This window comes from Paramisgurnus dabryanus, chromosome 21 (genome assembly GCF_030506205.2).
Source record: "Paramisgurnus dabryanus chromosome 21, PD_genome_1.1, whole genome shotgun sequence".
Taxonomy (NCBI): domain Eukaryota; kingdom Metazoa; phylum Chordata; class Actinopteri; order Cypriniformes; family Cobitidae; genus Paramisgurnus; species Paramisgurnus dabryanus.
Window position 1 is genome coordinate 8980222 of NC_133357.1, and position 142894 is coordinate 9123115.

The 142894-nt window shown below is 39.0% G+C and overlaps 11 protein-coding genes across 14 annotated transcripts; 6 read left to right on the forward strand and 5 right to left on the reverse strand.

The window, feature by feature from the left end:
* The first annotated feature begins 16216 nt into the window (after nucleotides 1-16216).
* LOC135764993 (alpha-2,8-sialyltransferase 8F-like) lies at nucleotides 16217-35134 on the forward strand. The gene is made up of 7 exons (XM_065275668.2): nucleotides 16217-16320; nucleotides 17147-17227; nucleotides 17349-17435; nucleotides 21234-21378; nucleotides 21457-21569; nucleotides 21663-21746; nucleotides 34672-35134. The coding sequence occupies exons 1-7, from the start codon at nucleotides 16217-16219 to the stop codon at nucleotides 35132-35134; spliced, it is 1077 nt and encodes a 358-aa protein (XP_065131740.2).
* A 5864-nt stretch (nucleotides 35135-40998) lies between these two features.
* On the forward strand, nucleotides 40999-44209 carry gltpd2a (glycolipid transfer protein domain containing 2a). Its single transcript, XM_065275714.2, has 4 exons — nucleotides 40999-41795; nucleotides 41900-41970; nucleotides 42110-42276; nucleotides 43517-44209. Exons 1-4 carry the CDS (start codon nucleotides 41711-41713, stop codon nucleotides 44079-44081), a joined length of 888 nt encoding a protein of 295 aa, XP_065131786.1. The 5' UTR covers nucleotides 40999-41710; the 3' UTR covers nucleotides 44082-44209.
* Nucleotides 44210-44565: 356 nt separating this feature from the next.
* On the reverse strand, nucleotides 44566-54945 carry atp1b2a (ATPase Na+/K+ transporting subunit beta 2a). Its single transcript, XM_065275733.2, has 7 exons — nucleotides 54634-54945; nucleotides 52585-52713; nucleotides 52168-52272; nucleotides 49954-50159; nucleotides 49583-49642; nucleotides 48172-48267; nucleotides 44566-48087 (listed from the first exon to the last, which is right to left on the reverse strand). The coding sequence occupies exons 1-7, from the start codon at nucleotides 54731-54733 to the stop codon at nucleotides 47923-47925; spliced, it is 861 nt and encodes a 286-aa protein (XP_065131805.1). The 5' UTR covers nucleotides 54734-54945; the 3' UTR covers nucleotides 44566-47922.
* Nucleotides 54946-57607: 2662 nt separating this feature from the next.
* On the forward strand, nucleotides 57608-65133 carry mogat3a (monoacylglycerol O-acyltransferase 3a). 2 transcript variants are annotated; one of them, XM_073812959.1, is made up of 8 exons: nucleotides 57608-58063; nucleotides 59605-59783; nucleotides 60216-60420; nucleotides 62803-62977; nucleotides 63171-63370; nucleotides 64342-64421; nucleotides 64519-64605; nucleotides 64636-65133. In XM_073812959.1, the coding sequence occupies exons 1-7, from the start codon at nucleotides 57970-57972 to the stop codon at nucleotides 64591-64593; spliced, it is 1008 nt and encodes a 335-aa protein (XP_073669060.1). In that variant the 5' UTR covers nucleotides 57608-57969; the 3' UTR covers nucleotides 64594-64605; nucleotides 64636-65133. The 2 variants fall into 2 exon arrangements, with proteins under 2 accessions (XP_073669060.1, XP_073669061.1); XM_073812960.1 differs by having other exon boundaries at nucleotides 64519-64599; nucleotides 64642-65133.
* A 395-nt stretch (nucleotides 65134-65528) lies between these two features.
* Nucleotides 65529-82629, forward strand: LOC135765039 (TSC22 domain family protein 4). Of its 2 annotated transcripts, XM_065275726.2 has the most exons (5): nucleotides 65529-66184; nucleotides 68747-69613; nucleotides 69885-70045; nucleotides 80118-80169; nucleotides 81505-82629. In XM_065275726.2, exons 2-5 carry the CDS (start codon nucleotides 68867-68869, stop codon nucleotides 81643-81645), a joined length of 1101 nt encoding a protein of 366 aa, XP_065131798.1. In that variant the 5' UTR covers nucleotides 65529-66184; nucleotides 68747-68866; the 3' UTR covers nucleotides 81646-82629. The 2 variants fall into 2 exon arrangements, with proteins under 2 accessions (XP_065131798.1, XP_065131799.1); XM_065275727.2 differs by lacking the exons at nucleotides 65529-66184; nucleotides 68747-69613; nucleotides 69885-70045 and adding an exon at nucleotides 73091-75917.
* Nucleotides 82630-84082: 1453 nt separating this feature from the next.
* On the forward strand, nucleotides 84083-87376 carry ppp1r35 (protein phosphatase 1, regulatory subunit 35). The gene is made up of 6 exons (XM_065275734.2): nucleotides 84083-84598; nucleotides 84957-85107; nucleotides 85193-85307; nucleotides 86036-86254; nucleotides 86330-86463; nucleotides 87086-87376. The coding sequence occupies exons 2-6, from the start codon at nucleotides 84961-84963 to the stop codon at nucleotides 87263-87265; spliced, it is 795 nt and encodes a 264-aa protein (XP_065131806.1). The 5' UTR covers nucleotides 84083-84598; nucleotides 84957-84960; the 3' UTR covers nucleotides 87266-87376.
* Nucleotides 87377-87536: 160 nt separating this feature from the next.
* Nucleotides 87537-91462, forward strand: LOC135765040 (growth hormone secretagogue receptor type 1). Its single transcript, XM_065275728.2, has 3 exons — nucleotides 87537-88211; nucleotides 88381-88837; nucleotides 90798-91462. The coding sequence occupies exons 1-3, from the start codon at nucleotides 87930-87932 to the stop codon at nucleotides 91094-91096; spliced, it is 1038 nt and encodes a 345-aa protein (XP_065131800.1). The 5' UTR covers nucleotides 87537-87929; the 3' UTR covers nucleotides 91097-91462.
* A 1949-nt stretch (nucleotides 91463-93411) lies between these two features.
* Nucleotides 93412-122374, reverse strand: camta2 (calmodulin binding transcription activator 2). Of its 2 annotated transcripts, XM_065275693.2 has the most exons (23): nucleotides 122289-122374; nucleotides 118897-118997; nucleotides 118674-118777; nucleotides 118321-118388; nucleotides 117286-117421; nucleotides 116124-116195; nucleotides 115093-115243; nucleotides 113764-113877; nucleotides 111823-113552; nucleotides 110948-111074; nucleotides 109746-109880; nucleotides 105307-105461; nucleotides 104387-104571; nucleotides 104220-104298; nucleotides 103887-104133; nucleotides 103491-103792; nucleotides 102979-103145; nucleotides 100012-100222; nucleotides 99855-99926; nucleotides 99481-99501; nucleotides 95655-95848; nucleotides 95490-95564; nucleotides 93412-94610 (listed from the first exon to the last, which is right to left on the reverse strand). In XM_065275693.2, exons 2-23 carry the CDS (start codon nucleotides 118925-118927, stop codon nucleotides 94556-94558), a joined length of 4431 nt encoding a protein of 1476 aa, XP_065131765.1. In that variant the 5' UTR covers nucleotides 118928-118997; nucleotides 122289-122374; the 3' UTR covers nucleotides 93412-94555. The 2 variants fall into 2 exon arrangements, with proteins under 2 accessions (XP_065131765.1, XP_065131766.1); XM_065275694.2 differs by lacking the exon at nucleotides 99481-99501 and having other exon boundaries at nucleotides 122289-122371.
* A 713-nt stretch (nucleotides 122375-123087) lies between these two features.
* Nucleotides 123088-127633, reverse strand: LOC135765012 (stress-associated endoplasmic reticulum protein 1). Its single transcript, XM_065275695.2, has 3 exons — nucleotides 127402-127633; nucleotides 126136-126211; nucleotides 123088-123527 (listed from the first exon to the last, which is right to left on the reverse strand). The coding sequence occupies exons 1-3, from the start codon at nucleotides 127483-127485 to the stop codon at nucleotides 123487-123489; spliced, it is 201 nt and encodes a 66-aa protein (XP_065131767.1). The 5' UTR covers nucleotides 127486-127633; the 3' UTR covers nucleotides 123088-123486.
* A 2802-nt stretch (nucleotides 127634-130435) lies between these two features.
* nppcl2 (natriuretic peptide C-like 2) lies at nucleotides 130436-136592 on the reverse strand. Its single transcript, XM_065275718.2, has 3 exons — nucleotides 134314-136592; nucleotides 131142-131405; nucleotides 130436-130993 (listed from the first exon to the last, which is right to left on the reverse strand). Exons 1-2 carry the CDS (start codon nucleotides 134434-134436, stop codon nucleotides 131151-131153), a joined length of 378 nt encoding a protein of 125 aa, XP_065131790.1. The 5' UTR covers nucleotides 134437-136592; the 3' UTR covers nucleotides 130436-130993; nucleotides 131142-131150.
* Nucleotides 136593-136728: 136 nt separating this feature from the next.
* Nucleotides 136729-142645, reverse strand: eno3 (enolase 3, (beta, muscle)). The gene is made up of 12 exons (XM_065275717.2): nucleotides 142510-142645; nucleotides 141026-141111; nucleotides 140125-140220; nucleotides 139773-139831; nucleotides 139551-139620; nucleotides 139327-139460; nucleotides 139024-139246; nucleotides 138669-138866; nucleotides 138379-138580; nucleotides 138169-138277; nucleotides 136957-137015; nucleotides 136729-136866 (listed from the first exon to the last, which is right to left on the reverse strand). The coding sequence occupies exons 2-12, from the start codon at nucleotides 141108-141110 to the stop codon at nucleotides 136800-136802; spliced, it is 1302 nt and encodes a 433-aa protein (XP_065131789.1). The 5' UTR covers nucleotide 141111; nucleotides 142510-142645; the 3' UTR covers nucleotides 136729-136799.
* Nucleotides 142646-142894: the final 249 nt, after the last annotated feature.

Consider the following 142894-nt stretch of genomic DNA (forward strand, 5'->3'; position numbering starts at 1 on the left):
TGAACCTGCATTAATGACGACAGTGGGGCCTCCAGCCTTAGTCAAACGGGTTGGTACGTATGGTCGGGTTGCGTTTTTCGCGCTTTCGTGTGTCTTGTGAATAGTATGCCATACAGACCCGTTTGCCACTGAACCTGCATTAACGACGACAGTGGGGCCTCCAGCCTTAGTCAAACGGGTTGGTACGTATGGTCGGGTTGCGTTTTTCGCGCTTTCGTGTGTCTTGTGAATAGTATGCCATACAGACCCGTTTGCCACTGAACCTGCATTAACGACGACAGTGGGGCCTCCAGCCTTAGTCAAACGGGTTGGTACGTATGGTCGGGTTGCGTTTTTCGCGCTTTCGTGTGTCTTGTGAATAGTATGCCATACAGACCCGTTTGCCACTGAACCTGCATTAACGACGACAGTGGGGCCTCCAGCCTTAGTCAAACGGGTTGGCACGTATGGTCGGGTTGCGATTTTGGCGCTATCGTAAGTCTTATGAATAGTATGCCATACAGACCCGTTTGCCACTGAACCTGCATTAACGACGACAGTGGGGCTTCCGGCCTTAGTCAAACGGGTTAACACGTATGGTCCGGTTGCGATGTTTTTGGCGTTTTCTCCTGGTCCTGTAAATGGTATACAATATAGACCCGTTTGCCACTGAACCTGCATTAACGACGACAGTGGGGCTTTAGGCCTTAGTCAAACGGGTCGTCAGGTTTCATTTTCTCTTAAAGATCGGAAGGTGACCCTTATTTACCATATATACCCTCTCATTGGGCCCCCAATTTGCTAAATCCTCAACTGTGGATAACATAATCATGCCGCAATATTTAGTCTGTCTGGAACTAAGCTGAGTTAAACCACATCACTGTGTGACACTTCAATACATATGAACGGCCGCTACGCTAATACGATTTTGTTTTTCTCTCCCTGTCTCGTCCTCGACCCGAGGACAACGAGACAAACAGACCCAGTCCCGGTAGATGTGAAAGTCGGCACACCTCTGATCTACTGGCTGTCCTTCAACGTTATGCCCAGCTGATACCTGACCAACGATCACCGGCAGAACCGCTTAATCTCCGCTAAATCTCCATTTCCGTTCTCCCAAGGGTTTTTCCCTCCTAGGACTTATTTTTCCTCGGATAAAAGCCCGGGGTTTTTTTTCTCCTAGGGGGTTTTTCACCCCGGGGAGGCAGCCTTTTTGGGCTTTACCTAGCGTCCTCTTCTATACGTTGCTTTAGTAATACGTGCAATTATAATATTGAGTCATAGCCGCAGCAAATTTAACTGCTCATGCTATCATGTATTTTGTTGTGCTATCTGTCGTTTTCTGTGCTTTTCACTGCTTCTATTTATGTAAAGCTGCTTTGAAACAATTGACTTTTGTGAAAAGCGCTATATAAATAAAATTGAATTGAATTGGACCATCTGAATCGATACCCAGCCCTAATCAGGTATTTTATGCGTGTTTATGCACATTCATTCTTTTTTTTTAACAATTCCCTCACAAAGTTAATAAATCACCCCATAAGATTATTTTAATGTACTGGAAGTAACTTAAAAAAAAGATGAAAAAAGACAGTTTATTATTAATTGTTATATTATATATATATATAGACATATATATAGACAATATATATATATATATATATATATATATATATATATATATATATATATATATATATATATATATATATATATATATATATATATATATATATATATATATATATATATCATTAGACTAATATTATGGTTTAGGTTTATAGCTTAATAATATATTAATATTAAAGGTTTGGTATTTATTTTATAGATGTATGTTCCTACTAGGGGTGCATAATGATTCATCACAACTAATTGTTTGCAGAATTTTTTGTTTACATTGTGTGTGTACAATAATTATGCATACATAAATACACACACATGTATATATTTAAGAAAAAATATTTAGTATTATAAATTATATATGAATATAAAAATGTACATACACATAAAAATTTCTTAAATCTACATGCTTGTGTGTGTCTTTGTTAATGCTTAATTATTATCCAAAGTACACACACACACATTTGATGTAAACAAACTTTTATTCTGCTTATTTTGCGACACGATTAGTGATGAAGAAGGAATTAAAAAAGAATTGAAAACAAAAGTGAGGGATCGATTTTTAGAACCAGGAATCGAAATCAAATGGCCAGGGGCGTAACAACGGCATTTAAAACTGGGGGGGGGGGGCATGGTTGTGAGTTTTATATGGTAACGTACGCGTTGGGTGGTTCTTCGCCTCTACGTCGTGCATTAAAGCTGTAATTATTGTTTACAGTGTAATTTTTACACAGACGGGTAAAAATGACGGTCATTTTCTTAAGTTAAGGCTCGCACTCCGTCCGCTGTAAATAAAGTTGTGCCATTGTATTGCTTTAATTCAAATAAATTGCACATTTATTTAAATTCATTATTAAAAGAGAGAGACAGAGAACTGAAAGAGAAAGACCAGAGAGAGAGAGAGAGAGAGAGAGAGAGAGAGAGAGAGAGAGAGAGAGAGAGATGCATGCGCGAGTTACCTGTAGCTGTGTGCGTCTCTTCTTTAAAGTCTATCCCCTCCTTGCTTAAACACAGGGGCGGCTTCAGCCCCGAATGTTTTGATTTTAGCCCCGAATGTATTTTGAAAAGTTGATTGACAAATATGAAACCGGACAATAGCCTATGTAATTTGTAAACCTTTTAAATCAAGTTGTCTTTTTTCATTGTGCTTTGGCTTTACTGCATACAGTCTGTTAGAAATAGACATAGGGCTAGGTCTTAAAAAATCTAGCCTATAGAATTTCTTTGCTGTCGGTAGCCTATGGGCTACTCCGTTTCTGCTACTCTGTTGAATATGGAACAGGTAGACGAAAGCACTATTTAGCTACTGGAATGGAAACAGTGATCTCTATAACGGTAACTTGAAAAAGTATTTTTATTATTTAAATCAGATGATTTAACGTTATTACATTAAACGTAATAATATAAAACATAATACCATGAAACAAAATAATATTTATAAAAACATCCCCAAAATAGCCCCTGTAATCTTTTCTTACACTGACCTCATTATTTATTCAATTACAACAGCCAATGGCAACTCTCCAGCAGCAATACGTTTATATTTAGTTTTAGATGTTCTGTTTATATCATGTTTTAGACGTTCTGTATGATACATACATAAGATGGTTATACAGTAGGTATACAGTATTGTAGGTTTATTTATCACTTGATCGTTATTCCTTCGGCCCAGCAGTTTAATAATCTAATTTTGGCGGTTCTGTGACATCATCAGCTAATTCCGGTCATGTCTGAGTAAAACTTGCGTTCAAAAATCTACTTGAGATGAAAGATTAAAGTTCTTATGACATTTTGCTCCTGCGACCCGCCGCGATTAGGTGAGTACACTTTTATATGCTACAGATCACGTTAATATTCTTATTATACACTTTATACACTCTTTCTTTGAGTGATCCCTGTGCTGAGTGCTGGAAACGCCTCTGCTTAAGCATATAGGGAATGTTAAGGTATGTCACCGCAGTGTTGCATTATGGGACGTAGGCGCCATGTTTAGAGGCACCGCCGACCGCTATGCCATTTAATTGTGGGTGTGTTGTGTTAAGCTAAAACTAGGTAAACTTGAAGAAGAACCGAAGAAATTGAGGAGTTTGAAAGAAAAAGAGAAGGGACCCTATCGGGAGAAACTAAGTGCCACTGCCAAAAAACTTTATTTGGACAAATAAACAACAGATCCATATGATTTAGCAGCCCATGACTGGATTACGGATCCAGACGCACTACCTCCGCTCACATATCTGTTATTATTACCTTGTTTTTGGATTGAGTGCATACACTTTGCAGGAGTTTAAGAGCTATAAATCCCTTAAAGCTCATAGTAAGATGACATTCTTCTTTCGGAGTTTTATGACGGTTGGCAAACCAGCTAAAAGAAATATGCCATTTACTTACAATGTATTAATACCTATCTTAATGATTCTATAAAAAAAATATCCGTTGTATTCTGTGCAATGAATCAACACATGTTCATAAGATGGCACTTCTGTTCTTTGCCAAGTTATTAAAACAAGCAAAATGCTAAATATTTAGCTAACGTTATATCATTTTAAACGAGTCACAAGCAGTGGGTTTGAGCAGTTGCATTTAATAAAAAAATATTTTTTATAATCTTTAAAATGGTCTAAAGATTTATTTTTATAACTCATGTGGTGAGGTTGATCAGAAATGAATAAATAACGTTACATAATTTACATTTACAAGTTAGTTTGACAGTGTTAGCATAAAAACAAGACAATTTAAGTGGTTCTGCTTTTATTAATCACAAATTACTGAATGACTGAAAATGCAGCAAACACACTCTCGCTGATCCAGGGATTTTTTTTTGAAAAGTAAAAGTTTTTCTCCTGATTGCGGCAAGCAAACCACGCGATCCGGCGTCTTTTCGTCAGCTCCTCCACCGGCTTCCCCCAAATAAAAGCTGAAAAAAACGTATTCCGTTGTTCAGTTTCCACCCTGAACGATCCCGTGACCTGCTGTGACAGTTCTTGATCGAGCAGTACTGACCAAACATATCGAAGTTTATTAAAATCTTGACAGAAAATACAAAAACAACCTCCAACACACTAACTCAAATACAGCGGGATAGGAGGCGATCCTGCAAATATGGCGGATTACTCATAATGCCACACGGCGTGACGTCAACTCCACATTCCCTATAGCTAACTTAATGATTCTTTAATTGATTTATTAAAATAATTTATGAATGACAGGCAACACTGACAGTGACAAAGCAATCTTTATTTGAACTGATCATGTAATTTATTTATTTATGTAAAGTGTGAAATAAAACCGGCGCACTTTAAAGAGAGACGCACTTACGTCTCTCTCTCTCTCTCTCTCTCTCTCTCTCTCTCTCTCTCTCTCTCTCTCTCTCTCTCTCTCTCTCTCTCTCTCTCTCTCTCTCTCTCTCTCTCTGTCTCTCTCTCTCTCTCGCTCTCTCTGCAAGTGCAAATGTGTTACAATGGTTACCAATGTTTATAGTAGCGGATTCATTTCTAGCTGTAATCAATCTGACTGGAACTACCTGTGCATTAAACGGTTTTAAGACCACTGACACGCACATCTGATTTCTTTCTGAACTGCACTCACTTTAAGACATAACTGACTGAATTCCAAGAATGTGGTATTTAGAGATAATTATGTGTTCATGAGCTTATGTGCCGTGCATCCAAGGTATGTGCGTCTGTACGCACAGAAAACAGCAGATCTTGCACTCAAATTGTTTAAAATTCCTTGCATGTTAACATTCTCAAGGTTTAGAAACATATGCAAATGATCAACTTTCTTTGGTCAGGTTAAGTTGATTTTCTATGATTAAATAGTGATTTAATTCTGAATGATGTGTCTTTGAGCGTTTATATATTAAAGAGATTATCAATTATTATCATTTATTGCTAAATCAGGACATCACTTTGTGGCAGCGCAGCACAAGAATTTTAAATTCATTTAGTATTTTAATTTCAATAAAAACCAGAGGATCCCCCCAAATTTAGGCTTATAGGAGTTTATTACACGGCTCTCTGGAATGCTTGATTCTGATTGGTCAGTTGAGACATTTGCAGGTTTGTTCTTTTCAAATAATAACCGCTCCAAAGTAATAACGCATAGCCGGTACTACTTGTACGCTTAAAATCGCTCCACGCCAATAAAGATTACTGTTGGGCGCCGTCTTGTGACAAACACTGGACAACCACAATTAATGGAACATTTTGACATTAATTTTAACATGTACGGAAAAAACATTTAAACAGTGGATAGAAGAACGAACAACGACAAGACACAGAGAGCTTACTGAGACTGAACTTGACAAAATAGAGCATGACAGCTACCAAGCCAACACACAAAAAAATACAGAATGGGCATTAAAACTTCTCAAAGACTGGCTAAAAGAGAAAAAATGGAGACAGACAAGTATGAAGCAGAGGATCTTAATAAGGTATTACCTACATTTTAGGCATCTGTGCAAAGTTTCGCGGAAGGATAAAAATGTTAATTTAAAACAAATATGCCAATAAAATGTTTCAAATTCATATTCATGTCCAGTTTTTTTCTTATGTGGCAAGTAGCCGTGTAATAAGCGGGATAATGTAGAGGCAGCCGGTAGTTGTCGGGAAATAAGCCCCTTCAGTGTGATACAAGACCCTCCGCTTCGCGTCGGGTCCTGATCACACTGTCGGGGCTTATTTCCCGATAACTACCGGCTGCCTCTACATTATCCCTTACATATCAGTTTGTCTGTTTCCACTGGCACGATTCTGGTACGCGTGTCACTTCCGTGTAGAATGTGTATTTGATCGGTTGATTAACATAAAAAAAACATGTAGACAGGACAGCGAGATGGATGTAGTTTAAATATCTTCCTTAAACTTTATCTCACCTAAAGATAAACATGTTGCTGATTTCCTGGTGAAATTCATTTTTAAAGGGTTTTGGGATAAAAGTGTCTGCTAAAGGTAAATTCAAGTTAAAGAAGATACAAGCAATGTTGTTATTCAGGTTTTGTTGTCATGCAGTCAAACTAAAAACGGATGAAATTTCAAACTGAAGGTGATTTAAGGGTGACAGTGCAGAGAAACCAGAACCTCTGCCACTCCAGGCCAAATATTTATTCCAGTCCTGCCCAAGGGAGGAAACAAGTTTCACAACATATCAAAAGATATATATGAAGAGTTTGGTTCCAAAACGCAATAAAGGCCATTTTTGAAAAAAATGAGTTACTGCCAAAATCAGTATTATATCAAGTCAGTATTTAAAGGGGACAGAGAATGAAAAAACATTTTTACCTTGTCTTTGTTGAATAATGGTAGTCTACCCACATTCACGAACATACAAAAAGGACTAGACATGCTAAACACGTCTCATAGAAATACCATTCCTGGTAACGCTTTAGATTACAGCCCGGAAATTACTGCGTAAGTACAGCGAATTTACAGCGTATGTTTCTGTAATTATAGTTTACTTATAAAGTACGTACGTGTAATTATAAGGGAACAATTTATAATATTTGGGGAACAAAGCGGTAACAACCAGGAAAAATACAAATAATAAATGCAGTAAAGTACTGCATAAGTACAGCAAATTTACAGCGTATGTTTCTGTAATTATAGTAAAGTTATGAAGTACGTACGTGTAATTATAAGGGAACAATTTATAATATTTGGGGAACAAAGGGGTAACAACCAGGAAAAATACAAATAATATATGCAGTAAGTATTTTAGATTACTAAACAACAAAACTTGAAATTCAGTTAATGTGTTTATGCTATACAATACAATTTATTTACAATTTTCAATAAAGGTTACTTACCTTAAGAAAGAAAAAGAGTACAGGAATTTGTTGGGTCATCAAGCCAAATTAAAAATAGGCAAGGCAACTATGGTGAAAACAAAGCAAGCAAAACTAGAACTACACTCTTAGAACGAATGTGTTAAAAACAACACATTAGTGTTGATTCTGGGACGACACACTAAATGCGTTCTAAGAGTGTATTTTCTGTAGTTATTGTGTAAATATACCATTGTTTTGTGTTGTTACAGTCTAAGTCAAAAAATTTTACCCCCTTGTTTCACGTAGTAGGAGTAAGTACAGAATCTGCGGGCTGTAAATTAAAGTGGCACTTATTACCCCCTTGTTTCACGTAGTTACAGAGTAAATACAACATCTGCGGGCTGTAAATTAAAGTGGCACTTGTTACCCCCTTGTTTCACGTAGTTACAGAGTAAATACAACATCTGCGGGCTGTAAATTAAAGTGGCACTTGTACCCCTTTGTTCCGAAAATATTATAAATTGTTCCCTTAAAATTACATGTATGTACTTTATAAGTACACTACAATTACAGAAATGTATGCTGTAAATTCGCTGTACTTACGCAGTACTTTACTAAATATATTATTTGTATTTTTCCTGGTTGTTACCCTTTTATTCCCCAAATATTATAAATTGTTTACTTATAATTACACGTACGTACTTCATAAGTAAACTATAATTACAGAAACATACGCTGTAAATTCCCTGTACTTACCCAGCACTTTCCGGGCTGTAATCTAAAGCGTTACCAAATTTCTCTTTTAAAAATGTCAGCCAGAAAACGGCCCAATCTGAAAAAACGATGCTTATGACATCACAGGCATCTCACTGCCCGTCCACTTTAAAATAATTGGTTACATTTTTTAAGAGGCAGCAAAGTCAGCCAATCAGTAATGAGATTGCAAGTTAAGCCAGTAGGGGGAGCCAAATAGGTGCAAAACCACTTGTTTAAAATCCCCCACCCTAATAGAGCTATCTGAGAGAGGTTTTTAGGAAGCTTCTAAGGCATTACAGACCCAAACAAATTTTTTTTGTCTACATGTCACATCACAGAACAAGAATAAATACCCTGTTCAATCATTCTATGTCACCTTTAAAAGTAACTTCTTAATTTTACGCAAAATCCAATATCCGCCGTGTTATTCTGTCATCTTTTCTCCTTTTTTCCCCAAAATGCAATAAATCCGCTCCACAAATTACAGCGCACCATTCCACGCAATGTAAACAAACAATGGCGGCGCTTTGAGTACACAGAATCCTAGTTTTCCTCATCTACTTTGTGATTAACAAACAAAAACAAAATAATACTTTGATGGCATTGATAAACCTGTGATGGTTTTCTGTGAGGGGAAAGAAATGAAACCATCAACATCTAATAACTTATGCGCGAGGCACTCGGGAGACGATCGCTTTTTTTCCCGACAGCATCAAGCTTCTCTCGTGCTAACACACTGACCCCAGGGGATCTTATGAAAAACTTTCCATAATTTTACTCAACGTCAACGAGAATCAGAGCTGGTCGCTGTGAAAAATGTTAAGCGATGACGTCAAGTATAACTGCAGCAATGACAGTGTTCCTAATATGACAAAGTGAGTGTTTTGATTAGGGATGTTAACAATTAATCGATCTTCGATTAATTGTCGATAAGAATTAAATCGATAAAACGTAACGATTGTCGAAAAAGCAAGCACGTGTGTCCGGCGCCTGCGCAAAGCACATACACAGCTGGTGAAAAAACTAACCAAGCGCGAAGAAGTTAAACTAGCCATGATCACAACGATGCTCGATGCCAAACACACACTTGGGCTTTTTGTCCTCATTCGAGACGAGGCTGGCTGCTAACGCAACAAAATGGCATCCGCAGAGGACCTGAGAGGGTCCGATTCCGAAAATCTAAACACAGTTAGGATACTGAAAGCAAAGACCCTCTTCAGGGAAGCCTGCAAGATTAGCATAGCAACGCTGCTAACGCTGCTTTACACAGGGAAGGCGTCCAGAAGCCGTTTTTAATAAACAGATTAAAATGAAAAACTTAAATTCTGGCAAGAAACTGTTAAATGTAAACTGTAACTGACTGTCGTTACACTCTGAATGCCCGCAACATATATCATTGCTCATCATCATGACTGGCTGAGGCGCTACACGCTAAACACTCTTGCGGGTTTTCTAATGGAAGGTTGAAGTCTTCATAACATAAGTACGCCGCAGGTCTAAAGCTGAGGTAATGACGTGAAAAGTGCCCTTTCTGTGCTTCTTGGACAGAGGTGGAAAGTAACGAATTACATTTACTCACGTTACTGTAATTGAGTAGTTTTTTTTGAGTACTTTTACTTTTTTGAGTAGTTTTTAAAATCTGTACTTTTACTTTTACTTAAGTATGTTTTGTTTAAAGTATTGTACTTCGCTACATTTTAAATCATATCCGTTACTAAGTAAAAATATTTTAATAAGCAAGGTGATAAAGATGCGCAACGGATGATTGATGGGCGGGGGAACGCGCAAAAAGAACCATGGAAACGGACGAGACAGGCGCGCGCTAATGCAGACCCGCCTCAGTTCAAATCTTATGAAAGAAACCCCTGGCCATATTTAAGCGACCACTTTCCACTGACGCAAAGCGAGTGTTTCATTCCTATGAAAGGTAGGATTCAAGCTCTCGAGTACGAAATTGCAGACCGGGTTTTACTGCTCATTTGCACTACGCGTTTTTAATACAATGCGCATTATCCTCCGCAGTCTAGCAGCTTCGCGTCAAGTCAAACACAACTTCAGAACGTCCTCGAGAATGCGCAGGTCATTAGACATTGGAGAGAGAGAGAGAGAGAGAGAGAGAGAGAGAGAGAGAGAGAGAGAGAGAGAGAGAGAGAGAGAGAGAGAGAGAGAGAGAGAGAAGAATAAAGGTCTGACATCAGGTACCCAGGTCAGGGAAGAAGACAATAAACGTGTCAAAAGTATATAGACATGACACTCATCGCATTATATGCTCATTTAAACTAGATATATAGTTTAATAAAATAATGTATGTTACCAGCAATACATCAATTACAACCTTACTATAGTGATTGTATTTACAAGCTGCTGACCACCTTCAAAAGTGCATAACTCACATGTAAAATCATTAAATAATTCCATAAATGTTTCTTAGTTTAAAAAAGCTTTTTATTTTATTAACTTTTTGTTATTGCACTTTAATTGTAAAGATGTTTCTACAATTAAAAACAACTAGTTTGAGATTTATATTCCCTTGTCGTTTTTGAACTATACTAAAATCCTCCACCTCTCCCCGCTGTAAAAAAGTAACTTTTACTCTAAAAGTAAAGTTAAAATGACTTACTTTTTACTTTTACTTGAGTAGATTTTTAGACCAGTAACTTTACTTTTACTTAAGTAAAATATTATTAAAGTAACTTTACTTTTACTTGAGTACAGTATTTTAGTACTTTTTCCACCTCTGTTCTTGGATATAATTACAACAAGCGGTGTATCGACGACTCAGAAAGCGAGGTGAACAACTAGAAAAATAACACTTGATGATAATGAAACTTTTATTTTGTCATGGATGCATGCGACTGTGCGTAGTGCCCGTTATGAGGCGGAGTTTACTGTGTCTATTAGTCATTATATTTCATTACGAGATTAAATTGATGATTTTTATAAAAACACCAACTACATTGACTCATTTTACAATCCCACTAGCATATTATTTAGACAAAATAAAATCTTTTAATTCGCGTGAGGAAGCTGGTGTTTTTACGCACACTTTTATGTCATTGGCTATATGCCACTGCTGTAATGGCTTATTGCACTATTACTGTTAACGATTATTCGATTGATTGATCGTTCATTTAAATGATCATCGAATATGGGAAAATGCATAATTTGACAGCCCTAGTTTTGATTAATGCCATTAATGTTTTTTTTTTAATCAGTGTGTACAACTGTTCAACTAAATGAATATAAAATGGCAAAAATGAATGCACATTTATACATTGATTGAATAGATTTATAGAATTTTGAACAAAAAACTTGTCATGGATTTATTGCATTTTGTGGAAAAAAGAATTCGTTTTTATAATAAATCTTTGAAAATCAATTTATGGATTTGAATTTTTGATGTTTTTATAACCTAAAGATGCTATGTGAAAGTTTGTAACAGAAAACACTGGTTTTCATCTCGTCACATTCTTGGTATAGAAAACAAGTTTTTACCGAAATTTGTCAAAATGGATTTATTGCGTTTTGGAACCAAACTCTTCATATTATCACCAGAACAATTCACAACAAATGATGCTTAAATACAAACACTGCTACGCCAAAACTGGAAAATCAAGAGATGCTTGAAAAGATAAGATTAAAAGATAACCACAAAAAAACAAAGAGATCATATTAATAATAACATACAGTACAAGCCTGCAAACACAAAATCTACCACAACTAAACTACTTAAGCAACAAAGGATGACAGAAAGGTGAAAAAACGAGAGAGAAACTCTTTTATAACTCTCTGCAGGTGTTTGACGTCCTATAGAGACGACTGAAGAGAGTCAATGAGTTCTCTATCTAAACCATGTAAAGATATTCTGACAGATCATGAGGATAACATTTTACATTTACGTTTAGTTTACGTTGGTTTTTGCTTTTGTTATCTCAATGATCCAAATAAGGAGTTTGACTTGTTTTAATGATTTCATTTATTGTGGGTAGTTTGCGTAAAATAAGTAATGATACACAGAAGTTAGTTTTGTGTGTTGTTTTTCTGAAATGCACATTTCTACTTCAGTCAATGTTAATGATACACATGTCTCTGCTTTTATCAGTTCAACAAGGAAATAAACCTTTTATAAGGAATGAATGATTTGTTGTTTTACAATTTTACAATTTTTTTTACAATTGAATCATTGGAATCACAGTGGTCTTTAATAAACAAAGTAAGTAAGTAATATAAAGTCTGTTTATGACACGACACACGTCAGTCAGTAATTCTCTTCATAAAAATGTTTGCATGAATTTGTTCAAACAGACATTTATTGCTTTTGCAATGGTTTTTCCAAGTAGAAAAGGTGTGTGGTGTTCTTCAGGCAAGTAAGGGTGGGAAGTAAAAGTGAAGTAGTGGCCACTGTATGGTAATCATACTTGGAAAGTGACCTCTGCGTTTAACCCATCCCAGTGAACTAGTACACACACAGGCACACGGGGCAATGAGCAGGTACCACTGCAGTGCTCGGGCAACAAATGGGAAAAATTTTACATTCATCCAAAAGCAACGACAACTGAGAGAACATTTGTACGAATAATAATAATGGGCACTTCTCATTTAACCTTCTGTCTAAGGAGTCAACAGTAAGTGTAGTCTACAAAGCTGTGTGTAAGATGCTGTTAGACGGGGTGTAAAGTTGACACTTTAGGATTTAGTTGAATGTGTAACCAGGGTTATGATGGGCATTCACAAGGACAAACACAATCTGCATCTATGAATCATGACTCTGACATCATCTTTACATTCTTACCGACATCAGAAATGTATTAAGGCCGTTTCACACCACACGATACGCGGCAACCGCGAGTGTTTAGTTCTTTTTCAATAGGAGACGTGCGGAAAGCGGCAAAACGGGGGTGGTTACAGAGGTGAAGCGGAGTTGGTCCACACGCCTTGCTCGTGCACCCAAAATCCTATTCCTTCTCCGGACATGGTACTTCATGACAGGCGCCGTTGAAGATAAACATATTAAATGCTGCACAAAATGCTTCCAATACCAGAGAAAAGCTGAAGCCGCGCAGCGATTTTGCCGCTTACCGCGTACCGTGTGAAACGGCCATTACTCTTTCATAACCCCCATTTCCATCCTGTATCTGCATTCTTGTGCTTACTGATAGTGACCAAAGACTGTTGGCAGAATTGTTTGTCCAGTACAGTAGGGGTTAAAGATGATCTTCTGATTGGTCAGTCTGAATGAATCATGTTTGGTTTGGTCATATGGTCAGGAATAAAAGACAATGGGCGCTTCTTCGCTTATTTGTTCATCCTTGTTTTCTTTCCTTGTTTCCGTTCCTCACATCGTAGCTTCTGGATGTAAGTGAGGACAGAGGAGACTAAACATTAAAGGTGCAAAAGAGGATGTTTGTTTTATACATTTTTGCAATATTACTTGAAACTGTCTTTACTAAATGATAAAAGACTACTTATTAGGTGCACTGAAAGTAATAATATTAATATATGTAATCTGTGCACAAGATAGGGCCTTAAAAACATCAGCCAATTGCTCATGCGGTCATCGCATCAGCGATTGGCCCTCTGGCTTGTCAATCACTGCCATTACGATCCTTGTGAAAGACGTGAACACTCCAGTAACTAAAAACAGGCGACGCATGCGCATAGCGCATGAAACTCAAAAAGTTTCAGTTTGTTTTCATTGTCGATCCTGCTTTCCTCCTCGAATTTGCACCATGGAAGAGAAAAAACCCGAAGGAGGACGCAAAAGAAAGACTTTTTTTAAAGCCGCTGGAAATAGGAGAAAATTGTCAGAAGAACGTAATGTAACCAGAGTCGTTATAGGAGAAACATTTCAACGTTGGAGAGCAATGAAGGAACATAGAGGTGTCAAGACAGACGCGCAGGTCGCAAAAATTCTTCCCGACAGGTAACAGTGATTATTCTTTCTTTGGGGAATAATTATTGTTGTACTGTTATTCAGGTATATTGACGTTGTTCTTGTACTGTAGTTGTAAGGCAGTGACCAGTCTGCTAGCATGTTGAAACGGGAGTAGCGTCGACTGATCTAACTTTACGTCTTATGTGTTTATTATCATATCATTTCACATAATGAATCCACTGACGCGAGTCACGCGACACAGCATATGCCAGTGGTAAACAAACACTTGTGTTCAAATACTCGTGCACGAGTTTTGGAAGGCGTTCCCTAGAAATGAGCTGTGAAGGAGGGAGGCTGTTCTTACGCATGCGCTCATTTAAAAAACTCAGTAACCGTTTTTCGATTCTCAGTAGGCGAAAAACATCCTCTTTTGCCCCTTTAAGTAAAATGTCATATCCTAAATCCTCACTCTCTGTATAAAGTTCATTCTCTATTATCAAATGATCAAGTGCATTAAAATATTTAACAAGAAAAATTAAGTTAAACACATACTTGAGTTCATATCCTTACTACATTTAAAATAAAGACATATGTGTTTATACCACTGATCATTTATATAGATCGGTGGTCTATACATGTATATTAAATATTCTGTCTGAACTGAGTCTACATTTACAATAATTTAATCATTAGTACCAAGATTTATGCACATTTGAAGACATGACGATGTGAAGCAGGAGAAGATTTACATGTGCGTCAGGTTTAGTTGATAAAACACTTCCACATACGGTTCACTCGTGTATCCTCACTCATGACTCCTCAGGAAGCATCCTCACTTCTCATTCATCGCCTCCTCGCAGTGCATTAAAAGAATTGAGATGATATCAGAGCTAATTTGTTTTTACTGGTTTTGGATCAGTGCATGCTTCAATGTTTTATAAGTTGAGTAAGAGGCCACCTAGTGGATACTAGTGGAAATATGGATTGCCATAAAAACTCGTCATTGGGTGAAAGTTTTCTTTTAATTGACAATTCAACTTAACCAATCAGAACCCTTACAAAAATTAACTGTTTTTTTTGTGGTAAAGTGTAGTTAACATGTTTTTAGTGTATTCATTTTTTATTATTTTCTAGTTTATTGGAGATTTTAAAAGGTGTCCCCCAAGGGTCTGTATTAGGTGCCCTTTTATTCACTATCTTTATAAATAGTATTGATTACGACACTCAAGATGTCAATATTCACTTTTATGCAGATGATACGATTGTGTACTGCAGTGCCCCTTCTTGTCAACTAGCCTTGTCAAAACTTCTTTGAAATCATTCAGTAATGGCTTTTCAGTTTAAAACTTGTTCTGAACACTGAAAAAACTAAATATATGGTATTCTCGGGCTCAAAGAAACCTAAAACTGATTTGACTCCTCTCCAGACCTGTTGATGATGCCTTGTCTTTTGGTTCTCGTATCACCCAACTGAAGAACATGCTAAAAATTAAGCGTGGGTTTTATTTTAGAAACAAGCTCTGTCTGTCGTTTAATGCCCAAAAGAAACTTAGTCTCTGCAACATTCTTACCTGTAATTGATTTTTGTGACGTTGTGTACCAATTTGCACCTTCATATCTCCTCACTACTCTAGATGCCGTTTATCATGGTTCTTTAAGGTTTATAGCAAATTGTAAATCTTCAACCCATCATTGTGTTCTGTATAATAGAGTGGGCTGGTCTTCTCTCTCTGATAGGAGAAAAGTGCATTGGTACTTAATCATATAAGACCAGGTTAAGATCTTGGGTTTATTGGCGTCATATCTCAGCTCTCTGGTGCAAAAAAACTGTGGACAATTTGTTGAACTCTTTAAACTATCACAACTATTTTGGTTTCGCTAGTTAGAACTGAACAGGGGGAAAAGGCTTTTGCATACGCAGCCTCATTTTATTGGAATTATCTTCAGTCCAAAAAGTCCCAAATAATTGAAACTGTAGCAATAATAACTCTTTAATGTTTATACATCTGACTTCATTTCCCATTTCCCAATAATCCTCATAAAACTCTCACTCAAAAGCCATGAAACCCTTTATAACAGAGTAAGTAAAGGGGCGGACTCATGTACAGGTGTGTGTGTGTGTGTTTGTCACTTTTAACCCCTCATCTCATCTCATCTCATCTTATCTAAAGCAGAGAAAGAAACACAGAAGCTCGTGCACCGGTGTCTGATATATGCCTGTAATGACTCTGGGGCTGCTGCAATGGACCTTCAGTGTTTTTATGATCCTCATCATCTTTCAGAGTGTTTGTCTCATCTTCAACACAACCAACTCACAGGACAGCAGGTCAGAACCTCTTTATTCATTCACTTCAGTCTCATACAGCTTTCTCAAATAGATGAACACTGAGACTCGTTGTTTTATACTGATGAATATTAATATTACTTTATCGTATGCAATTATTTGACTTTTTTGTCATGCAAACGTGATTAAATACATGAAACTGCTGAATATTCCTACTCTTTAAAATAATGTGATCAACGCTACTGCTAACAATAACCTACAAGAATAAATATAAAATGTTTAATATAAATACATGACTTCTCCTGGGTTTCACTACTTTGCCGGCAAATGTATTTGGATAACATTTAATCGTCAGTTAAAAGTCCATAATCTCGGTTTTATTTTTTTTTACAATTTTGTTTTATTATTTAAATGTTTACTTGAAATGTAATTCAGGACTGATATTGATATTGATCAACTAAATCATTTAGTTTCATTTAGTTTGGGGTGGTTCAGGGATTGTCATAGTTCAAGACTAAAATCCATATTTGAGCTGTACCTTAATTTAAAAATTCCTTACGTACATTAAAATATTAGTGCCATTGTTTTTCTCAAGATGCACATCAGTAAGGTTGGTTTGTAAAAACGACTTAAATGTCCTAGTCCTGGATTTATCTAAATCCTGCTTTAAGATTATTTATGTGATTAAATCATTGATTAGCTACTTTATCTATTGAAGTTATGTGAATATATTTTGTTTAGTTTTGTAACAGTATGAGTTATAATCTCATATTCTCACAATGGTAGTGGCTCGTAAAGAAATTCACTGGAATTCAAGAATACCTGTTTTCATTGGTCAAACAAGATTCCTGTTTGTTCTTATCTTTAGGTATGAAGTGACAGACACGCTCCACCAGTTTCAATGTGCTAAACTCCGAGCAAAGTTTTCTGTCATCCGACCGGCAAAGAGGTGTGGCAACAACCCATCAATTACACTCTTTAAAATGATTATAAAATAAATAAATCATAAAATATCACCAACACAAGTTTTTGTGTGAGAAATTAAACTCACGTGTCTGATTTTCTTTCAGTATTAATATCAATAAATTCACTGAGGATGTGTCAGATTTGATGAACTGCCCTTACACGCCAAACATAATCGAGCGGGAACTAAACAGGTAACTGCATTTCTGTCTCATTGAAATAACAGCAAACACACACATGCAGTGAGTATTCAGACCCTTTGCTGTGACACTCATATTGAACTCGCGTGCTATCCATTTCTTCTGATCCTCATTAAAAGGACACTCCACGTTTTTTAAAAATATGCTCATTTTCCAGCTGCCCTAGAGTTAAAGGCACTGTAAGTAGGATTTTAAATGTTTTATTAAACAAAATCAATGTCTTTATTCATAAATATGTCCTCGTTGGTGTCAAATGACCTCTGCCAGTGATCTGACTTTTCTTTGTAAGCTTAGAATTTCTCCTCTTTACCTAAATTTAACAGGTTAGTCCAAAGAGGCTTCCATGTCGTTCCGCCGTGTTGTTAAACTATAATAACAGAGAGGGACAAAAAGGAATAACCTACCAACATGTTTTCACAACGCGTTTTCTTTCAGAACACGTGAACCAGCTGCAACGGACAAGGAGATCAGTGATTACATAACGGCTACCGTAGTTGCAACACGCATTTGAAAACGCGAGGCGCTAGAGAGCACTGTTCGTTTGAATGCAAAATACAATTTCACCACTAGATGGGGGTAAATCCTACTTATTGTCCCTTTAAACATTTGAGTTTTACGGTTTTGTAATCCATTCAGCTGATCTCTGGGTCTGGCGCTAACACTTTTAGCATAGCTTAGCATAATCCATTGAATCTGATTAGACCATTAGCATCGCACCTAATAAAATAATTAAAACGCTTCGATATTTTTCCTATTTAAAACTTGACTCTTCTCTTATTACAGCGTGTACTAAGACAGAAGGAAAATTAAAAGTTGTTTAAAAAAATATTTTGTAGGCAGATATGTCTATGAACAATACTCTTAAACTGGTGTAATAATCAATAACTTTGCTGCTGTAACTTGGCTGCAGCAGGCGTAGTGATATTACGCAGTGCACGAAAATAGTCCCCTGCTATTGAAAGTAACCAAGGATGGCTTCTTAGTACACGATGTAACTACAGAAGAGTCAAGTTTTAAATAGGAAAAATATCCAAACTCTTTATCGGTATTTTAGTGCGATGCTAATGGTCTAATCAGATTCAATGGATTATGCTAAGCTATGCTAAAAGTTCTAGCGCCAGACCCAGAAATCAGCTGAATGGATTCCAAAATGGGAAAAATCTAATGTTTAACTCTAGGGGAGCTGGAAAATGAGCATATTTTTTTTTAAAAGTGGAGTGTCCCTTTGAGATGCTTCTACTCCTTCATGGAGTGTTTAATTCAACTTAAAGACACCTTTTCTGAAGCTCTCCGACTTGTGTGAGCCAACTCAATAAACTTTATGAAATGCGACCTTTTGTAATTACAAATGTTTGTTTTAATTTTAATATAATCACTAGACAGGAAGGGACCACAATCTGCTTACTTAAAATTTAAATATAATATTCTTCCAAATGTATGCACGGATATGTAAAAGAATAATAAAGTGTTGTTCAGATTTGAAACACCTTAAGGCTGCAGCTTGGACACATCTTCAGTGAAGGACCCAGGGTCATAGGGTGTTTTGGGTCTTTGATCTTCATACACCCTCACCTGGGCGACCGAACCAGGGTTGATCAGCCCCCGGTTTGTGTCCATGCAACGTGCTACTCCATACTTCTCCCCATTTGATCCTTAACCACCTTGAGGTTTTTCGGCAGCCTCACTGATGTTTTTAGTGGCTTTTCTTTCACACAACCCTCTAATGCCAAGGAGCCTGAATGCCCGATGCACAGATTGACTTAGAAAGCCCCTGCAGCCCACTTCTGTTGGCTCACAGCGGGCCCTCCATCCACTCCCTCTGCATGCCTCAACCAACTCAAGATATTTGGCCTTCTTCCTTTCGAAAGCCTCCTCCATCCTGTCCTCCCAGGGGACAGTAAGCTCCACTAGCACAACTTGCTTTGTTGAGTCAGATGTTAAGACCATAATATACTAGATATAATAGATTCATAATATACTGTAACATGTTTAAATACGAAGATTTTAGTTTTGCTGGCTGATGATGATTAATGATCACAATATGCCTAAGCAATCTGGTCACAGGATAAGAAGTGAACAGTGCCCCAATATGAAGTAAGCAAGAGTCCTTATCAGTGCCCGAACCTACGTACCCAATAACATGATTGACAACCTCAGGACCTGATTGAGACACACAGAGATACGCTAATTATTGAGCGGTGACTTCAACAGTTCATCCGTTTATGAGTCACAATGTTATACTCAGTTATCACACGAGCCTCTGGTGATTACTTGATTCTGATTACCGGTAGTGAGTATCTAAGACTGATAACACAGCAGGAACTGTGACTACTACTACTACTACTAGTATTACCGTAAATACTTTTTTTTTTTTTTTTAAACCAAATGCATGCTCGTCATGTTTAAAGTCATAAGGAATGTGGTTTGGATTTCTTTCAAATGAACTGATGTAATGTGGCAGGGCCACAGAAAAATATAGAGATCTGTGAGAACGCCACAGAAAAATGAGCAAAAAATTCTGTGACTATCCCACGGAAATTCCTGAGATCAGGTTGCATATGAATATTTGGAGTCCATATACCCGTATATATTTACTCCGTTGGCTTTGTCTCTGGGTTTTGATCAAGCTGTCAGGGTTTATTTTGTGATAAAAATCTTAGTCGCTATTTTAATTCAATTCAATTCAATTTTATTTATATAGCGCTTTTCACAAGTGTTAATTGTTGCAAAGCAGCTTTACATGAGAAGATGTAGAGGAGAACACAGAAAATCAATAGATAAAATAAGAAGTAGAATATAGCGGCTAAGGTTAAACCGTACAAGCGTGCATATTAATAATGTAACTTATACAGTAAAGTGCTAAGTTAAGCCAAAGTTGTCTGACTCTCCCTGGGACGAAAAAACCCCCTAGGAAGAAACCCAATGGGAAAAACTCCTAGAAGGACAAAAACCCTTGGGAGGAATTAATATATATTTATATAGACAGGGAGACAAAAACAGAATTCTATTAGCGTAGGGGCCGTTCTCATGTAATGCAAGTGTCATACATTATAGTGGTTTAATTCAGCTCGGTTCCAGACAGGCTAACTATTGCGGCAAGAGTAAATTACCCATACGAGGTATGTGAGTGCTTTGCTCTAGACAAAAATAACTACTGCGGGAAAAGTACATTTACTGGACAATCTATGTGAATGCTTTGTTAAAGAAGAATGTCTTAAGTTTAGATTTAAATTGCTCGACTGTGTCTGATACTCGAACATTATTTGGTAAATCATTCCAGAGCTTAGGGGCCAAGTAGGAAAAGGATCTACCACCTTTAGACACTTTTGATATTCTAGGGATAATTAAGTGACCAGAATTTTGTGAGCGCAGTTTACATGATGGATTGTATTCTGATTGTAGTTCTGTAATATATTTATCAAGTTTGCTACTGCAGACTTGATAAATATTTGATTAATTAATCTGGAGTTGGGTATCAAATGAAAGTTCGTACATTTCAGTCGATTTAAGTAATGCTGAGATTAACGCTAGAAACATGATAGTTTAGTTTTAATGAAGGGAAAACCTTGAAAAGAAGAAATATTTTGCTATTATTAGAGAAACTGAAACTATGAACAAGTAGATATGAATGAACGTCATCTCACAATTAGACCTCAACCAGATCCTGTAGAAACATTTGAGATCTGATAACCCTGAACACATGAATACTGATGAAGAGAGCAGAAATATGACGTCTAATCCGTGACTGCTTTTCTTTCTTTGTGTGTGTGTGTGTTTGTGTGTTTATTACAGGGTCAATCTGAAGTTTTGTTGTAATGCCACAGAAACTTTATTTCTCACCCAACACAACACAGCTGTCAATCAAGAGATTCAGTATGAAACCGAAATTGAACAAAGACACAAAATGGATGCAGAACTTCACAGAATGTTGCCTGAGGTGCGTGTGAATATATCAAGCTCTGTAAAACCCGTTTATTTGTGCTGTAACTGTGTGTTTGTGTACATGTGTATATAGGGCTTTCCCTGGACTTCTGGTGGTTTGGGTCGCTGTGCTGTGGTGGGAAGCGGTGGGATTTTACAGAACAGTAGCTGTGGACAAAAGATTGACAGTGCAGACTTTGTCATACGGTAAAGACATCCCATAATGAGACCACCGTCCCATCCCTCATCCATCTATAAACGTTCATCACATCTCGTTCTGACCATCATTCTGTTTTTTAGGTTTAATTTGGCGACTCTTAATGTCAGTGATGTTGGTGTGAAGACGAATCTAGTCACCATTAATCCCAGTCAGATTGAGAAAAAGTTAGTAACCAGACACACACACGCACACACACACACACAAAGACACAGACACACAGACACACACAAACAGACACACACAAACACGGATGCACACACATAAATGCACTCAAAGACACGGATGTAAAACTGTATTTATGTAGTCATAGATGAATACTAAGAGTTGTGTACATGTTAATGACATATTACATGAGCCTCAAACACAATTGTTTCCTTCTTCTTATGTAAACCTTTCTGTAATTATAGTGTATTTATAAAGTATGTACTTGGAATTATAAGGGAACAATTTATAATATTTGGGTAATAAAGGGGTAACAACCATGAATAATACAAATAATATATGCAGGAAGTATTTTATAACTAAGGGCTAACTATTTTAATATTACATGGTATGTATGACCTATATGCTAAAAAAGTGGAAAATTTCAAATGATTTATACAGTAAGTAATTTAGGCTCACGTGATACGGCCTAGGCTTCATGCAAAACAACAATCTTATGTTTGAGAGCAATTTAGCGAGAACAAACACACATTCACTGAATTGTCTCGATCACACTTCTCTGGTGTGTGGTGTTGTAGTATCATGACTGCTTTCACATGGATTCTGCAAACTGTGCTGATTCAGAAGAGACCTCTGAAATGATTGTAAAGTCATAATCATACACCACATATCTTTTTGGAAACATATAGGTATTAAAATATATTCAGGCATAGGCATTTTTTTACCCATAGGGGGTACATATTATATAGGAAAAAATAGGAAAGGACTATGGTATAAAAAGGCAAGAAAAACTGAAACTATTTTCTGTAGTAGTTACTGTGTAATATACCATTGTTTTGTGTTGTTACATTGTAAGTCAAACTTTTACCCGTTGTTTCATGTAGTTACAGAGTAAGTACAACATCTGCGGGCTGTAAATGAAAGTGATCTTTGTTACCCCCTTGTTCTGTGTATTTAACCAGTAATTCTTACCTTTGCGGCCTGTAAACTAAAGGGGTGCTTTGTTCACCTTTTGTTATAAATTTAGTAAATACCATAAACATACACAACACTGGGATCTTTATTTCAAAAACAACTTATTTCAAAACATCTTTATTGTAATGATGAGTCCTCACACATGGGATCCATTTGCAGGTTTTATTAAGATGAAAACACAATAGTAAGAGGACGGTAGCACACCGAATCCAAGGGGTAAATCAGAAGGATAAACAGGAACAGACAGGCAGATAACAATCGTGAAATCAATAGACCGGCAGAGTTCAAGGGCAAATAATCCAAAACGATGACAACAGTCCAAGGTCAAGACATAGATCTGTAATAATAATTCAGGAAACTCTCAGTAATGATCACTGTGGCAAATCAAGACTTCGCATCAGGATGCGTTTGGGGAGAGCTTAAAGGAACACGCCCACATTTTGGGAATTTAGCTTATTCACCGTATCCCCCAGAGTTAGATAAGTCCATACATACCTTTCTCATCTCCGTGCGTGCTGTAACTCTGTCTGATGCAGCCCCTGCTAGCTTAGAACAAAGACTGGAAGTGAATGGCTCCAGCTAGAAAACCGCTCCCAATAAGTGACAAAATAATGCAAACATTTTCCTATATATGGGTTGTGATTTGTTTAGTTACACCGTGTACAAATAACAAGGTCATATGAGACACAGCCATCTTTTAACAGTATACATACTGGGAACTATATTCTCTGTAGGCGAAGCACTGCTACTGGGTGGAGTGATTTGCTCGCAGCACCCGAGAAGCCATAGATATGTATAAAGGCTAGATGTCTTATGGCTGAGTCTCTAACGGCATCACCTGGCGGACATCTTACCTCAGACAGCTCACTCACTAGTAGCATTGAGTTTAATGGTGCAGGTACTTTTAAATGACCATAACTTGATCAATTTCTGCCGATTTTCAAACAGTTTGGTTTTTACTAACGTTATTAACGTGGCTATAATTCTGGATGCTTTAACATGCTTCATGAATATTTTATTTATTTTTAGTATAAGTATGCAATGTCTGTTACGAGTGAAGCTCCTGTTTCGCTCTTTGATTACCACCAGAGGGAGCCATCACCTGGGTATTAGTGTCATTCGGACTACATTTCCCATAAACCCACATACCTGAACTGATTTCACTTGCACCTGATACTCATCACTCTGCCTATTTAAGACAGCCATATCACCCTGTAGCCCAAGACAGCTTGCCCACTGAAGCTAAGCAGGGCTGAGCCTGGTCAGTACTTGGATGGGAGACCACCTGGGAAAACCAGGTTGCTGCTGGTAGAGGTGTTAGTGAGACCAGCAGGGGGTGCTCACCCTGTGGTCTGTGTGGGTCCTAACATCCCAGTATAGTGACGGGGACACTATACTGTCAACAAGCACCGTCTTTCGGATGAGACGTTAAACCGAGGTCCTGACTCTCTGTGGTCATTAAAAATCCCAGGATGTCCTTCGAAAAAGAGTAGGGGTGTGCCCCGGCATCCTGGCCAAACTTCCCCAATGCCCTACTAATCATCCCTCATACTAATCGGCTATATCACTCGATCTCCTCTCCACTAATAAGCTGGTGTGTGGTGGGCGTTCTGGCGCAATATGGCTGCCGTCGCATCATCCAGGTGGATGCTGCACATTGGTGGTGGTTGAGGAGATTCCCCCATTCATATGTAAAGCGCTTTGAGCACTGGAAAAGCGCTATATAAATGTAACGAATTATTTTATTATATTATTAATTAAGACTCTTAAGCCCCGGCATCATTTCTAAGCATTTATTCTGTCTGATTATCCCGTGCCTATTTTGGAGTGTTTACTGATTATTCTGATTGCTCGCCACCTGCCCAGACATCTGCCTGTATTTCAACTATTCTGATTGTTTGCTGCCTGCCTTGACATCTGCCTGTTTATTTGACTACGAGATTGCCTTGTCCCAATATATGTGTTTGCTGGTGTTTGACCCTGCCTGTACGACAAAGAGTGAAATAAAGTTTGCAAATGGATCCTCAGCCTACTGGTGCTTCATTACAGAAGACTTTGCCGCAAAGCGATCCAGCGACTGTCTCTCAAATCACCACGGAGTTGTCGGTTCAAGCTCACCAGCTAGCTGCACAACAACAACAACAACTCGGACACCTTAGCACCGTAACCGAGGAGTTGGTTAGGACTTTACAAAGGCTACAGATCTCTCCGTCCACAGCGACAAATGCTTCACTGAGCGGAAGTGCTCATTCAGCATCGGCTACTGTGAACCCTCAACTAGCCTTTCTTGAGAAGTTCAACGGTGACCCAGCAAGGTGTAAGGGCTTCTTGTTACAATGCTCTCTGTTTGTCTCGCAACAACCTGGTTTATACCCCACGCACGCCAACCGAATTGCCTTTGTGTGCAACTTACTAACTGATAAAGCTTTGGACTGGGCTACAATCGTATGGAAGGACGACGGCTCTGTGTTCCCTACCTTTGAGGTTTTCTTGGCCAAATTCCGAGAGGTGTTTGAGCATACTGCAGGAGGCGAAAATGCAGGTGAGCGTCTCATTACCATCAGTCAGGGTGATCGCATAGCTGCAGATTATGCTTTGGAGTTTCGCACACTTGCTGCTCAGACCGGGTGGCCTGAAGACCCTTAAAAACTGATGTATCGACGTGGATTAAACCACGAACTGCAAGCGGAATTGGCCTGCCGCGATGAAGGGAGAGATCTAGCAGCTTTCATTGACTTATCTTTCCAAATAGATAACCTAATCCGTTCCGTCGTCATTACACTCAGCCCAGTTACTTTCCGACTCCCCCCGAACCCATGCAGCTGGGTTATACACATCTCACTCAGGAGGAGAGAGAACAGAGGATTAAGAACAATTTGTGCCTGTACTGTGGAAAACCTGGACACGTTCTGTCTACCTGTCCCACCAGACCTCCCTCTCGCAAAACCACCATGGTGAGTGCATTCATTCATTCCTCTCAACGTAACATTGATGTCCCAGTTCAAATAGTCACTGATGAGGGATTAATCTCTACCTCTGCTTTAATTGACTCTGGAGCTGCAGGAAACTTTATGTCCAAAAGTTTTGCTCACTGTCACAATCTACAATTAACACTTTGCCCATCTCATTTAACATACGAGACGATAGAAGGAAAACCCATTGGAGAGGGGAATATTGAGTACTGTACCGGCAAAATTCAGTTACAAGTTGGATCTCTGCATCAAGAACACATCACCTTTTACATCATCCCCTCTCAACATTATTCAGTAATTCTAGGACTGCCATGGCTGGAGGAGCACAACCCACACATCTCATGGAAGGAACACCAAATAGTTAAGTGGAGTGATAAATGTCTCTCAACCTGTCTGTCATCCATTTACCCTGTTACTTCCCTTAACACTATCATTACATCTGAGGATTTTGCAACATTTAAACTACCTCCAGAATATGCTAACCTTACCAAAACCTTTTGCAAGGATCTACCTCATCACCCAAGCGACTGCAGCATTGAGCTGTTGTCAGGCACCATAGCACCCAGGGGGTGCATTTTCCCTCTCTCTCAACCTGAAAACGAAGCCATGAACAACTACATTGAGGAGGAACTAGCTAAGGGATTAATCCGTCACTCCGTCTCTCCTGCTTCATCTAGCTTTTTCTTTGTGAAGAAGAAGGATGGCACTCTCCGACCATGCATCGATTACCGAGCTGTCAACGACATTACGGTGAAATTCAGGTACCCACTCGCTCGTTCCAGCAACCCTAGAGCAATTACGTACTGCCAAACATTTCACCATCCTTGACTTGCGATGTGCTTACAACCTCATTCGTATCAAGGAGGGAGACGAGTGGAAAACAGCCTTTTCTACTAAATCTGGTCACTACGAATACTTGGTGATGCCCTTCTGCCTTTCTGTCAGTCCATCTGTCTTCCAGTCGTTATCAATGATGTGTTTCGAGACATGTTGGACCGATGGGTCATTACCTACATCGATGACATCTTAATCTACTCCAGTAACCTTGAATAACACATTTGACATGTAAGAGCAGTATTAAAACGTCTCATTCAATACCAACTGTATGCCAAAGCGGAGAAGTGTGAGTTTCATCAGACGTCAACGTCATATCTAGGATATATCATATCATCGGATGGAGTCGCAATGGATGAATCCAAAGTCAAAGCTGTGCTTGATTGGCCCAGACCTCAAACCCTTAAGGAACTACAACGCTTCCTGGGATTTGCCAACTTCTACAGACGCTTCATTCGTAATTTCCAGTCTCACGTCAGGATATCACCCACAATCCAATGGACAAACAGAAAGAATGAACCAGGAACTCACTCGCTTTCTCCGCTCATATTGCAACCAGAATCAACAGGACTGGAGCAAATATTTAATGTGGGCCGAATATGCACAGAACTCACTAATCAAATCCTCTACGGGGTTAACTCCCTTCAAGTGTATCTTAGGATTTCAACCTCCCTTCTTCTCTTGGTCTGATGAACACACTAATCTACCTGCCATTAACGACTGGTTCCAAAGAAGCAAAGAGATCTGGGAACAAGCACATCACCATCTCCAACGGGCCGTTAGGAGACAAAAGTTTCAAGCTGATCCCCACCGCAGAGTCAATCCTGAGTACAAGCTCGGACAATGGGTCTGGCTGTCCACCAGAGACCTGCGTCTCAAACTACCCTGCAAAAAACTCAGTCCCGGGTATGTGGGTCCTTTCAAAATCTCGAAGCGACCTTCTCGACTCCAGACGTTGGGGTAACAAATTACAATATCTGGTCGATTGGGAAGGGTACGGTCCCGAGGAACGGTCTTGGGTGGAGGCCAGAGATATCCTTGACCCTTCACTCATCACGCAGTTTCACCGAGACAATCCTGGGAAGCCGGCCCCTCGACCTCGTGGTAGACCCCGGCGTCATCCGCCTCCTCGCTTCGGGAGCCGCTCGCGGGGGGGGAGGTGTTCTGTTACGAGTGAAGCTCCTGCTTCGCTCCTCGATCACCACCAGAGGGAGCCATCCCCTGGGTATTAGTGTCATTCGGACTACATTTCCCATAAACCCACATACCTGAACTGATTTCACTTGCACCTGATACTCATCACTCTGCCTATTTTAGACTCTCAGAATGGAGTCTCTTCGCAAAGTCTTGATTTGCCCTGGCATCATTTCTAAGCGTTTATTCTGTCTGATTATCCCGTGCCTATTTTGGAGTGATTGCTCGCCGCCTGCCCCGACATCTGCCTGTATTTCGACTATTCTGATTGTTTGCTGCCTGCCTTGACATCTGCCTGTTTATTCGACTATGAGATTGCCTTGTCCCAATATATGTGTTTGCTGGTGTTTGACCCTGCCTGTACGACAATGAGTGAAATAAAGTTTGCAAATAGATCCTCAGCCTACTGGTGCTTCATTACAGTATCATAGGTACATCTTTGACGTTTATAACAAACCAAACCGTTAAAATTGAAATTATTTAATCGAAAATCGGTAAAATATTAAGCAAGTTATGGTCATTTAAAAGTACCTGCATAATTAAAACTTAAAGCAACACTATGTAGTTTCCATGTAAAAATGACTTACGGCTCCCCCATGTTGTTGAAAGGGAAACAGTGCCTGGTATCAGACACTCTTCTGCAGGCAGGGGGAGGGGTGGGGCTGTGTGCTCTACCCTTCACCACCACTTTCAGAGTGTGCTTGTAGCAGCTAGGAGGCTGCTCAGGTTGCAGCAACAGTACAATTTGTCCAGTTAAAAGTTGTTCTATCACTGAAATAATTTTACAGACATTATTTAAAGGTAAAAAAACTACGTAGTGTTGCTTTAAAGCTATGAGTGAGCGAGCGCCCTGTGGTAAGATGGCCGCCAAAATGCGGACGTTCCACTCAATTGGCCAGCAGCGAGGGCGAGACATCAAGCCTTTATACATATCTATGCGAGAAGCCCCCTGGTGAGGAGCAGAGAGTTCGGTCAAAGTTGTGCAAATCACTCTGCCCAGTAGCAGTGCTGCGCCTTGTATAAATCATTTGTAATTGTTCACGTTTTTTTAACACTCCTTATTTTCAATCACTCCTTAAATTAGACTTAAATTACTCAGCTGATTTTTGACATACAGATATGATTTATACATCATTTAAAACATTAAAGTGTCTAGTTTTTTTCTGTCCACTCCCAATAAAAACAGAATGTTGTGCTTTTCGCAAAATTAAGAAAATAAACATGATGCGCGTTTTGTTCTCTCTCCCTCAGTGAAGTCCTTTCAGAAACGCGTCAGAAAAATGAACTGTAACTTAACAAATACTTGTCATAGAAACAAAAGATAAATGTCTACATAATGCTTGGAATGTCTGCTTTTAAATGAAGTAAGTGAGATCGAAAACATATATTGTCATTCGGTGTAAACTGTATGAGAAGGAGGAGAGGTCTTTCTCCTGTACCTGTTTAACTGTAATGAGATGATATCGCCACACCCCCGCGCCATTGAAGTGAATGAGCAGAAACATCCATATGCATGACTCGTGCCTCCTGCAGTCAATGGATACGCAATTCACAATCCAGTCTCTCCACTCCTTGTTTTTTCATCCGAGTGCACCAAACATGACATCTAAATCCTTATTTACTTGCGTATGTGTGTCAGTATCTCCAGACGTGAGTGTTTTCTTTGTTTTCCGTCACAAAAAGTTGACGCGATTGGAACGCACATACACAAACACACGAGGCAGGAAACTCGACGCGGTTTTTGGAATTCTTATAAAATACGCGATTGCAAACAGTACAATCCTATTTTAGTTGCGTCTAAGCATATATCTCCGTGCACAGCAAGTTTATTAAACACAGGATCACTCGCATGTGCACACGTTTACTGCATTCATGATCAACACGTGAGGTAATGGCAGGGGCTGTAAACAAAAATTGATAAGTTTATATATATAAGTTTATATATATATATATATATATATATATATATATATATAAATATATGTAGTGTGTGTGTGTGTTTGTTTTTTGTTATAAATTCCCAGGTAAACCTTATCATGGTTTTACTACAGAGAAAGTTACATTCCTGTTGAACATACCTACAAGGCTCATAATGTGGCACATTATTCAACTTTGTTGTTCCTCAGCTGTCAATCACTGATTATTCATTAGCTTTCCCGCCTCCACGCATACAGCCTTTCCCAAGCAAAAGTGTCTTAGAAATTGTAAATCAATATCTTGCTTTATGTGAATGAGTAGGCCGAATGATTTTCACATCATTTTGAAGAAAAAACTCTAGACTACTAGATCCAGTTTGGAAAGTCTTGGGAAAACATGTTTAGAATGAGTTTTATGGAAATATATCAATGACTTAAAAATTTAGCTTTTTCAAAAACCATGCATAAACATTTTTCTCTCAAAAGTACAAACATGTACATACATGTTGATCATATAATATTGTAGCCCAGTTTGTGCTGAACACAGTGTTATGAGACTTTTGCCATTTATATGTTTTTAAGCAACTGAAAAAAGCACAAATGTCAGTGCATGTCAAAACTTCCCCAGGGCCCTAAAACCCCTTAGACCCCAGAGGGTTAATATTAAAATAGTTAGCCCTTAGTTATAAAATACTAACTGCATATATTATTTGTATTTTTCCTGGTTGTTACCCCTTTATTACCAAAATATTATAAATTGTTCCCTTATAATTCCACGTGCGTACTTTATAAGTACACTATAATTACAGAAAGGTATGCATAAATTCACTGTTCTTACGCAGTACTTTCTGGGCTGTAATCTAAAGCGTTACCCATTATTCCTCAAAATCTGTAACTTCATCTGATACAGACTCGAACATAAGATCTGTTTACACACACACAGAGCTACTGAAAGAGAAACAGCCAATCAGAGCAGAGCTCAACATTATTATTCATGACCCGTTCAAATAAGGTAATAATAGACCATTTCATTCTAAAGACAAATCCTTGGGTTGTAAATGGACATGAAAAACTGACTCTGGATCAGTTTTTCACTTAATAAAGCCACAAACCTTCTTTGTAGATATCAGAGAACAATTTAACAGATTAATTACAATGCATTCTTTGGCACCTTTAAGAACAAGTCTGACCAACTTGCAGTTAATTGGGTGTAATCAGTCTTACTTTTCAGCTTCAAGTTTGACCAATCCAGATTTTTATGTAACTGATTATAAAAAAGTAATGTCCTGTTTTGAAGAAACTAAAACAGATGACTAACATGTAAGTTTATGCAACTGGCCACATGACTTCAGTCTCCTTAAAAATGTTCAAGATGTGTTTAGTGGCCAGAGAGGTAAACACTAAATACTGAATCATACCTGAAGAAAGCGTTTTGATCTGAACATTGTGTTTTTGTGTTTTACATTTTGTACTTAATTCCTGTATTTTTGGGTTACAACTAATACAGAGAGCAAAAATAAATAGCAACAGTTCTGAATTGCAGCTTTAAAAACCTTAGGTCATGTATTATTTTTAATTTAATTGGGCAGTTTCCTAGACAGGGATTAAACTAGTACTAAACTAAAATAGAGCTGTCCAAACTGAAAACAACTTGCAATGACATATTTTAAAATACATTGGGGCCCTTTGTTTTGACTTAAAATGCACAAAAGTAATGTTTTTAGTAAGGCATGTTTGTTAAAACTAGTTATATTTCATCATTAAACTAAGGCCTTGTCCTGGATTATGCTAATCCCTGTCCGGGAAACTACCCAAAAATCTATCAAATGTAAACATTATGGGGTGGTTTACCTGCCAGGGTTTAGATTAATCCAGGACTAGGCCTTATATTAAGACATTTAAGGAGTTTTTATAAATATACCTTATAAAATATTATTACTGATGTGTATCTTGAGACAAAACAACAGCACTGATTATGTAAAAATGTGCCAATAAAATGTGCTTATAAATGAAGGCAGCTCAAACAGGTATTTTAGTCTGGGACTAGGATAAGACTAGTTAATGAACTTAACAATACATTTTAAATACATTTTACACAGGTTTTTTAGTGAGTGGAATTAAAGTTTATTCTTGTAAACTCTTTATTAAATATGAAGTCACTATGAAGTCCTAACTTCATTATTAGGATGTTATATTTCCAGTGGTTATAAATCAGACTTTATTAAACATATTTCACTGTGTTTTAAACACATAAGCAAACTGAATACAAGTTTTTGCACGTACTGTAGTTTCTACTGCAATCTTTATTCGGATTTAAATTCTGCTGATGTTATTCCTGTGAGTGGGTTCATTTGCATAAATATAGAATGGGAATTAAACCCAGTTTAAACCACTGATCTATAATGACTGGATTGCGCATGACGTCACACTTGTGAAGCCACCGCGCCGCCATGTTGGTATACCCAAACGTTCTATTAAATCAATGGACACGATCAGATTTTAATGATAAAACATCACTTTACTCGTCTTCGTTTATATATGTGAAGTTACCCTGTACATTATTACAACACAAACGTTCAAAGCATGTAAATAGTTATTTACTGAAAGTTGTACATTTTGCGTTTTAATCAGTTATTATACATTCATCTTTATTACAGTATCAGATCAGCAGACAGACCGCAGCATATTTAGTATAAACGTGTCAATAAACGTGCTCATTCTGAAATCTATATAAATAATCATGCTTTGTACCGTATGTGCATGCAATAATTTGCTAGTTTTGTTATTATGTTATCTAAACTTACAAGTTACCTAAACTTATTTAGAGAAATAACGCTGACCGTCACAGTGTAGCGGAATGTCCCCGTGTCATTAACAAATGCAACAGACACACTCACCTTAACAGTTTTTTAATAAATCCATTATCCTGCCCGATAAACATTGCAAATAACACCAGAATTAACAAATAATTAACGTACACATATCCTAAAAATTAACCTTATGTAACTGATACGCTGTAAAGGGGGTACATTTTGATCATGATTTTGAATGGAAGTCAATGACGCTCTCTGCCGGTTGGGTATACCAAGATGGCGGCTCGAACTCTGCGCTGGCTTCACCTCACGCTGTTACGTTAAGCGTCCTATGCGCAATCCAGTCATTTATATAGATCAGTGGTTTAAATGCATACAGTCAACATAGTTCTCAAGAAGAGACATATTTCAAAAGTACATTTGTTTCCTCATTAAAGGATTGTCGTGCTGACAGTAAATCCCTCGTCTCTTATTACCCTCACTGCACCTTACAGTAAATGTTGTGTGTTGAGTGACAGCTGAGTGACAAGAAACAGACAGCGACAAAATAGTTTATTTGTATAACACAAAGGTCATTCAAAGTGTTTTACATCATGAATCATTTCAAAGAAAAAAAAAAGTAAAAGTGAGAGATAGTTAAAGGGAACATTTCACAAGATGTCTAATAAAGTTTGGTGTCCCTAGAGCAAAATATGTTAAGTTTTAGCTTAAAATAATTTATTATAAGATGTTGAAATTGACACTTTGTAGGTATGAGAAAAAATGTGCCGTTTTTGTGTGTGTATAATTACCCTGAAATGACCAACCATATTTCATAAAAAATTTTTGGAAGTGTAAATATTTGTTTTATTTAGAGCAGAGTCTCATTGGTTTGCATGGAGAGGGCAGGTTTATGACTTTTTTTGCATCCAGTCACCAGGGGGCGATCAAAGAGCCAGAGGCTTCACTTTTCAAGATGTATGAGGCACACCCGGTGCAAACGTATGGCGTATGATATCAAAGCATCTGCAGTCAGGTGGCAAGAATGGACAGCCTGATGATGTCAAAGTACTGCGAGATCGATTCGCAAAATCATATGGTCTGCTTTTAAATCGCAAAACTTTGACGTCAAAGTCGAACAAGCCTATTATCAAACACAGGCACAGATCAATCGAAACGATCAATCAATTTCAGTCCTTCCAAACCTTTTCTTTAAAAACAACAGCAGATTTGAATAGTTCTGCCTAAACGGATGAGTTAATTCACAAAAAAAATATTGTAGCTTTGCATTTACCGGCGGCTCTTCAGATGTTCATGCATCGAGCTGATACTACTGTGATATGCCAACCTCACAGAGTTTTCATACCAGCCTTTTATTACCAAGCTAATCTGAAGTACTCCCATACTTTACACCACTTCAGCCTTTGAAAACTTTTGCTAACTAACTCGTTTGACATTGCACTCGACCCAGCTTCATTCTTTGGAAACTGTTGCTCACTGAGCGAACCCACTGATGGAGACGGCGATAGACATAAGGTTCGCACCTCCTAGTGGTGTGAAGGGAAACGGATGTTATTTTAGCGTGAGAACAAAATTTAAAAGATAAAATAAAGAATCGACTATAAATATTGATGTCGACTAATTATCAGAGTCGACCAATCACGACAGCTCTAGTCTTTAATTTCTGTCACAAAGTGTAGACCCAGGTGCAGTTTTATTCAATAAAGTAACATCAACAAACATAAACGTGGCATGAGAAGAACCTACACAGTAAATACACTGACATTTAAACAAGCTTTTAAAAAGACATGAACATGAAACACAGAACTTCACAATAAAAGACTTAAACAAAAAACATAAACACAACTCTTACAAAGTGTCAGATAAAGATTTAGGAGAAATCTTCTCTTGCACATTAACATAAAGGATAAATAATGATGGTAGAAGTCCAACCAAGCTGTTGGATTATTTAAAGGGTCCATGATCTGATATTGTTTGTTTATTGTGGTAATGGCAGATGATGTGTCCTTTGTGCAGAGGGCTAAGTGTGTATTTATTTCTGAGAGAAGATCAAAAGGGAATCGATGCATGTTGTCTAATTAGTTATACTAACTAACTACAGGTTTATCCACAGACTGACTAAAGCTCTTTATCCTGTAATGCTGGTTTTTGATGGGGATTCACCCAGTTTATCTCAAGGGGTACAGAAGTGTTCATAAAAAACCTCTGTGCGTGTTTCTGTAGTTACAGAGACCTGGAGAAAAACGCAAGTTCACTGGTGGAACGAGTCCGTGTGTACGGGAACGCTCACCTCATTATCCCGGCCTTCGTCAAAGTGTCCAACACCAATTGGTCTCTCCAAACTCTTCAGGCCCTTCGGCCGTTCAGACCTCAGCAGCCGGTCGTGTTCTTCAGTCCCTCTTACCTGCGGACGTTGGACCGGTTCTGGAAGGAGCGTGGCCTGAAGGAGATCCGCCTCTCAACGGGGTTTATGATGATCAACGTGGCATTGGAGCTGTGCAAGGACGTGGACGTTTACGGATTCTGGCCGTTCGACACAGACTTTCAGCTGCGGCCGCTTCCTTACCATTATTTTGATGAGACTCGCCCGAGCCGCCGCGTGCACGCCATGCCGGAGGAGTTCATGCGTCTGCTGCAGATGCACAGCCAGGGGGCGCTGACATTACACCTGCAGCAGTGCTCTTAACAAACACACATTAACATCTTAATGCATCTCTACCAAACCTGAAGGGTTCACGCACATTCATCTGTTTACTGTTTAAGTGCTGAACACTCGAGACTTCTGGTGCTTTTAAATTATATTATGCCCATTTTTACAAGATGTAATATAAGTCTCAGGTGTTTCTGTGATGTTTCAGCTCAAAATATCTCACAGATCATTTATTATAGCCTCTCCGTAGTGTCCCTATTTGGGTGGGAGGAAAGGTTTGCACATGAAGGCAGGATGGCTCAGATTGTTAGAAATGTAAGTAGAAGAACCATGGAAGAGACTGTGAACGCTCTTTAATATGTTCTTTAAATGTCTGTTTATGCACAAATTTCTGTGAGCTGCACAGTGTGCTCCCTTAACAAAATTGTGGATGATGCATCTGCACACAGACAAATAGATGTCAATTTCTCTAGGTGATGTTTACTTGTCTGTTTATTTTTATCTGTCTGTCTGTTTGTTTGTTTGTTTGTTTGTTTGTTTGTTTTTATTTGTTTGTTTGTTTCTGATGATGGTGAATCTGATAAAATAAAGTCTTTGATTTTTTATGTGAATTTGACAGGTTTGCATGTTTTTTTAATGTAAGTAATGTCAACTCCAGAATATCTTTTTGAGTACAGTTTTTCTACAGTGTTCAGATCTGATTGGTGTGTCTGTCTTAAATAATCTGCATTATTTCCTTTTCTATCTGAGAGATTTTGCCAGTATAGATCTGTGTCATTAGTGTCTAACTGGACTTTAGAGTCATAAAATGAGTAAATGATTAATTTCACTACAGATGAGTTCAGACGGCTACACATCAGTACTTCTAAGACATTAAACCTCCTGACAGCTTTTTTGAAGTGTTGTGTGTTATGAAGGAAAGCTGATGAGCTGGCATTAATCGTCATTAAACCGCATGATCGGACAGCAATGGAGGACAATAAGGTAAGAGATGCAAATATTGAAAAACATTGAAATGACTTGTGATTTCACCAGACTTTTCTCTTTTTTTAATAGACTGATCGCGTAAACCCACCCACAACCCCACCCGCCACGCCCACTTCACCAGTGTCTTCTGAACAGCCAAGTGAGAAAATCCAACACACACACACACACACAGAAATCTATAATGTTTGTGATGTCATATTTCTACAGTATATATGATTAAATCTGCAGTTTTATAAGATCTGTTTTTAATTCATGTTTTAATCAGAACGCTAAATGTAACGCTAAATCTTGCTCAGTAGGCACGGATGTGAACATCAGAAAAGGTTAATGCTCGGACTTTGGTTTTGTGTGTGTGTGTGTGTGTGTGTGTGTGTGTGTGTGTGTGTGTGTCTCTTGCAGTGGGTTTAAGCAGTCCAGAGTTATTAAGAGAACTAAAACAACCTCCTGTTCTCAAACGTGTTTCTCCACAGACGGGAGTTAAGACGATCTTCTGTGGACGAGGACGACCTGTAAGCCTTACACACAATACAGCAGTCTTACATTCACAAAAGATTTCATCACATTTCAAAGATTGGTCCCAAAAACCTAAATGAGTAAAAAATGACATCAGTTAAATCAAAGTGCTTATTGAGTTTGTCTATCTTATTGTATGAAAAAAGCATTCATCTAATTCATTATTATTTGTCTAAAGTGTTTCTATAAAGTTTTTAATTTGTGTTGTAGAAACAAGAGGAAATGAAAGAATCAAAAACCTCACGATGAAACTCATTTCTAACCTGTCCGTCAATGGATGGAGGAAAAAGTACCTTTTTTATTTTGTGTAAACTTCATTCATGACTTTGTCTTAAATTGATTTATGATGTGTTTGTGTTCTCAACAGAGACTCTTAAGTGTACACTTCTGTTGTGTTTGTCATTTACACTGTAGCCTACTACACAATAAAACTTGTAACTACTAAAACATCTGTGTGTGTGCGTGCGTGCGATCTTTAATGATAAGATGACCAAGTATTGACCCTTTCTTGTAAAGATCTGTGATTAAGGCTAGATAGATAATTGTATTTTGCATTACAAGCTATACATTTTTTAAATCAGTATTTGTGTTCCCTGGGTTCAAACCTATGACCTAAACAACTTGCAATTTTTGTGTATCAGCAGTGTTGGTTAAGTTACTTAAAAAAGTAATGAATTACTAGATAGTAATGACATCTTTAATCATGTAATTGGATTACTATAAAAATGTACAAAAAGTATTTAATTACTTGTTACTAATTACTTTCTAAATCCTATTTAGTAAAACCTACAAAGATTTAAACGGCTGGAATAAATCATATAAAGGTACATCGATTATTCTGGACACACGTTTCAAGATCCAGTTTTCACTAACTATTAACTACTTTTTCTCAATATAATCCTAATTACTGCTTATTAATACTTAGTAAAGTATTGGTAGGATTAAGGATGTAGAATGAGAAGGTTTTGCAGAATCAGAGATTAATCTGTGCTAATAAACAGCCAATATCTCAGTTATATTACACTGTAAGCAATTGCCGTAAATTTACAGCCAATTTTCAACACTAAAATACTGTTTTCATGTTAAACAGTTTAGTACTGTAATTAGCAATGCATTGTGGGCTGCTTAAATTGGAGCAACAAGACAGAGGCCCTCAACAGTAAGTTGATGTTTTAAATTACAGGACAATACAGTATTTTCTCGAAAATGCATGTTGACTGGGGAATTTGGAGCACGGTCAGAAGCAATATTAGTTTTATAAATTGAGGCTAGCCTTTTGCTTTTGGTCAATTTTCTTTAAAAAAATACAGAAGTAATTTGTCATTAACCCCTGGATGGAATTTCGGGAACCATTATTTGGATTGGAGATTTTCCAGAAGAGGACGTACAATTGAGATGACGTGCTGCACATTCTCAAGTGTTCTTCATCAAATTCATCGGGTCTTGCATCTACAAATGAAACGGTAATTCAAATCTTATTCATATTGCCAAAAATGCTTGATATCAACTGATAGAAGCTTCTCTTGCTAGGGATTTAAACATGTCATTGAACAGTGAGGCTTAGATTTGAATAGCCAAAACAATATTACTTTTGAGTGGTATTTTGTTTAATTTTGGTATAAAGTTAGCCGTAGGCTACTTCTGAATTTGAGAAACAACACTTATTAAAAAATTTTCTTTAACCAAACCATAGGATTATTTGAACATCGACTATCCAAGATGGTTTTGGTGAGTTTTATTTTGTTTGTGTCGACTTTAAATGAAAAGTGTTTTACAAACAGTTAACAAGAAAATAAAGCTAATTGTAGTTTGGTTAAAGTTGAATAGTCAAGGCTTTGCATTTTTCTTTTTAAACGCCAAATTGGTGTGAAAATATTGTCTTTCTGGACTCTTTGTGAATGCAATGTGTGTACTAGTTTGTGGGAGTACTACTACATATGTAAAAAGAGAGGTGTAAATATTTTTTTGGCTCAAAGGAAGCTGCATGTAAGCTACGTGTGACAACATGGAGTTAAAAAAATAAATTGTTACCCTTTAAATTTTGAATGTCAAATCTATTTAGAAGTTTGATTGTAGGTACCTCGTTCACGTCTTGGTTACATTCCACCTAGTGTTTACTAATTATTGTCCTTTTTATAAATTTTCTTCTTAAAAATCTTATTATGGTAAGGATAATGTATTTGTTCCCTTCAGGTATCTGCCACTGCAGCTGACGTTGAGACAACTCTCAGTCTTCCTGCAAGTCCTCGCCTGATACCTGGTAATATACATTTAATTTAGAATCATTGATAGACACATTGTATATTTTATCCATTCATCTTGAGTTTACAAATGTTTACACAAGGTAACAAGTATTTCCATGTTGTTAAGTTTCAAGTGCAACAAGGCAAGTCACAATTAAGGGTTGGATGATCACCTTTAAGGGCTCTGAGGGCATCACACCAACATTTGCAATTGGACTTGCTGCTATGTTTGCAACCTACTACATTTTCAGCCTTCAGTATCAAGATGAGACAGCCTGCCCTCTGGAATTCATTCAGAGGTAAACCCCTTCAATCCCTGCCATCATTATATAGATATATACAATTAAATTAATGTGTTTGTATTTTATGCATAAAATGGAATTAGTACTGTACATTTCAAGCCTCAACACCTACACACACACACACACACACACACACACACACACACACACACACACACACACACACACACACACACACACACACACACACACAGGGTATAGATGGTTTCATCGGACGCACGTGATACACGTCTGGATCCGAACCTTACTTCCGGTTTCGTTTTTTTAATGGTCTGACTGGTTGCTAAACTGATCTCTTGAACAAATGCCTCGTCGAAAATAACAAATGTTTTGGTTTCCTAGGTAATCTATGTGTTGTTTTGTTTGCTTGTTATATAAATAAACTATGTTTAAAGAATTTGTTGTTATTTATTATTAGCGGAGTTTACCGGAAGTTACGTGCGGACCGCGACAGCGGCTTGTTTATGTTGTTACCGCTGAAACGGTCTATAGACTTTATTATAATTCCATTTGATGTCATTAAAGGAATAGTCTACCCTTTTGCCATATTAAACTATGTTATTACCTCAACCTAGACGAATTAATACATACCTATCTTTTTTCAATGCGTGCACTGTACAGCGTGTTGTGAATGTGTTAGCATTTAGCCTAGCCCCATTCATTCCTATGGTACCAAAAAAAAGTTTTATTTTTTTTGAATAATGCTGCAGAGAGAAACAGCGGCTACTAAAGTGATGATCGTCTCTTCTGGATCCACAAGAACTAAGATGTAAAAACACAAACCTACCTCACAGGACAATTTTAAGAGGTAACCTGCAAGTCTAGCTTGCAGTGGCACATGTGCCTATACGGTTTCATCCTAAATGTTTTTTATGCTTATTATTGATACATCCTGACAAAATGTTCTACTGTACTATAATAGTTTCAAAATGGCCTTAGGTATGTTTTCAAAAAGTAAACTATAGGTTATGCCCTTCACATTTGGTTAGGATTAGGGGCAGTCTCTGACGAGCAATTTAAGAACGTACGTTTATTGCCATAGTCTAAAGCAAGAAACTACTGTTTCTGTTTACTACTAGAAAGCTTTTTCAACATTGTCCAACAGGATTTATTTTCTTTCCTTTTTTGTATTCATGTTGACATTGACATTTCTCTTTGAAATAAAGGTGTTTGATTTGAAAGTTTTTGTTGCTTATTTTGCATAATATTCACAATAATGCATATCTTAAGCAGTTGTCTTTAGCCCTGGGAATTCATTGGGCAAGTTCATGGGAGAATGATATTTTAAATATCAATGAAGAATTTTTAGAGACTAAATTTATGTTATTTAAAAAATGCTGCATATTTCTGTGATTATTTGGAAATTACAATAATATTGTTTAGGTTGTTACTTTAAACCTAAACAATATTATTTTAGTTTCTAAATAAATCACAGAAAAATGCATTTATTTTTTACTTTATTAGACTGTGAAATTATTTAACAGTGTGACTACAGAAGTATTCTGTATTTCTGGTTTACAGACTACTACCGTAAATTAATTTTACATATGAATACTGTAAAAATAACGGTATACTGCTGGCGTCTCTGCTGCCAGCTCTTTACTGTAAATTATATAAATACAGAACAATACAGTTTTTCTGGTTTACAGACTACTACCGTAAAGTCATTTTACGTATAAATACCGTAAAAATAACAGTATACTGCTGGCGTCTCTGCTGCCAGCTCTTTACTGTTATTTTACAGGGAAATTTTTTACAGTGTAATGCTATTACACTAATAGTTACCATTACTCTTATTAAAGGCTGGGTGCATACATTTTGAAAAACACTTTGGAAAAGGCAGTCAGGCCGAATACCAAAACACACTTGTAGCCAATCAGCAGTAAGGGGCGTGTCTTCTAACCAACATCATTGCCTGGGTTGTGTATGTGTGGGGCGGGTCTATCAAAAGAAGGTCCAGATTCTATTGGGGTAGAGGCGTGTTTGTTTAGGTGATTTCATATATCAACACTGGCTTTCAGAGATCATGCACCCCGCCTTTAACAGAAGCAAAGTATTTAAAGTGAGAAGGATTCATAAAAAACATGCATTTGAACCTTAATCTTTAAATGTTGATGTTAAATCCACTATTGTATTATATATCATTGATCTACAGTACATACACACGCTTCAATTACATCATTAAATTAATGAGGAATCCCTTTATGGAAAAAGCTAAAAGTTACAGTAACTAATTACTTAGTAACAGTAGTGAAAGTTTTAGTGGAACAGACGGCCATCAAATCTTGACCTCTATCACTAACTGATCACTAAAGTTGTAATGTAAAACTTGATATGAGTATGATATCATGTTCATGTGTATTTCTTTTATTTTTTGTTAATTTAAATTCAGTTTGAAAATGATTTTGAGTTCAGATGTGAATGCGACACAAACATCTACTTACACAATCACTGATAGACGTGCAGCGGTTTAAAGGTCACGCACTGATTTGAGTTTTGAGATTCTTCAATAGGTGGATTAGAAAGAGAGAAGCAGACAGCCGGCGGTGTGGTGAGACGTCATTACGATGAGAAGGAGATCTCGTCTGTTTCAGTGTGTACTCACCTCAGTCTCTTTGTGTTTAGTGCTGTTTGTGAGCTCACTGTGGCTGCGTAAGTAAACACACACACACACACACACACACACACAGACACACAGACACACACACACGTGCTGAAGTAACTGATCTCTCTGTTATCTCTGATCTTCGGTGTAGCTCAAGGAAAGTTTGAGAGCTGTGATCGTTCATTACAGCCATGTCTGAGTGTCTATTCAGCAACTAAAGAGGTGAGAACACAACAACACAACACACTTGACACACTTTATGTCACAGTTCTTGTGTGTTGTAGTTTCTAGTTCCTCCAGGGTAAAAGCTGAACACACACATTAATCATCACCGCTCTCTCTTTCTCTCCAAATCATTCAGCCTGCTGCTGTTACCAATGATGTGTATCCAGGAAGTGATGTCATCAAAGAGTGTGTTGGACAGAAGTTCCAAGCGTCCCGCCTCCTCCACTATCTAAACTCCGCCCTCGGGCCCGCCTCTGACGTTCTGTTAGAACCGTACCTGCTCTGCTGGGATGAGCTGATTAAGTATAATCCTCATATAAATCACCTAGACTTGATAGTTATCATATTAACTACATTTGCATATTCATATTTCTGCATCATTTCTGCTGTGATTGCCAAAATATGTCCCATTTAAATGCATTTACTTTATAAATTGTTGGATTTGAATAGCTTTATAAAGGCTTTTACAGTGTTTTATTGCTTTCTAATTTAGATTTTATTTAAACTAATTTATAAATTGTGCCTGTAAAAGTTATACTTGGTTTTATAAGAGTACTAACCCAGTCTTGTCATTTGGTACGATGTTAAAGGGACACTCCCCTTTTTTAAAAAACAAAATATGCTAATTTTCCAGTTCCCCTAGAGTTAAACATTTGATTTTTGCCGTTTTGGAATCCATTCAGCTGATCTCTGGGTCTGACGCTAACACTTTTAGCATAGCTTAGCATAATCCATTGAATCTTATTAGACCATTAGCATTACGCTAAAAGATAACCAAAGAGTTTTGATATTTTTCCTATTTAAAACTTGACTCTTCTGTAGTTACATCGTGTACTAAGACCGACTGCAGCAGGCGTAGTGATATTACGCACTGCCCAAAAATAGTCCCCTTCATTACTTTCAATAGCAGGAGACTATTTGCAGGCACACTTGACAGTGCAGTCATGGTACTGTGTCATTTTGCTGAATGGGTTTAAAATTTTTCTTTCATTTGTGTGTAATTACATGACAGTGTTACATGACAAGACATGCGAGACAACAGTGGCAGCCCACAGGACTGTGTTTGTTCTGCTCAAGATACTGAGTTCATTAACACTTCTCCAACAAAGTTTACATTTTGGTGCTTTAAAGTCCAGGGTCACTTAGCAATAAAACGACTTCACCGCCCATCAAAGCAAAAAATGGTCGATGCTTTCGTAGACTTGATCGTTTGTATTTATCGCTCCGTAGAAGAATACATATTTGCACAGACATGTAGTGTTTCTTTACAAAGTAACATCGCCATCTACTGGACTGGCAAACATAATACAGCTTTTTTTGTGTGTGTGTAAGCGCAGATCTTTTTGACAGCGTTGTTGTGTGCATGTTAATTTTCCCAAACTCACTACATTGTTGTGTAAATGTAGCCTTAGAGTCTGTAATTGTGGTCAAGTTTTCTTGGGTCAGCTATCCAATTAATACTCTTTGTTTAAAGACAGATTGTAGTTTACACACACACACAAAATCACACAGAGTCTGTGACTGATGTTGTGTTGTTCTGCAGGTTTATGGAGTCTTTGGGTCCACTGGTGGGTTTTTTCACCTACAAGGTTGAAGAGAAGATTACACTCATCCGACAGCTCTCGAAGGAAGAATCTGCACATCAGAGAAACGTCATACAGTCTACCCATAATCCTCAGCTCACAGATCAACACGCCTACCACTCTGTACGGTCCATGCTGGAGGCGGAGCTGGAGAGGGGCGTGGTCTCCTTTGACAGACAGACAGACTCCGGGAGTCGGACTCTGCTGCGTCTCCATCGCTCGTTGCTATGGTTACAGCTGCTGCTGGAAAAGTTGGGGACAGAGCCTGATGAGCGGAGCATGGGTGAGCTGTGTCGGGAGGCGTATCTGCAGGTTCTAGCGCCGCATCACCCCTGGTTTGTCCAGCGAGCTGCCGAACTCGTGTTCCAGTCCATGCCCGACAGAGGCGTGTTCCTGCAGCTGGTGTGTGTGCGCAGACGCGAAGAGGCGGAGCCTGTGATCAACATCATCATCACAGCCATCCGAGAAATTCACCAAAGGACAGAGAGAGAACTGAAGCTCAGGAACATGCTGGACCTACCGTAACACACACACACACAGACACAAACAAATCTGCAGACAAACAAAATCTTCAAAAATTCAAGGTTCAATTTTGTTTCATAACTTTAATCTTATTTATTAGGTGCGGCTTTTCTGCTGATTGAAATCAAATGATTGGTAACACTACAGTAAAGTGAATGTAATGTTACAGTTATAATAAAAAGATGAATAGCTCTAAAAATCAGGCCTCATATTTATTAGGGATGTTTCACTTTAAAGTTTTTCCTCGTCTGTATCTGAGCGCTGTGATGTTCTTCATTTTTACCCGACAGCAAACACACAACTCTCATCTTTCAGTGTTTATTTCAAAGACTAACGGTGTACAGGCTGTTTTGTGAGGTTGTGTAGCATTAATGATGTATTTACACAACTTCAGAAATTCTCCGCTCTTTTCTGGAAGATTGAATCTGTCCTCAGCTCAAACTGCTAAACAAAGTGTTTACAACATTTTAAAAACACAGACACAGACTGTTTGTTAAACACAAAATGTTTTTATTTACTGTTTTTCATTTATAATGATAATCATTTATTTTTCCAATATAAGTTTCACAATTTTCATGTCAGGCAATATATAACAGTATATTCAGGCTATTTCTTAAGATACATCTAGATTCTGAGCAGTGTTTGTACAGAGAGTGATGAAAGAAAAAATACACTGTGTCACTATGATGGACAGATGAGAAATCAGAGATTATGAGCTTTTCAATTCATCCAGCGTGAATTAAAGCGGCGAGCGTGGAGCCAGTTATTGGTTTGAAGAAAACACAGACAAAGACAAAAGCTGAACTGTGTGTGTAAAGCTATTGATGTTGTGTATGTGTGTGTGTGTGTGTGTGTGTGTGTGTGTGTGTGTGTGTGTGTGTGTGTGTGTGTTGTGTGTGTGTGTTGCAGTGATATTATCAAAAACAAAACTGTATTCCTGTAACACTTCTGCAGATTAACATTAGTTAACCCAATAGTTCATCTAATCATATTTCATTACAACATTCATTGACTGTAGTTTATGTTTATCTCTACTAACTAACTAACAGCAACATCAGTCGAGAAATTATGAACTAACAATGAACAACAGGTAATATTAAGAATTGTGTTCATTGAAAGCGTACAGTATGTCGTTGAATGTTGCCGTATCGTAAAGAACCTCATTGTTACACTGCAATCATCCATGACATCATCGTGTTACAGTGTTTCGTATGTTTATGACATCACTCCTTCTGTTTCCATAGTGATATGTAAGTCTAAATCGGACAAAAATGACTATTGAGTAAACCATATGTTAAAGAAAGAAATGTGTGTTGTATATAAGGATGCAACGCTGCATTGAACAGAAGTGAAAAAGAATGTGCAATAATTAGATTTAGCGTATCTTAACAACATAGAAAATCTGTTCTGTGACGTAAAGCAGTCAGGCAGCACACGTAGAGTAGATCTTGGTAAACGTACAGAGGGCAGCGTAGGTTTAGCACGCCACTAATCTAGTTAGTAGTCACTGCTATGTGTAAACATCGAACATCAGGCCGTCGATTCTGTGCGGATGTGCGACGGATGGACCGGTGATGCTCAATTGAAAACATGTCCGTGTTTGTCTTTTCCACACTTTTCTAACACGCACCCTCAAACGTTTTGAACGCACAACACTGTGGTAGTAACTGAAGATAATCACAACACATTCACTAATCGGGGCAAAATCAGGGATTGTAAAAAACACAAAGACAAGGCCGGCCACACAAAGCTGTGTTTCTATTAAAGATTTGCGCAAAACTTTAGCCTAATTTTCTGAATATCGACAAAAAGCTATTGCCAACCAATGTTATGCGACTAAAACATCATTTTGTTGTCTAGTGCTAAGTCAAAACCATGACGACGGGTGTGCTCGACTTCATACAGCGCCATGCAGACCGACATGCAGATGACATCAAAATACAAAGAGAGCGAATCGAAAGCACACAGAGCAGTGGACCGTATTTTGATGCCACGCGCTTGTCAGTTCTGTAACGCCACGTGAAAAGTTGAGCAAACCTCTTCTGTCTTGTCCTACACAAAATTGATCATGTGACTTTTACGCTTGTCAGGTGAACCATCTCGATTCGTTATTTAATTTGCGCAATTTGAAGGGCCAATAGAAACGCAGCCGATAGCAGGCTTGTGATTTGCTAATAAGCGCTTTGCTAACTAACCATCTGACTACACGACTCTATACGCTAACCTGCCGGTAAATCATCCGTCTGATGGGTAGCAGGTTTCATCCATTCAACAGAAATCTTCTTAAACATCCAAATGTCAAATCACATGATCAAAATCTTTGATTCTACGAAAGGTAAAATACAACGCAAAGTTTGGAGAGAGATATGCAGCTAACGTTCACGTCATATATTAGCTGTCCTAATGGGTGCTAGAGTACAGCTAACCCATGATGTGCTCTAAACAAACAAGTAAAAAATGAAAAACACGCTTGTTCTGTCATCTAGATTAGTAAATATTGGCTTGGCAATTTTTTTACTTCATTAACCACCTCAGATTCGTCATTATTTACAAGTATTAACATACACACGTGGACCGTAAGGTATTGCTGTGTACACACTTAAATGGATGTCAGACCTTTCCCAAGCGAATCAATTATCAGTCATTTAACAATTTGGCAAACGAATTGCGAAATAAATGTTGACGTGATATGGCGTAGCTTGAAGCTCATTGGCTCTTCGTTTCAGTCGTTAAGTGCAGTCTGAGCATGTGCAGAACAGCAGCCAATCAGACATAGCGGTGTGTGTGTGTGCGTGTGTGTGTGCGTGTGTTACAGTGGTAAAAAATATTTTCTCACAAACTTTGTCATAGAAAAACAAATAAAAACCACAATTCAAATCATTCATAAACAAATAAATAAAGGAATAACAACATAAATATACCATTATAAATAAATAAATAAATAATACAAATATTGGAATAGAAGAGAAAATGTTGTTTTTCCCTTTGACAGACGTTAATTTACAGTGTGTTACTGTTGATATTACTACTATGGCTCTATTTATTGATCCAATCATCTGTGGATAATATTTGATCATCAGAATTAGCCATCATTATTATCGACTGTATGAATGAATCTCAGAAAAACATTTTACCGCCCAAAACAACAAATGATTTTATACACGATCTGCCAATAAAGCAAATGAAGTCTGTCACACCCTGAGCATTAGAGATGTTTCACAAAAGTTAATGGTATAATTTTTGTTGTCACATCGATGTTTTACTCTTTTCTTTAAATGTTTTATTGTTCAGGATAAATCAAAAGGCTGTACAAATGCAACTACTATTATGATATATAAATACTCTTCATTTACTAAACCTCTTTCATGCATTATAGTCATGGGCTGAGTGTGGTAAATATATTATTGGTCTTCTAACAGGCATAATTTTCTTTACGATAAACGTCTTATTTTTAGTGATTTTGGGGTAAAATGCGAGCAAGACTTCAGTTTTTCAGATTCATTCATATTCAGCTCATGATTTATTTCAGTATTCTTCATGAGAAACTTAAAGATGTTTTCCTTCTGCTCTCTACAGCAATATCAGTCAAGATTACTGAAAACTCACAAGTGTGTACACGCACACACACACGCACGCACACACACACGCACACGCACGCACACACGCACACACACACAGACAGAATTCATTGTGTAGACAGGAATATTGGGACGGCTAAAAACACAGAATACTTTGATATGAATGATTCCTCCTGAAATCTCCTCTTATGTTTATGTTCCTGTGTTTGTGTGTGTTTGTGTAAGTAAATGTGTGTGTGTGTTTGTGTGGTCCACTGATGGTTGTTCTACATTTTGTTGATGCGCAGTTTAAAGGTGATACGGCCAGCAAACTTATCTCGCTCGCTGAATTGAGTGATGGTATTGGAGTTGATTTTACACTCCACGTCGACGTCTGTGTTCATAGAGATGTTCAGAAACTTCACTGCTACCAGAGGCTGAGAATAATTCACCTACACACAAACACACACATTAGAGTTACACACATTTATAATGACGGTGTGTAAAGTGTTTGAAAGCATCTGTGTGTGTCTTGCCTGTGCTTTTTTGCCGTAGTATGGGTAGTACATGAGGTTGAAGGTTCCATTCGTAGGGAAGAATGCAATCTCATGGATGCTGTCGCTGTCTTCCTTCTGCAGAGATTAATGGAGGTGTCACATATATCAGACAGAAACAGGGTGACAGGTTCAGTATCAGAGATCAATGTTAGGAAGAGCAGCACTGTGGAAACTGTAAAGCATCTATGGTGCCACAATCATTAACTCTTTCCCCACCATTGATGAGTCAATTAACAGAAAACGCTTCCTTGCCAATGACGCTTTTTACGTCAATCTATATTTCCGCTATTATCCACTAGGTGGCGCTCCTACCAAACCTATAAAACACTGAAGCATCCACTGATCCAAAAACAGTAAAAACTCTGTGTGCTTCTCAATTCTTTTTTGTGCATCCTCGCATCCTTTCGAGGCTCCACCCTCCAAGGATGCAAGTGAGGAAAGACGTGAGGACAGGGTGGACGAAGTATTAAGTGAAACAGCGTATCCTCACTCTCTGTATAAAGTTCATAAATGCACTTAAAAATAAAGTTAAACACACATTTGAGTTAGAGTATATAGTCTCATTACATTAAAATAAAGTTATTCTTACATGAGCTGTAAAATAATTAATATATGCATCTATACCACTGATCATTTACTGCATGTAGATTTTAAATGTACTGTCTGAACTGAGTCTACATTTAGGTTTAGTTGATATAACACTTGTATATTCCGCTCATGACTCGTTAGAAAGTCTCCTCACTCCTCATCCCTCGCGGTACAATTAAATAATTGAGATGTCCTACATGACGAGGGGCTCGATCGGTTTCAGGGTCATAGGATGTAGGAGCGAGGAAGCATATTGAGAAGCAACCTCTGTGTATGTTTTAATCATCTCTCTGAACCTGATCTCTAACAAAAGTCCTTTACAAAAATACAATCATCTCAGCTTTTTGCTCAAAATGTTGTATTTTTGCAGAAACCTAACCATATTTGAGAGATGATAAAAAGAGAACGAATGAAGGTAGGATGGAATGGGTTGTTGTTGTTGTATGAAAGCAGAGGGTCTGTTATTTCATTTCTATATATTGGCAAGTTTTTTAACACGCTGGCGGAGAAAGAGTTAACTTTTCCTAACCACAGTCAAGTCTATGAACAAAGAAGATTTTGACCGTATCTGATCCGTGGACACAGCATTAGTCTAGCGTGTGCAGTAGATCTGGATGTGTACTTTACTAGTGTAGTGGACTAAAGGTTAGGGCATAACGGGCACTAAGTACAACAGACTAGTCTGCACCTTTATTTGTCTTACCCACTCATCTCCATCTTTGTATTTCTGAGTGCAGAGGAATGCATTAAGTAAACAAATGTAAAAGATCAATGATTTCATGACTCATTTAGTTTCTCTTACCTTTGCTCCACATGAGACGTATGGAGTTTGTCCGTCCTTCCCTGGCAGCATTCCAATAACCTGTAAGAGTTTTCATGATTCATTAAATCTCTATACCAGAACAAATAAGGAAGCAAGATTACATACATTCAGCACGTTCAACTATTTTAAGTGTTACACGTGTCTGAGTGACAGCTGCTGATCTCTCTGCATTTCTCAGTTCTTTACATGTTTAAGCAGCTGTGTCGAAATCGTACCCATCACTGAATCTGAAAACAACACAGCCACCTTAGCTGTGTTTCACGATTTGGGTAGCAATAATCCCTCATATATTCTCATATATTGTAAAGTGCTGGTGTTATGAGTGATCTGTGCTGTGATTGGCCGGTTACCCGGTTAAGTTTGATAAGCACGCAGGGTTGGCCTTCCTCGTAACCGTAAGTGCGGTCCGTGAGTCCGGAACAATTTCCCAGCATGGTGCGGTTAAACTGGCAGGAACGTTTGGGGTTGTTGCGAACCTCTCCGCTGTCCTCTTGAATGAAATACTTATCAGGTGTGCAGGCGTCATTATTCATCACCTGCTGAGAGTTATTATACGCTACAAGAAAAAAGAGAAACGCTCTTAAATTCATCACATCAGACTGGCAAAGAAATCCAAAACATTCAGTTCGAGGTGTTGTGTGTGGCTCGTCATGTCAAAATATGTGTTCATGTGAACCTGTGGGCATTGCATGTAATGGCAAAATACGTGCCTGATGCATATGCATTAAAAGGGTTAATGATAAAAAAGAGGCTCACATCTCTCAAGACACTCACTTAACACTAAACTCTGATTACACATGAGATTAAGTGAGAATCTGGCAAACGTGAGCGTCTCTTTTATCATAAACGTAGAAACGTATTGGCTTAAATTTCTTAAGTAATTGTCACTTAAAATTGCAAGTTGCAATCGATTGACTTTACTTAAACTAGCAATAAAGTTTAAAAACTAAAAAGTAAAGCAGTGTTTTATTTTTTAAGTGTATGAATGTTCAAATGCGACTCAAAGTATTAAGTTGCCTGTACTCAAAGTCTCTCAAAAACTTGCATGTTTAAGTTCACTTAACTCGGTGTGGTCTACTGCTATTATAACCCAGTACTTCATGACGGACTCTATCAATGATTGTATGAAATTGATTCTTCACAGAAACTCTTTATTTGACATGCACACTGATGATATCATTATAAGAGAGAGAGAGAGAAATGAATGTGTTTTCATCTGAATGGTGACTTTACAGAAATTAAACATCAATAAGACTAAAAGATTCAACCTAAATGATCTCTTATTAACACCTACAATACCCGATCAGTTTTATTCTTAAAATATTTAGGAAGAAGGGCTTATGCTATGTCATTATGTTATTGTAGTAATAAAGAAATATATTAATCAAATTGCCTTTAAAGAAACAGCACAAAGTTAAGACAACTTGGTTTTGCAAATCAATTCAACCTATTCTTTTAAGTTTTATAAAAAAGTTGACATAACCTATAAATTCAAGTTGAAATTCTTTTTGTCTTATTTTTTAAGTTAAAGTAACTTGACATATGTGTTGCATATTTGTACTTTAATAACTGTACTAAGGCACTGCTACCGTCCAGGGATATGAACAAGACTCAACCAAAAAGGACGAGCCCAGCACCATGGGTTGTAATTTAATGGGTTGAAAATAACCCATCATCAGTGTATAGAGAGCCAAAGGTTGGCTGAAGTTTAGCGCAGATGTCAACTATAGTGTCTATAGCTGCGTTTCCATTACAAGTTTGTGCAAAACTTAAGCATTATTTTCTAAATGTTGACAAAGATGGGGTTTCCATTAACCAATGATATGCGACTGAGACTTTTTGTCTCGTGATTTCATATACATCAAGTCGACCGATGTTGGTACGTTTACTGATATTACATCCATTATTTTTAACCGACGGAGTATTATCCAGACATTAAACCTCTTATAGTTGGGAGCAGACATGTACTGAGGTGTTTCTGGGAGATTTTTTGTAGATACTGCAGCATCATCTTCAAAGTATTTTTATGTGATTTACTTACATCAAGCGACCTGAAAATGCAAATAATGCGATGCAATGTTTTTGTAAAATTGATGTGTTTCCATTGGATGTATTTTTATATTATATCCTTATATTTAAAGGATAATGGAAACAATCTAATCTGATATATCTGCCTTTGTCTCATATCTTAAGAGAGAAAAACATTCATCATCAACATCATTTGGGGGCAAGAGGCATTGTGTGATCAATCTGGTAAAGTTAAGCGATTAAATGATAAAGCACTGACTGTGCATGAATGATAAAAGATAAAAAAATACAATGATCGCACCCTTTAAAATTCAAAAGATATTACTAAAAGACAAACAAAAGAAGACATTATAAAGATTTTAAAACTAATTTAGCCTTTAAACACATTACTTTAATGCAAACAAATGTCATTGCTGTTGTGTTAATCTAGTAAAGTATTGGTTATGTTTGTTATTAGTTGATATATGTGCATGAATTATATTTAGTTTGTATTATGTACAGAGATCACTTCAGTTTTTGTCTGTTTCTTTACTCACGTTCAAGGAAATTGTCCAGGGCCTGAATGTATTTGTCCCAGCTCTCAGTTTGGTCCACATTATAAATGATTTCTAGAGCTTCGCCTCGAGGCCTGATCATCATACCTACAAACCAGAATCACAAATCCATTAAAGCTCAATATTTCTCCTCATGTTTTACCTTTTGTAAGGGCTATTTGTCCCCACAAAGATAGGAATACCAGTATTTTTGTGATCTTTTGGAGCTTATAAATCAAACAAAATGATGTTTCTTAAAGAATGTGAAGTATCAGACAGGTTTCTGTGATGGTTTGGGTTAGGGGAAGTGAATAGAATATACAGTTTCTATGGTATAAAATGCATTATGTCTATGGAATGTTCCCACAAAACATTGAAACCAGAATGTGTGCGTGCATGCATGCATGCGTGCGTGTGTACCTGGTGTAGCCAGACGGTCCTGCCAGGTAGGGTGATAGTCATCGAGCGTTAGCAGCATCACATACATGGTGAGACAGAACATGCCAGCCAGAAATGTATAGAAGACCAAATAAAACAAGAGAATCAGACCTGCAATCAGACACAAACATTAAAGCACATTAACTTGCTGTAGTGAAGATCATCTGTAAAATGACATCGTAATAAAACACAGCTACACATTAAGGGATGGTTTCCCAGACAGATCTTATCCTAGTCCCAGACTAAAATGCCTGAATGTCAAAACATCTTAAGATATATCAGTGCTGTTGTTTTGTCTCAAGTTGCACACCAGTATTGATTATAACTTTAATGTCCTAATACAACCAAAGCCTAATGCTGGATTAATCTAAACCCTGTCTGGGAAACCACCCCTAAATATTTGATATTCCAGGTGTGCATTAACAGTAAGCCTTACCTCACTAATGTTCAGGAGTTCAAGTAATCATGCTAACTAATCTAACCTGACATGTTAACCGAGGATAATAGTTGTCATGCAGTGATTTACAGAGGTTCAGTCTTTTAATATCGGTATATGATCATCATGTTTATAGATGTGTTATGATGGCATCGCCTGGTTTCCCTTCAGTTCTCTTTATCTCTCTGTCTCTGATTGTTTTCTGTTTATGAGTTTATCACTGGACAGATGAGTGAGAAAATCCTCTTACACTTAAACTCTCTTTCTTTCTATTTATCCTCTCATTCTCTAGCACACATTTTTTGGTCTATTTTAAATCTTTGTTTTATATGTTAATCTCTCTCTCTCTCTCTCTCTCTCTCTCTCTCTCTCTCTCTCTCTTTCTCTTAAAGGGCGAGTGGGGGATGGGAATCAGATTAGTCTGCTCCACTCATTCGCTACTCTACCACTGATGTCATCTATGCTCTCGGCCAATCAGAGAGCGTAACACAAATGACAGCCGGCTAGTGAGGTCACCTGACATAAAATGATGCACACATATCATAAGAAACCCAAGCACATAGACTTCAGATTATACAGCTCAGCCATATGACAAATCTATCATCAATAAGTTCATTTAATGGATTATGGGTATTAAGATATACCCATGCAAATCTAAATCAAATCAAACTACTAACAAGTTAAATTGAACTAAATGTTAAACCAGCGAAAGTAAACCACCTGTGGTTAACATCTATGAACAGTTTAATAAATATCTGATGCTTAACATGAAACATTTTATCACTTCAGTTCTGCAGAGACATAACATTCAGATTTTTTATTTGTAAACTTGTTTCCTGTACTAAATGTAACCATGCCATTAAATCTCTCTCTCTCTCTCTCTCTCTCTCTCTCTCTCTCTCTCTCTCTCTCTCACACACACACACTTTTGTAGAGCTAAAGAGTGTGACTCAGCTAAAAGTCATTATTAATGAATGCATGACCAGAACCTAACACATTTATTTGATGGTGTTTTGTGGTCATATTACTGCTATTTTAAATGCACACTAGATGGACAGACAGTTTATTGTGTGTGCTGTATATTGTTATATAACTGATGGATGATGGTAATGATGCTGCTCCGGATATGAGCGAAATCCCGTCATGTCACGTGAGCGCGCTTGAGCGGAGGACACTCACCGAATAACCTTGCGCGTCTAGCGCGCTCAATCTGCCTACAATCGATTATCGATCAAAAAAAAAATAATAATGATCATATGCGTGTGTGGTCAACTGAATGCGCATCTTTAACGTATTTGAGAATGAGTCACACAGAGACCGATAAAAGCACAAATCTCGTGTGTCCCTCTGCACCCGTTCACCTTTAACGCACACGCAAGGGCGCGCACACCTACACGGGAGCGCGCAACAGCAGCAGCATCGCCAGATTGTCCTTTAACACATTACGGCCTGCCGCACGCGCACACACACATAGATCAGGCGCATTGCACTGCGCCTTTAGAAATAACGCAAAGATAACGGTGGTGTGGCGCGCGCATCAGGTTTGCTTGAGCGCACGCAGACCGTTATATTCCGCCGTTTGCTTCGGCACTTACCCCAGCTGCTCGCCGTTCTACCGAGCAGTTCATGCGTCCTCGGATTCCAGAAGAATTCCTTCCATTCCCCGGATTCCTTCTTCTCATCTTCTTTAGCCATGATCTTGTAGATTCTGAGCGGCGCGCTGTATTATGATGGTATAACGGGAGAATAAACGCTCGTGCAGCACCGGCTGATGGATCAGGACCGCAGTTTCTTTGCTAATCGGTCGGTTCGTTTTTCTTGCTGAGAACCGAATGGAGTGCCGCAGCGCGCGCGCTAATCCAGAGATACTGCGGTAAAAACGCGATGAGCGCACGCGCACCCGGTAATACCCCCCCTCTCAAATCTACTGCGGAACAGAAGCTTCAAAATCCTCCTCCCTCCCCCACCCAACACACACACACACACACACACACACACACATAAATATACACACACAAATACACACTCTTCATCAGCAGTTCTGCAGCCAATAGCATCTCTCTTCTCCTATCAGGCCGCGCCCCCTTCTGGTCCAGAGTCTGCATCCGCCCGTCTGTCTGTCACACACCGGTGATGCTGAACCTGTTGGAGGGTACGCGTTCATTTTAGTCAACCGTAAAATCCACACGAAAATGAGTCTGCATCTGCGATTTTGGTTTAGAAATGAATACTTATTGATACTTTAGGGAGAATATTAAAAACCTCAAAAAAATGTATACAGCTGAAGGTGAAGCAGACAAAGGTCAGACAACTGTAACAATAAAAACAGAAAACAAGATAATTAAATGAATGAATAACAGAATAAAGGTTCTGGATTAAATAAGACATGACAGAGGTCCACAATGTAAAACAATCCAGCATTTTTGACAAATCAACATATATTTGTATGCTACTTTAACTTAAGTTATGTAAACTATTCACATGTCAAAAATTAAAACTGACTTGCAAAAACAAGTTCTTTTTTTTACAGTGCATTGATGTCAAGAGGTAAGACCAGGATTCACATTTACTGTTGGTCTGTTTTAGAGAATAATCTCATTGTGATGCAGAGAAAAAAAACACACAAAATCTTTATTTCACTAGTTCGCCTGCGCATTCAGATCTTAATGATTAATGGTAAACAAACTTGGCTTGCTGTCCTCGAAGGGAGCTCCCTGAGCTGAGCTCTGAACCTTCAGAGAGAGCGAACCTGAGGCTGGGGCTCGAGCCACAAGTTCAACCCCCTGCAACGGAACTGCAAAGAGGAAGAAAGAGAGAGTGAAGGAGGAGATGGGGAGGAGGCGGGATGCCGGAAAAGAAAGCAGCTGGACAGGAAGGCCTGAAGGCTGCCTTATATACGCCCATGATGATGATGATTGACAGGCCTGAATGTTTAGGCTCCTCCCGAACCTACGTTTAGAACTGCATATAGCACTTTAGAAGAACAGATACAAAATGTTTATATGTAAACATGCAAAACAGCTCATGCAGTGCTGTTTGGGGAATCAGCGCAGTGTTTTCTATTCATATGTGAAAGTCAAGATTTTCATTAGACACGTTTACAATAAAACTAGGAAAAAGTAAGGGATGCATAAAAAAGGAATCTAAAAAGAATGCATTGAAAATATTATTGACAGATTATGACAACTTGTTTAACATTGAATGGCTGTTGCAATAAACTAATGCTAGAATCAGAAAGAACTTTATTGCCAAACAAACTTTCACCCACAAAGACTTTCTTCTGGTACTTGAAGCTTACAGACACCCAAATACAACAGCAAGACTCATAATAATCATAACATTAAAGAGAACATTAATATAATGAAAAGTCTTTAACAAACAGAACAAGATCATCACAATTCAGATCAATTCAAATTGATTTCTAGCTCTTTTCACAATTTTGCATTCTATCCAGCTTTACAGTGAAGATACGGGCAATAAAAATAATCCATATCAAAATATTTAATTAATACAGTGTATAGAATAAATACAAGATATATAACAGTATTGCATAATTAATCGCATGAGAAATGTGCAGTAACTATAGTTGATGTGAAGATTAAAGAAGTAGTTTTGAGATTTGGACCTGAAAAACTGCAAGCACAAAGATTGTAAATGTTGCTTAAAGCATAATACAGTTGTACACTTTTAATAGGCTACAGTTGTATTATTTTAAATATTTAATCTACATAAACAAATGTGCTGAAAATCTAAATGTGGTACTTAAAGTTAATGAAAAAAAATCGACAGAGAGACAGATGTGTAACTTTTCCCCCAGTTGAGCAATAGACAGTTTGACTCCTGTGAAGATTATAGATGACCTCTGACCTCATTAGGAAACAGAACACTATTCAGAACCAAATGTTAATATCATTGATTATTAATAATAAGTATTAAAGTTTTATTCTAACAGTGTTTATTTTACAATTAAATATTTTCGTCATGTAATCTAACCCCATTGACTATTAACAGCGTTTTGTAATGGCGCGCGCCCTCTGCTGTCCACATCAACGCAGCGACTTGACTTTTTTATTTAAAAATTATAAGACAACAATGGACAGATAACAGGCGGTAGACGGACATCACAATTTATAAAGCATACAATATAATCAAATATACTTTACTACAGAATTAAGTATATTAAATGTTTTTTGAGCTTTTGAATTTAAAGTCTTTGTCATGGTTGTCAGGTTTTGGAAAGGGACTTAATGTCAGTGCCAAACATTCTAAAATTAGGTTTAGAATGAATATCTGGCTTTATGAATATGAAATTTGCCTAAAAGAGAAATCAGAAAAATTGTGTTATCAAGATGTATGTTCTTAGAATAAAAGTTTGAAAGAAAAATAATAGTCTCTGAAATTTCAATATTTTTTTACAGCACAGAAAAACCAAAATAGTAACATCTGACCAAAAGGATTTTGAAAATGGATAATGAAAAAAAACAAGTGCAAAATAGATTCATCAGCTACTTGACTTGCAGCATCCAGGTGCCTCGGAAAAACGCGCACGCGCAGAGCCGTGTGTCACATGAGCCATTTGATTGGCTAAGAGATGGAGGGTCGGGCTGGGCCAGTGACGTCACCGACTATTTGTGAATGGTGAGTTCGCGGAGAGACACGCGGCGAAAGGAGTTTAAAACGAGACTTTATCAAAGATTAAACTCACTCACAGTCACATCGACATTAGTGCAGGACAAATGACAGAAACATAAACAAATGACAACTTTTCAGAGACGTTTTTGACACTTTTGAGAATTGAAGTTTTGGATTCTTGCAAGACAAGAAACTGTAACAGTTTTAAAGGGAGTGAAAGCGCGTTAATGTGAAAGAGTGTGTGCGTGCGTGCGTGCGTGCGTTTGTGTGTGTATGTGCGTGTATGTGCGCGTGCAGAGATGAAGATAGAGTTTGCTCCTCTTCATGTTCCTCTGCGCAGGCGTCTGCAGACAGCTGCAGTTGTTCAATGGGTCTTCAGCTTCTTGGCTTTGGGTGAGTTTCATTTATACAGTCAATAACAATCCTGCCACCATCATCGCTGTGCTTCTTTTAAAGGGACAATTCACCCGAAATCTGTCATCATTTATTCACTCTCATGTTGTTACAAACCTGCATACATTTCTTTGTTTTGATGAACACGTATGAAGATATTTTTAGGATTGTTTGTAACGATCTTTCCATGAGCCCCATTCACTTCTGTAGTATTTTTTTTCCTAATGGGGTTCATGATTGGTTTAGTTACAAACATTACTCAAATTATCTTCCTCAGTCAGATTTTTCATTTTTGGGTGAACTATCCCTTTCAATCATTTACTTTTAAACAAATTCTGTCAAAATGACAATCTGCTGTTGAGCTCGTCAAAGTGTTTCTCTTTTTAAATACTCTTATGTTTTGTTTAAATGTGTCTATCAATGCTTACTGTGCGGTAAATAAGTGAATATTAAAAGGGAAGATATTTGTAGAAATATTAGTGTCTAATCTAATATAAACTTTTAGTGTCAACAACTGTAGGATTCTTCTATTAAATATATTTGTAGTCCTGTAGCTCAGTGACACTTTGAACAAAAGCATCTTCCAAATGAAGAAATGTAATGAAGAAGTGATTTAAATGCAGTCCGCTGGTCATTAACCTATAAGAGGATAAATGGAGACGTTCACATCAGTGTCCCGTCCATCACCGGCCTGGGTTTATTGTGCAACACAGCTCACAGATGAACCCTTTAAACTAGCAGCAGATTTACTAACAGTGTGTTTATCACTGAGGTTAAACTACATCAATACAACTCTAAAGTTCAGTCTCTCTCTCTCTCTCTCTCTCTCTCTCTCTCTCTCTCTCTCTCTCTCTCTCTCTCTCTCTCTCTCTCTCTCTCTCTCTCTCTCTCTCTCTCTCTCTCTCTCTCTCTCTCTCTCTCTCTCTCTCTCTCTCTCTCTCTCTCTCTCTCTCTCTCTCTCTCTCTCTCTCTCTCTCTCTCTCTCTCTCTCAATTTCAATTTCAATTTCAATTTAAAGAACTTTATTGGCATGATTGTGTCACTTACAATATTGCCAAAGCATTAAACATAAAACAAGAAACATACAATAACACAATATTAACAAACATTAAGGTGCAATTAAGCTAAGGTGCTGGGTGATGGATGAAGTACTACTGCAAAATAAAATAGAATCAGAGGATATTTACAATATAAAGTAGACTTTGAAATATAAACATTGGAAGTATACAAATGTACATTTATGGAGGCAGATGAGAGGTAAAATAAAAGTACTGTACAAGATCAGGGCTGTGGATTATTTCTGATGGTGTGTCTCTCTCTCTCTCAAGTTCAAGTTCAAGTAGCTTTATTGGCATGACATTTAGGTTATAGTATTGCCAAAGCATTTTCAATAAATACATACAAAGAATAGACACCTATAACAAAATCAACATAAATACAACAATGCAGATAATTACAATTGATTCTAAAAATATATTAATTATACAGACATGTAAATAAAAGAAAATATCTTAAACATCTCTCTCTCTCTCTCTCTCTAGCTCAGGTCTGCCTGGCTGCGTTTGTACTCTTGTGCCTTAGTGATTGGTGGATTGTGGGAGTGGTGTATGCTGGTTGGCTCTACCTGGACAGGGACACGCCCCTATGTGGAGGTCGGAGGTCACAGTGGGTCAGAAGTTGGAGCGTATGGACGTATTTCAAAGATTATTTCCCCATCACAGTGAGGCTTTCAGCATTTCTTCAGTTAATTAACCCTTAAAGGGGACATTTCACAAGAGTTTTTTAAGATGGTCCCCAGAGTACGTATGTGAAGCAAACATTGATCACCATAATGGTGTTTTTTGAAGTTGAAACTCAGTTGTGTTGTCAATTATTTTTTTTCTCTTTCTCTCTCTCTCTGCACTAAATGGCATTACCGTGGTTGGATAGTGCAGATTATAGGGGTGGTATTATTATAATAAGATCCCCTTCTGACATCACAAGGGGAGACAAATTTTAATGACCACATTTTTCCACATTGGGTTTACCACATGGGTAATGTATGCACTGGGGACCCAATTATAAAACTTAAACATCAAGTCAGATTTTCTTTATGTCTTCTTTACAGATGCTTTAGGGTTTATTTAGTGTTTTTCTCTCTCTTTCTCTCTAGCTGATAAAAACAGTGGATTTGGATCCTCGTCACAATTATCTGTTTGGCTTTCATCCTCACGGTGTGCTGGTTGCAGGTGGGTTTGGGAATTTCTGCACGGAAGCGTCTGGATTCTCGCGGATGTTCCCAGGCCTCACACCTTATCTACTGATGCTTCCCTTCTGGTTCAGAGTTCCGTTCTTCAGAGATTACATCATGAGTGGAGGTGAAACGTCCTCGCCGTGTAGATATAAATACTTTACTTTGCTTCAACAAAATCAGTGTAGATTTCCAAATCTGCTGTAATAACTGTTATAAGTCAAGTAAGATTTTGACTCGGTCTGATGACATGAAGAGACAGAAAACATGAAGACACTCTTAATTCTGTGGCAACAAACTTCTTGCTACAACTTCCCAGAAACAAACGTTGTTTGAAAAGTTTGCAGCAATGCTGTGAGATGTGTCGCCGTGTTTGCCCTTTGTGTTTATTCTAGTTGTGTAATCGGACGTCATGTAGAAATGTCTGAACTAGAACCAAGTAGGTAATGCACACAATCACACACTCGTGACTGAGCAGAGATGCATTTATCAGTAAAACGAAGAGATTTATTTCAATATTTGTTTGACTGAATGAAGTCCCCCGCCCACCTGCCGTACCATATGACCGGAAGTAAAGAGAGATCATTTCCAGGAATGGAGGAGATTTGCGTTTTTGATTAAAGGTTATGAGGGCACATTAATTTTTTAAAAATAATAAAGCTGACAGAGAAGTCATACCACAATATTCCAAAACAAACTAGTTTTTCGACTTTAACGCACTATACAGTTCAGTAACGTAAGGCTGTAACCCAACACAGACTTCTGTGGAAATTTTATGCCAAATAAAGACTCTGCTTGAGTATTAGGCTGATAGTGATGGCATAAGTAGATTAGGCAAGAGTTTGTAAGTCTTTAGATCATGTAATATGATTCTCAATGAAATAATGTCTCTTGTGTGTCACAGAAGTGAAGAAATGTTTCCTCACACACACACAATCCTTTATTCAGTGCTAACAGGGGCAGTAGTAGTGGCTCAGTGGTTCATGTAGGTCAGGGGTGTCAAACATGCGGCCCGCGGGCCGGATATGGCCCGCAAAGGTGTCCAATCCGGCCCGCATGATGGTTTATAGTTTTATTAAATATTAAATACATATTTTAAAAACCCTTCTGTCTAGTTCGTTTTTAATATGAGAGACTTGCGGAAAGCAGCAAAACGCGGAACATAGAGTAAACACGGTGCCCAAAAATCTTGCCGTTTTATTGTTACTGCTCCGCTAAAGATCCACCAATTCTGGTAATCCACTTTGTGTTTTCCCGCCCGCTCCGCAGCATCTCTGTGTCCACTCTCTGCCTGGAGAGCGAAGACGACAGTTTCCGAAGTTCATTGCATTAACAGGTAGATTTATTACATTAAATCAGTTGTTAAACCGCAGAATTAGTAATTTGTAAGTATGTTTATGTATTTCTTCCGCTAATGATTTGCTGTCAGTGTTCTAAAAGTGCTAACAACTTAGCAAGCAAACAACAACAAAATATCCACATTCTTATTAACGTTACAATGCTTGTCTAATCGATTTAATGTTCCCGATCAGATCTAAGTTAATATAAACACTAAATTTGCTGTTGTTGGCACACTTTGTAGAAAAAAAATACAAAAAACACCAATGCCTTCACAAAATAACGACAGAGAAGGGAAAGAGAGGCTTTTAGCAGCAGTTCAACATTGCAAACATGAATTCAAAGCTCCATCATGCCAGCAGGTAAATCATATTGAATATTTAGCAGATTGTCACACTTTAATTCTTATTATATTTCCCATTATAATCACTTGTCTAAGTTGATGCTAGTAATAAAACACATAATATTTATAATACTTTATTAAAACCATAATAATAGTACCACCACCCATAGTGCCATTTTTGGTTTGGGCCACTGCCCCATCTAGCATTTTCTAAATGACTGTTCTCATTACAAATATATTCCAAAGAAAAGTGAATGATTTATAAATAATTTTTGGCATTAAGGCTTTTCAACCAATAAGGCCAGTGGGTTTTGTACAGATGTAAATTTCTGTGTATAATATACAGTATGAGTGTGACCTTATGAAATGTAGTTTTCACAGAGCTGTGTGTTTCTCTGGTTTTCCTGCTAAACAAATTAATTAATTGGTTTGTTTAGTTAATTTTAACACAATTATCAGCACACTAAGGTTTAAAAAAATTATCCGGCCCTCACTTCATGGCGTTATTTACCATCCGGCCCTCAGCCTAAAATGAGTTTGACACCCCTGATGTAGGTTATCTACAAACCGGAAGGTTGGTGGTTCAATCTCGGGCTCCACCTGACCAAGTGTCGAGGAGTCCTTGAGCAAGACACCTAACCCCAGCTGCTCCTGACGAGCTGGATGGCCCCTTGCATGGCTGACACCGCCGTCGGTGTATGAATGAGTGAATGTGAGGCAAATTGTAAAGCGCTTTGGATGGCCTTAGGTCTGTTAAAAGCGCTATATAAATACAGTCCATTTACTTTATGAATATTGTGTGCATTTGTGTTTTACTTTGACCTTCAGGTTTGGTCTCCAGTGAGAAAACCAGTGCCAGTTACCTGTTGAGTCGACCAGGCGGGGGTCATGTGGCCGTGGTGGCAGTGGGTGGCGCTCCGGAATCGCTGGACGCACGACCGGGAGCCCTGACCCTCCAGCTGCTCCAGAGGAAAGGCTTCATTAAACTGGCTCTCAAACACGGGTACGAGCTTCTGCATGAGCTGTTTGGTTTCATGGTTGATATGAAAGAAAAGTAAAAGGTTTCCTTCAAACAGATCTCTTAGAAGAAGATTTGTCTTCTTGCTATTTCTCTGCAAATCTCAACTCGATTCACCGGTGATGTCAGAAACCACAGAAAGAACCAAAACCTGATTTTCTTGTGTGTGTGTGTTTAGAGCGTGGTTGGTTCCCGTGTTCTCGTTTGGAGAGAACGAGCTCTTTGATCAGATGGAGAACCCCGCTGGCTCCACCCTGCGTCGTGTGCAGGACCGCCTCCAGAAGATCATGGGCGTGGCTTTGCCTCTCTTTCATGCCAGAGGTGTTTTTCAGTACAGCTTTGGTCTTCTTCCATACAGGAAACCCATACACACCGTCGGTACGCACTCGCACCTATACAAAATGTTTAAATCATTTAAATCACTTCTGCTTTATGAACAGAGTTCACACACATACAACATTGGTGGATTTAACATCACACGCATTTTACAGCTACTGTAGAAATATTGCATGTTGGTTTTGTGGATTTGCCACCCATGTGCCTAAAAAATGAGAAGTTAAGAAGATTTTAAGTCTTCAGATGTGGAGCTCAATGAAGAATTACTAATGTTGTTCTGGATGTTCAGTGATAAACACTTCTGACAGAAGTTGCAAAGTAAATTTCTGGAAACTTTCCATAGGAACTTAATCTAGTGAATTCTGGAAGTATTCCAAATTGGAAACCTTATAGGAATATACCGGAATTTATGGGAATTATTTGGAAGTTTTTATAGACTTGAATAAACATTTTGTTTGGTCTACTTTTTTTAATGATCTCATCTAAAGTGTCAGACAGTGTATTTGTCTTTACAATGGTATGATGTTGTTGCACAAAGCTCAAGAAAGTTGTAAATGTGTGTAATTTACGTGAATACATAGATGGACATTTTGACATTATTTTGTGTGCAAGTATATGCAGGGGTTGTGTCCTCAATGGCCCTTCAGTGTGCTGTGTGTATGTGACTGAGGAATGTACAGTGTAGAAAATCAACTGAAATTGCATTAAATCTTGTTGTTTTAAACAAAATATGGTGGAATTTTTTAATTTTTATTAAGTTAATTTCCATTAATTCCCATGGAAAGTTTCCAACCTTGAAAATTCCCAGAATTTTGCAACCCTCTCTTGCAAGTCCTCTCTGTTCCTTTGTGTTTAATCTTTAGCAAAACATCATTGCAAAAATTGTGTTTTTACTTAACACCTCTTTCATCATTATCTCTCTCTTATCCTCATTTCTGTCTCTCCTTCTCTCATCTTTATTTCTCTCTTTCTCTCTCTCTCTATCATCCTCACGTTCTTTCCCTCTCTTGTAGTTGGACGTCCCATCCGAGTAGATCAGAGCTCCTGTCCCAGTAAAGATGACATTGACACTCTTCACTCTCGCTATATGGAGGTGAATAAAGCGGCGTTATCATTTAATGATCATATGAATTATGACTGAAAGTGTATTTAAATATTAAAATGAGTATTGAGTATTCGTTTGTTTTTAGGGTCTGACGCAGCTGTTTGAGGAAAATAAGAAACACTACGGCATTCCTGAAGACAAACATCTCAAATTCATCTGAACACACGTGTGTGTGTGTGTGTGTGTGGGGGTGTGTGTGTGGGTGTGTGTGTGTGTGTGTTGTAGCTTGTGTGCATTTGTTTACGGTTTCTCAATGCTTGGTACAATGTAAAATATTGAGAAATCTTTAAGTGTTTAATGAATAATTGTCTCCTCACACACTTGAGGATCTGAAGTTACATTACTGTAGTAGTTTAATACACTAAACTAACTTTACCGCAGTAAGCTTCTTATCAGAGTTAATTTCACAGTTTGTTTCAGGAGCACAATTATCATTTGTCTCTCTCTCTCTCTCTCTCTCTCTCTCTTTTTCTTTCTTTCTTTCTGGAGAAAGTGTTCAAATTGTCTGATAATGTTTGTTTTTATTACATTGGGCTCTTACAGTTGTTCTGTAGCAGTAAATGATTATCTGCTGTTATAGGATTGATCCAATGTTTGATGCTTAAACACATTAAAAATCTATTTTAATAAACCACCAAACTGAATATATACATTTATATCCAGAGATGTGAAGTGTTTGAGGGTGCATCATAATAGGAAAATAAACTGATGATTGGTTTATAATTGTTGACTTGTAATATTTGTTTATTAGTGAGTAATGCTAACTAATATACACCACCTGCTTAGTCATTTAAATATTTTTAAGATGAGATTTTTCTTTGACATGAAGTTGCGCTGAAAACACTTTAAATGGTCGATAGGAGGCAGACTGATCCAACTTAAGATTTAAAACCCCAAAACACTTGATATTTCTGTGTTTTCATTTGTATTGCCAGCAGTGCATGAATGTTATGAACAGTTTTTAAATGGTTTAATTCTGTATTATTTCCTTAATGTTCAAGTTTCGGATATGGTCTTTTCCGCCTCTTAAGAACGATAATACGGTCCAGTCACGCGTCCTCATTAATATTCATGAGTGCTTCATTGACCATAGTAGGAATGGCAGAGCGGAGGCGGAACTTCCGGGTGATGGAAAGTTGTCAACAGTTTGGTTGAAGGAGAAATAAGCTTTAAACTTTGAAATTCGTGAATGTCGATTTAAAAGAAATCCATTGGCAAACAGCAGAAGAGAACCGAACCTGTGGCATTCGAGGGATGAACCGGACCGATGTTTCAACACCGCAGAGATTTATTGAGAGGGTGGTGAGAGTTGCGCGTGCTGGACTCGATGGAGAATAACCCCATGGCTCGGTGTGGATGATATAAATCAAAGTCCTTCATTTTCTGAATTCATATTTCAGGACTGTTCTCGCCTTCTCCAGCGTTTGTAACTGTGAACGCAATCGTGACGTGAATTGTTGTTTTTGTGTTAAAGTTCACTAAATCTGTGAACAATTCAGCTTGACTTTTCATTGGATGTCAGACTCGATTTTGGACCCGTTTCATATTTCAATCCGGACCCGTGGAGCTTTGATTGATGCGATGCGGGCGTTAACGTCAGCGGGTTCACGGTGTTGCGCAACGCCTCTGTTTCTGCACGCACTTTTGCGGGTCTTTGCTTAAAGGGACATAGAGACGCACGTCCGCTGCGCTGCTGTGACGTCATCGCGGCGTGAAAATCGTGATGCTGGACACGACGACACGCTGTTCGGGTGGGTTTCTGCACGGACCCAATGAAACCAAACCTGATACACACACACAGTCTTCTGTGCTTGATGCATTTCTATTCACAGACGTTTAAAGTGTTTTTACTCACGTTTCAGCACATTTAAGTTTGGTTTAAAGTTTGTTAGAAGTCTTGCGGTCTTGCAACTTTAGATTGAAAGTCTGATCCACTTTAGTTATGCAGCCAGTACTGTAACCTTGAGATTTTAATTCAATTTTACTGTGAAAAGCGGAGAGTTTTTACACAGAAGTGTAGTCAGCAGTGTTAATTTGAATCAAATATGAAGTCAGTAATGTAAACACTGCACTTCAGTCTTGAGGTTTTACTCATAAAGTTGCTTGCTTAGTCTTGGCATTATATTAGTTTATGATTGGCAGACTTTTCTTACCGATAACTGGATCGAAACAACATCTAGAGTAATAATTAAGGACTTGATATACGCAGTGCCCTGAAATAGTCCACTGCTATTGAAAGTTATCAAGGGGGCTATTTTCCGGCGCTGCATAATATCATTGCGCCTCCTGCAGCCATGTTACGGCAGCAAAATCCTTGATTATTACCGCGGAATATTGCTGCCTTCACATGCTATCGTAATTATGGTAAATACCAAAATCCCACTTGGAAAATGCACATGAACACCCCTCATGTGGTATTTTCCACTGGGCAACTCGTAAAATATTTTGATGCCCGAGTTGCCGAGATGAGATTACCTTTGACCTTTTCAAAATGGCGGACAGCAGCAGCAACGTTGCGAATGGTTGAATGACAACAAAAGCAATGGTAAATTCACAAATGGAAAATGCACTTGAACGCAGCAAACTGGTAAATTCTAGTTTACAAATGGAAAATGCACTTGAACACAACACGCTGGTACATACCAGTTCACAAATGGAAAATATCATCTTTCCCATAGCACGTGAAGGCAGCATAAGAGTGTAGTTCCTAGTCATATCGACCTAGAAAATCTCAACTTTTCATTTTCAGTCGGTCTTAGTACACGATGTAACTGCAGAAGAGTTAAGTTTTAAATAGGAAAAATATTGAAACTTTTAGGTCATTTTTGAGCACAATGCTAATGGTCTAATCAGATTCAATGGATTATGCTAAGAGTGGTACTGCCAGACCAGGAGATCAGCTGAATGGATTCCGAAACGGTAGAAATCTAATGTTTAACTCTAGGGGAGCTGGAAAATGAGCCTTTTTTCAGAAAAAGTAGAGTCCCTTTAAAGGGGCCATAGAATGAAAATCTGTCTTTTTCCATGTTTAAGTGCTATAATTGGGTCCCCAGTGCTTCTTTCAACCTAGAAAATGTGAAAAAGATCAACCCACTACTAAGTTTTGGTAAACCATTTTCTGAAAGCATGTGAAAAATTAGGTCATTCAGATTTCGCCTGTTTTGTGATGTAGGTTGATTCCAACTACGGCACTGCCATTTAATGCAGAAAGAGAGAGATAGAGAAAGAGAGAAAATAATAGATGGCACATTACAGTATATGCCGAAGGTCAAGTGAATGTATGAATGCACGTGAGAAGAAAATGCCAAAAGGTGTAAAGTAGTAAAAAAAGTTAGTACATTTTCTTTTACTTAGGTTGAAGATGTTAAGGAGCAGATCCACTGGACTTCGGTTATTTTCGTCTTTGGTAGCTCCTAAAGGCTTTGTGTATGAAAACAGCACCATTGTCAGCGTAGAGCATACTGAACCGGAAGCGATCTACTATGTTTAAAAGGAATGCGGAAGTAAGTTGCGCATATATCCTATTGAGTTTCAATTTCAACAAACCACCATTATGGTGATCAGTGTTTGCATTTCATCAGCTCATTTGCATTTTAAAGGACACACCCAAAAACGGCAAGAACATTTCTGCTCACTCCTACAAAGTGTCAATTTTAACATCTTATAATAAATTATCTGTGGGGTATTTTGAGCTAAAACTTCACATATGTACTCTGGGGACACCAAAGATTTATTTGACATCTTAAACAAATCTCATAATATGATCCCTTGAAGAATTGAGCGAGGACTGTAAATCTAGACATTATGATTGCTCCAAGTTCTTTGCTTCTGTTCATAGACAGTAGGAGAACGTCTTGTTATGAAAGTTGTCAAACTTGTCCTGCACACCCAAAATATTGCTGTGACATGCTCAGACCTTCAGCTGCAGGATGAAACCGTAATCGTAGTGTTTATTTTGTCATCTCTCTTGAGGCCTGCACTCAGATCAGTGCATGTTAAAATGGCGATCAGTCAGAGTTTCTCTTGAGAGGCAAACACAAACTGCAGCCCTGCCAGAGGAAACGGCCGCAAGAGTTGCGCAACCCCTGGGCAGAAACACTGCTCTTGTTACCATACAGTCTGCAGTCATTCAGCCGGAGAGAAAGAAGCACTGCGCCCCTCTGCCAAGTACAATGGAATAAATGTGATCTGTTTTACTTTCTGGTTTTAAAGCCAGATTGGGCCAAAAAAAAACATTTGTAACTAAAAACCATTCAGTTAATAAATTATCTGTTTTTTTTTTTTAAAAGTTTACTGCTGTGTTTCTCTCACAGTTTTCTCTGCCTCTACTGCCAGACTGAAGAAATAATGAACACAGTTCTGTTCTGGATCATCCAGGCGTAACGTCACACGGATAGAAGCTCTCAAACAGGCTCACGTGCGCTCCATCCAGGATGAGTGGAGGAAAGAAACGGAGCGGTTTCCAAATAACCAGCGTGACGTCCGACTACAATCAGGGTTCTGCCGAGAACCTTTCCCCTAAAGGACCTGCTGAAATCCTGAGCCCTGGAGCTCAAAGAGCAACTCCCCCTTCTACCGTTCCCCCAATCAGAAACCCAACCCATGGAAGCCAAATCTCGTCGCCGACCCATAAAGTGACCAACGGCCCCTCCCTTCGTCAAATCCCCGCCCTCCAGATGCAACAAAGCTTCAGTCAGCCGACCACGCCCGTCACAGCCAGGAAGCAGAATTCGTTGGACGCGGGCGGGGCTTCGCGGTTCCGTGTGGTACGTTTGGACCAGGGGCCGGGTGAGCCGTACAAACGTGGCCGATGGACGTGCGTAGACGTGATGGAGAGGGAGGTCGAGGAACGAGGGCTACGTCGTGTGATCGACAGCATGAGACACGCCCATTCGCTCGAGTCGTTGGAGACGGTGGGGCTGGGCGGTACCGAAGGAGCGGTGGGCGGAGCTGTGTTGAAGCCGCTGGGCATTCGGGGGCTTCAGGCAGGTCACGTGGTACACTCGCAAGGCACCACCCACCTACTCGCCCAGTGCAGGACTGAAACTGCCCACAGTGGCCCGCCTTCACCGACACACATGTATGCGCCGCGGGACACGTGGTCCGTCACGTCACCAAACGCTACTCGTGCGCGCAACATTCCGGCCCCGCTGCGCCTCGACGTGGACGCCGCTGGAATGGTGAGTGCACGCACACTCATTTCATTTCTGTAACTGTGAGATACTCTTGACATCATACACTTCAAATACATTTCCACTGTGGGTTATGGGTGTCTCATCTCTTAACGTGTATCAGTAATAACTTTACGCTAGAAGTCCAGCAGGGACCACAGATAAACATTTAAAGTATTGAACTACAGCTCTATCACGTCTAAACTAGATCTGCACATGCACACACTCTTCTAAAGTCTCACAGGCGTCTCAAATGACTGGACTGCTTTTCTCCTCTCAGCTCCGGACGACTCGATCACAGCCAGCATCACCCGGTCCTCACCTGGGTCGGGATAGCCCCTTTAACCCAGGACTGACGCCTATCCAGACGCCCTCAGCCCTCGCCCTGGCGCAGTCCATGTTTGGCATGGGACGAGCGTTTCAGCTCGTGGAAGATGACAGGTGAGATGAGAGTAATGAATAACATGCTGTCCACCTGTGTTTGAATAAAATAATTTAAAGTCCATGTAAAGTCATATCAAATATGTATTCTGAGTTTGTCACAGCACAGAAAAATGTGTTTGTGTATATTAATAACCACCCTAGCCAAATTTAAATAATGAAAAACACCAGTCAGAATCTGGGAATAAAAATTAGCAGGATTCTCTCAAACGCTGGGGGCGTGTCCACTGTCTGTGTTGAAACCACACCCACTTGCAGGAAAGCTGCATTCTCCCTTAAAGCGTAACTAAACCCCTGGTCAGAGCCTGACTCCACCCACTGCAATATTTGAAAAATGCAGAAAAAGTGGGCAGATCCCAACGGAGATAGGGGGGACGAACTAAGTGTGTGGTGAGATCGTAACAAGGGCGTGGTGAGCTTGAACCTGCTTACGTCACGAGTCATTTCTTGGACCCAACATCCAATAGGAAAATTCAACTGCAGTAGCCACCGTTCAACCTCAAGAGGGCAGCACTCAGACGTTTTTACACCATATATTGTAGTATTGAAACACTTTATATCCAAATGTCAAAAAACTTACTAAAATCAATGAACAGCACTAATAAAGCATCATTCTTACAGATCATTAACTAAAAAAAGTTGGTTTGGGGTTTAGTTACTCTTTAACTTTCAAATACCACTGCAACCTGAATGGATGCCTGCGATTGTGTTTGGGGCCGGGTCGGGCTTGGTGGCTCCAGGGCATCATCGAGTCACTGTTTCAGCCCCGCCCACATAGTCCTGAACACAAAAATGTTGAAAAACTGTTAAACTCCACAATTCAGTACACCATAGTTCACAGTTTTTGTAACATGTTTCAGAAATACATGGCTAACATTTCTAATGTGTAAAAAAACACACAAATGACTTTACACAGACTTTCATTGACTTATTAACACAGATGTGCCGTTTATGTGCCATACTTGTGCTTTCCTTCATCAGCTGAATGCATGTCGCAACATGCTGCAGTTTAAATTCTGACGGGTCTGTCCATTAGAAATACAAGTTTCATGTCATCTGGTTTTGTTTTTGGCGGTTTAGCAAGACCATCTTTACTCTGGTAAAATCAGAGATTGTAACTGACTGCGGGTGGAAAGAGATCTCTTTCTCTCTCTCTCTTTACTCCATAGATAAACCGGTTATTGCTGTTTTATATTTAGGTGTGAGTTGAGTGCAGTTGTATTTTTAGAGTTAGGAGAATAGTAGAAGCTGCTCCTGGTTTCATCGGGTCGTGATGGTCAATTTTTACACTGTAGTGTTTATTGTCACAGGCCCAGAGGAAATACCTCATTGATACACACACACACACACACAGAGTTTTGGGTTGTGTCAGTTTCATGTGTAACGCGCTGCAGGTATCTTCAGTGTTTTTAACCCCAGCAGATGTTTCTCCTCTTTCAGGTGAAATATTTTCATGTTAGTTGATCCAAGAGAATCTAGATGAGCAAGTTACTTCAGTTGTCCACATGTTTACAGCTGGTTAACTCTATTACAGGCATAGTCGTAGCTAGCTGCTTCAAGGTCACCGAGGTGTGGATCTCAGTAAATGTTTCATATTTAACCCTGAAGAACCCACAGGTCAAATTTGGCCAATGTTAATTAATGCTTAGTGAAGGGTTCTTGGGTTCTCCAGGGTTAAAAATAAATTGTAACCTTTAGCTTGGACTGTTCACTATATAGTTTAGTGTAAAATGGCGGAGACTTAAGCCGCTGTGAGATGCTGCCGGAAAGTTGAGGGCATGGATGCAGCATTCGCAGTGTTGCCAGATCCTCTTCAGACTTAGTGTTTAGTGCTTAAGAAGTTAATGCAACAAGAAATATATAAAATGATGAATTGGTGCAGATCAGTCTTGGCAATGTCATTTTCTGAAAGACAAAGTTTGAAGTTATTTTGTTCTTTGTGGCCGATTATTTTTATTTGTTTTCTTGCCAAAATCTGGCAACACTAGACAACCAGCACATAAACAGTAGGTAATCTAATAAGGGGCATCATTCAGCACTGGCAGTTTATTGCTGTAGGGATACTACATTCGGTAGGACAGACACAATGATTATCAAGATAACGTCTGTAAGAAATGCTATCAACACTGTCAAAATAAAACAGCCTTTCTGTCTTATATTCTACTATGTTATTTTATTCAACAAAGTCATGCTGAAAACATACTGAAGTTCTGTTCAGTATCCTGTGAAGTTCTTGGTCATATTGCTTATGAAAATGATTACAATAATAAGCATTGTTACATGAACCATAAAGAAATAATCCACCCTTAGTTAACAGTAAAGTATTAACAGATTGTGATCTAATAAATGGAGACCAATATAACAAAGTCCATCGCCTAAAACAGACAGATCTGTAGGCATGTACCCAAAGTGTAAAATCAGACAAAATCCATTCATTGATCTCATTTGTTAACACACCGCCCTGGACCTCACTCATTTTAAAAGCGTGTCTACGGCCGTGATTACAGGTTAATGGCACAGACGGTTAAGGGAATCTCAATCGCCCCCCTTGTGTACTGAGGTTTATTACGGTCACATTACTCTCAGACGACACATCCACAGTCTGACTTCAAACTTGGTCCGTTAGAAATCGGATTGGCTGATTTTTATGTACACGGGTTTATAACACGAAGCTCTTTTCAAAGTCTCCACACGTTCTCATCCGGCGAGACGAGTCGACGACTCTTGTCGTGTTTCTATTTTTTCACACAGGCCAGTTTAAGCTACAGAAAGACCTTTTGTCTGGTTACACCAAACTACCACTGTAACACACAACAAACATTTATATACTTGTGTTAAAGTGTGTTTCTGACTATAGTGTTTATTTGCTGAATGTAAAGCTTTGCAGAAATAGAGGCGCTATTCATAAAGAATACAGCAGTGTACACACAGAGATCTAGAAAACAACCCGAACAGAGGATTTGCGTTTGTGTGCCCATGTAAAATTTCTCTGTGTTTAAACTGTAATGTATCACAATGATGTGGGTTGTGAGTCACAGATCAGAAGTCTGATTACACACACACACATGCACAGAAACGCACACACACAGAGACGTAAGTTCTGTCTTTGTTTTATTGTTTTATGAAATCAAAGACAAGATTCATGTTGTGTGTGCTGATATCTGATTCTTCAGTCAATATTAACTGCTGAGTATAAAAGTGTTTACACAAGCGCTTAAATATTTAAAGTCACCTGACTGAAATGTTTTCCTAAATCATTTTAGAAACTGATCTGAAGCCATTTGCTGAAATGAGTTTTGTGAACCTGAATGAAATTCTGCCAACATCTTACTGGTTTATAATAAAAGTCAGAAGAACGGATGTTTAAAACATCTCAGGCTGAAACCTCAAGAGGTTTTGAGATCAAATGACAAGAGATCATTACTGCACAGACTTAAGGAGAGTTTTCTCTTGTTTTTACTCACATCATTTCATTTCTCTTATTTCACAGTTTTGATTAGTTTACTGTTATTCTAAAAAAGCTATAATGAGAAAGACTATAACCTTAAACATTTGACCAGTAGTGTAGTTTAGGACAACTAACTGCACCGTACAATTGGATCTTTTGCCATTTCCATAAAAATGTTTTGTTCAGACTTAATTCTGATTTGTCTTGAGATACATCACAAACTTGTCTTCTGTTGCTCAAGACGGATTATGGGCAATGTTATCCAAAATAAACTGCACAGGTAGATCACAGGCGGGGGGGGGGGGGGGCGGAGCTTAACAGAGAGTAAATTATATGACTAACTATCTGTAACGCGCTGACACTAATCTTCGATGCTATTTAAAGCAGATATTTCTTAAGTTATTGTAATCTCTGTGTATTTGTGTGTGGTATGAGATGAAAGATGGTGGGTGAAGTGTGGAATGTTGGGAACTGCGTGCGTGGGCAGAGGATCACAGCCTGTGACGTGATTGGTTGAGATGATGAGTGGGCAAGAATCGAATCAAAGAGTTTAGTGTAAGAAACGCAGTGTTTGCGTGCAGTTACACACACGTGTCTGTGTTTATCACGTGAGTCACATATACACAAACACATTCAGTCGTAGAGGCATCTGGAGATGGACATGAACACCAGGGATGTGTAAGATATTTGGAGGTGATGGTTCTGGGCAAACAGGTGGACTTTGAGCTCAGATTGGGTTCATCTCTGTACTTCTGAATGAATGATGCTAGGATCGTCTGGGATTGATGGATTACAGCTTTGTTGTTCTGAGGAGATGGAGGTCTTGTGATGGATATTATGGAAGATTTCCAAAGGTCTCACCAGGATGACCCTCAGGTTTAGTGTTGGGGTGTAACTAACTACTCATTCGTACTCGTCAGTAGTGTGAATGTATCGTGACATCACTGTTAAAGCCTTATATACCGTCGAATATATAAGCTGTTCTTACTGATTCATTTCATCTGATTCAGATGTAGATCATGATTCACTGATTCATTTAAACCACGGTCAGTAAAGTATTTAGTGAATTTCTGCAGTCTGCTTTCAGCAGTATGACTTTTTATTGGTTATTTATTTCAAACGTATACTATCCAATAGAAATCTGTCGGCCTGATTAGGATCTGTTTTTGTGCCTTTATAAATCTTATTATAAAGAGAAATGTGGCCAATGTTTAATCGTGTATCATCTGTTAAACATTTAAAGATGTTACCCCTTTAACTTTCATTACATCTTACTGCGTTCATACAGAAGAGAAAGTTTGACGGTATTTGTGTCACAGTTAACACTTGTACCTTGACAAACTAGTTTTTCAAAAGCTTTTCCAACCTTCATGACCTTTAAAAATGAGAAGCATTGATGAACATGTGGTGACAGGTTAAAATCTCTGTTCACACTTGACTCTCTGTCTCGCTTTGGGCACTTTTTGTTCATTGGTCTTTCTCTGCTCATACTGTATATTAATCTAACTAAACTACATAGCGTTGTTTCTGTGTGATGTCATTGACTGTGGACCAATAAGCCTCCAGAGTCTTTTCCCTGTCCCTTTCATGTGCGTGTGTGACTTTGCTTCTCATCACAATGTTCGTTAGTGTAAGGAAGATGATCTCCATTTTTGAAAGTCAAAAACAGTCACGTCCTGTGTCGTTTCCTCCATCGTTGTCTTTGTCTCGTACACGCCCCAGTGATGAAACTCATAACTCTACCCAGCCCGGACTCCGGCACATTCCTCCTCCAACAAATTCTGAGCCACACCATCCCCCTTATGCTGTAAACCTCAACCCTCGGCCTAGAGTCGCCCCTTCACCTGCCAAACAGCACCTCTGTCCTGAAAAGCAAATGAAATCACATGTAACTCTGAGAGAATCTGGTTCACTTCAACCAACTCTGCGCACCAGGGTTCGTGAATCTTGGCCGTCGGGGGCGGTCGATTACTATCCGAGGGCTTGTCGATTGGCTGTATCCATGGAAACCAAAGAGTCAATCGGCAGCAAACACCTGCTACATACGTGTGCCAGAAACAAACGCAAAGACCCTCGTTTAGATGGTGCTACAGTATCCAGATCCTCCGTCCCACAATCAGTCAGAACATGCCCCATCAATGACACAAAGACCACAAAAACCGCCGAATGTCCATCAGAAATCAGAGGGTCTGCCAGGCAAACGTCTGATGGAAACGCCTGTGGCCCTTTGACATCAGATAAGCAGCCAGTCGTGTGTACGGCTCCCGCTGCAGGCTCTGGTCCCAGAACTGACCCCGTTAGCTCATCCTGCCGGTCCGGCCCATTCAGTGGTACGGATCAGAGATCTCTTCAGAGGGAGACACGTAAACAGAGACTCCGCCCCTCTGACTCCACCCTGCTCTCCCTTCTGCTTTTCTTCCACAGGTAACGTTAACGTAACAATGCAAGCAGAACGTGTGAGTTAGCAAAAATCTGTGTGTTGGATTTCAATGTTTGTTGTGTGGTTGTGGTTCTGCTATTAAGTGTGTGGTGTGGTCCCCATCATGGCTGCTGATATGGGAACCCTAACCCACCACAAACACACACAGATCTGCTGTTCAAGCACCACTCTTATTGCTTCTCAGCTCCCAGGCGTCCTGCACAGTTTGTGCTGTATACGTAACCAGTGTTGGTCAAGTTACTTGGAAATGGTAATTAGTTACTGATTACTTCCCTAAGAAAGTAATCCTGTTACTTTACTGATTACTTATTTTCAAAAGTAATTAGTTACTTTCAGGGGTTAAATTGGGATTTGTTATGTGGGGGGGCTCTGCGGGGAGGGGTACTTCAATGGGTAACATGTTTAATACTGATGATAGCAAAGCCACTGGTGTGTTTCAATGACATTCTGGACCTCTGATAGGATTTGATAAGTTTCAGCTTTAAAGCTGTGCCAGAATGAATTTTAAATAATGCAAATCTATGAGTTTGACACCTTATATCCATTTGTTGCACATGTCATTATGCACAACTGATCAAACTTTAAAGGAAGTTAAAAGAATCAACCTCCTTGAATAATTCTAGGCATAAGATAGGCTACCCCAAAAGACTAAATTAACAAGAAAAGGTACAACACACAGTACTGTATCATCAACATGTCTTATAAATTAGCCACAGAGATTCCCTATGCTGGTCAGCAGCTAAAACAATCATATAGTTAGGTTTGATTTGTGTAATCAAAATACATTATTTTATTAAACTATACAATAGTTATATCCAGTGTTATCCTTAACATAATGTAATTAGATGAGTGACATACAAACTTTAATCCTTTACACGTTTCTAGTCTTCTATGAAGTTTTCTCGACGTGGGCACCATTATTACCTCTCTCTCTCTCTGTCTCTCTCTCTCTCTCTCTCTCTCGTCAAATGATCCTGCGTGAGAGCGCGTTCTTGAAGTTCTGAGTTTTTTCGCTTGAGTTCCATAACTTGCGCGAAGACGCATTTAAAGGGAAAAGCGCGTGTTTTCGCGGCAATTGCGGCGCCAAATTCGCGTCATTTTCATCGCCCCGTGCAAGGACGCGCCTGGTTGCGTCTTTGCATTAACTTTGTATGTAATCTGCAAAAAAAACTTTGTATGTAATCTGCAAAATCGTTGAACTTGCATTGGTAAGTATGCCCCATAATGAATGAAAACCCATTATTCCCTTCGCGTCAGTGCACACGCACCAGCGCAGCGAGTACACTGGCAAGAGCAGAGCGCGACCTTCTGCCTATGTGCCGGGGCTTAGCCCCGGACGGCCCCGGCCCAATTTAAACCCTGGTTACTTTACTAGTTACTTTACTAATTACTTTTTAAAAACATGATGCACGACCTGAATATGCTACAGTATGCAACAGGGCCCGGTTGCATAAAGCACCTTAAGTGTAATTTTCCCTTAAATTCACCCTTATGTTTCATTTAAACTTAAGGGTGTTGCAAAAAAAAACTTAAGCTTTTTCTATTGCATCTCCATGGCAACAATAGTATTTTATAAACCTGGGTTGCTGTCGTGAAACATTTAACGATTACCCTTACCTAAGAGAACCATTTAAGGGATTATACTGTATGCAACACCCTTAAATTATTCTCTTACTGTAGGTAAGGGGAATTTACCCCTTAAGTGTCATACTTAAGGGAAAAACTTAAGGTGCTTTATGCAACCGGGCCAAGACCTTTCAGCCTAATTCTATTCTTTCTGCATATTCCATCATCTGAAATTGAATCAAATGAAACATTATCTGTTTTAACCTCTCGACGCGCACTAATTCGTGGGCGTGATGGCGTTGTTTTTTTTAAGCCTGCTAACAATATCTATATAGTACTGTCTACAAACATTTATAATATTAATATCAACATTACTATACATCGTTTAAAAGGTCTATGGGTAATAAAATTCATCAAATGACAATTTTTGTCCACAAATGCGTATAATCCATGAAATATAGTAGTCTGTTGTTTACATCAGATTTCGCGTGAACGTGAGATTGAGCCGCAGCGGTCACATCAGCTTGTCCACAAATGCGTATAATCCATGAAATACAGATATATAGTCTGTTGTTTTACATCAGATTTCGCGTGAACGTGTATGAGATGGAGCCGCAGCGGTCATGTCAGCTGGGGGTTCAGGGATTTTTTCAGTAAGTTTCACATTGCTGTGCTGGCTTGCTAGGTGTTTGCTTAGATTTGAGGTGGAATTTTTCGCTGTTGATAAAAGTTTTGTTCCCACGCAGAGTTTACAGCGGACGCTGTTGTTTGGTCACCTTTAGCTGGGTTAAACTGAAATTAATGTCGGTACTTCCAAGCATTAACCGCTGCATAGTCTTGTTCTCTTCCGCACTCCATGTTGTCTTCTCACGTTCAACAATACACTGACTGACGGCGCGGCGCTTATACGTCCTTGTCACTCAACTCGCGTCACAACACGAGAGAGTCTCACGAAACAAAATTTCGTGAAAAGATTACAAAATAACGCAGTCTGCTAACGGGGAAGTAACAGTAATCTAATTACTTCTTTTTGCAATTGTAATCGCTTACTTTACTCGTTACTTGAAAAAAGTAATCGGATTACAGTAACGCGTTACTTCTAACGCGTTACTGCCCATCACTGTACGTAACTGATACTATAGTCCTTTTCACACAGAGATTAAATGCCGATTTCCACCAACTGCGGAGCGGCTGCAGATCGGCTGAGCTGCGTTACAGTCCCGCACTCCGCCGTCCACCAATACCCACTAGTTCTGTATTTGTTGCAGAGCGGCTGCGTGCTGAAGTGACGAGGATCCATGAGGTCTCACAAATTCACGTGATGATCGCGCGATACCTAGTTCTGTCTCCGCCCATTATGCCGTTGAATTATGACTTTTTTACAAACCAGCCCAGATCACAACACGAGATCTCGCGTAGACAGAGCAGTAAATCAAATCCATCCAAAATTCAAAAAATAAGAAGTCTTCTAAAACCATTTATTTATGCTCTATCTTTAATGTATTTATTTGAAACTCCCCCTGGCTCTGTTCTTGTCTATTATTTGTTGTTTCTGTATTAATGGCTTTATTTGTGTGTGTTTGTAATGTTTGTACTGCAAAGATTTAAAAAAGGGGAAAAAACACGAGATCTCGCAAATTCAGGTATGATCACGCGATAAAGTCATGGTTCCGCCCTGCGGAGCTGTCCGGAATCCGTCAAAAATAGAAGCTCTGCGTATTTGTGCCGGAGGGCTGCGGGTGGCCGGAGTTGTGACGGATTTGGAGGGCAGGCAGTGGAAATACACACATTGACTTGAATGGAAACCGATGATCCGCAGTCGGTGGAAATTGGGGGTTAGGAAAATACATTGAAAGTGTGTCCGGGGTCAATTAATTTTTGGTTAATTTATGCTGCAAATGACTTTCTGGAAACTGTGCGTGCATTCCCACACAAACCGTAAAGATCCTGTAAAGACACTTGACATATTTAAAGTCCTGCACTTGGTAGTTTTTTTTAAAAGCATCTGAAATTTGCTTAAATCCTTGAAAATTCACAAGCCTTTTAGATTATGATCAGATCATTATGAGCGTGTGATGCGCTGTTCTGTCTTGCTGGTGAATGATCTCAACTTCAGTGCTGAAAGTGACGAGCTCCCTGATCTCTGCTTCAGTCCAGTTAGCCAACATTTCACTTTTGTGAATGTTGATATCCCTGTGTCAAATAGCTGAACCATAACATCTTGTTGTGCATCCTCACTATGGCACGCCCATTACGGAATTGTTTTAGCCTCTTGTTCTTAGAGAATGCTTCCCATGAATGTTACGATCCCAGAACGAAGCCAATTTTCCAGACATTTTCTGGGACCAAAGTGCGGTGTGATTGGGGTTTAAGAAACATGATTTGAGGAAAGACCTATCGATTGCATAACATCACAGACACTCATAATCTTTAATAACTGTATAGCATCAGGACCGGCCACTGCCCAGACAGCAGTTCTTACTTCAGTGGTTTTCATGAGTATTTTCTGTTTAAATGTGTGAGGTCCTGTGAATCATCAATGTGATGCTTGTGTTCCTTCAGTGTGACACAAACTGTATTTTACACACATCAGAACATCTTTTCTGTTTTTATTGCAGTGGAACAAACAGCAGCATGGTCGCCATCGATAACAAGATAGAACAAGCAATGGTGAGAGACAGATTCTGTCCCTGTGTGTGTGTGTGTGTGTGTCAGTGTTAATTTTAGCAGCAAATTCTGATTTAGTCTTAGTCTTAGTCTTTTGAATAACACACCATTTAGTTTTAGTCTTATTTTAGTCATCTGAAATCTTTTAGTTTTAGTCTAGTTTTAGTCGACGAAATATCATAAGAGTTTTAGTCTAGTCTTAAGTTTTTTAGTCTGTTATGGAATGGTATTAAGGTTTGAATATGCAATACAGACACAGATTTAATGGTTGTTATAGAAAACACGTATTTTATTTTATTCTTAATGTCAAAAAAACTGACCGTGGCTTTTTCACCAAAAAAAATATCACATAAAATAAGCATAAGGCCCGCTCTACCTAAAAATATACATGGTCCCTGAAAAAGATATGCATTGTCCCTAAATGACATGCACACACAGACGCACGCAGACACACAGACAGAGACACACACACGCACTTACGCACGCACTTTGTCCAGTCATGTAAAACCACAACATTTACTATAATAGTAACGTTACACATTTAATTCAATTTGAGGACACTGAATATTTATACTCAGTATTAATTCAGACACCCAATACAATCAATACAGCTCAGATGTGTATTCCTTTCGTTTCTATGTTATACCAAGTTTAGCGAAAACACTGTGGTTTATCTGATAAAATAACCTTAGCGTGTATGCTTACCTTCGCATGTATTTCTGGATGAGTCGTCTTTACAGGCTGTCGTCTTGTCATATTTGAAGTGTGACCAGATTAGACGCTAGCTCTGACATTTTTGTTGTTAATGAGACATGTCTTCGGACCGGGTGCACCGCAAAACGTTAGCGTGTTGCTAACGAGCGAAGTCAACTGAAATCAGCCAAAGCTGGGAACTAAGACTGTACAACTAAATATAATGTAAACAACCTGTTGTGAAAACAAACTTTGCCGCGGGTTTTCAAAATGACTCTGCCGACTGCTGCCTGTGTAGATCAACCTACCCTCAAAGATTCGCTCTGATTGGATTTCTTCCCAACTGTCCCACAAAATGAGTAGCTCTGATTGGATCTCTTCTCCATTCGTCCCTCCCTAACATTTTCGTCTTATTTTTATTCGTTGACTAAAGTGTCAGTTATATTTCGTTACAGTCTTCGTCATCATATATGATTTTATTTAGTTTTTATTTAGTTTTCGTCCGTGAAAAAGGTTCGTTGACGAATATTTTTCGTCATCGTCTTCGTCAACGAAATTAACACTGGTGTGTGTGTGTCAGTGTGTAATATAATATAATGTTTGTGTGTGTGTAATATAATGTAATATAATGTGTGTGTTTTGCAGGACCTGGTAAAGTCTCATCTAATGTTGGCTGTACGAGAGGAAGTGGAGATTCTGAGGGAACAGATTAAGGAGCTGTCTGAGAGAAACGCTCAGCTAGAAAGAGAAAACTACATCTTGAGAGCCCTTAGGGACAGAGACTGAGCCAAACACTTGACGCTAAGCTCAATGCATGCTGGGAGATGTAGTGTCATGAGAGAAGTGCCCAGGATAAAGAGAGGTTGTTATGGGCGTTTTACACAGTACGCAGCAGTTGCGAGTGTCTAGTTCATTTTCAATAGGAGATGTGCCTAAAGCGGCAAAACGTGGACTTTTACAGAGGTAGCGTGGTATCGGTCCGCACGCCTTGCTTGTGCATCCAAAATCCTGCCCCTTCCATGGACACGGCTCTTCATAGCAGGTGGCGTTAAAGGTGCTCTAAGTGAATTAATCTGTTTTAGGCCATAAAACATTTTTTGTTTCATACAGTAAACATCTCCTCACTATCTGCTAGCTGCCTGTCCCCTGAACACACTGTAAAAAACACAGTCTCTATAGACAGCCCAGGCTCCACAAACTGCAACAAAAACAAAGTGGTCAAACCTACTACCAGAAACCATGACAAATGTGTTCCAGCCAATAAACGACAAGAAGGATTTGGTAGTGAGGGTTGGGCCACTACACGAGAAAAGCTGCAGCCGCACTGCGATTCCGCTGCTTGCCATGTGCCGTTTAAAAACGCCCTTTAGTGTGTGAATAAAAATGAAACGATTAGTTGAGATTAAGTGTGTGCAGTATTCACTAATTAGTGCCTTATACGTCAGTAATGACTGGTTAGATAATAACTAAATAATATTGATTTGATAAAGCCCTAAACAGTGACTATTTATTGTTGTGTGTGTGTGTGTGTGTGTGTGTGTGTGTGTGTGTGTGTGTGTGTGTGTGTGAGAGAGAGAGAGAGAGAGAGAGAGAGAGAGAGTGTGCGTGCGTGTTATAGTTTTAAAGCATTGCTCAGTTTTATGTTAATTCTTGGCCAACACTGGTCACAGATTTCTGGTTTAGTCTTCCATACTATTTTTGTTTGCTCAAAAATAAGTTGATCTGTAACACATGCAAATCTGACTGCTCTAATAAATAACTTGTACTACATTTGTTGTGTTGTTTTGTGTTTACTGCTATGAAAATTGTCATGCTGATGACTTATGATTACAGACGCTATTACTTCCGCTTTTGTCCACGACACTGCTGTCATGTGGTTTCTACGTCAGTAAAGGCGGTAACAAAGGGTAACGTGGATATTAACGTCATAGTCAACTGCCCGGGTAACTGTTTATAATGGCAATTTTCTCACGATTTACAAGTAGTTGAAAACATTAGTAGATATTGTTAGTAATCAGCTAAACAAAATTTATAACACTGGACTAGTGGTTTTAGAATATTTTACTGCAAATATCTTACAAATTGTAGCGTTGCCAACATTCACACTCTGAAATACGGGACAAAAGATGGTCTGCAGCAGCAGTGCGGATATGGTTTTGTGTATACAGTGTATTTAAACCATTTGTCAAAATAATAGATAACCTCCTAATTAAATATGAATTTATAACTCTTATACTTTGGCAACATAAGGTAGGTTTATTAATAATTTGTTAATTTACAGCAGGTACTTTTAACAAAGTTCTTTAATTGAACAATTACCTTTAATATCTGTCTAAAACAAAACACTTATGACTCCCACACTAAGGGTAAATTAAATGTTATATCTTATCCTTCATGTTAATCTTACGTGTAACAAACTAAAACCAACATCGATTCTGTAAGCTTGCATAGTCAACATCAAATACTTTTCTATTTTGATAAAAGATGGAAAGCAGCACACAGCTAATTGTAACCACTGACGTCCATCGTAGGAAAAACAAATACAATGAAATTCAATGGGTACCATCACCTGTCTGCTACCATCATTGATCAAAATATCTTCTTTTGTGTTGAAATTCATAGAGGTCTACAATTAATTAAGCAAAACATTATACACAGACACTTCTTGATGGTGATTCGTAATGACACTTTACAGTTTTGACCAGCATGTGTCGCCTTTTGTGCCTGTATGTTTCTACTTTTGTGGAAATGTGCACCACCACATTAAACAGTCACATATAACCTAATTCCCTACAATATTTTGTTTAGATAGTCAGTCCACTTCAAGTTGAAAGCGGCGGAAGAGCTGAGAGCGCCATCTTACGTAGAAAGGCGGGAGTTTATTTGGCGCGCGTCTGACAGTGACGTTCCATCGGTTGAACGCTCATCGGTTTGCATTATGAGATTAAATAAATTCACTCGATAATGTCCACTATAGTTTCGAAAACGACCACAAAATGGCTGTCCCCTCAAATAGGGCACTAATTTTAAGGTACGGGAGCACAGTCCAGGTTTACATTAACCAGGATCGTTAACACAGCTTAATCTAGTTCTCTTATTTATAGAGCACATTTAACAGAGTCACCAGACTGACCAAGGCATACAAGTCAAATAAAACACGAGTAAACCGTGATTATAATAAGAAATCGCATATTAAAAAACACATTTTACAGCGTCATCCATGTGTAAATGTAACATGTTCTCTTAAGATTTTTTCTGTTCACTTTTGAAATAACGGTTGAAATTGCGAGTTAATTTACCTGAGAGGTGATCTTCCCTCGCGATAGCTTCTGTTCTGTGGGCGGGGACGCGCACTGACAGAGACGCATTTTCATTGGCTGCAGCTTGGCCAAACGGAAAGTCGACATTTAACAGCTGTTATTTTTTTGTGATTATATAGATTTATTGCGCTGCGTTCGTTTGGAAATTAAGTAAATAAAACATTTACCTTTTCATCTTCATCTCCATTCAAAAAAATCTGTCAAGTTTGAGCCGCGTTCACTGATTCCTGCCCAAGTTTTCGCTGCGCACGCGCCATGACGTCACCTCCTACCCGGAAAAGTTTCTGTGCGCGGCAACAGTGGAGGGAGTTTAAAATTCCTTTTTGGATCTATTTAAAGTTTACTTTCTCGCTTATTTTATCGTCAGGAAGCGTTTCTGTTTTGGGGTTTCTACTATTAGCGAGGATCTGAAGTGAAGGGTCAGTTATCCAGCTTTATTTATTCTTTTATTTGAAGATTTGCTGTCGTTGTATCACATTTATGCCACATTAGTGAAATAACTCCACCGAATTGGTTTTTAACAACATTTGTTCTGAAGTTTGTGCATCAGAGAGTTTGTTTGTCTGTGTGTAAGGTTTTATCTTATGCAGTATGTGTCTTTTACTTTTACATCATGTTTTGAGATGAAGTAGTTATGTTAGGAACATCTTCGCATTTCACCTAAATCATTTAAAAGACATTTTATTTTCTGTATGATGAAACTTACTGCTCTGTTATGATTATTATAAATCAACGGTACACATGAATGATGTCTGTCTGTCATTGATTGATTGACAGAGTGATGTCACTATCAGGGGAACCTTGTGTTCAGATTCCTCCAGAACCATTACCAGTTACCCCAGTCCAGACCACAGAACTGATCTGTCCTGATCTGGACCTGTCTGTCTCTCTCACCCCAGAGCGACCTGCTGACCGACGCCATCGACAGGTTTGATCCTGGGAAGAAACATCATATATATGATACTGCTCTCCATGTATTATAAGAACTCAATGTGTTTGTTTGTGTGTTCCAGGTGCGTTTCAATGTGAATCCCCAGCGCGAGTCTGATCCAGTGGTCCTCGCGGTGATCCCAGAACCCAGAAACAACCAATCAGCATCTGGAAAACCTCAAAACAAAGAGAATAACGGTAGACTGATCACAGTTGTCATATCATTTAATCAGACAGAAAATAAAGAGCGAACTGATCTTCAGGTTTATCTCTTTAAAAGGTGCTAAAGAATGCATTGTAATAATCTGTTTAATTATTCTCTGATATCTACAGAGAAGGTTTGTGTCTTTATTTAGTGCAAAAATGATCCAGAGTCAGTTTTACATGTGCATTTACAACCCTAGGATTTGCCTTTATAATAAAATGGTCTATTATTACCTTATTTGAAAGAGTCATGAATAATAATGTTGAGCTCTGCTCTGATTGGCTGTTTCTCAGAGCAGCTCCTTCAGTAGCTTTGTGTGTATGTAAACAGATCTTATGTTTGAGTCTGTATCAGATCAGTATGGACCTGCAAAACGTAACTGTAATGTCAATAGTAGAACTTGAGCCTAAACGCTAGCATATGGAATTAATTAGCATATAGCTTTAACTAGCATGTTGTGGTGTACATCATGACTGTATTGAGATTGGTCTGTTTTCCAACGGTCTTTTGAGGTTTACATAAGAAGGAGGAAACAATATGTCATTACCATGTACAGTACTGTTATGATTCATCTATGCCTCAGTAAATATAGTTTAACATTCTACAGCACCTTTAAAAACCGAGAGCCGTAGTAGCTCCATTAAAACCCCATTTGATCTAGAAATGATTCATTTGTTTCACATGTATTGGTCAACACAAGTCTGCATCTGTTTGTTTTTAGGTAATGAAGCTGGCACAGCGCAAAGTCGTCTAATGGGTGGAGAGTCTGTAACATGTGATGGACAGCTGATGGAGGGGGCGGAACTAAACACAACCCTGGCACTGAGGGCGGGGCTTCATGAAATGGAGGAGCTGGTGTTTGATCGCGAGAAAGCGGTTAAAGAGAAATTACAAAGCTCCACCCTCATAAAGAGTCACATCAGCACCAGAGCAACAGAAGGTCAGACATCCAGCAGCACACACATCTTACTGCCAACATCATTTTAGTTATTCACTCTTCCTTCATTTCCTATAGGACTAAACTTTCCTCGCTCTCAGCACCTGTACCGGGCTTTAGTCAGCGTCAGCCTATCACACGAGCAGCTCGTCAGCCAGGCATTACGGGATAGGCCGGCACTGGCCCCGCCCACCAGCTCCCAGACCAATAAGGTCGGTTTTTAAATTTTTCTGACAGTAATATTAATGTAATTATAATGATATTGTTTACAGTACTCTGGGTTGAGGGTGATATTTTGAGCTCACCGTCGTCCCCTCGGACAGCACACCAAATATATGCTTCATATTTGATTACATGTTAATGCGAATTGAGCTTTGGGATTATGAAATTAATGTTGTCCACACTTGTATGTAAATGATAAAATAAGGGTATTTTTTACTATGGAGGAAATTAAATTTCTAAGAACAGGCATCACAGACGTTATAAAATCGAACACACCGTGGCGTCCCCAAGACACATCTGGAGAAATTGAGATATTTTACGCTTGACACAAATCTTAAAAACACAGCACAACGGTTGAAGACTTCCACTTGCATGTGTACATTGACCGACAATCAATTGTCCTCTGTGCGTGACTGACTGAATGGATTTCTCTGGGCCACAGGTCAATGATGCGCTTCAATGAAATGTGTAAATAAAAATATTTAAGTATTCTCATAATGCATTCTGTTAAAGTTAGTATGCAGTGTACAGCCCACACCCAAGGTGTTTATTTAGTAAGCAAGTATTTTATTTAAAACAGGTTTTTCAGATCTTTTGTGTGTTTTTGTGCAGTTCTCTTCACAGCCACTGGAGGCGCCAGATCTACTGCCATTCTACAGTGCTGACAAGATGCTCAGAGAGACCCCACTGTTGCCAGGCGACCACGTCTCTTTACCCCGCCCGCATCCTACTCCGAGACCCACCAACACCACCTTTCACCTACATCATCTGCACAAACTCTGGGAATCATGAACTTACATTTGCAGAAGATGAGGTGGAATTGATTTGTTTGTCGTCTTGTAAGGTTTAGTGTGTATTTGTGTTATTTAATGTTATTTAATGTGAATAAATGTTGGCATTGAATAAATGAACCAAAACACATAATGTTTGTAAAGAAATGTTTTGTGAAAGACAGAGACTTAACTAACTATGTTTACTTATTATAAATACTGATAAAGAAATCTCAGTCAAAATCTTTTATGTCTGCCCTTACAAAAATTACCCATGATTTTACTACAGTTTAGTTACTTTTACCTCATGGTTAATCTGTAATAATGGTGTTTAACAGGCATTGAGTGGATTTTCACTTTAAATAAAGGGGAGTTGATGTCTTCTGCGAGTGTGTATCATGTGGAGACGGCAGAGTCTTCCTGTCACCGGCTCTGGATGTTTATAAACCGGGTGTGATTAAGTGAATTCGATCTGTTCCTCTTCTCTCTGAGATGTCACTGATCTTCAGGGGTGAGCGTTATTGGGAACAGTGAGAGAGAGAGAGAGAGAGAGAGTCCACTGTCCTTAAACCCAGGTTCAGTAATCGTCCTGAGAGTTTCTCTGCAACCGCACTGACACACTGAACTGATGAAGATGATGATGATGATGAAGATACTCTGTCTGTTTTGAGCTCAGTCTGAGTGAGATGGATGTGTTGGAAGGTTCTGGATCTGGTTGGTGTGTAAACTGTGGAAACTTGTCTGATTGGGAAGACTGGGAAGTCCAGTCGCTCTTTAACCACACAGAGCTGGTGGTCATCACAACGCTGTGCGTTCCGCTGCTGCTGCTCGGCCTGCTGGGAAACGCGCTGACGATTCTGGTGGTGTGGCTCCGCCCACAAATGAGAAGCACCACCTACCTGTACCTGAGCAGTATGGCCGTGTCTGATGTTCTCATTTTGGTGTTGATGCCTCTGGATCTGTATAAGGTAAGGTTCACGCAGTTTCTTATTTTCTTTTACACTATCAGTGTTTCATTCGCTCATACGAGGCTTCGATTCATACAAGATATCATAAATAACATCAAGGAAGCATCTGTGACGTGCATCTGATCTTTAGTGTCTGTCTGTATTTTCAAGGCGTGTCTTGTATTTGCAGCTGTGGCACTATCGTCCGTGGCTGCTGGGAGATGCGGTGTGTAAACTCTCGGTGTTCGTTGGAGAATGTTGCACCTTCTCGTCCATCCTGCACATGACCGCGCTGGGGGCGGAGCGATACCTGGCCGTTTGCTTTCCTCTCCGTGCGCGCTTGCTCGTCACCAGGGGGCGTGTCCGCATGCTGATCGCTGGACTGTGGGGCGTGGCCATGCTTAGCGCAGGACCCGTGTTGGCGCTGGTGGGGGTGGAGCGTTTAGAAGACGGAGTCAGCGAATGTCGCTGCACACAGTACGCCCAGACGTCCGGCCTTCTGAAAGCCATGCTGTGGCTCTCTAATCTCTATTTCATCTGTCCTCTCACCGTTCTGACCCTCCTCTACGGTCTGATCGCTCGCCGCCTGCACATGCGTGCGCATGTCCACCGTGACAAAACGCACCGCCAGACTCTGCGCATGATGGGTGAGCACAAGGAATTATGGGTAATGTGTGAGAGTTTGGACATAAAATGAAAATTCGGTCACTTATTTTACTTATAATACTTGACTTTTTTGTGTTCACATAAAGAATAACAACATAATAGTTTGGAATGGGGGGTGAGGTTATATAAAAAGACAGAATGTGTTTCATTTAAAGCTGCAGTCTGTAACGTTTGCCTCTCTATCGCCAGCTCTGTTTGAAGTATTGAATTGGAGTGATTTGCGGGGTCATTTTCTGTAGTCGTCCTAGGACTTTTCTCCCACAGGGTTTTTCTCCTAGGAGTTTTTTCATCCCCTAGGGAGTCTGCTGACATTGGCTTAACTTAGCACCCTCTTACATAGGTTACATTTTTACTACGCTCGCTATGCTAGTATGGTTAATCTTAACCGCTGTATTCTGCTGTCTATGCTTCAAGATTTTTAACAATTGTGAAAAGCGCTAAATAAATACAATTGAATTGAATTGAATATGTGTGTATGCTACTCTGTGCAGATGAATTTGATGACTGCGATCATCAGTATCAGATCAGATCTGTCATTATTAATTCATGTGACCATTAGAAGTACATCCTAAATGTAATATATATCTGAATTTCTTTTATCTTAACAAGTAATACATCTGCAGCGTTTGATCTGACAAATGGAAAACATAAATGTTTCATAATAAATCATGTTACTGATTGACGTCTAAACACTGCTCCAGTTTTTAATCTCCTCAGATGTTGAAAAGTCCTGCAGATATAAACTCTTGAGCTCTGTCACATTCACTTTTTACTGAAGGCGTTCACCATTTTAATAACAGATGTAAAGATATAAAAAGTCGACATATTTACATGATTTAAAACGTTACAGATGAAACGCTGCCATCTAGAATAGGTTTAATACTCTTCATCTGCAGTGCGCACACACACTTCATTTTCTTTTCTGAACCGGATGTAAAAAACTTTAAACTCACAGGGTTCCCACGAGTCCTTAAAAGTTTGTGAATCTAGGGATAAATATTCAAGGCCCTGGGACGTTTTTGAAAATGTACATACATAGATACAGGTCATTGAAAGTGCTTGAATCTATTGGAAAAAAATCCATATTATTCCCTGTGTAGTGTAGGATAATATCACACGTGCTAAACTGTTTGCTTTAAATGCTTATATCTTCTGTATGCAAATGTTGATTCATACCAAAATGCTTTTTTGCATAGTTGTGTTTGACACATGAAAACGTCTCGGGTTACGTATGTAACTGTTGTTCCCTGAGAAGGGAACGAGACGCTGCGTCTCCCTTGCCATACTTTCTGCATCCCTGTAACGCCGTCTTTGGCAATATTTCAGATAGCGATATACTTCCTGGCTCCCGCGTCACCCTGTCTTTGTCGTTAAGCCTCACCATTGGTTGAATTTGATATACACATTCAGACGCACTTACCCCTGGAGGCGCAGTGACGCAGCGCTAGTTCCCTCCAAAGGGAACTGTAACAATGTATCTTAAAAGGTAACACGATGTAACCTTGCTCTCACTTGAAATGTGTCCCCACATTTAGTGCTTAAATTTAAGGGTATTGGACCTGGAAAGTCCTTGAAAGCTCCTTGAATTTGAAGTTAACTAAGGTGTGGGAACCCTGAACTCTGAAAAATCTGACCCGACAGCTTAAATGATAAATCATGATTATAAGCTTACTGTTGTTAATCATTTTGAGCACTGATTATTTTGTACTCAAAAACTTTTTTAAGAGTTTTTCAAGTTTTGTTTATTATTAACAACATCAGTTATGGTTTGCAGCTTTAAGTTGTGTGTGTCATCATTTCACAAATGAAATTATAATAGGCTATCATTTATTTACATTATAAAGTATTGTTTATTATTAGTTTATGTTTACAAATGTTAAATTGTTACAGCTAAAAAAAATTTTTATTCAACTCTCTCTCTCTCTCCCTCTCTCTCTGCAGTGGTTATCGTGCTGGTTTTCATCTTGTGTTGGCTGCCGTTTCATGTGAGTCGTACGCTGTTTTCAGTGTCGGACTCCAGTGATAAACTCTATTATATCAGTCAGTATTTTAATCTGGTATCTTTGGTGTTGTTTTATGTGAGTGCTGCTGTGAATCCACTGCTGTATAACATCATGTCCGCCCGCTACCGTGCCAGTGTCCTCGCCCTGCTGCAGTTAACGGTGGGCTCCACGGATGAGCTGCACCACCGGGCCAGAAACTCTCCGCTCACAGCCTCTCACTCCAGTACACACTTCTGACCCTGAAACACCATCCACCTTCATTTCGTTTCTTTCTGACATGAGCCAGGTGTATTGGCAACAGGTCTCAGGTCAGCTTCACTGACCAGTGAAGAACATGAAGATGGCCTAAGAGCTGAAGTGTTTATAGTTACCCGACTAACACAAGCAAACTCTTTCTGTCCTATCGATATGGAAGTGCACGATATGTAGCTGTAGGCTTTCCATGGGTTGGCATTCTGTTTTATACATCTGCATTTGTATACCCGACATATACATATCCAGCAGCGCTACAGTGCATCATGGAGTCCTTTGGTCAATTTTATTTATTTTATTTGATGGGCTTTTTTTGTTGGATATTAAATAAAGGTTTTTCTCTGTGTCATTGCTCCAATGAGTTTAAAATCTCAGTAACAGAGTTAGTTTTGAGTTTACAAACATTTGGGTTTACTATTTTATGACACGGTTTATCAACTGACTCAACTAAATTAAATTAAAATTAAAAAGTTAAACCTAATAAAATAAAATATAGATTTGTGAAATTACAACAGGAATAAAACAGTGCATGAATAATGTTGATAAATAATTAAGATTTAACTTTATATTATTTCAATTCGTTATAATATTTAAATACAACCCCACACTTCACCAGACTTTGGTCGAAATTTTGACTTTTAACATCGTAATTACAAGATAAAACAGTCATAATTTTGACCATTTTTAAAGTTGGAATTACGAGATAAGTTGGAATTTCGACTTTTAAAATTTTTTGTTTGAACAAATATAAAGACCTATTCGATGTGATGTGTTAGAAAAGCGGAAGAGTCATAATTTAAGTTGTAATTTTGATTATCGGAATTCCTACTTCTGAATTCGGAATTCCCACTTCAAAAGTCGGAATTCCCACTTCAAAAGTCGGAATTCCCACTTCTGAATTCGGAATTCCCACTTCAAAAGTCGGAATTCCTACTTCTGAATTCGGAATTCCCACTTCAAAAGTCGGAATTCCCTCTTCAAAAATCGTAAATTTGACTATAATTCCGATTTAAAAAGGTAAAATTGATGACTTGAAGTTGTAACTTTTCGGGGTTTTTTTACTGAATATGAAGACCTTTTCTATGTAAACTTAAGTTGTAATTACGACTATGTATAAAGTCGCAATTATGAGATTAAAAAAAGAAGTCGGTATTACAGGATAAAGGTTGAGTCATAACTATTGACGTCGTAATAATGGGATAAAAGTGTCGAATTTACAACTTTAAAGGTGCAATTATGAGAATAAAAATGTCATAATTACGGGATAAAAGGTGGAATTTACTAGATAAAAATGTCATAATTACGGGATAAAAGGTCGAATTTACTAGATAAAAATGTCGTAATTACAGGATAAACGGTCGAATTTACTAGATAAAAATGTCGTAATTACGGGATAAAAGGTGGAATTTACTAGATAAAAATGTCGTAATTACAGGATAAACGGTCGAATTTACTAGATAAAAATGTCGTAATTACAGGATAAACGGTCGAATTTACTAGATAAAAATGTCGTAATTACGGGATAAAAGGTCGTAATTACTAGATAAAAATGTCGTAATTACAGGATAAAAGGTGTAATTTACTAGATAAAAATGTCGTAATTACGGGATAAAAGGTCGTAATTACTAGATAAAAATGTCGTAATTACAGGATAAAAGGTGGAATTTACTAGATAAAAATGTCATAATTACGGGATAAAAGGTCGTAATGACTAGATAAAAATGTCGTAATTACGGGATAAAAGGTCGTAATGACTAGATAAAAATGTCGTAATTACAGGATAAAAGGTCGAATTTACTAGATAAAAATGTCGTAATTAAAGGATAAATGTCGAATTTACAACTTGTAAAGTCGTAATTACTAGATAAAAAATGCAGCAATTACGGGAAAAAAGGTCAAATTTACAACTTGTAAAGTCGTAATTACTAGATAAAAATGTCGTAATTAAAGGATAAATGTCGAATTTACAACTTGTAAAGTCGTAATTACTAGATAAAAAAATGCCGCAATTACGGGAAAAAAGGTCAAATTTACAACTTGTAAAGTCGTAATTACTAGATAAAAATGTCGTAATTACGGGATAAAAGGTCGAAATTCAACTTTTTAATTCTGTAATTACGACATAAAAAGTCATAATTTAGATATAAAGCCAAACTTTTAAAGTCTTCAAACTTTTTTTTCTCAGTTGTGGGTGAAACCTGTAGTTCTAACATACAAACATGTTCAGTATTTTATAGAAAATATTTAATGATTTCAGAAACTGAAGTCTGGTTGCACACAATGAAACTCTAAAACACAGCTGAAGTTGAAGTTTAATGAAATGTTATGTAACAATAAAACAGCTTGAATAAATCTCTGCAAAAACATCTGAATGAATTAATGGTACAAATCAATTCAAACATTCCATATTCTGTTCCAAACATTGCTATTAATAAATAAAGCCACAACATATTCAGCAAGTGAAAATCTCAACAGAAACAAACATGAAATCGTGCAAAAATACACCAGCAAGCAAACACATGCTGAATAAAATCTCAGAGTAAATAGAAGCGTGCATATCAGCAGGCAGTCCATAGGGAATCAAACATTTCTTCAGGCAAAAGGTCAAGGTTTTCATTCTTAAATATAGTTTCACCAACTCTTTATATACATTATTTACAGATTAATGCAAAAAGATGATTTATGATGATAGTTTTTCATGTTAACACAGAAGCGATGCAGTTAATCAGATAAAAACACCTCAAGGCACATTCAAAAAATAGCCATAAAATAAACATTCTCCTATCAAATGATGCCTATTGCTGTTGTGTGTTTGTGACGCTTGTATTAAACACATCACCGTGTTAACTGGAGTGAAAACTGATAAATAGTTTGAATCAGAGCGGTTTCCTCAGGTTTAATTCAGTTCTAATTGATCTTTTCGTAATTTTGCACCATTGCAAAATAGATTTACAGTAAACACATACAGTATTAGTAGCACATCACAATATTTCATACAAACTAGCCACTCATCTTGTGTTGCAAAAACTTCAATTTCATAATGTATTTTAAACTTCTGAGCACGTCATGATTCCAGCGGGTTACGAGTGTGTGTGTGCATGTTTAGCACTAGGCATCATTACATTTAAGCCATGTGTAACCATGGCAACTAAGATTTAAGACTTTGAATATTAACAGGATCAGGATTCGTCCTTTTATAGGTTGAGTGCTATAAAATATCTCCAAGAGTTTAAATCAATAAATAAATCCACTCTTTATCATACATTATATGAGTATACTGTTTACATTTATATAGAGATCCATTAATACATCAAACATTCAGTAAAGCTCAACAGAAACTGTAGTGATGCAGCAACAACTGAAGAAAAAACACACAACTCTCTGTATGTGAGTGATTAGAACAGACGATTGTAAACATGAATAATGGACTGTGTGTGTTTGTGGTCAGGTTGTGAGTCCCCTCCTCTCCAACTCTTTACTTTGTTTCAGCTCCTTTATTCTGCAAACACGCACACCCAAAAACTTCATCAGTGGTGATGTTAACAAAAAGTCAATAATCAATGAGTCAATCATTATGTTTTAATTGGTCAAGAGGACAAATCAAAGCAAGAACTTTCAGATTTAAAAATAAAAGATTTTCATTCAATCTAATTTTACACGTATGTGCGTTTCATCTGATTTTCCTCTGAATGTTTTTTCCATGCATTGGCAAATTTGGCCAAATATAAAATCCTTTGTATCATCTGTGTGTGTGTCTACTGTACACAACAATATAAATACACAACTTGAAGGGATAGTTCATACAGGTTTACAACAACATGAGAAATTGATGACAGAATTTTCATTTTGGGTGAACTATACCTTTTACTTCAAATTAAAATCACTTATTTTCTATGAATAGTTTTACCACATTTCAGAATAATGAAAACTGAGGTGAAGTAAGAGACAGAAGTATACCTGTGTCTGGATAAAAGTCACTAGATAAAAATGTCGTAATTACGGGATAAAAGGTCGTAATTACTAGATAAAAAGGTCGTAATTACAGGATAAAAGGTGGAATTTACTAGATAAAAATGTCGTAATTACGGGATAAAAGGTCGTAATTACTAGATAAAAATGTCGTAATTACAGGATAAAAGGTGGAATTTACTAGATAAAAATGTCATAATTACGGGATAAAAGGTCGTAATGACTAGATAAAAATGTCGTAATTATGGGATAAAAGGTCGTAATTACTAGATAAAAATGTCGTAATTACAGGATAAAAGGTCGAATTTACTAGATAAAAATGTCGTAATTAAAGGATAAATGTCGAATTTACAACTTGTAAAGTTTCAGAATAATGAAAACTGAGGTGAAGTAAGAGACAGAAGTATACCTGTGTCTGCAGCGTCTGAGGAAACGCATGATCTTTCGTGCAGCCTGGTCTTGTTTTTTTGTCAGAAATGATCCTCTGAAAGAGAGACACAGCTGTTAGGTGATGTGTACACAAACACACAGAGTGCAGAATAAGTGTTTAAGTGATGTTGTGTGTTTGTCTTACTTTATTTTTGTGTTGAGGTTTCCGGGCCCGCGGTGTCCCTGTTTGACGCGCTCATACTCTTTATAACTGCGGTAGTACTGCTGAATGAGGACGGCCGCTCGACGTGACTGCTGAAACTTCTTCTGCTCATAATAACTGCGAAACTTACTCTGAATCAATATAGCGGCCTGTGTCATCTTCTTATATAAGGCATACTGCAGGAGAGACACACACAACATCTGAAATCATTTTACTGGACTTATAAACATTATGCACATAATGATTAGAATCAATTTTACTGTATTTAAACATAAAACCATGCAAATTATATCGATGAATATGAAGAAAAGTGATGTAATATCTCTTGTGTTCACTTCACTTTTTATTCCTTATCATTTTGTTTTTCATTTAAAGGCACAATATGTAGATTTTCACTAACGCTGTGTTTCAAAAACATTCGAGTTCAGAGAAATGACAGTTTTACACGCCTGTTCATTGTCAATAGCTGCGTTTTCTTACAGATTTGTGCAAAACTTTAAACCTTGTTTTCTCAATGTCGACAAAAGATTATTGTGAAATGATGGTTTTAACAGATGGTATGAGACCAAAACGTAGTTTTTCCTCTCATGAAAACTCATTCCAAACTTCACATCAAATGATGTTGGTATTTTTATTGAATCACATCCACTGCACACGGCTTAATTTTAAACTGAAGGAGACGTAAGAGTATTATACAAACATTAAAGGCACAAAAGAGGATGTTTTGTTTTATACATTTTTGCAATATTACTTGAAACTGTCTTTACTAACTGATAAAAGACTATTTATTAGGTGCACTGAAAGTAATAATATTAATATACGTCATCTGTGCACAAAGTAAAGCCTTAAAACATCAGCCAATCGCTGATTCGGTCATCGCATCAGTGATTGGCCCTCTGGCTTGTCAATCAAAGAGAGACGTGCGCGCTCCAGTAACCTTACACAGGCGACGCATAGCCATAGCTGCCAACTCTCACGCATTCACCGTGAGACACCCGCAATTGACCCCATTCTCACGCTCTCACGCCACACATCCATTTTCTCACGCAGGCTCGTGCCCACCATTGACATTCCCATTGAGTTTAATAAAAGTCATGAAATAATTGCCTAATATACCTAATTGTACTTACTGTAAAACGCCTAGCTATCTCTATCTGGCCTGCCTCAATCAACATAAAGCGCTCGTCAAAGTCAAAATGATGCGAAGGCCAATCAAATCAAAGAAGGTGGAGTTATTGTTTACAGATGCCGGAGCGCCAGCTACAAACTACAGAGCGAGTGCGCGGCTGCGCGATGGTGAAAGAGCAACGCGCGATGGTGAAAGAGCAACGCACGATGTAAGTAGCTAAACCAGTGCTCGCAGTACTGACACTTTCTTATTTTAGCGTACCTTCACTGTCTTTTGCGTCCCACCACTTCTCATGTTGCTGGTACTTTGCTGCAAAAAGTCAAAGAGCATTTCACTTTATGTGGCGCTGCGCAGGAAGTTCGGCAGCGAGGACATCAGAGTACCGCGAGAGCAATTCGAAATGTTACAAAAGGGTCCGCCTTTACCTTTGCTCTCGCGTTACTCTGATGTCATAAGCCGATCAGTCAGCGCCGCACCAGTCGAACACACAAAGCGTCAAGGTCTGGGTGAGAAGCAGAGACCTGCACGGATTCCACGCATACAGATACTCAGAAAACAGCTATTTTAATCAACCCTCACCCGCGTGTGCATGCCTGTAATCAGTACAAGCCTGTGTGATGTTTGCTGTGACAGTTTTTAATAAAAGAGAAAAAAGTCAATTGATATTTGACATCTATAAACATAATATATACGAAATATAATTATATGGTCTTGACATGCACATTATCTGTTGCTTTAGTTTAATATAAAGTACTCATTTGGTTTATTTGATTGTGACAGTCCCTCTATCACCAATCAATCACAAATCATCACTTTATGCTTCTCTTTCTCAGTGGATAAACTGAATCAAAGCTGCTGTTATCTGCAGTTATACATTTTACAGAGACCAGTAGCCTATTCATTAGATTTTAAGAACTTTTTTGGCACTTTTATCAGAAGGAAAGCATAATAGAAGTGTATGAAATAATAATAAAGAATCTAATTTCAGTCATTTAAACTCAGTAAAAGCTTTTATTTCAATTTAATTTGTAAAATATGATTAGATTTGTATTGTAATCCATTTTTACGCAGTTTTTCCAACTATTTTATACAGAAATAGCTCAAATCCACACTATTATCAATTGGTTAAGGTAATAATTGGTAATTGGTAATAATTTAATAAAAATTATTACCACAACCCCCCCCCCCCCCCCTCAAAAAAAAAATCTCACTCCAAGCTGAACTCAGAAGTTGCCAGCTATGCATAGCGCATGAAACTCCGTCTTAAGTTTCGGTTTGTTTTCATTGTCGATCCTGCTTTCCTCCTCAAATTTGCGTGTTAAAGGCCCTATAAAGAATGATGTAAAAAGGGTTCAATAATGTAAAATAAATATAGCAGGAAGGACACTCTGAAAATGTAACTTGTGCAATGTTGAGAAAATTGGCAAAATAAAAAAAAAAAAAAAAAAACAATCGTTCTGTAAAAGTTTTTCATTTAATTCAACTGCAGCCAAGAATTTTCTAGTGCTGCCTCATTGTTTGCTGAATAAAAGTTTTTGTTATCATATATGTGTGTGTACTGTGTATAATAATTATGTATAAATAAATACGCATTTTTAAGAACAAAATATATTTATATAATAAATATTTATATTTATGTATAATATAAATTAAATATAAATATAAACATGTATATACACATGCTAATGTTTCTTAATTATATACACATGTGTGTATTTATTTATACATAATTATTATACACATTACACCCACATATATGATAACAGAAACTTCTCTGAAAACAAAAAATTACTTGTGAGGCAGTACTAGAATTTTCCTTAAGTGCATCTCTACAAGAAAGGTATGTAGGGGAAACAGATGGAAAAATAAAAATCCTTCTCTTTATTTTTTAGTACTTAGATCATGCATATTGTCAAATAAAGTAAGGTAGGCCTACCTTGTGTCAAAGAACAAATTTATGTGAAACTTACTTTTTATCAATAAACTCAGATGAGTTTTCCATGATGATGATTTAATGATGATTTATAGATGATTTATTGTTACATCTTTGACTTAGATTTTAAATACTTACGATTTGTAGATCGTCTTTTAGAGGCTGTTTGCATTAAGTCACGCTCAAGTTTATTTTAAATCCAGACGGGCGACTCAAATATAGACGCGTCTGAAACAAAACTCATGTTCACAGGCGAGTGCTTGGAAAAGCAGAAGAAAGCGGTGCATCAAGTGTTTTACATCCTTTTTAGATGTTAATGGACCCTAATACAAGAGTTCTTCCAAAAGTGTTTCGGGACGAAATCAACTTGGGTATAAAGCGGTGATGATGACCTATAGAAACAGCAGCCTTTAACCCTGTGGCATGACAACATCGGCCCTCACATAAAAAAAAACACTCAGGCTCATCAAGCTGCAGCCGTATCTTTTTTTGAATGACCTCGAGTGGTGAAAATGAAATATTGTGCCTTTAACCGTGTTTAATTCCTGGATTATAAATCCACTGTCTAACCTCTGTTGTTAAAATGAAAATTCCTAAACTACAAAGACATAAAACAAACACACAAATATATTTATGTAGAAACAAAAGAAAGCAGACACACACACACAAACAGTACAGCAGAGGAGTTTACACTGTGTGACATCTATTGTGTGGGGTCACCAGCTAGACGTTTAGTTTAAGATTACCTTCAATGCTATCCATGTTAGCTAGCATAGAATTAAACAAGAGAAACAGAAGAGAGATCAGAGACAGAGCAGCAATATTAGTGTGTTAGTCAAGACATACACAACACACACACAAACAAACACACACACACACACACACACTCTTGTTTACTAAGGACATACAATACAGTCCACTGATTTTGTAGAAAAACTACTTAACACTTCAAACATCATCTGCTTTATTTATGAATCATCATGAATCATTTCTTAAGCTTAAGATAGATTTAAGTCAAACAAACTTCTCCTTAAAATAAAGCGACACAAAGCCACACACACAACTGTGTATATGCGACATGTGTGTCTATGTTGTTGTGTGTTTATGTGTATATGTTTACCTGTTTGTATTTGCGGTAACAGCGCTGTATAACTGCGGCCGCCATATCCTGCTGCTCCTTTAGTCTCCGCCCCTAAACACATCATAACCAATCATTACACCGGGGCAAAAGAAATGGTTGCGTGTGTGGTCTGTGTGTTTTTGTGTTATGTGTTGACCTTGTATCTGCGGAAGGCGTTCTGAATGACACGTGCGGCTTCATAAAGCTCTCTCTGCTCCGTGTCTGTGAGAGTCAACAGTGCAAAATCTCTTTCCATCCTTCCATTGGCTGAGGCGTTCAAAAACTCCGCCCACGCCACACTGCTGGGGGGACGAAGTCTCTGCAGGGCCAAATCACTGAGAGGGGAGGGAGGGGCGGGGCACAGGCTCCTTTAGGTACACACACACAAAGACACACACAAGTTGGTTGTTATTATATTGAACTATGATAGTGAGGACATTTGACCCCCACAGATGGAGACAAACACACTCATATGGCGCTTTTCCATTGCATAGTACCCCACGGTTTAGTTTAGTTTGGGTCGGGTCAGCTCACCTCACTTTTGGCGTGGTTAGCTTTTCCATCGAGTTTGGTATCACTTCGCAGTGGGAGGGATTATAGGCGTGTCGTTATATTTGCGCTGCCTACTGCTGTGACATCATACAAGTGAGAGGGTCGTTGTACATTCCCAATCATTTATTTATTTATCAGTCTGCCACAAAATTAAAACTGGCCACCACAAATAGATGTTTGCACATCGCGTTTATCACTAAGGTTACCTCTATCTCTCTTGACAGTTTCGGTTTAAGCCCCCGTGGCGTCAGTAGTTGACGGCGCTCCGCTGAGCCTCATTGAAGTTGCATTTAAGCATATATAATGCGGACGTGCATGTCGCGAATGTTCCGCCACAAACTGCAAGTTTGGAAAAAACTGTTATGGTGTCCCTGATTCTCAACCTGTGGATGTTTTTCATCGCTAAAAGGGAGTTTGGGAATTTTTAGCAGAGCACAGATGACAACATTTTTCCTCGAGACAGCGCAAGCTAGCACTAAAGGTAAAGCTTATCTTTACATTATAGCGATGACGCTTAGTGATGATTGACCAATCAGTGATCTACAGTGTTTTCGCGTCATGTTTGGTATCAGCTCGGGTCGCTTGGAACCCCAACCTAGGTGGTACGAAAAAAAGTATCGGGTACTACGTACTGCACCCAATGGAAAAGCTCCCAAAAGTAAGCTGACCCGACCCAAACTAAACTAAACCGTGGAGTACTATGCAATGGAAAAGCGGCAATATACACACACACAGAGAGAGAGAATTATTAACTCTTTCCCAGCCATTCAATTAAGAGAAAACGCTTCGCTGTCAATGACGAGTTTTTCCAGCAATCCATATTTCCACTCTTATCCACTAGGTGTCGCTATTACCCAACTTATAAAACGCTGAATCTGCAACTGATCCAAAAACAGTAAAAACTCTGTATATGTTTTGATCTCTAATAAAAGTCCTTCACAAAAATAAAATGCAATTTTGTATTTTTGAAGAAACCTACACATATTTGAGAGGGGATAAAAAGAGAACATTGGATGACACCTGGGGCAAAAAAGCAGAGGATCTGATCTTTCATTTGATATATTGTATGTTTATAGAAGAAAATGTTAAACGTTAAACTTTTGTGAAAATAATAATAAATGTTGAATGGCAACTTTTTTAAATAAAAATGCCGTCAGGGAAAGAGTTAATGAATTATTGAGTACAGTGGTGTTTGACTTATCATCACCCTTCACAATGTAAACATATTTGAAACAGTCGGTCCAGGACTCAATTTACCAGAGTAAGGGAAACTTTGATTACTTCATGAATGTTTTTGCTTTAATATTTGTGACCCGTGCTGGCAAAATGAGTGTGAATGCACTCGCTCTGATTTGAAACTACAGGCAAAAGAAACTATAAATGTTGATTTTGGACGACATTTTGAGATGTTTGAGATGTTTTACATAAGTACATTAAACCCTCATCTAATCATCTCAATGCTGTAAATAGTCCTTAAATCTCTCAAATGATCTTTATTTGTATGTTTTCTTATCGTCCTAAATGCTTAATCTAATACACAAAGGATGCGTTTCCATCCACATGAGCGTCTGACATTTTGGTTTGGGTTTTAAAAGATGGAGGAGTTAAATAAAGTTCAGCACTTGTTTTATGTTAAAAATCTTCCTCACGCTGACGGACAGATCTGAAGCATGCACACGGCCCCTGATATTCACAGAATTACAGCTTTAAAAAGATCTGTTTCAAGAGAGTTTCAAAGGACTCTAAACGATCTCAAACGAGGCAAAAGGGTCTTATCTAGCGAAACGATTGTCATTTTTGGCAAGAAAAAAAAAATTCACTTTTAAACCACAACTTCTCTTCTTCCTCCGGCTGTGTGACAACGCCAGCGTGACCTCACATAATTGCGTAATGCCGTAGAAAGGTCACGTGTTACATATATGAAACGCACACTTGCGGACCATTTTAAACAATAAACTGACACAAAGACATGAATGAGTATCATTCCACATACAACAACGTCGAAACGGTCCTCTTTCTCCACACTTGAAAACACTGGGGTGCAATGATGCACGACCATTCAAAAACATGACTGGGGTTCTAACTATACAAAGCTTAATGCAAATGGGTGAAGTGTCCCTTTAAGAATGTTTAGATATTTCTACTGAAAACAAGACAAATATACTAAATAAGAAAGACATTTTTTGCAGTGTGGCGCGTCACAGGACCGGAGATAGACGAGAAGTTGTAGTTTAAAAGTGCCTAGTTTTTATTTTTCTTGTCAAAAATGACAATCGTTTCTCTAGATAAGACCCTTATGCCTCGTTTGGGATCGTTTAGAGTCCTTTGAAACTGAAATATTAAACTGCTTTAAAACTGTTAAGTGTTGGGGTCCATTAAAGTCCATTAAAATGAGAAAAATCCTGGAATGTTTTCCTCAAAAAACATAATTTCTTCCCGACTGAACAAAGAAAGACATCAACATTTTGGATGACATGGTGGTGAGTAAATATCTGGATTTTTTTAAGAAGTCAACCCAAACCACCCCTCGACCAGATTCACAGTGTAGAGTAACGCTAGTGTGTGCACGTACCTGTCAACCGTATCAAGGTATGGCGCGAGCCAGGGCATAGTGTCATGAATGGCAGGATTGTCCCGCCTCTCTCTGAGTGGTGACTCCGCCTCTCGATTAAACTCCTCCTGTTTGATTCGTTCAGGTGTGGCCTCGATGATCTGCTCAGCCAGCGTTGCCATGTCAACCTTTCAGCAAGACGTACGGCCATTGATATGACATCATTAATTCAGAATGTGTGAATGCTGAACACAACGAAACTGTACAACAGTTACAACAACAACAACAACAAACGACAACATCCTCGCACTGCACAACACACAGCGTATATTGTTCTGTTTCTATGATATTTTAATATGAGACCTAATGCATTAATAAAGTATCTAATCACACGGATGTTTCTGCTGTTTATAATACGACTGTAACCCCTCTACACAACGACAGTTACATCATTATAAATCCTGTCCCTCCGAGTGTGTGTGTGTGTATTGTGTTGTGTTGTGCTCTGGTTATCGTTCGCTCGCGCGTCTCACCTGTAGGACATCAGCGGACAGAAAGTCTTCGTTCTCTGCGTTCTCACTGTAGTTCAGCAGCTCATCGTCAAGTTCAGAGTGAAGAGACATCAAGTTGGAGTGCGGAGAGGTTTGAGCCGGGGGACTCGACGCCTCATAATCCATCAGGAAGAACGAATCACCTGGAGGAGGAACAGAGAGAGGGGAGGAGGGAGAGGAGGCGGAGTCCATGGGGTCAGGGACAGAACCACTGGAGTAGGCGGAGCTCGGCGAGGGTGAGGGGGGGTCACTAGGGGAGGGGATGCTGCTGCACGAACTTAAACCTGTGAGAAAGAGAGAAAAAGAGAGAGACTGACTTCACAAAATGGCCGACAGGTTCAGGTGTACACAGGTGTATGTTACTGTACGTGTGCTTACCTGTGTCTGGGCTGCTGGACAGTGGTGACATTGGCCGATATGAAGGTGAGATTGTGTGGTGTGTGTGTTCTTGTGTTCGAGAGTGTGTGTGTAACTCCTCCAGACAGCGGGCGAGACGTGTGTGTCCACGAGAATGAGCTACAGCCAGAGGGAGTCGACCTAAAGAGTCCGGGATTCCCAAAGCAGCGCTGCTCCAGCGATACAGCAACACCGCAGCTGCCTGATGACCCAGAGCACATGCCCACATCTACACAAACACACACACACACATAATACTGAAATCCACTGACAATCACATATACACACATACTATATGTTTATGTGAACACAAACCAGTGGTGTGCAGGAGAAATGATCAACATTCAGAGGATCCACCTCCTGCTCCACAGTCAAACTATTCACACTTAAACTCCTGAAACACACAAAATAAAAACACAAATAACTCATCTGATCTATGTGCATGTGGGTGTTTGTGTGTGTGTGTGTGTGTTTGTGTATACCTCCAGCGTATGAGTGTATGGATGAGTTGTGTATATCCCTGCGCAGCGGCCAGATGTAAGAGCGTCAGTCCTCGATGTCTCACCGAATGTGTGAGTCTCTCTCTCTCTTCATCTCGTTCCCATCGACCGCCCAACATCATTTGTTCACACAAGGCCACAATCCTGTGCTCAAACCACACACCAGACTGACACACAAACATATTCACACATTAATAACACAAACACTCCTGACTGAATGAAGAAACCACTGATTTCACATCAGTGAGATAAATGATACACCAGTTACACACACACACACACACACAGTACTCTCTCAGTTTGTGTGTGTTTGTCAGTGTGCGTCAGTATATGGGACATCAACATGGAAAATGTTCTATGAATAAACACACACTAGAGTGATGTCATGTCAAACATTCCTCTGCTAACCCTGATCACACACCACCACACCACCACACACACACACACACACACACACACACACCATCAAACACACAGAGACAGATGCACTCACACACACACACAAACCATCACAAACACACACACAAACCATCACACACACACAGACTCACAGACAGATGCACTTGCACACTCACTTACACACACACACACACACACACAAACCATCACACAGACACCATACGACACTTCACAGACACTACAGATCATTCAGAACTTAACAATGGAAATATTTTTAGGTTAGATCAAGTTAAATCCACTAACTAGTTCAATGTGAATCAATATAAACCGGTTTACACTGACTGATCAAAATCAGATTAAAGATTAAAGATGTTTTGTTTGTGACACACATGATGATCTGTGTAGATGCATTACCTGCAAAGTGTGTGTGCGTGTGTGTGTGTGTGTGTGTGTGTGTGTATGTATATGTGTGTGTGATGTTGTATGTGTGTGTCTCTGTGTACCTGGTTCTCAGGAGTCAGGTGTGGTAAAGTGTTTTGGTTCAGTTGATGATGATATTGATTGACGTGTTGATGTCTTTGGTTGTTATTTGACATTTCTGTCATTCTGCGCTCCATCTGCTCCAGACGCTCCAGAATCGACATCCTGAACTGATTATCTACACAGAAAGGACACACAGGATAGATCTTTAATTTGTTCATGAAATATTGATGACATGATGAGAAGTTGACATGTTTGATAAAACACACACACACACACACACACACACACACACACCTCCCATCAATCACACAGAGTCTTGTAAGAGAGCAGTGATGATGTTCGGTATAAAAGTCTTACAGTCACACATCACCATAATCAACTCATTTAAACACACAAACACTTTATCTAAAACACAATTACACTCAAGTCCTACCTACACAATCTCTGCTTCTCTGTGCCATACTTCAGATGATGATCATAATAAACCAGCAAATCATTTCTCTCTCTCTCTCTCTCTCGCTCTCTCTCGCTATCGTAAGTATAAAAACACTTTTAAGATCAAACACATGCTGATCACACAGGAGTAACACACAGTGAGTCAACTACAAATGAACAGAAATCATGCAATCATCCATTGAGAGAAAGAGCGAGAGAGAGAGAGAGAGAGAGAGAGAGTCACTGGCAAAGAGTCAGAAAAGAAGAACAGAATGTATTCCAAACGGAGGAGTGGAAAACTGAGGAGCTCACACAGACGTCCGTCCTCAATCAGGGAAAGTCCCAAATGAGACGACAGAGAGAGAGAGAGAGAGAGAGAGAGAGAGAGAGAACTGATCTTAAATTACCTTACAGACTGCCAGAGAGAGATAGAGAGAGACTCTATGGGTGATTGTGTGATTTTTGTGTGCGTGTGTTTGATCTAAACAGTGTTTTTATTCTTTAGAATAGATGAATCCTCACTAAATAAAGACCGACTGATCCCAGACAAACATGACTCCCATATAAAGAGTGAATCTGTGACATTTTCTCCTTTACTGTGGTAAACATAAAGAGCTTAAAGAAAAAGATTCAGATGAAATGATGTTACTGGGGGAAGACAGACACCCATTTATCAGTTACACACCATCAGAAATAATCCACACATTTGTTATAACTGATTATACCACAGGTCTGTTGAATGCTTTACTCTGATTGGTTGAGAAATGTTCCACAGGTGTTGATTATTTTTCTATAAATGCAGACCCGGCCTAGCCTGGGTTTCCTCATGCTGCCTTGCTCAGAAATGTATTCACACTGCAAGTCTAGCATGGAAACTATGGACCTTTTTTGCCCCTGAAATAGGGAACCAATCACAGAACGGGGAGGGGGCAGCAAGACGATGACGACGTCGATGTGACACACCGAAGCAGTTTTGTTATTTGTTATAACACGGCAACAGACGCAAAGTTACTTTTCATTGCAGCCTTAGATAGTGTTCTTTTTTTGGTTTTACAAACTTTTTTAATTGAAGGAGTAAAACAACATACATTTATACAATCAAAGGTTCACTTAATTTCCTTCTATTTTTAGATAGTGTTCTAAGTAGTTTTGAACACAAGTTTATTTAAAAAAAGAGCAACTTGTGGCGTTAAACAATTTAATATCCAAGAAGGATGTGTGGATATGCCAAGACATGAAAGCCATAGAGTTTTATAGGACCAACCTGCTAGGCATCGTCGTCAAAAAAGTACAATTAACTTATAAATGGTAAGTAGTATTGATTAATATCATATTGTCATCATTACGCCTGTACTGTGGTTGTCAAGCCGCCTTGCCACACTGCACATGACAAACAACGGCCAATAAGCCAGAAGTCATTAATTTCCTATGGAGAGTCGCAAAGATGCTGCATGAACTTGAAAAATTTGAACTTCAATGCGACTAAACCGCATGCGATATGCCGACCGGAAGTGACATATTTTATTATATTCCAATCACAAACTATGTGAGGTGAAAATTGTTAATCCTTTTGGTTTAACTTTATTAGTAACACTTGAATCCTTAAAAAACTTTTGATTACTGATAAGTAATACATTATTCATTTATTTGTGTATGTTATTATTTCAATCTTGTCTTTATATGTTCTCTCCAAAAAATACTGGCAATCTTTGTCATATATAAATAGCTGTTTATTGTTTCATTCATTAGCGTTCATTTATTTATTCCACCATTGTAAACATATTAGAATGATGCCTTTTGCGCTGGAATGAGCTTCTCTCCCATATAAGATTAAACTGAAACTTCATTACGACTGCCACTAGGGGGCGAACTCCGACTGTCGTTTCCGTATGTCGTGTGCAGTGGAAAGGCGGCTTCACAGTGCCACTAAATTGTGTTGCTTTTAATAATAATGCACACCTGCGATGTAACTCTACTTCATGTTGTGTCGGATTGCCGTGCATTATTTTATAATAATTCAACAGCTCGTTGTCAATTATTCCTTACTTTTATTGTGTGTTTCTTGTTTTATGTATAAAGAAACTTTGTAAGTACACACAATCATGCCAATACAGTAACTTGAAACTGAAGAGAGAGAGAGAGAGAGAGAGAGAGAGAGAGACAGAGAGCTCCTTGTACACATGGGTTTAAATAGGATTTAACTGTGGGCCAGAAATAGCAGCAGCCTGATATCTAACACGACAAACACACAATCATGCAAATATACAACAAGTTAGAGGTTTAAAATATAAGGACATGTAAAATAATTAGTTTGAGAGTTTTTCCTTTGCGTTTCTGAAAAGTTACACATACACACAGCAACAATATCAAAAAGATCTGCATTTACAAATCTGCAAAGACGAGTAAATCCACCGTGTTATGCGTGCCAGGCCAGTAGGTGGCGATGTGACTTTGTATGGAAACTTCACAGAGTCATAAATACAATCAATTATAAAATAAATTTGCATTTCTGTCATTTACAGGGAAACATTTGGACAGTTGTTTCATGAACTTGCACTCATTTTCAGGAACCAAAAACACCACAAAAATAAATAAAAAGTTTACATTTTTCAAAGACATTTTCACAAGTGCTGTAATAAAAACACATTAAAGACGATGTTTAAATTGAAATCATCTCACACCGAGTCACAAGAAAAGCAAGAAATTGCTTGAGATCCACTCTTTTAGCTTCTCTGACACCGACGTGTCGTTACATATAACACATGATAATAAATGCAAATATGAATGTAAATATTCTGGTAACTGTGACCTATACACAGGAAAAAAGCTCTTTGTATCCTCAGCCAATCAGAGAAGATTAAACTGGTAAAACTGCACGTTACTGAAGATAAAATCTGATAATGTTGCTAAATAATCCAATAGGGGTTTGCACAACAAACTTCTGTATTTTCTGTAACAGATCACATCATCACGTCTAGTTTAACTCTTTTCAGTGTGCTTAACTAAACATAAAGATCTGAGAGATCTGAGAGAACTCAAAATGTCTTCAAAAAAGCCACCAAAGATAAGCAATGTTCATCACATATACAGCTAACAAGCCAAAGAACCCAGAAATAAGTTTTTATAAGCTGTCGACCTCAAAAAACGAGCGTTTAAAGACACAAAAGTGGAAAACAGGCAACTTTTCCTAGGACTCCTATTAGTAGAACTGCGTCCACTAGGGGGAAATGAAGTCGGCGATCCACTTTTTTCTCCTTAAAGGTTGGGTTTTACGGCTCGACAGCTTATAAAAACGTATTTCTGGGTTCTCCGGCTTGTTAGCTGTACATATTGTCACACAGCAGCTTTTAGGCATTATTCAGTTTTTTGTTATAAGCCAGAAATGACAAGGAGGCGGCCTCTCGCAATACAAAGCCAATGGAGACGGTTGGATTGTTTCCCCCCCGGTGGGCGTGTTTTTCAAATTTGCATAACTGTGCTCTGTCTCTATGTTATTCAATGGGACTTAAGATCAACTAAACTATTTAATTAATTACACTTCAAATATCTTTTTTCCGAAGCTGGTTTCTGTCATTTACTGTAGTTTTTATCACGCTGATGTAAATTCAAGTGTTTTTTTTTTTAAATAAGTTTGTTTTGAGTTAGTTATTTAATGCTATAAAAACAGTGGTGTCACGTCATGATTGACAGGTGTGATGTGCGCACTAGTATTTGTAAGTTTAGGTCATGTGCACAAGAATGGGATGAAAGGAGTTGCAGTTGGATGGATTGGAAACAATTAAAGCAAAAAACCTTTAGCCATCATAGTGAGAATGAAAGTATTGAAACAAAGATGTGTTATCTATCATTGTGTGTTAAATATTATTAAATATAAAGACTTGTGAATGTATATTAACCATCAGTGCCTGTCATTCTGCAAACCGATTTCCCCTGAAATTTGGATACTATATTGATATGTGCATGTGTGTGTGTGTGTGTGTGTGTGTGTGTGTGTGCGTGCGTGCGTGCGTGCGTGCGTACTCACCGTCCAGTGACAACCAGTCCAGCTGTGAGCTCGGTAAAGACGAGGCATTGCGAGCGCGATACTCAAAGAGCACAGCGGAGGAAACCACACTAGAATCCATCCAGACGTGCAGAGCAACAAGTCCAGCTTCATGAGCTACACACACACACAAACACAAACAAACACACATTATTTTCATACATAATAAGCAAATCCAATGCCGGCACAGACAAAGACAGTGGCTGCATCCAAAATCAAACGCTGTGACAGTAGAGACTGAATTATCTGAAGTTAACACAGTAGATGTATTGTGTAGTATGAATATGGATAGTTTGAATAAATTCAGACGTAATACATTTGCCATGTTGATGTTTTCATAACAACAAGTTAGTCGTTAACTCTTTCCCCACCATTGACGAGTTATCTCGTCAAACCGCAATACCGCTATTATCCACCAGGCGCACATCTGCAACTTATAAAACCTGGAAGTAACGCCCTAGGGCAAACAGCTGTATGTTCGTGTATGTTTTGAGGATCGCCTCTTCATCTGATCTCTATCAAAAGTCATTCACAAAAATGGAAATATCTGTTTTTTGCTCAAAATTTTGTGTTTTTGAAGAAACCTACACATATTTGAGAAGTGATAAAAAGAGAACTAATGAAGGTAGGATGAAATGTTTTTTTTTTTTGAAGGTTTGTTCTTTCATTTAATATATTGTATGTTTATATATTTAAAGAAGAACATTTTCTGGAAGGCATTAAACTTTTGTGAAAATCATGAAAAATGCTGGCGGGGAAAGAGTTAACTGGAATGACGTTAAACAAGCACCATTTAAACACAAGGAACAGCTGTGTAATAGACATATATGCAGCTATGTTACAGCTTTTAGACATTTTTGGATCAAACAACGCCCCTCCGGCTTCTTCTTCACTGGATAACTGCTCTTCCGGTGGATGGACACTTTGCTATCCCATGATCCAATAAACATTTCGAGATCTTGCCGGAAGTAGTAGGACATCTGGGTACTTCTCACCTACTATTGTTCAAATACTATGAATTTGGAAGTACTTCTCACCACATCTACTGCTTTTTTGCCTACTATATAGTATGAGAGTAGGCGGATTAAGATGCAGCCAATCATAAAGAAACACAACAGAATGATTGAATTGTCTGGTTCAGCAGTGTGAACTCTTAACTGAAACAATAAATCTGTGGCGCTCACCTGGACAGTAACAGCGCAGGACACCCGGCTGAATCAATGAAGCAGGTACTCGGCTCTGGTCAAATATACACGAGTATCTGCCGTCAGTCTCAGACCATGGACCTGTGATCAGAACCTTCACTCCACCCTAAAGTAAAGACAGATCAAGTCAACATTATCCACTGATCACAGCACTCAACCATCAGAAACACCACTATCAGCTTCTGTCCATAAACAGGGTACAAAAAGACTCTTAGGCCCCGTGTCCACTAAAGTGTGGTGGAAAACATCAGGCGCTCTTCTTAAAACATCATCTGAGTGCGCTTGCCGGCAGTTCTTCAGCCAAGCAAATTGGTCGCCCCTAAACATTGTTCAACTCTTGGCGACCAGTGGTAAAAAAATGCAGAACGCCCAGCACAGAACGTTCGGCGGCTTCTTCGCCATTGGTAACAACTCAAACAAAACAAAACACGCTTTGGTGGACACAGTACCTTAAAATACTCACAGCCAGTGGAACAACTTTTCATGCGGTATTTTGTAAAATTTGTAAAACAATGACGGAACAGAATTTTAATAACAGCATTCGATATTTTTCACAAGCCTCACTATGAGTTATTTGGGAAATGTTAGTTTGTAGCTTAAAATTATTATTATTTGATAATTGACACAGATGAACTGATAGCAGGATTAAATGTTGAGCATGCCAAAATGTAATCGACACTACTACACACTTGACTGTGTGAAAAAGAAAGATTGAAAATATTTGGTAAGGTATTTGTCCCTTTAGTTCTTAAAAGAAAATGAAATGAAACACTTTTTTGTACCCTATTAATGGAAGCCCACAAAGTTCTTCCAACAAGAAAAAGAAGACGACAGAGATTACTACAGACGGATACCTCCGGGTACGACCACTCAGGTGAGAAGTCCGTGATGCTGGCCAGGTGTTGGGTCTCCTCCGGAGAGCCGTCGGACACGAACGAGTGGCCGTTTGTTAGAAGAGGAAAGGGCAAGAACGAGGCGGATGGTGTCGGCTGAGGTGGAACCATGTACCTGACGGGGTAAACGGGTGGGTTTGGGTTGGATGCGTGGCTGACGGTCTCCTCGTTAATCAGCTCAGATATGAGGTCAGGAAAGGCAGAGTCAAACGTAAGCCCCGTCTCTTCGTCGTCTACATGAGTGGAATCAGAACTGTGGGTGGTGTCCATCGGAGTTACATCTGATTCAAACTGCAGACGAGCGGGTGGAGAGTGTTCCTCCTTTACTTGTACGGGAATCATCCGTCTGTTTACATTTGTGGAAGTCGAGGCGGTCGCTAGAAGGTGCACCTGAGGCTGCTGCTGTTGCCTTAGCTCGACCTTTTCACCCTCTGCAGGCAACCGATTAGTTGAGGGATGAACTTGTGTCGTTGGGACCAACTGGTTACTCACATGGTGTGATGGCGAGAGTTGATTGGTTAGTAGGTGACTAGGTGCAGCTTGTGTATCAAGTCCAGTAGGAGGTGTTTCTAATTCGTCCCCAGCTGACAGCGATGATGAGGGCTCTTGTGTACAGAGGGCGGGACTTAGCGGTTGGGTCAACGAATCGAGACCTAAAGACGACTCCAGGCACAGCGGAAGTAGCAGTGGACTAGAGCGATTTGGAGAAAGCGAAAGAGAGAGAGAAGGAGACAGCGAGCATGGGCTTGAAGAGGGACGACCGGTAACGCTTCTCCTCTCGGTCTCGGAAGAGAGGGAAGAAAGAGAAGATGGTGGAGAGGTGGGAGAGAGAGACAGAGCGAGAGATGCAGGAGGCTGAGGAGACACAGAGAGAGGTGGTGATGGGGAGGTGGAAATGGAGTTGTGGGAAAGAAGGGCAGGGCCTCCGTAGGTCTGGCCTTGTTTAGGGCTGTTAAGGAAAGAGTCAGGATCGAACGGGAGTAGCAAGGGTGTCGGGGACGCCTGCTGTACAACCGTTCCAGGTGCTTCTGGGATAATGCGGTCAGTCAGTAGTAGTCCTCCAATCACAGGACTGGGCAACAGAGTGAGTGACAGCGTGGCCACGCCTTGATTGGGCGAGACGGCACTTGATGGAGAGGAAGAGCTGGGTGAAGGGGGCGTGTCGTGTTTGGGCGGTACAGGGGACAGGACGAGCCGGCTGCCAGCACGGCCGAGCGATACTCCGAGCTCTCTGTTCGACTCCTCCCCTCCGTGCCCCACCGGTGCCGATGTCGTCATGACGATAACCGCGTTCTGCGGAAGGGCCACGGTCGCCAGTCCGCCTCTCCGGTCACCGTAGAATCCGTTTCCGTTGCGAAGGGAGATAGTTGGTGCACGTTGCGTTTGGGGTGGACTGGAAGAGGATGAGGAAGAGGCAGAGCACGGCGAAGTCAAACCCCCCGTCTCTTCTGTGACGGCTCGTCCCGAGTCCTCCGGCTTACTGGATGTCAGCTTCCTCTCCGAAGGCACGACAGCCACTGTGGCATCGCCTGGTCCTGCCTCTCGACCCGCTTCCCCTCCTGAGCTCTCAGCTGCCATGTTTTGAAGCTCTGTGAAAGGAGGGAAAGGGGCGGGACAGCTGGGCAGTTTGGGGGAAATGATGCGATGTTTCGTGCTGTTGCAGCGGTGAGGAATGTTGGAGCCGGGAGATGCTGTGGGAAAGAAGCGTGTAGATGAATGTGTCATGCCGTATGTCTGGGCCTGAGTAGTGTGACCACATTCTCACATTATACATCAACCCAAATTAATTTACCTGATATGGTTTTGATAGAAACGTAACAAATATACGTTTTTTTAAATAATTATGAAATAAGGATTATTTTGGGGTTCACAAATAAAAATGTGTGTGTGTATGTGAGTTACCACACAGGCAGGTGTGAGTTCGTGGCTGTGGTTTGGTCTGCTGGTTTTCTAGGATCTGCTGAACCATCTGCTCCACAGTACTGATCCCTTCACAAGACCATTTCATGCTATGGACTACACACACAAACACACAGATATTATCAAACACTTCTGTCCTACATAGACAGTGTTAATGCTGCGTACGCACTAAACGAGTAAGTATATCGCTATCTGAAATATTGCCAAAGACGGCATTACAGGGACGCAGGAGGTATTAAAAGGGAGATGCAGCGTCTCGTTCCCTTCTCAGGGAACAACAGTTACATACGTAACCAGAGATGTTTTCATGTGTCAGACACAACTATGCAAAAAAGCATTTTGGTATGAATCAACATTCGCATACAGAAGATATAAGCATTTAAAGAGAACAGTTTAGCACGTGTGATATTATCCTACACTACACAGGGAATAGTGTGATTTTTTTTCCAGAAAACTTCTTGCATAAAATAGATTCAAGCACTTTCAATGACCTGTATCTATGTATGTATATTTTCAAAAACTTCCCAGGGTCTTTAATTTTTTCCCCCCAGATTCACAAACTTTCAAGGATTTCAAGGACCTGTGACATCCCTGATGTAATCTACTTGTGCAAATCGTTAAATTTGTGTTTGGTGTTACACCCCATAAGAATTAAGAATATATTGAAATTAAACATTTGTAGCACTTCAAAGTTTACACCTTGTTCAAAACAAAACAATAATATTATAATCCATTAATAGTAGTCGACTGATGTGGTCTTTTTATGGCCGATGGCGATGCCAATATTGAGTAAGAAATTTGGTCGATTGGCAGATATGAGGCTGATATAACACAAATATAACCAGAGACAAACAGAAAGTAAATAAATATTTGGCATTCATAAGAGTTATAAATATTATCTTTGTAAGTACTTGAAAAATATTTACAACACATGAATTGTGGATCCTCACTGTACTGTTTGAGACTTTGCTGAATGCCAAAATGTTTTTCTGTGTAACACAAATTATTTTTTTAAAAGTGAATAATGATCACCCATTTTACTGTGTTGTCAGAGTTTACGTCTGAGTGTCTTTTCATTAAATACTACAAATTTAAGGGGAAAAAATGACTGGTCGATTAAAAAGATTTATCATGCAAAGTGGCTAATAAAACAAATTAAATGTCGCCATAAATATTGGGCACTGCAATATATAAGTCTATCACTATCCATTAACATCAAAATTCACAAAGACACTTAAAAACACTTCCTGCAGTGGTGGGTCTGTGATTGGTTATTGGCACACACAGGTCTGTGATTGGTTATTTACTCACACATGGGCTTTAACTGCAAGAGGAGTTCGTCTCGGCTCCAGCGCAGACTGTCTCGCCGGTCAGTCAATGTACACGACACCGGGCCGGAGGACTTCACGCTCTCTTCTAGTGACGGCACATTAAGGTAATGAACGAGCACAATGTCTGGATTCTATAAAGCACACACAGACACACTTCAAGATCCTTTCTTATTCCTCCAGAAATGTTTCTCAAGCCACATATTTTATTTCATGACATTTTATCCTCTTTCATTTTACATGAAATCCATGATCTGACTATAAAACTGTCCATTTTAAATTTAATTTTAAAATCATTTCTGATCGGCAGGGCCCTTTAACTTCTATAAACAGATATATATTATCTATTTTACGTTTATGAAAAGCACTTTATAAATAAAACATACTTTCATTACTACTGTAGGGCAGCGGTTCTCAAACTTTTTCTGCATGCGGCCCCCCTTGTGTATTGAAGCATTCCTTCGCGGGCCCCCAAAGAAAATTTATGACAAAAAACTGTTCTAAAATTTAACATTTTATTTAAACAAAACATATTAAGTTATACAAAGTAGTGCTGTTGGTTAGTAGCCTTAATTTTTTTTAGGTTTAATTACACAGAATTCATGATAAATGAATGTATTTATAAAATGTCATAAAACTGGGGCCCCCCCCCGGCACCATCTCGCGGCCCCCCTGGGGGCCCCGGACCCCAGTTTGAGAACCACTGCTGTAGGGTTTACATCACGTGTATCCTGTGTTTAGTAACCGGATGGCTATACTGTTATGTGTTTTGCAGTCTTCTGTGTGTATTGTAGTCCTACAGCTCAAAATAGTTTCATGCAAATGAGCACCAGAGGCTGTATTTGTTTCCTCATGTAGTTTACACATGACTTTAATAGGCGCACTACTCTAAACCTTTAGGTTTCTCTGAATAATATATACAGTATTTATATTATTAGTACAGCTGAAATCACCTGATAAACACAAAATGTAAATGTATGCATTGAATATTGGTCTCTGATTGGGTAAACTAACCTGCAGTAGCCAATAGCATCTCCTGTGGAATGTTGGAACGATGGAGGAATGAACATAACAACCATACAGACACTGCAGGAACATAAAGAGAGAAACCAGACTATAATAAAACAATTCATCCTTTGATTACGGTTCATTCATACTGTCAGTGATTTTCTGCTTACACACATTCGGTAAAGACGCATGACATTTGAATGTGACATGTGATATAATTGTAATCGTACACTTAGTTGAATAACAGCGTCTTGAGTTTGTATATTATCTGTGATTTCTCTCTTGAGAAACTACACTTGTGCATTTTAATCTGATTCTGGTGAACGATTTCAGCTTTAGTGTGAATAGTGAGGATCTCTCTGATCTCTGCTTCATTCCAGTTTGCTATGAAACCCCCGGCCAAAGTTAAACTACATCATTGTGACGTCATATGCGTCGTCATTACGGCATTATCCTGCATTCCAGGACTGATCCCCAATGTAACTATGCTAGGATCAATCCCAGGATGTGTTTGTGTTCACACTGAAAGCACGCTAAACTGAAAATGCAAAGAGAGTCTAACATCTTTCAGAGACATAAATAAAATCAAACGACTCAAACTAAAGCAGGTTTGTGAACAGTGATGGCTGTACAGTCTCAGGTTTCTGTTTCTCTTATTATACTTTTTATGGCATACTTATTTTTTTACCACGTGAAGGGCGGTCGAATACTTTATTCTGATTCTGTATCATTGAAAATAACGCACACCCGCAGTGTACCGGCACTTTGTGTCGTGCTGCATTACCACCTTGGATGTGCATTGTTTTTGAATAATTTACAGGGCCGTCGTCAATTACTTCTTGTGTATCCTGAAGGCCCAACCAGGGACTGGGGCTGAAAATTAGCCGTTGTTTAGAAGCTCGCATGTAAAGGCCAGTTCACACTGGTCAGACAACTACCAACTCCAACAGACACCAACAGACAACCACATTCTAAAGTCTCATTGACTTTGATCCAACAACTGCCAACAGGGGTTTAACACTGGTCAGACAGACTCCAACAGACGCGTCTGACCAGTGTGAAGTGGCCTTAAAGCATCTGCTGCCTTTTAATCGTGGCAATGAATGTTATTCTGTATACTATAATAAATCAAATAAATGTGCAGGTGATCTTTAGGTGGCGCTCTCACCTCAATGCCCTGAACTTTCAGCTTCATGTGATCTTCTCTTGTCGTCTTTCCATCTTTTCTTTTCTTCCAGCAATATCCATCTTTTCTGTATTTGACTTTCTTACGATTGTAAAGGATAATGGATCCGTTCTGTGGTCTGGAGTAAACACAAAATCAAATACAACAACAAAATCTATTTAAAAGAGTTAAAGGCGGGGTGTAGGGCTGGGCGGTATATTTTCGTTACCGCGAAATAAAACGTCAGATGTAACAGATTTACGGAGTGTAACAGAGAAACATGTTCATTTATTATTTGTGGATTATTTTACGAGTTATTTGTGTAATTTTATTATAAGCGCCGCTGAATCCACTGTCTCTCGTGTGAGGTCTATGTAGGAGCACGCAAGCAGCTGCTTCACCAAATGAAGAAAGTTCTTCTCGCACAGAATGCTAATAGGTGTAAAGTTTAACTTTAAGCAAACTAAGGCAAAGCTCACGTTTATATCAGTGACACGATGAAGTTTAACGCGCCATTTGCTTATAGTACAAACATCTTTGATCAGAAAGACGAGAAAGAGACGCAAAGGTTAGTCGAGACCTTAAAACAGACTTCATGGTCATCACATCATAGCACCTGTCATATTTATAAGATCTATATCTAGAGCTTCGTCTCTCATATACAGGTATTTAACCTGCCTATAGGTTTGTGCATATTTACCTGCTCATTTTACACATTACATATAGAAATACAAAATACAATGAATGCATACTTATAGAAAAAATAATAACTCAATTAAAAACAAGATTCTGTCTATCAAGACTTCTTTTTGGCACTTTCACTTTAACACTCGCTTTGGCAACAAGTGTGTTTTGGTAGTTGGCCCAACTCTCTTTTCCAAAGTGTTTTTCAAAAATCACGCACCCCGCCTTTAAATGGCATTTTTAAAAACTTGTTATTTTCACTGTAATAATAATACTGCCAGAACTCTGTCAGCAATAAACACACACAGACACAAGCAAAGAGAGACAGACAGACAGACAGACAGACAGACACACCTGCTCTTCAAGGTGCAGGACAGCCACTCCTCATGTCTGTCAAAGGAAACCAAGAAGGATGCAATTTCCTGCAGACACACAGATGTCAGTCATTATTAAAGCATTCTTATAAATGTACAGTTCTGGTGCTGGATGATGATTGGTCAATGCAAGGTTCCAGTTTTGCTGAAGAGATCAACTATTATCCTAAAAAAAATGATAATGCATGATAATGTGCATCCTGAAATATTTTCTAAAGAGACTCATAGTAGGGTGATATTTTGAATATTCTCACTCCGCTGCCTGTTATTATTACTGACAACAACAAACTTGGTTACATAAACTCATGGGTTGATTGAGAAGTAAAATCAGACCTCATTTGTATTCCACCGCAGTCTTTCTTTGGGTAAAGATGCTGTAGGCGGTAAACACTCCAACAGCTTATTGGGCAAAAACACCTTCATCTGAGCAGCAGACTCTACATCACAGAATAAATCACATTATACACACGTCACATTAACATATGACACACACGCACACAAACAAACAAACACACACACACACACACACACACACACACACGTGTTGAACACTGACCGGACTCTTTAGCACCATCCTTGTTGTTCATGGTGAATCTCAGCAACTCCTCCAGCCAGCAGGGGGCAGTCACACGGTCCAATGAGGAAAACACTGCGGCACTGACACACAAAATACACACAAATACACGCTTTACAATCACAAACATACTGTATCAGTAACTGTAACTCTCCTCCCTCTCTCTCATCCTTGTTGCCTGGTAACTGCAGTAGTAGGTGATCAAATGTATTCTTAAAGAGTAACTAAACCCCTGGTCAGAGCCTGACTCCACCCACTGCAATATTTGAAAAATGCAAGAAAAGTGGGCAGATCCCAACGGAGATAGAGGGGACGAACTAAGTGTGTGGTGAGATCGTAACAAGGGCGTGGTGAGCTTGAACCTGCTTACGTCACGAGTCATTTCTTGGACCCAACATCCAATAGGAAAATTCAACTGCAGTAGCCACCGTTCAACCTGAAGAGGGCAGCACTCAGACGTTTTTACACCATATATTGTAGTATTGAAACACTTTATATCCAAATGTCAAAAAACTTACTAAAATCAATGAACAGCACTAATAAAGCATCATTCTTACAGATCACTAACTAAAAAAAGTTGGTTTAGGGTTTAGTTACTCTTTAAAGGTCCCGTTCTTTCTGTGTTTTTGAAGCTTTGATTGTGTTTACAGTGTGCAATATAACATGTGTTCATGTTTCACGTTTAAAAAAAAACACAGTTTTTTTTCACACAATTTACTTCTCTCTATGACGCTGTCTTCACTGTCCTAAAAATGGTCCGATGTCTTCCTTGTTCTATGAAGTCCCTCCTTCAGAAATACGTAATGAGTTCTGATTGTTTAGTGTGATGTGATTCAATAGCAGTTGGCTTGCGGTTAGCTTAGCTGGCGACTGATGTATTCCTGTGGGCGGAGTTTATAATGAAAATCAGACTTTTTCCATGTTTAAGTGCTATAATTGGGTCCCCAGTGCTTCTATCAACATAGAAAATGTGAAAAAGATCAACCCAGTAACTTAGTTTTGGTTAAACATTCTCTGCAAGCATGTAAAAATAGCTCATTGAAATTTGGCTCCCCCTGTGATGTCAGAAGGGGATCTTATTATAATAATACCGCCCCTTAATCTGCACTATCCAACCACGGCACTGCCCAGGGGCGTCAGACTGGGGGTAAAACCAGTACTGATTACCAGGGTCCGAAAGGAAGAGAGGGCCCTTGAAAAGTCTTTAATATATTATGGGGGTGAGGCATGGGGGCACATCAGGACAGCCTATGCATAAGGCCCAAAATCTTGTGCAACGCCCCTGGCACTGCCATTTAGTGCAGAGATCCGCTCATTTGCATTTTAAAAGGACACACCCAGAAACAGCACATTTTTGCTCACACCTACAAAGTGTCAATTTTAACATGTTATAATAAATTATCTATATGATATTTTGAGCTGAAACTTCATATATGTACTCTGGGGACACCAAAGATTTACTTGACATCTAAAAAAGTCTTGTGAAATGAATTGTGCATTTAAACTCCACCTGTGTCCCAATCAAATTAGGGCTGCACGATAAATCGCATGTGTTTGTCATGCGCATCTCGTCAGTAATGTCCGGTTCCTTGATTAGTAGTAAATCACCATCAGCTGTTTTCAGATGGAGCAGCTTTAACTGCACAGAGCCGTAGTTCACTGACAATCGGGGCAATTTCGCATTAATTATCGCGGACGCATCACCTGCGATATGTATGCGATATGGCCCAGCTTGTCAGGGAACTACGGCTCAGTGCAGTTAATGTCGCGCCATCTGAAAGCAGCTGTTGGCGATTTAATACTAATCAAGGAACCGGCATTACTGACGTGATGCGCGTGGTATCGCATGCGATTAATCGTGCAGCCCTAATTCTGATCTCTCTGATGAAGACAACACAGATGTGACTTAAACTGCAAATCAAATCGACTGGCTGCTACTCCTCCAAAAGGGAGTCGATCCCCATAGAGCTCCAGTTAAAATGCCCAACTTTACAGTAAATAATAATATGTTTACAGCCTGGTACATATAGATCATTTTGCCCTTCATGTCAACTGTCCACTTCAACTTCACCCATGTCCCATCTCTTTACCCATTTTCGGTTGATGCGCTGTGATGGTGACGGCAGGCTCCACCCTCTAGTCTATTGGCTTCAAAAAAGCTCTTCACAAACCTATGGGTGACATCACAAACACTACGTCCATATTTTTAAAGTCTATAGCCCCAATTCACCTACTATCCATTCGAAATAGTATTCGAAATAAGAATTGGCATGTCCCAAATCCCAGAATGTTTAAATGAATATCTGTCTAAAGTACCCAGATGATCTACTGCAGATCTCTAACAGCTGAAATTACACACAAATCACTGCGAGAGGTCAAATAAGTCAAAATAAATCAAATAAGTGATGCTTCACTACATTATTAATTTAAGCATCACATTAAAAATAATGAACAAAAAATGCTGAAATGTTTGAGTTGTATTTTTATGCGTGTTATTGTTAACCATTAAAATGTCTGCGCAACAATGCACACTTCAGTTACATGATGGTATGTCCCAGTACTTGCAAACTCTTTTGCACTATTGTTATATACTTTCCCATAACAACAACAGTACAAATAGGGCATTATAGGATAAGTTGGAAAACTGAGATACAACTTCAGTCTCAAAAAAAAATCAGTAGATCATCACCAATGAATACATAGAAACCATTATACACAACTAAAACACACAAACAGAGAGAATGTTCCAGTGTAAATAAACAGACTGATTATCACTGTTGACAACATTTACTGCCCACACGTGTGCGTCTGTGTGTCTTTAAAATCAAACATATACAACTGTACGTTATTTATTTAACACATCCTGTTATTAACTCTCACAACTGTTATGAATTATTACACATCATTATACACAGCAGCTGTCATCTCACCACACACACGCGCTGATCTTCAGTCATATTTCTTACTGTATTTTGTACTGTATGTTTTTGTGTTTGTGTGTGTGTTAAGTCCAGTCCAGATCCCACACAACACTATATAGTCTCAGTACCATAGCAACATACAGAATAACCATGGTAACATCATTTATGTAAGTGATCACTACTAGACCAGAGACATCAGAACCGTGAACAAACACAACCCGGACTGGACCGGACCCGGACCACTGTAATGATCTGATATACAGTACGGCTCATAAACATGTCATTCCCACAGGCCCTCAGCGGCAACAAAAAACACACACAGACACACTGCGCAAAATAAACAAGCGCGCACACACGACACGAATGAGTCGATTTCTCATAAATGTCTGTCACGCTCGCTGTCATTTACAGCTAACGGGAGATCGAGTAGCGGCGACGGATTCCGCCACTTACCTTCCGCCTTCACGAGCGCCGCCATCTTCTGCACTAATGACGTCAGCCTGGCGCGCGGCCGCGTGCACAGTCTGACAGTACACGCGGAATCATATCGGTTATTATTAATTATTAAATCAGTGTTAGAATTTACATCTCTGATGGGCGGTTTCTCAGACAGATGTTATCCTAGTCCCAGACTAAAATGCATATTTGAGCTGCCTTGATATAAAAACACCTTATACCTGGGCCATTGTCTTGGTTTTGTCTCAAGCACACTAGTATTGTTACTGAAAACTACTTAAATGCCTTAATATAACTGAATTAAACTAAACCATGTCGCGAGAGAGTTAAATGCACAATTTATCCGATAGGTTTCATCGGATGCACGTGCGTTGTCGCGGTTACGAGTCTGAGAACTTAACTTCCGGTCCCTGCTAAGAATGTTTACATTATAGTACACATTTTACACCGTAATGTTAACTCAGTGTTGTTTTTTTATCTACTTGTTGTTTATTTAGCTTGTTAGCAGAAATAATTTACTTTAAAATGACTTTGTTGTTATTGACTCCTTGTGGAAGTTCACCGGAAGTTACATTTGTTTTTTATGAAAGTCGTTTGTTTATGTTATTACTTCGGAAGCTGTCTAAAGCCCACGTGACCATACAGCGTATGTAAATGAGCCTTGCACACATAATCATTATTTGCATATTGTTGTTGCGTTTTAACATGTAAGAAATTTTGTTATAGTATCAAAACGCAATAAATAAAACTATTAAATAGTTTGTACAGCTCCTCAGATATTAAAACAGATCACACATAGAGAAAATACCTTTTATTTGTATAAAATCATTATAACACAGCATCAATGTACTGTAACAGTGAGGAAGAAAATTGTAATGTTTGAATTTACACATGGCCATTTCCGTGAATTGATACAAAATCTCGTAATCTCATGTTTATTGAAAATAAAATAAAATCAGTGTAGAACTGAAACAGGTAACACATGATAAAATAATGAGACTGAGAGCTAATGAGTTTATCGTGAGTTATGAACAGATCACACACACACACACACACACACACACACACACACACAAATAAAAGTTATCATCAAACGGATGTCAGAGGAATAGCGGAAGAAAACATCTCAGTGCAGAAGATTGAGAAAGTGATTGTGATGTTCACACAGATCTCCAGAACGCAGACATCTCAGCGCTTACATGCCCTGCCTGATACTCTGGATAATCTGAAAGATCGCTGAAACAGAAAAATCACAAATATAATTTTTACATATAAAACAAACCGAAGATAAAGTATAGACAGCAAAACATTACAGTCTAGTGACATTACACAAAAATAATAGCTGCAACTGAACAACAACACAATTGTTTTTCCTGTCTGTGTAATCCAGAATAAATCTGAGATCAAAGTTTGATTTCAATCTTTGACATGATCTTAGTCAATATTAAAGATATCATAGTTATATTTTCACACACAATGTTCATCACATCAGTGGTTCTCAAACAAGGCCACTAGCCAACAGCAAAACTTAATTTAACATGTTTTGTTTATTTCAACAAGTTTTGTAATATTTTATGATATACATTTTCTTTGGAAGGGGCATGAAGGGATGCAACATAAACAAAGGGGGCTGCACGCCGAAAAAATTTGAGAACCACTGCTCTACATGACATAGAACACAGTGACTCTAGCTGGGTTTTCATGGACAGGTTTCAAGTTTTATTTGTCATGTGTACATATGTCAGTGATGAAATGTACATTAACATGTTTAGTGTGATGCTCAGGTATTCTACAGCAGTGTTTAACAAAGATACACAATTTAAAGGAAACGGTCACACATTTATTTCTTTCAAGCCAGTGCTTTAAGTGGGCCGGAACGCGCTGGTACTCAGTACCGCCACTTTTAAATATAGCTATTGAGCGTACCACCACCTTTCTGTGCGCCAGAACGTGCTTTTAGCGTACCGGAACGCTCATTTGCACATTTGTTTGGCTGCGCTGCCGCTTTTCAGAGCGCCCTTCACAATGTACGCTTCATAATTCATAACCGCGAGCAGAGACTACATTACCCATACACCCTTGCGTTTGCAAGTTAAAAGTGCATGCGTCGCTTTTGCCGCTGACTGTCAGTCAGTGTGGTCTGGACTGGAGAGGTGCGTGTTTGTGTGTGAAACGCGCAACCATAGCTGCTCAGTTAAAATGAAAATACAATGAACACTTAATATGCCCTCCTTGTTTTAGACTCTGAGTAGTAAAAGAACACCATCAGAATCAGAGGATTCGCTGGCTGACATCCCACCAAGCCAGAATGACAGCTACAGGTCAGACGATTTTTCGATTAATCGGTTTATTTTACGTGGTCGATTCAGAATCGATTCTCAAAGAGCAGAATCGATTTTTTTTCCCCCTTATTTTTTCCTGCAAACAATGAACGTAAGATTAACGTTAATCAAATTACTAGTCTTCTTCACTAGATGTCACCCTCTTTTTTGCCTTGCACGATGTTACCAAGGAGCCTGTCATTCTTTCATTCAGTGCTTAAAATGGCGGGTTTAGGTGCTTCATCGACGTTGATGCCCCCTTAACATAAAAAGTAAGAGGTATGGAAGCATCCCGAGAACCGGAATCGTAAATTGAATCGAGAATCGGAATCGATTTGATAGCTTGCAAATCGAAATTGAATCGATCTGGAACATCTGAATCGATACCCAGCCCTATACGTGACTATCTCCGCTGTCTCACGACTGTCAGTTTGGTTCAAGCACCTTCGGATTTCCTCAGGCAATGTGCAGAGTAAAAACATTCTTAAATTTTAATAGACATTTGGTTTAATTGCTAAACTACAAGTGAAGAAATTTCAATTAATTTGAACGACGACGACCAGGGGAGTTTTAAAACCCGCAAAATGGAAAACAATGGGACAAAATAAAGTGATGACTTTCTAGTTTCAAATGGGCAGTATTTTGTTATTCTTGAACCCATGGACATGGTCTCGGTGTCATTTTAAAGGTTTTTTTTCAAGCTCTTTCTATCTTTAACCATGCTGAAAATTTTACTTTTGCACATTTTATTTATGTTCAGTAGATTTCTAGCTCAAGCAAATCCACAAACTTTTTATTTATTATTTTTTACAAGGTCGTTTGTTGACTGCTGAATATAAAACCCCTTCAATATAGGAGTCGAGTCAGCAAAAAAAAAAAAAAAAAACACAATAGAGTACCGGCACCTCTTAAAGGCGGAGTCCACGATGTTTGAAAAACGCTTTGGAAAAGGAGACGGGCCGACTACCAAAACACACTTATAGCCAATCAAATCAAATCAAATGCCGGGTTGCGTATGTGTGGGGCGGGTCTATCAACAGAAGGTCCAGATTCTATTGGGGTAGGGGCGTGTTTGTTTAGGTGATTTCAAATATCAACATTGGCTTTCAAACATCATGGACTCCGCCTTTAAGGGCCACTTAAAGCACTGTTTCAAGCTAATTTCCATTTTTGACTTTGTAGACTTGATTTGTAAAGATTGTGTGGGATTATATATTAAAAGTGTTTTATCTGAATACTAGCACTATCAAACTTCAGAAATAGCTGAAAGAGACAGGACTGACAGAAGATCCATGAAACATTTCTCTAACAGACACCAGACAAAACTCTCTGTAAGAAATCAATCACGCTTCATTCAAACTGTGCTACAAATTGATCAACAGAACTGAATTTGAGATTCATAGATACATATCTGCAAATAAACATCACAGTATTTGTTCCTTCACTTTAATAATGAATTGGTTCATAATTATGTCATGTTAAATATGTATTAAATATATGCAGCATGATGGTTTTCATTTTACCTGAACCACAGACCACGAACACAAAGAGCGCCAGAAGCCACGGACCCACGGGATTCTTGTCTTCATTTACCACCCGCTGTATGAGAAACACACACAATTACAGTGTATTGTTTGTAATGAAGTTTGTGTCTCTAACAGGCCATAAAAGTGTATAGCACAACCGACAGGACTGTTTTAAACCTCTCGATGAGAATTTCTTAACCAGGGCTCTGGCATTTGAGATGCACAAATCCTCCATTAACTGCTCAAAACCTTAACCTGGACTGTTCACCTGATTAGCCAGAGGTGGGTAGTAACTGATTACATGTAATCTGGATTATGCAGGGTTAGGTACCAAGAATCAAGTACTTGTAGTGAAATTGCATTACATTTTAAAATACTCTTAATCAGAGTACAATTACTCTTTTATTCTTACAGATTATGCTACATATTACTTTCTTATTATTCTTAATCTTACAAAAGCTTTCATAAGACAACTGATCCACAAGGGGTGGGCCTGACGTGTTTTATATGTGTATTTTATTAATCGTCACATACTGTATATATAGCATTGTAAAGGTCAAAGGATTTAGAGTGATAAATATACAAAGTTTTAATATATTCTTCAGTGTTTACATCAGATTTTATATAGGAAAGCAATTGAGTCATTCCTATCATTGATGTTTTCTAACAAAATATTCATGCAACACAGTGATATTGTGGTAAAATCTGACTTGAATCTTATCTGAATAATAATATTATTGCTGATATGATGTTTATTTATGTTTTACATACAATGTAATGTCAAATGCACTTACAAACATGTCGTATTTGACAACAAATGTATGCAAAAAGTACTTAGATTACATTTCACATAATGTGCAATCTAAGAGATTTTCTTACTGACTACAAATGTAAAGTAATAGAATTATAAATCAAATTCTATTACTTTAATGCAAACACATGGGAACAAATGTGAGGTTTGTATGTCATCCACCCCATCTCCCCCTCCACTTCCCCCCCAAACACACACACACACACACACACACACACACAAACAGTTGACATGTTCAATTATAGCTGCAGCAGAGTAAAACATCACTCGTGAGTTTAAAAGCACTAACCCCACACAATCACGTGTGAATATCGTGACAGACTGTAAATAAATGTGTACATATGCAAACACACACACATAAATGCAAACATAAGCATACGAATAGCACGTAGAATTATGTGTGTGTGTGTGTGTGTGTGTGTCCGTGTGGTGTCGCGGGAGCGCGCGCGTACCGTGTTTTTTTGCACGTGTCCTCTCTGCGTGATCGTCTTGCTGTGTTTCTCGTTCGCGACTTTCATCCGCTGAATCGCCGACATAATGAACTGTGTGAGGTTCACGGCGGCGCTCCGGTAATCGCGGCGGATTCGTCCGGCGAGTCTGTTCCGTTCAGTCCGTTGACCTGCGGGATTCAACGGCGGTGGCACGTGACCAAACGCCGGCCACGCCTCCCTGTGACGCCGCTCGAGTTAACCCTTTACTTTACTGCCCACTATTCTATGCCATTTTTTGGTATGGTTCACGTTGAAATTTTTAAAGAGAAAGTGCGCTATGATGCAACCGAAAAACGCTGAACCCGTCATCTGCGTCTTAATTCGGTTGCTGCATCGTTTGAAGAAGGCAGACAAAGGTAAGGACTTGTTAACTGACTTCCGTTACCTGGTGACAGCAGCAGAGTCGTTCATTTGAAGGAGTCTCCACTCATCTCTCTCCACTGGTTACCGATTGAAGCTCGTGTCAGGTATAAGTCACTACTGCTCACTTCACTAACTTTCACTGGCACTGCACTGGGATACTTTCATACACCCCATCCAGAACCTTACATTAAAGTAAAGGAGCGGCGCCTTGTCTGATTTTCACAAAAGGACACTTAATCACGTTCCCGCTCATTTTCCTTACTCGCTGCTGGTAGAATGATCTTTCTGATCAGTCCCATCTCTCGATACATTCAAAAAACAACTAAAAACTCATCTTTTCCAAATATTCTTGACAAATATTAATTTATTTAGCTACAGTCTACCTCACAATCATTTTGAAAAATGCAACTTAAATATGTGTGGGCGCTAAGATCGGCGGGGAGTGGGCAGGGCACCTGATATAATAGGCTAGTGTAACAAATATTAAGATTTACTAAGAACAGCAACATTACATAAATAATTAAAATAATTTCATTTAAACAAAGGTCAAGTAAAGCTGTTATAGTTGAAATAATAGCGTGTTTTAAGATAAGGAAAAGTCCTCAGGGCATGGTACCTCAGGACAAGGTCAAAGTCCACCTGCCTCTCACAGCTTGCCTTTGACTCTGTATTTGCTCTGGAAAGTCTCTGCAGTTTTCTTTCAGAGTACCCAAGGGTGCACTTCATATAAGAGATAGACCGATATATCGGGCCGATATTTGCGAGTTCTTGGTGTATCGGCATCTGCCGATACGTGGCTGCAATGTTCGCCGATTTTTTCCCGCATTATTTACAGACAGAGTGCTGGAAGCCGGAAGCGATTGCAGGTCATGTGACTAAAAACAACCAACCTTTCCATGACAACATCGAAAGCTCGGCCTACAGCTGATCATAGCTGAACAAAGCAGAGTTTTTTTTTTCATTTCTATGGGGCGCTTTCCCGGACAGGGATTAGACAAGTCCTAGACTAAAATAAATGTAAGAAAAGTCCAAACTAATAACATCTCTTTTTAACATATCTTAAAATACATCAGTGCCCTGTGTTTTGCCTCAAAATGGACACAAGTAATGTTTTTAGCAAGGCATGTTTGTTAAAACTGAGTTAGATTTCCTAATTAAACTAAGCTCTAGTCCTAGTTTAAGAAAATTTCTGTCTGGGAAACCACCCCTATATATATTTGTAGTAGCAAAGTGCTAGAAATCAATATCCTTTGCTGATAGTTCCTTGTCATTGTGGAGAGTGCAGTTCATGGTTCCATAGCACCCTCACCTGTTTTTATTATTTGTTAAATATAGTTTTTAAGTTCATAATAATAATAATAATATATTTTATTTGTAAAGCACTTTTCATAGTTAAAAACAATCCCAAAGTGCTAAGTTCAATAAATGTTACTTTTTTAAATTGAGAATTGTAACATTTGGCTTCATCATTGTGTCATTTTTAGGATGTAAATTTAGTGAGCAAAAGCAGTATCGCCTCTAAATATCGGCTCAAGAAAATCGGCAGCCTGTATCGGTTATCGGCTAAGGCTGATGAAACAAAAATCTGTATCGGCACCGGCACTAAAAAATTCAGATCGGTCGATCCCTACTTCATATGGACTTTCGGTCTTGTGGCCTTAAATTATGCTTGCAAGCTAGGCTACAAGTCCGTAGGGTGTCCCCTCTGTCATTTTTTACGCTCCAATGTGTGCTCATCAGCACCCCCTTTGCACCCTTGATGCGGTCTTCTGTCGAAGCCTTCACTGCTGCAGGCTTTGCGCACTTTACCGACCGAGAAATCCTTCAGAGCAATCTGACGAAGGATGGGAGGAGTTCACACTGATGGGACACTTCTCTTTCTATTTCCGGCATGGCGCTTGAGTCTGTCCCCAAATATGACTCTGGACTCACATCAAGAGTACCTAAGGTCTGCACTACATGATTTCATCAAAGTATGGACTCTGAGGGAGTCAACAAGTGTGCCATTTGGGACTGGGTCTAGGGTCGAGAAGGCTGCATAGGTTATCAAGCCTGGTTTAAGTTAACTGGGCTTTAGATTCGCAAGTCATAAGCATACTGCAACAGTTAACGATTAACTAAGAATAATGTCAACTTTATAATTGTTATTATTCTGAAATAAGACAGTCTTAATGACGTATGCAGCCTACAAATGTGAAAATTGAGAAACGGCCTACAAATTTTGAGTCTTATCTGTAGTACGATTTCAGGACTGTTTAGCTCTACAGAGACATACATTTCACCCTAACTCCAGGCAAAGTTTTATAGTTTGAGGGCTTGACATCAACTGTGCTATCATCATGTTAACAGACTTGAAGTATTTAGTTAAAGCCTGATAGTTAAGGCCCTTGCATTTGTGAGATCCAGTCTATTTGTGGCATAAGCTCCTCCCACCTGCAGCTATATCTTTGCAGCCCACTGGTGCAACTCATCACCGCCTCTACTGGATCTCATATGTTATAGCAGCTCTCACAAGTTTTTGTTCTTACAAAATATCACAATCATGGTACATGTTGTAGTTTTAAGTAAATTGAAATTAACATTTCATTTGAAGGATCTAAGCATTATTTGTATAATAATCAATATGACAATATTGTGAATATAATGACTTAGTCATCATCTGTGTGATTTATTATGACCTTTTTTGTTGTTCAGTAACAGACAAACAAATGATACATGTAGTTGAATTTCAACCATAAGACTTATGAAAATAACACACAACTCCAATTGACATGTTAAAAAACATTTATGGACAAGAGACAAACAACAAATTGACCTTGAGAAACAGGCTCCCAATCGTAAAATGTCTGGACAGAAGTTCTGTCGAGTCAAACATGGCAAATAAGACTGACTGGACAATGAGCCAGGGGTTTTCAAACACACACACACACACACACACACACACACACACACACACACACACACACACTGAGAAAAACCTCAGAATGTCAAAAAGACACAGATATCAGATCAGTCTCTGGACTGTGTAGAGTTGGCGTGTTGTTGTTGCCTATTTGGACTGAAAATAATCCTAGCGATCCAACACCAATATAACACCAATGATTGTGTTGTCGGCTGTAGAGCAGAAACATCTGTACGTTCTCCTCTGAGCGGATGAAGGTCTCATCATCATCATCATCACTGTGCTCACCTAGACACAAATACACAAAGTCACAGTGTAGTAGACGACGTAAAGTTTGTGTCAACTAATTAAAGCTTAACTTAGTCAAAGAAAGGCTCAGGCACACCGTACAATTTCACCATGAAGTTTAGTTGAAATACATGTTTTTATTATGTACCTGTACTTGTCAACAGCCCAGACCGCTGATCACTCCGATTCGGTCCACTTTCATCCCGAAACAGCCACGACCCACACCCTTCCTGCTGCGCCCCCGCATCTTCCTCTGACGCCGCAGGTAATCCAGGAATGCACGTGAGGCCATGCGGGGAGACTCCGCCCAGTTCTTTAAAAGAGGAGGGGCCACGTTTCCTGAGCCCTCGCTGACCTCTGAGGGTGCAAATACAAGCGAGCTGATCTTTGCCCCAAACAAATCCTGCAACACCTGACAGAGAGAGAGACTGATGCATGAGATCTGTATAGACAACAGCCCCATCTACTGTGTGTAGCGCAGTGGTTATCAAGTCCCCCTCCCAGAACATTTTAGATGTCTCCATATATAAAAACACCCGATTCAGTTCATCAGCTTATTAGTGTGTTAATAAAGGAGCCTGATGAGTGAAATCAGGTGTTTAATATAAGGAGACATCTAAAACATTCTGGTAGAGGAGGCATGAGGACTAGAATTGAGATCCACTGGAGGTGTAGCGTACAATAGAGCTTCAGTAAACATTCAAACCCGCAGCGTACGGTGGGCTTATATGACCAGTGTGCAGGACAGACTCAGTTTGTTTTAGTTACTATCAGATTACGTAATATTTGGCAATGGGAAAGCAAAGACAAAAGAATTCAACTTTCAAACGTTCAGTCTCAGACCTCAATCTAATGCCGTCTGACCACACAAAATACTTTTTTTTGTAATTTTTTAAAGTGCACATTTCTGAAAACTTTCTTAAGATGTAAAATAAATCTTTTGTGTTATGCAGAGTACATAGGCCTACATGAAATGTCAGATCAAAATACCACACCGAAAATTTATTATAAGATGTTAAAATTGACACTTTGTAAGTTTGAGCAAATTAAATTAGATTTTTGGGTGTGTTTTTAAATGCAAATGAGCTGATGAAACACTGATCACCATAATGGTGGTTTGTTGTAGAGGTCTTCTCGGGTCCAAAGAAATGTACCCGACCCGAAATGACCCAAATCACTTCATACCCGAACCCGATGTGCATAAATAATTTTTTTTTAAAGAAAGACCCGACCCGAGACAAACCCGAGAAAATTAGACCCGAGTCCGACCCGAACTAGTGAATTTTTTTTTTTAACCCGACTGGAACGAATGTAAACGGCACTGACGTGTGTGCATTCTGCAGACCCACGCGCAGCAGTCAGACAGAAAGAAACTCCGGTGGCCTCGCAACCAATTTGGCGAGCTGCTCCATTCGTTTTACTTTGTTATCTGACGACGACACCAACGTAACCGCTAAAATGTACATTTATAATTGACTGACATGTTGGTCTCAACGAAAATGAACCTTCCGACAACCACACAATGTCGCAAGCGCTCTTGGCAAACAGATGAGAGGTTTGAAAAGGACATTGACGCACACAGGCGAGAGAGTTCGGGTCTTCTCGGGTCCGTTCAGAAAAAACACATTCATTTTTAAATTACCCGAGACCCGATGCCGCTATTATTGTACCCGACCCGTGTCCGAGGCACATGTGAAACGTTTAGGCCCGAACCCTATCGGGTCTCGGGTCGGACCTCGGGTTTTCGGATCTAAGTGGACCCGTGAAGACCTCTAGTTTGTTGAAATCGAAACTCAACCGTGCTGTCATTTATTTTCTCTCTGCACTTAATGGCAGTGCTGTGGTTGGATAGTGCAGATTAAGGAGCAGTATTATTATAATATGATCCCCTTATGACATCACAAGGGGAGCCAAATTTCAATGACCTTGTGAGATGTCGCAGAAACATTTAATTGTAATTTAATAAATCTATATTAAATATTATGTTGGTAGTAAAACGAAAAAATTTTGCACATTTCGTTGGTGCAAGTGTCTATTTTTGTATAACATCTGCAGCTGCTTTTATCATAAGTAGAAACAACATTAACTGTGTCGTTTATTCAGAGACTACTGAATAAACAATAAACTTGAACTCTTTCTCCACCATTGATGAGTTATCTCGTCAATTAATAGAAAACGCTTCCCTGCCAGTTTTACCGCTATCCCTATTTCTGCTTTTATCCACCAGGTGGCGCTAAAACCCGGGAACAACCCCTCACATCAAACAGTTCAAACTCTGTGTATGTTTTGATCATCACTCTGAATCTGATCTCTAACAAAATTGCTTTAAAAAAATGCAATTATCTCAGCTTTTTGTTCAACATTTTGATATTTTTGAAGAAACCTGCCCATATTTGAGAGGTGATCAAAAGATAACAAAATGAAGGTAGGATGAGTTTGTTTAAAAGCAGAGAGTTTTTGTTCTTTCATTTGATATATTCTCTGTTTATGTATTTAAAAAACATTATTTTCTGGAAGGCATTAAACTTTTGTGAAAAACATAAAAAATGCTGGCTGTCAACTAAAAAAAAAAACGCTGACAGAGAAAGAGTTAATAAAGCTCCATGCACAAAATGAAGAATGTTTTACAGGTGCAAAGAATTCAGTTAAGTGTAGATAATAATCTTAAGTTTAACAAATGTTCATTTCAGAGTGTTTATGTGTTTATTTTATTTAAAGAACGTAAAGAAAACTAAAACATATATATTTTAAGAAGCCAAAATAAAAGCGAATAAATTTTGGTGCAAACTCCTGCCACTACCTGGAGTAACATTTGCTAAGTAAGTGTGTCCAATCATCTGAATAATTCTACACGCACGCTTTGGATCTTCATCCACTAGAACACTTGTGCAAAATACAGGAAATACGTCATGTAAGTGGTCAAGTGTGGTTATCTGGACGCAGCCCGAATTACTGGGTTGATCTGTTTCACATATTCACTTATTCTGCTTTGTTTTAAAAGTTGTGTCTCTGAAATATGAAATAATCTGTTTCTAGTAAGCCAACATAACACAAAACTCCTCTTTCATCCCCAAAACGTCACACGAATAGTTGATTTCTGGCCATTTCTGGATCTTTACGATAGTTGAGCAAACACATTGTTTTCAAGCTTGTTCATTATTGTGGCATCATTGATATTCAACTCTGATTGGTTGATGAGATGACGCCTCAAGGTCTCCCTGGGGTTAAATCTTAGTCAGTATAAATTGTAAAGTGCACCAGATATGCTGAAAATCTAAAGTCTGATCGTGTGTGACCAATCACACAAATCAAACTCTTACCTGAGCATCCGATCGCTGTCGTGATGGCCGACCCTCCACCTGCGTCACCACGGTGATAATGAGGAACAAGAGGAGAGCAAGATGAAGAGAGGAGCTGAAGTTTAGAGGAGATGAAAAACCCATCCTTGTTTGAGAGAAACTCAAAAATTATCGAAATCACCTCAGATCAGAAAATAAATATCGTCCAACGGTTTGAAAGACGTTGTTGTGATGTTGCGGCTCAGTTCTGTCCCGTATGACTTCAGGACTGGTCTCTGCCGGGGCAGGTGCCACAGCGGGCATTATAAAGCACATCACTGTGATGTCACACATAGCAGAATGTTGCCCGGAGAGACGGCCAACCCTCGGTCACTTAAATGGACGTCATGTCTCATTACTGCATCCATACTACGCTGTCTTCATTTGCATTTCTCTGATGCCCAAGTGTGAGACAGACAGATGATATCTAAAGAAACGTTAACCAGGTGTCTACGTCACAAACACTTTCGCATTTTTGTCCGTTGTGGCACATTTAATCGTCGACTCTTTACAGCTCCTCATTCTTCTCATTAACAGACTGATATGACCTCTGACCCTTCATGGATCCGCCCCCTATAAAACATTCCCCTGGAAACAGGCAGCGCTCGGGAACTATTTCCTCCTGTGAGAGCGCAGACACAATAGTTCCACGTCAGATGAGAGTTTCCTTAGCAATGACCACAGGTCACCGGCCTTTCAACCTCTGGCAGACGGCTTCATCTAACCACCAGATCTTACAGAAACATCAATCAATCAACTAAAACTAAAGTCAAGTCATGATTTGAACCCCTGTGCTGCATTTTAGGTCTTCTTACAATATTTCCTTTCATTACAAATTTCATTACTAACCAATTGCTAACTAACTACTCTAATGAAATACAGACCACTTTAAAAACTGCGGCAGAGGATCTGAACACATACGGCTCAGTGCTGAAGTAAATGAACGACTCCAACAGCAGATGAACAGAATAACGGATGGAGAAATAAAACGAAGAACGGCTCAATGATGCATCTCTCTCTGACTCAAAGATCGGAGCTCTGCTGAAGCCTCTGCCAACTTCCTATGTGATGGCACAACACGGAGAAAACACCACAGAATGCCAGCTTGACCTCTGACCCCTGGACATACATCACACACACACACACACCTCTCTCTCTCTCACACACACACACTTGGATGTTATGTGACAGATCAATCTATCAGCCTGAAGAGCATTGCTAAGCAACACACACTCAAAACCTCCGATCCTCAAACCTCTGACGTCAGAAACTTTGTGCGAGTGAGTGAGGTGTGCTTGTGTGTGATCAACAATACCATTTAAACAAGTTATAAAATAGCAAGTAGCTAATACAAAAAGTAAACATCTGAATGACTGAGCATTAGCATCTACTAGTAAACACACACGTTAACTTTAACGGCGCATTCACACGGGGCAAAAGCGTTAACGCTTGACGGAAGGCTTGTCTGAAGCGTGGCCAACAGCCAATCACAGTGGCCGCAGCACATGCTCCGATCTTCCATAAACGTAATTGGCTTGCTCTGCCTAGGTTATTTGCATAAGGCAATCTAATTGGCTGACGCTCGCCTTTCCACTTCTGCCGCGACGCCGACAGATCCACAATTCAGTTCGCCAACGCTTGACGTCACCCATTGAAAGTGAATGGGACCCCCGTGTGAATGCGCCGTAAGGCTTTGTGCACTCATTGGTTTACTTTAACAAGCACAAAAGTGCATTAATCTATGAACAGCACAGTACATTGTGTCACCTCCAGCATCATTCACTCTCAGTCACTAAAACATAACTCAAGATTTGGTTAACATTAAATGTCAGTTACTCCTCTTATACTATGGTTACCCCAGACTTTGCTCTGGTGTTTTTTTTTTAAGTTATACCATGGTCCTCCTGTTGAATGCTTTATTCTGATTGGTTGACAAATGTTTCACGGGCTTTTTTTTTAAACACACACCTGACCTCTTAAACAAACCACCAGAGTAATGTCCGAGGTAACTGTGGTATAAGAGGAATAATTGAAAACGGGCCATTGAATTATTTGAAAATAATGCACACGACAGTTTAACTCCACTTCGTGCCACATTACCACATAGGGTGTGCACTATTTTTGAATAATTCAACAGCCGTGGTCAACTATTTCTGACCTATTTGAGAAGTTAGGTGTGCTTTTACAGACAAATAATCACCACATTTAAAACTTGTCGTCAACCAATGAGAATAAAAAAAATTAGACACGTGATATAAAACATTTCACACATCACAAAATAAGTTCAAAACTTTAAGTCAATATAACAGAAGCACACAACGGATGAGGATTCAATAAGAGGATCTGACGATACGATTCATCAGCTGTAGTTTAAATGACCCAAACATACACACAGCATTCTCTTGATAGTTTTTATTTATGTCTTTCCAAAATAAGGTGCTGTAATATTTATCACGGAAGAAGGTCGTTCAGATTTTTGGGTGGCGGAAATCTTTGCCTGCAAACTTTGCTTTTTCACCAAGCTCTTCCTCAATCCTGTAGAGGAGAAAGAGAGAAACACAGATTTGAGAAGACAGATTTACTTGGAACATGACTTGATGTAATGAGTGTGATGTCATTGCTGACCTCATCAGCTGGTTGTACTTTGCCAAACGCTCTGACCTGCAGGGGGCGCCGGTCTTAATCTGATTAAATGAGAAGAAAAACAAGGACAGAAGTTAAGCTGTGTGCGTTCGAACATGACGTGAAATATCCGTATTCAAACTATACATAAACCATCCGGTTTTTAAAATGGCATGTGTAGCGCATTTTTTAACACCTCGTAATAGGAAGGAGGCCGAGTGTGAGACCGACGATGGCAACTCTGCACAAGAGAGGGAATCAAATTGGACCAAAATGAACCTAATGTGCATGTCAAGATAGAATTATAGTTTGTACATAAAATGACATTGTTTATGGGGTTAAATATTATAGCAGAATAAAAAGCTTGTGTTAATACGTTCGCATTATGAAATTAGCATGAATGAAGATAATTTTATTATTTTTACAACGTAGTGTAAACTTTATATTAAACAACAACAGCATTTGTCTTGTAAATGGATTTGAAATGATCATGTGCTGACTGTCACGCGTCACAGACGACAGAGTCAAGTGAGATCTGTTTAACTCAGCGGCAAGTTTAATTTCATCTCAAGTATCAAAGGGTTTGTGCTCTCTATCATTAAAAACGGTCAAGCAAACAGCACGTGCAGGGTTAATGGACTTGTCAATGACGGCTCACAAACGCGCGGGATAGGCCATGTATGTGTGCTTGTTGTCAATGAGATTTCTTCTCACAAACGCACTCAAGTGCGGGATATGTGTGCTTGTCAATGACGGACATTAAATCTGCGTTTTCGTTTGGGCTTGGCTATATGCCTTACTCCTGCTGCTGTTGAAGTGGTCACCTGTTCTCAGTCGTTGTTATTAATAAGTTGATAACCTGCTGGTTTTTAAACATTAAGTAAAAAAGTAATCCAGACAGCCCTGTTTATGACCGTCACTGTTAATAAATTGAATATCCATTACGGCTTTTTTTTATGCGCACAGGGGGCACCTAGATATTCAAATATATTCGGATACATTGCATGATATTCGATATCCATTCGAATATGATTTTTCTCAAAAGTGACAGCCCTAGTGCACAATATTTTTAAAAGGGAGACAGAAAATTATGAATGAATATCAAATTAAAATACAAAAACTACTAGGAAGATTTACCAGGTGTGTTTTTGTAGACATCTTGAATCTATTTTAACTTACTCTTTAAATTCTTAACTATTTTCTTGAGAGGATTACCTGTCCTGTGCAAAGACCGACGACCAGGTCAGCGATGAAAGTGTCTTCAGTCTCTCCTGACCGATGACTTACCATCACACCCCATCCATTAGACTGAGCCAATTTACAACTACGGAGACAATGACATTTAAAATGCTTTCTGGCGCAAAGAAGCAAATATGAATGTAGTACGAACGTGTACTCTGATCCTTCAGTCGGTTGAATACTCACGCCTGGATAGACTCGGTGACGGAGCCGATCTGGTTGACTTTAAGCAGAAGGCAGTTGCAGGCCTTCTTCTCAGCAGCCATCTGGATACGTTTGGGATTGGTCACAGTCAGATCATCTCCAACCACCTGGATGTCCACAGAGCCGGTGAACTTGGTCCAGTTTTCCCAATCATCCTGGTCAAATGGATCCTCAATGGACTGAACTACAATCAGATATACAGCAAATGTACATGAATGGGTCTCTTTGCCATTAGGCACGGTGTGTTTGTTTTGGCGTGTGTTTGCGTGTACCTGGGTAGTTCTTAATGAAACTCTTGTAAAGGTCACCCAGCTGGTCTCCGGTGATGTGGCGCTTTGGGTCATCAGGAGATTTAAAGTCCAGATCATATTTACCACCTTTGAAGAATTCAGATGCTGCAACATCCATTCCAATGATGATCTTGTCAGAATATCCGGCCTTCTCGATGGCGGACTTCAACAGTTCAAGAGCTGCGGACACACGGAGTGGAGCAAACCAAACAGACAATCAATCCTATGTAGAATTCAATCAGAACTTATGAACAAATGTGTGCGTGTATCTAACTAGAATCAAATTGTTACAGCTAGAAAAAAAATTTAACAGTCTGTTGCACACAATGTCAATTACCTTCATTGTTTTCAAGAATGTTTGGAGCAAAACCACCCTCATCACCCACATTGGTGGCATCTTTGCCGTATTTGGCTTTAATGACGTTCTTCAGGTTGTGGTAAACCTCGGCACCGATCCTCATGGCCTCATGGAAATCTTTGGCTCCCACAGGCAGGATCATGAACTCTTGCATGGCCAGTTTATTTCCTGCGTGCGAGCCGCCATTAATGACGTTAAATGCCTGCATGAGAGAGAAAACGAGAGACGTGAGGAGAGTTAAGACTGCATCGTATACATGAACGCCAGGTGCCGTGAACGTACCGGCACGGGGAGGATGACGTCTTTATTTCCGGCGAGATCGGCGATGTGGCGATACAGAGGAACACCTTTCTCAGCTGCGCCAGCCTTGCACACGGCCAGACTCACACCCAGGATAGCATTAGCACCAAACTTAGCTGTGTAAAAGAAAGAGAAAATTCTCATATATAAATGCTCTTTAATTCAGTAAACATCGGTCTATGTGTAATATTAAGTGCGTTTATTACATTTGTTCTCGGTTCCATCGAGCTCCAACATGAACTTGTCGATCTTCTCCTGCTCAACAACGCTGAACTTCTGCAGTGAGATGTCATTATTTGTTAGAATAATAAACAACAACTCTTCAAGACTATTCAGACCAAAACTTTCACATGTGGTGTCAGATGCAGAGTTAAACGGTGTCCTGTATACAGCGCATCAGAGGATGATGGACAGGGACTTCATCTCACCTTCTCGAGCAGTTTGGGTGCAATCTCCTTGTTCACATGATCCACAGCCTTCTGGGTACCTAAACACACACCAGGTGACCCATTTACAATACAGTTTTGCGATATATATGCCTTTTTCGAATTGCCTGATAAACCACTTCAGAGTGTAAATACTTGTTTGGGATATATGGAAGTTTATGCAAAATTGCTGGTTTTACTCAGTTTTTCAGCACTTCACCTGCCTATCCATTTCTAAAGAATTATGCTAAACTAGTAGCAGTCATCAGAGGAACTCTGTCCTGTGAAAGGGACATGATTGACAGGACTGAATGATCAGACTCCTCCCAAACTTGTTTAGATCGCTCTGTGTTACCTTTGCCCAGGTAACGAGTTTTGTCTCCATCTCGTAGCTCCAGAGCCTCATGAACTCCAGTGGAAGCACCGCTGGGAACAGCTGCCCTGAAACGACCTGAGGGACACAATGAGACACAATGAGACACAATGAGACACAATGAGACACAATGAGACACAATGAGACACAATGAGACACAATGAGACACAATGAGACACAATGAGACACAATGAGACACATGGCCTGACAAAAACTGCTTTTAAGTTTGAGTTTCACAAAAATAGACAGTAAAAGGAGCTATAGACAGATTTAAGTCGTTTCTAAAATGTTTTTTATTAATTGTATCCGTTGTAGGTTTTTTGTGCGTAATGTTCATCATGAAATAACACAAAGGCGGAGACGTGTAACAGATCTTACTAAAGTAGCATGACGACATGGGGATAATAAAAAAATCCACATTTCCAAGTCTATTCAAGATTTTTTTGTGCAAATTCAATAGTAAAGGAGCCAGAGTTACATTCCAGAAAAAGAATCATTGTTCCTAAATGGTTGCTAGGGTGTTTATATGCGTTGCTAGGCAGTTGTTAAGCTGTCGGATTACTACTAGGATGAGATGGAAGACTACAGTACTATGTTAAAAAAAAAAGTCTGTAGAAAATGCCATCCCACGTTTGTGTACTTATTGTGTCAGCATGATCAGCTGTGAAGATTCATATGATGAAGAGATAGGACAGAAGTCACATAAGTCACATTCACTCGTCAGAGAAAGGGTTAACAGCTGTATGACCTGACTATAACCTCATCTATGAACTTTAAAGGTAACCTAGCTAGTGGATTTTTTTTTTGGCAATTTATTTTAATATCTGAATGTCAGTGAAAAGAAAAACTTCAAATATATAATTCTGCACACGAGTGAGTTTACCTTTAGTTGTGTAAAGATCCACCTCAACTGTGGGATTTCCTCTGGAGTCGAGGATCTCACGAGCATGAATTTTAGTAATGGACATCCTGAGAGAGAGAGAGAGAGATTAGGGTTTATCAATCTAAAGTTCAACTATACAAGCAGGCAATGCAAAATAATGCACACATAATAGGCTTAAATATATTAGAAGATATCCGCATGCGCACACACACAGCTGTCGTTACAGATATAGTTTAATATTTGTTGCTATAAATAGAGCGACTCAGCAGCAGACTGTCTGCGTGTGTGTGTGTGAGATATCTACAGGACTCCAAATGACCTTTACAAAGAATTGCTAACCTCTGACCTTTCTTTAAGCACCCTGACCTTTGCATGTGAGCAGTGACACTGTACTTTACTGTACGTGACTCCAAACACACGAACGCGCACAGCAGCTGTATTATTTTAAGGTTTTAAATTAAATCAGCACACAGACTGAACTGTGCACACATCACACGAGCTCAGAATCTTCTCGTGTCCATGACGACAGTGGTGTAGTGGGTCACTCTTAATTTATGCACCCATTTTTTTTTTAAAGTGGCCCAATTAAGGGTGGGCACCCAGTGTTATAAACAGTGAAATATAAGACTAGTCTTGGATATTTCGTTCACTTCGAAGTTCTAAGCATAAGTATCATAATGAAATTTAGTAGTGTGTATACCCCACGCAATCTAATAAAGTGGGTATAACACCATATAAGTTACCCGCGTACATCTGCACTACACCACTACATGACGACTCTTCCCAACTGTTAAAGTGTAAAATATTTCCAGGTTTCTCCTGTGGATCAAATCTGTTTTAATCAATCACAGTTCAGCATCTTATCGCGCGTGATCGCCTTCGATCAATACTGCGCTGTACATGCGCGCGCTGTGACGCAACACGAGTTATTTAACAACTTGTATTCAAATAACGGCGGACTTTACACCAAGTGTGTAAACTTTCTGAACGAAATGTTTTTTGTGTAAATGTTAACTATCACATTGAAATTGGCGTTTATGACTTTAAAATACTGCTCATCTAAAGCTTTATTTCCTCAACACATGACGGTTCTTATGCAGCACTGTCAGAAATGTTTCTCTCTGCTGATCCAGAAACTTGAAGGTCATTCAGATCGACGCGTCAAACTTTCTTTTACGGTTTATGAAATTCCGCGAATTTTTAATTTTTTGTTCTTTAAAACAACATCGTTTTGCGTCCTGCCCTCCAGACGAATCACACTTCCGTGTGAAACAACACAACCAGAGCTCAAAGATTTACAGGTCGCAGATCAGACGTTTCGAAGTTCACTGAGCAGAGCTGATGTCAGATCAGCCTCTACAAACAGGAAGCAACAGCTTCACATTCTAGTTTAAGTTAGTTCAACGGATTTCATGCGTGTCACGTTTCAAGGGGAACTGAAAATCTCGTCAAACACACGCGTGCGTGTAAAACATAGAGGTTACCTGAGAGCGAGCCGGGCGCGTGTCTGTCTCGGTGTGTGATGGGCTGCGAGTGCGCGCCTCGACCTTACGAGCACTATTTATAGGCGCGTTCTCAACTCTGTATCCATATAGGGGTTTGATTTCAGGGAGCGTCTGAAAAGAACAAACCATTTATTACCAAGAACGTGCCTGCATGTGCGAAGACACGCCCACTGTATTGACATGCCGGTGTTTTACACACTTATGAAGGAATCGTTCAGAAATGTCACTTTTGCTGACATTGTGGTGTTTTATCAGATACAGATCATTATTTTCAGATATTATTACCTTATATATTTGCAATGAACCACTGGAATGTTGATTTCTGGATGCTGTGCAGTATATACCGAATATTGTCTATGTGAAA

Excerpts from the sequence above, each read along its gene's own strand:
- LOC135764993 (XM_065275668.2), top strand. The coding sequence starts at position 16,217 with ATGACTCTGGGGCTGCTGCAATGGACCTTCAGTGTTTTTATGATCCTC. Across the intron at positions 21,379-21,456 it reads TTCACAGAATGTTGCCTGAG|GGCTTTCCCTGGACTTCTGG; the intron begins GTGCGTGTGAAT and ends ATGTGTATATAG. Across the intron at positions 21,570-21,662 it reads AGTGCAGACTTTGTCATACG|GTTTAATTTGGCGACTCTTA; the intron begins GTAAAGACATCC and ends TCTGTTTTTTAG.
- gltpd2a (XM_065275714.2), top strand. The coding sequence starts at position 41,711 with ATGAGAAGGAGATCTCGTCTGTTTCAGTGTGTACTCACCTCAGTCTCT. Across the intron at positions 41,796-41,899 it reads TGTGAGCTCACTGTGGCTGC|CTCAAGGAAAGTTTGAGAGC; the intron begins GTAAGTAAACAC and ends TCTTCGGTGTAG. Across the intron at positions 41,971-42,109 it reads TCTATTCAGCAACTAAAGAG|CCTGCTGCTGTTACCAATGA; the intron begins GTGAGAACACAA and ends CAAATCATTCAG.
- atp1b2a (XM_065275733.2), bottom strand. The coding sequence starts at position 54,733 with ATGGCTAAAGAAGATGAGAAGAAGGAATCCGGGGAATGGAAGGAATTC. Across the intron at positions 48,268-49,582 it reads ACGTCTCATGTGGAGCAAAG|AAGGAAGACAGCGACAGCAT; the intron begins GTAAGAGAAACT and ends TAATCTCTGCAG. Across the intron at positions 48,088-48,171 it reads ACTACGGCAAAAAAGCACAG|GTGAATTATTCTCAGCCTCT; the intron begins GCAAGACACACA and ends GTTTGTGTGTAG.
- mogat3a (XM_073812959.1), top strand. The coding sequence starts at position 57,970 with ATGAAGATAGAGTTTGCTCCTCTTCATGTTCCTCTGCGCAGGCGTCTG. Across the intron at positions 58,064-59,604 it reads CTTCAGCTTCTTGGCTTTGG|CTCAGGTCTGCCTGGCTGCG; the intron begins GTGAGTTTCATT and ends CTCTCTCTCTAG. Across the intron at positions 62,978-63,170 it reads AAACTGGCTCTCAAACACGG|AGCGTGGTTGGTTCCCGTGT; the intron begins GTACGAGCTTCT and ends GTGTGTGTTTAG.
- LOC135765039 (XM_065275726.2), top strand. The coding sequence starts at position 68,867 with ATGAGTGGAGGAAAGAAACGGAGCGGTTTCCAAATAACCAGCGTGACG. Across the intron at positions 69,614-69,884 it reads ACGTGGACGCCGCTGGAATG|CTCCGGACGACTCGATCACA; the intron begins GTGAGTGCACGC and ends TTCTCCTCTCAG. Across the intron at positions 80,170-81,504 it reads ACAAGATAGAACAAGCAATG|GACCTGGTAAAGTCTCATCT; the intron begins GTGAGAGACAGA and ends TGTGTTTTGCAG.
- ppp1r35 (XM_065275734.2), top strand. The coding sequence starts at position 84,961 with ATGTCACTATCAGGGGAACCTTGTGTTCAGATTCCTCCAGAACCATTA. Across the intron at positions 85,108-85,192 it reads CTGACCGACGCCATCGACAG|GTGCGTTTCAATGTGAATCC; the intron begins GTTTGATCCTGG and ends TGTGTGTTCCAG. Across the intron at positions 86,464-87,085 it reads CCAGCTCCCAGACCAATAAG|TTCTCTTCACAGCCACTGGA; the intron begins GTCGGTTTTTAA and ends GTTTTTGTGCAG.
- LOC135765040 (XM_065275728.2), top strand. The coding sequence starts at position 87,930 with ATGGATGTGTTGGAAGGTTCTGGATCTGGTTGGTGTGTAAACTGTGGA. Across the intron at positions 88,212-88,380 it reads TGCCTCTGGATCTGTATAAG|CTGTGGCACTATCGTCCGTG; the intron begins GTAAGGTTCACG and ends TTGTATTTGCAG. Across the intron at positions 88,838-90,797 it reads CCAGACTCTGCGCATGATGG|TGGTTATCGTGCTGGTTTTC; the intron begins GTGAGCACAAGG and ends CTCTCTCTGCAG.
- camta2 (XM_065275693.2), bottom strand. The coding sequence starts at position 118,927 with ATGAACAACAAGGATGGTGCTAAAGAGTCCG. Across the intron at positions 117,422-118,320 it reads TCCTGCACCTTGAAGAGCAG|ACCACAGAACGGATCCATTA; the intron begins GTGTGTCTGTCT and ends TGTTTACTCCAG. Across the intron at positions 116,196-117,285 it reads TGAAAGTTCAGGGCATTGAG|TGTCTGTATGGTTGTTATGT; the intron begins GTGAGAGCGCCA and ends ATGTTCCTGCAG.
- LOC135765012 (XM_065275695.2), bottom strand. The coding sequence starts at position 127,485 with ATGTCGGCGATTCAGCGGATGAAAGTCGCGAACGAGAAACACAGCAAG. Across the intron at positions 126,212-127,401 it reads GACACGTGCAAAAAAACACG|CGGGTGGTAAATGAAGACAA; the intron begins GTACGCGCGCGC and ends TTTCTCATACAG. Across the intron at positions 123,528-126,135 it reads GTTCGTGGTCTGTGGTTCAG|CGATCTTTCAGATTATCCAG; the intron begins GTAAAATGAAAA and ends TTTCTGTTTCAG.
- nppcl2 (XM_065275718.2), bottom strand. The coding sequence starts at position 134,436 with ATGGGTTTTTCATCTCCTCTAAACTTCAGCTCCTCTCTTCATCTTGCT. Across the intron at positions 131,406-134,313 it reads GACAGCGATCGGATGCTCAG|GTGTTGCAGGATTTGTTTGG; the intron begins GTAAGAGTTTGA and ends TCTCTCTGTCAG.
- eno3 (XM_065275717.2), bottom strand. The coding sequence starts at position 141,110 with ATGTCCATTACTAAAATTCATGCTCGTGAGATCCTCGACTCCAGAGGA. Across the intron at positions 138,867-139,023 it reads CATTCTTGAAAACAATGAAG|CTCTTGAACTGTTGAAGTCC; the intron begins GTAATTGACATT and ends GTGTGTCCGCAG. Across the intron at positions 136,867-136,956 it reads AAGTACAACCAGCTGATGAG|GATTGAGGAAGAGCTTGGTG; the intron begins GTCAGCAATGAC and ends TCTCCTCTACAG.